The sequence below is a fragment of the Lepisma saccharinum genome, chromosome 29 (genome assembly GCF_977018435.1).
Source record: "Lepisma saccharinum chromosome 29, izLepSacc3.1, whole genome shotgun sequence".
Lineage (NCBI taxonomy): Eukaryota > Metazoa > Arthropoda > Insecta > Zygentoma > Lepismatidae > Lepisma > Lepisma saccharinum.
Window position 1 is genome coordinate 12805837 of NC_139257.1, and position 114501 is coordinate 12920337.

The 114501-nt window shown below is 39.1% G+C and overlaps 2 protein-coding genes across 2 annotated transcripts; one reads left to right on the plus strand and one right to left on the minus strand.

Annotated features, from left to right (window-relative positions):
* Positions 1–21640: 21640 nt before the first annotated feature.
* Positions 21641–94479, plus strand: LOC145981392 (hippocalcin-like protein 1). The gene is made up of 8 exons (XM_083114631.1): positions 21641–21775; positions 25268–25395; positions 28079–28267; positions 36374–36515; positions 86728–87041; positions 90194–90199; positions 92536–92541; positions 94468–94479. The coding sequence occupies exons 1-8, from the start codon at positions 21661–21663 to the stop codon at positions 94477–94479; spliced, it is 912 nt and encodes a 303-aa protein (XP_082970757.1). The 5' UTR covers positions 21641–21660.
* A 15-nt stretch (positions 94480–94494) lies between these two features.
* Positions 94495–95214, minus strand: LOC145981393 (uncharacterized). Its single transcript, XM_083114632.1, has one exon. The coding sequence runs from the start codon at positions 95212–95214 to the stop codon at positions 94495–94497; it is 720 nt and encodes a 239-aa protein (XP_082970758.1).
* Between the last annotated feature and the right edge of the window lie 19287 nt (positions 95215–114501).

Consider the following 114501-nt stretch of genomic DNA (forward strand, 5'->3'; position numbering starts at 1 on the left):
CTGAAACTTCGTAGATATGATAATGAAGCAATGCGCTCGCGAATTATGAAAAAAAAAAAAAAAAAAAAAAAAAAAAAAAAAAAAAAAAAAGTTCCAATTCTCGCCACCAGGGTAAAAATTGGCGCTGTAAGCAGTCAAAACGTGGAATTTTCCGTAACTCTGACGTCAAAGTCGGTGATATTGCCTAACCATTGTGTGAGCTCCCTGGTTGTTGTTGGTGACGCTTGTTGCTTTTTTTCCTTTAGTGATGTGAATGTTCGCCGAACATTAAAAGTTTGATTTTTCCCGTGTAAAAAGCAATGGCTATTGCGAAGAAAGACCGTGCACTGCTAGTGAAGTTGTTTTACCAGAATGGGAGCAATAGTAACGCTGCACTGCGGAAATATCGCCAACAGAAAGGGCTGAGAAGAGGGCCCATGTCAATTAATGGGCTGAAGAAGATGATGAAGAAATTCGAGGAAACAGGTGAATTGGGTGTTGCACCAGGGAGAGGAAGGCGGCCCATCCCCGTGGAAGTTGTGGACGAAGTTGCTGTAGCTGTAGCTGACCGTACAGCACATGCCTCAACTTCTGCAACCAGTGCTAGAGCTGTGGCACGTGAATTGTCACTCCCCTGGTCAACAGTTCGCAAGGTATTGCGGTGCATTTTACACTGGTATCCCTACAAGATTCAAATTGTGCACCAATTGAAACCCCAAGATATTCCACAACGCCGTGAGTTTGCCCATCGGTTTTTGGCACGCATGGAAGTGGATGACATGTGGCCGGGGAATATTCTGTGGACTGACGAGGCGCATTTTACTCTGGTCGGTACAGTGAATACTCAGAACTGTCGCATATGGGGTTCCACTCGTCCACATGTTGTGCAGGAACAACCATTGCACTCAGTTTACGTGACTGCATGGTGTGGGTTCACTAGCTCCTTCATTCTTGGTCCGTTTTTCTTTGAGGAGATGACACCTCGAGGGCCTGTTAGGTGTACAGTGACATCTGCCCCCCCCGTGAAAAATTCAGAACATATTCCTACCTGGAATTCTCACTAATCTTTACAATTATATTCTGTATTACTCTATCAACATAACAAAGACATTTATTGATTTTGTTATTTATGAAGGTGGATTCCGTATAATGTCGTATCAGGATTGGGAGGGGAAAGAATTCCCTTCCAGTTTCAGACTTCGGGAAATGATTTCGCAATTTTCAGTATATAGAACAGTTGTGATATTTTGAGTAGTCTTGCATTAAAGGTGCCTAATGTGCTCGGATGTTTTTCTTGGATGTGTTGCTATGAGGTTTCAATTGCATATTTTTTTTTGTTTCCCAAGTCTACCTGTTGGTAATAGCGATTCATGTGATAGAGAGAGGGAGTGGATATTTGATTTTTGTTACTTAGCGTTGCTTTTCTGCCACATCTAGCTAATCGTGACAATGAGTGATGACGTGAAATTGATGAAGACACTCACAAACAGTGTTGCAACCACAGGGGAGCAGAGGAATTGTCCGCCCAAACTTGGACGGAAGTCCAATCTAGGGGGGAAACGTTCAAGTAAAGAAACATGACTAGCAGAATCTAAGACCAGCAGGACAAATGGATACTCGAGATGGAATTAATTTTCACGTGTTTCTTGCACTTTTCTTCCAGATGGCTAAGGGCACTTGCAGGGGGTACAGAGGGGCAATTGCACCTTCAATTTCAAATTTTATACAAATAAAAGTACATTTCGTAAAATTTTCTTGCTCGCAAGTGATATGTCTCCTATTCTTATAGTCCAAGTTCAGAGCCATAGCTAGAGGGCGGCGGAAGTCAGCCTTGGGAGCCAAAACGATCTAAATGGGGGAAAAAATGTTAAAGAGAATGCCATGGCGTCAGTGATATTATTTGCGCCCTATTAAATAAATATTGTTTTCAGTTTGCAAATATTTGGATCGAAAGATTTTCCTGCTCGCTTCGATTCCAATATGATTCTTTTCTGTAATGCATTCTAAATTACCCGAGAGAGAAGTAAGGCCAGATATATATACTTCAGATTGTTGCTGCTTAAATGCATGAACAATTGTTTTGAGAAAAAGGAGCGCCCACATTTGAGAGACAATTTGGCGGAGGAATTGATCATGTAGCCTAATGTACTTAAATTATATATATATATATATATATATTGTAGCGTGACGTCGGGTAAGGTACGGGATCGAGTCACGCCGGGACGTAGCTCAGATATATACAATAGGTCTTAGTTTGACTTGGCTAACCACCTCTACCCTTAAGGAGGCTGATGAAGGATTGTTGGGAGCCTGTGTTGTTGAACGCTACTCACCCCTTGCTGTTGGTCTGGCCCTCGGCTTCTGGCGTCGGCGACGGTGACAGGTGTCCGCTGGAGAGATTGAAGATGACGATAAGAGACGGCAGGCAATTCGGCGACTTGTTTTATTCTTGCAGATTCTTCGGTTGGCTTAATCCGGACTGCTATGGACTTTTCGCTTGTTGCCGCCTCGTAGTGTCGCGATCTCTCAGCAGGCCGTCGTCCTCTTTTCGTCGATCAGTTTGGTGGTGATATTGGAGCGAAGTGAGAGATCGATTTACCGTCTCCAGCGGTTTTATACATTGGATTTGAGTCATAGGTTGGTGGACTTTGCACCTCCACTGTGCACCTGGGGTATCCCTGGATGCAGATGGAAATTTACAGTGGAGGTGCACTCACCGCTGGCGAGGGCCGTTGCCTTGCTGACTGTGCAGAGCCAAGTGGAAAATTCTTGTTGCTCGGCTCTGCATCCGGTGGAATGTGGGGTGAATGAGCGTTCAACTTGCGAGCTTCAGAGCGATGTTTGAGGCAAATTAATGTTTCGACTTTTATGCTCCCAATTCCTTCATCATTCCCCTGGCCAAGATGTATCCACTGTGAGTGGTTACGAAGCAGAGTAGAGATGGTTATGGAGAGTATATTTTGAAATAATAATAGAAAGTACATTGAGTAAAGAAAAATAAAAACCCTGTATATAATAATGTGGAAAAATAAAATAAAAAAAAAGTTGGAGCTGTCGGTATAGCTGGTACTGCACGGGTCTGGCTGCATGTTCAGCTGGAATGCTGACCGCTGGTGGTATGCTGAGCTGCAGGCTGCCTGTGGTCTGCTGGCTACATGTTTATGTGCTTGCTGCATCATGGCGGCATGGTGTCTGGCTGGCTGCCTGATGTCTGCATGGTGTACTGCAATAAGATATCTGCTGGCTGGCCGGCTGCATGATGTCTGCTGCAATAGGAAGGCTCCTGGCTGGCTGGCTGCATGATGTCTGCATGATGTCTGCTGCAATAGGAAGGCTCCTGGCTGGCTGGCTGCATGATGTCTGCAATAGATGGCCGCTGGTTGGCAGGCTGCATGTACAGCTGCGCCAGGATGACTGCTGCGCCATGATGATTCCTCGCTGACCGACTGCTGGGTGACTGGCTGTATGCGGAACTGCCGAAGAGATGCTTGAGAACGCCGTGAGTGTAGTATGGCCAGATGGTGACGTTGTGCAAGGGGGAGCCGACAAGCGTAGGGAAGGGGAAGTTATAATAAAAGGTGTTCGCCTAAGTGCGGAAGAGTAAAGGTTGGAGTCGAAGGTGACATAAGTGAAATGACAGGGGTGGGTAGACAGTAGCCATCATCGAAGGTGATACGTGTGGGAAGAGGAGGAGCTAAGCGATTGGGAGTTGTAAGTTGACGAAGAGTGGGAGGGGGTGGTGGGGAATGTGTGGGACGTTGAGATATAGCAGCTACGGAAATAGGAGGACTAATAATAGGAACGGAACATGTCTTAGGAGGAGATGGGGTTCGCCGGTGACAACATGAACAGCAAGAAGTGTGACGTTTTAGACGTAAGTACATGAATGTAATGCAAATACAAAGAAGCAGGAGAGCTATGAAAATTAAGAAGAGATAGGAAGTTGTATGTGCAGGAGATTTTACAAGGTCATGAGGGGTAAGTGCACGAGCCTTAGAAGTAAAACATAAAAAAAGGTGAATGTGGAGAAGTTTAAATTGATATATGACACCTAGAGTGAGACATGTGAGCCAGACAAAAATTATAATGATAGGAAAATCCGCATGTCTGTAAAGTGGAGTTATAGGAGGGATGTCAAGAACTTTATATTGGGAAAGGTTAAGGTGAGGGATATGAAATGTCCATTGTTTATGATAAAGAGCCGTTGCATTCACAAGGGGGGAAATTTTGTAATGGGTGTCGAGTAGAAAATTGGGATTGTTGGTCCAGGCAGCAGGAAGGATATGAATTGTTCAGTGGATTGTTGAATGATCGAAACCACAAGGAAAGATAGCATGAATTTTGATATCGGGGGTGATAAGTACATCTGTACGGCAAGCCACGTGTAACAATACTGCACCGGGTTCGTGAAAAGTGGTAAGATTATAATGTAAAGTGGAGCCATTAGCGTAAAAAAAGGTGACGGTAGGAGGAGGATTAATTATTGCATAAACATTTAAATCTAGTTTGACCACATCAGTGAGGTGGGATTCGTGACATGTGTAGGTACACCCATTCATCGTATCAGCCACGGTTGTTGCTTGAATCAATTTGGAAAAACAGAAATTGAGCCCATCGTGTCTTCCTGTGTGAGAAGGCAGAAGGCACAATTTCTGTGTATGGACCTGACAATTTTCAAGGTCTGTACCACTAATAGTGACAACATTATGAGAATCATCGATGGCGATATACGATGGATTATGCGACACTACGCATGTTAAATTTTGATACGAAAAGGGGACAGGGATTGCTAAATAAAGTTTGTATTTCTTCTGAGTGGAAGTGATAAGCACTTTCAACTCAATATTGACAGCATCAACAGAAATTCTGCATTGGGACAGTGGTATCTGATAATACATGTCAATAAGTGTGAAAGGAATCGCTATGTCAAATCCAGTAGGAAGAATATTTTTTTGAATCTTTTTCAAGTCTCGGTGCAGTGTTGTTTTAGAAACAACATGTTCAGAGAGAAAATGATGTTTACAATTGTTAATGGTGTTCTCATATTCAAAAAGGGTGAACATTTGGCTAAGCTGGAAGGTTAGGGTCATAAATTCGATGAGATATGCCTGTGCTTGATGTGCATCTTTGATTGTTAAATTTTTGAGTTTATTAATTAACGCTTCCTGATTTCTAGCCAAACTATCAGAGTGGTTAGCATATTCAGTAAAAACATTCTCAATCTGATGTTGGAAAGAGTGAATTTCACCAGTTAAATTTTGATAGAAAATATGATTAGCTTGCAGTTGTAATTTAATGTTAGATATCGTTTGTTTTACTTCATGAGTATTTTGGAATAGGGGTTCTAGTTGCTTAGTAGTGGCAAAATCACAGCAATAGTTAGCAATGCTACTGATAAAGCCAAGGAGTGCACGCTTTTGTCTAACTACGGAAGTGTTGGGAGTGGGTCGTGTGAAGAGGGAAAGGTGTGAAAAAAGGTGTGAATGAAAATTTTGGAGTTGGACGGCAAGTTTACATTGGTTGGAATCTTCTTCGCCTTTGTTGCACATGGCATTATGTAGTGTTGATGGGAAGTGCTGGGGTTTAGGCATTTCTAATTTCACATTATAGTAGATGGGGGTGGTATAATGATAAGGGATGGTTCCTGGTAGTCCTTTCAGATAAATTACCGAGATGATTTTCACATGTTCAGTCGCCGTGGTGACCGAAAAAATGAGGGAAAAAAGGAAAGTAGTAACATTACTGCCATTGTCGGTAGTGAACCCTGAAAGGGACAAAGATACAATTTTTAAAATTGAGTTTGCATAAAAAATTGCATGTGTTAAGCATGAGATTTGTGATGAAAAAAAATTGTTTTCCGAGTAAGCTACTCAAATAAAAAGGTTAAAGAGCCTTAATGATAAATTAGAAAAGAGAAGGAATAACAAGCTGTAATGCAAGCGATTCTCGAGACTGAATAGTTTATAATATAAACTTCTGCATTTTTTATTTGTTTGTATTTTATTACCATTTGTTTACGTTTTGCGCTCCGCGATGTATTTGCTCGAGCCGAAGCGATTGCTACATCGTCAGCTGTGCGAGATTCGTCTACGGGTAGGTCGCGCATGCGCAGATACTTGTGCGAGTTTTTTTTTTTTTTTACAATCTGCTTGCTGCAGACAGAAAAAAAATCGCGAGTGGAAAATTCACGTACTCAACCAGTAGTCAGTTGAGAGACTACGTTCCTGATTGGCCGTTTTTACTTTCTACTTCTTTTTTATTATTATTACTTTGTGGAATATTAAAAGTTTATTTTAGTCTTCGAACTTGCTTTTAAAGTTAATTCCCGACTCTTTTATGTGTACAGTATTGAGGAGGAGGGAACAGGAAGAAGAGGGTACTATGTGAATCAAAATGGCGGAACTTCCGTTTTTACATGTGCTCGTTCTTGTGTGCGGCTTGGTGAAAAAATCGCGTTGCGAAAAAAAATATGCGAAAATACAAGTATTATATTGACATGTGGGTGCGAAAAGAATATTTATAAAGTGTGAATGGACTGTGCAACGGTGAAAAATGGAAAAATTGAATATTTAAGTGACAGACTCGTCCGCGTCAAGGTGCCTTGGTTTCAAACGGTGAATCGTGATAGCATCGGTTTTCAGTTTACCACGACCATCGATGTATTCCACCAAATAGGAATTGGCGTCGTTTTGTGAAATTATTTTCCCTTGAAATTTGTAGGAGGAGGAAAATGCCTTGTATGATCTTTCAAATCTATGACGTGTATGTTTGTGCTGCTAAGTTTTTCATACCATTTCAAGCGTGTTTTGTTCAGTAATTTCTCATGTAAACAAACCTTCAATTGTTACGTCTTGCAAACATGTTGCTTAAGAATGTTGTAGATGATTCTGCAATTGAAAAGTTGCTTTTCGATAGCGATGAAGAGGAAAATGTGGATTTTGGAACGAGAGATGAACACGGGGGTTCATTTTATGTTATTGAAATTGAAGAATGTAGTGAAAGTGAGGAAGAGGTGTCTGTGGCAGGAAAAATATAAAAGGTTGAGGAATGGAAATGGAATGCAAAGTAGTGTGTGATCAAATTTATTAGGTGAGTTTCTAATTATTTTTCAAGTAAACTGCATATGTGCATACTTATTACTATACTTCCACTTCAATATATAAAATTTTCACTTAAATTGCTTGGATAGTTTAAACAATATTTGACATCTTGTCTTGCTGTGCAACCTTCACGGGAGATAGCCAAATTTAAATGGTATTTCATGGCAAAAAAATTGGCATTTAAATAGTAAGCGGATAGGTTAATATGGATATTGTCACACATTCCTCTTATTTTATACTGTTGTAAATGGAAAAAATTATGTACGGTAAATGTTTTGTACATTATAGGGAAAAAATGCAAAATATCCCCCAATTTTAATTCGATCCACCTCTGAATCGAATTTTTACATATTCTCACGCCGGTACATATGTTGTTCTATTTTGCTTCTTTTACTTGCCTTGCTTAATTAACTCTCGCTAATTAGCATTTTTTTGGAAGAAGTCAACTAGAACAACATATGGCGGTATAAGAAATATGCAAATTAAAGAATATTTTAGTAATATAAGGGCCCTAGCAATTAGCTTCGTCGACTAAGAGTACTCTTTTAAACGTCTTCAGCTAGATCGTATTACTACGCGAGGACGTTTAAAATGTTTGGGTGTTGAAAAAGTTTGACCTACTTTTTATTTCTATTGTTTGCTAATAGATGGCGCTGATAGTACCTCCTCTCTCTCTCTCCCCTCTTCTCCTCTCTCCCTCTTTCTCCTCCTCCTCTGCTGTGTGACAAATAGCACAAACATAAAATCAAGATTTTGGAGAGCAAAACATAAAATTTGCATGCATCTGATGTCGAACTAGGAACTTTATCTTTCGGGGAGTCAACATTATTTTTTTACTCAGTCGTCATATAACATGAACACACGCAAACATTCACATGTGCTTTTATTATTTTGTGTTCGGTAAGTACAAGTATATTCTTACATAAATTATTGTTTAATTTAATAAATTGTAAACTCGGAGCCTGCTATACTAACACTCCTTCTGTGTTTCATTATACTATTGAAAGCGAATGTTGCGTGCATACGGAAATAACACAGAAAAAAAAAGCGGATGGAAGCAATTTAAAATCAGTGGAGCAAGGTTAGTATTACGAGAACGTAAAAACATGTGCTTTCATTCAACTTCGAAAAATAAGAATAAATGTGTGCATACAGAACACATATGTTTTTTTTTCACAGTTGTAAAATCATATAAATTGTACATGAAGTAAGTTTCGGGAAGGCTCTCTCTTTTATGTCTGTGTATATGTATGTTGTACAATTAGGTACAAGTATTGTACAATTAGGTACAAATTGTTGTACAATTATTTCCCCCAGTTGCCCAGTTGGAGTTGGGGGCATAACACTGGTACTATTTGTACTCACAGTGCTTACTCATGTATTTTGTTTAATATTTTATTTCAAATTCACTGTCAGAAACTAGTGTTGCCAGTTCCTGGATGTAGGTTTACCTACTCTGTTGGTTGTCACTGTCAAGCTTCCAGTATTCGTACAGCATAAAAAGCTAAAAATTATACACCGTGAAAAGCTACAACAAGTTGGAAACACTGCTGGTGGGGTTAACATACACCATAAAAGGCTACGCCTCGCCCGAGTTGGCAACACTGCTTGTGAGGTTAACATACACCGTGAAAAGCTTCAAAATATCATATAGTAGAATTTTTGTAGAGTGGGTTGGTAATACCGACGAGCATCAAATAATGATTTCGAGCCTCAAATAATGATTCGAGCGTCAAATGATGATTCGAGCCTCAAATAATAATTCGAGCCTCGTCAGTGCTGCCAATTCCTATTTGTAGGTTAGCTTAGCCAGTGAAAGATCATATAGTGAAATTTTCTTCGAATAGGTTGGCAAAACCCAAGCCTCAAAAAAAACATCCAATAGAGTTGCCAAATATAAAAAAAAACAATAAACCCCCCTCATAAAAGGCTACAGTAAGGGCCCACAGGTCGCCAACACTAGGCCCCCAACAGTGTTGCCAAACATAAAGGGTACATGGGCCCCTCAGGCCCTTTAATAAAAATTTACAGTGAAAAACCCAGTAGGTTGACAACACTGTCAGAAAATCTACGGCAGTGTTGCCAGATGTAAACAGAGGGCAATGGACCCCCCTCATAAAAAGCTACAGTAAGAGCCCACAGTGTTGCCAACTCTGTCCTCAAAATATACATCATAAAAAACTACGACAAGGGCCCACAGAGTTTGCAACACTGGGCGCACATAGGCCCCTCATAAAAAGCTACAGTAATAGGCCACAGTGTTGCCAACTCTGTGCCCTCAAAATATACATCATAAAAGGCTACGACGAGCCTCAAATGATGATTCGAGCCTCAAAAAAAGATTCAGAACTCTCATGTACGCTGAGGCTAGTGGGGTTAACATACACCGTAAAAGGCTACGCCTCGCCCGAACACATGTACACTCACACACAAAAAAAAGCTAAAAAATTATACACCGTGAAAAGCTACGCCGAGTTGGAAACACTGCTGGTGAGGTTAACATACACCATAAAAGGCTACGCCTCGCCCGAGTTGGCAACACTGCTTGTGAGGTTAACATACACCGTGAAAGGTTTCAAAATATCAGTTGGTGAAATTTTCGTGGGGTGAGTTGGCAACACTGAGCCTCAAATGATGATTCGAGCCTCAAATGAGGGCTTAGAACCCGGCCACCTGCACTACTTACAATTGTCAACAACAGATAGAAAATATTTGTGTCCTGTGTCAGAGGTTGAAGTCAGTGGTCCACACACGTCAATATGTATTTGGCTAAAGGGATGACTAGCGGGTGGGCTCGTTTGCAGTGTATGTTGTATGGCTCCGTGAGCTCTTTTTGCTACTTGACATTCAGTGCATTTGCGTACTGCAGCGTACACATATTTTTAATTAAATGTAGGTAAATATTTTTGAGAAAAGGGTTTGTTTGTTGTTTTTTGGCAAGGTCAAATTTATGTGTTTTTAAAACATATACAATTTTATTTTCCAGGAGAGGAGAAAAAGTTTTATTTTGGATTTTTGTGTTACGGCTAATGGCGTTTGAGGCATTGTTTTTTTTTTTTAGATGTTGAATGACGAAATTGTAGTTGGATAGAAATTGTGAAAAACGCCAAAGGCGGCTTATGAGGGTAGTTGATTGTTGTAAATTTTGAATATATTTGGAATTGGTGTGTAATATAAATTTTTTGAAAAGGATGTAGTGTTGGAATGTTTTTAAAGTATAGATTATGCTAGAGAGTTTTAATATGTTTATGTTTTTTATTATTATTTAGTATTTTGTTTGTATATGCAATTGGTTTAATATTTTTTGGGAGTTTTTGTGAGCAATGACAGTTTTTAGAGCTATTTTGCTATTGTTTGTGTATATGTGAATAGGAAGAGAGGGATTGTATTTGGCTAATATTGGGTTTGTGATTAGTGAATGCTATAAAGCATTGAATGTTTTGTTTTGTGTTTTTGTTTATTGAAAATTTTTTTTCAGCAGTTGTGTAAGAACTGATGTGTGTTTGGAAAAATATGGAGAGTAACGACGGGAAAAATTTGCCAGGCCCAAAAATTGGTGTAAAGTTTTTTGTTTGTTGGTGTTGGATACGATTTAATAGTTTTTAGCATTTTAGGGGAAATAGCGCATTTTTTTTGGATAAATGGTGTCCAAGATAGACAATATTATTGTATAGGAATTTTGTTTTTTTAGGAGCCAATTTTAATTCAGCGAGCCTATCAGACGATTTACAGGAAATCAGGATTCCTCGATAGTGCGTCAGCAATACCATTCTGTGATGATGGGATATGGTGGATTTGGAAGTCAAACTCTTGGAAGAAGAGTGATCTTCGAGCAAGGACCCCGGACAACTGTTTTGTTGTTCTAAGGTAAGACAATGCATGGTTATCTGTGAAAACTATAAAGGGTGTGTTGATTAAGAAGAATTTGAATGATTTTAGGACATAAAAGGCAGCTGCAATTTCAAGAGAAAAGACATCTGCTTTTTTCTCAGTGTCTGTAAGGTGTCTGCTGCAGAAGGCTATCGGATGTAGTACTCCATCAGTATCCCTCTGCATAAGACAACCTCCCATTCCCTGGTAGGATGCATCGATGTATACGCATGATGTTTGCTTTGGGTCATAAGGTCTAAGAATGGGTGCGGAAATAATTTTGTCTTTTAATGCCTCAAAGCTTTTCTGATGCTCTTCATGCCAATGAAAGTTTACTTTCTTTTTGAGTAATTTGAACAAACATTCCGCAAACCCTTGTACATAGCGTCTGATGAAATTGCATATGACTAGGAAAGATTTCAAATTCTTCTTAGATTTAGGTGGAGGGAATTCTTTGATTGCACGCAGGATGTGATCAGAAATTTTAAATCCCTTTTGCGACACAAGATGGCCTAAGACTGGAATTTCTTCAAAGCAAAATTTACATTTATTTGGCCCTAGTTTCAAATTGGCTGCACGTAATTTAGCAAAGACTTTATGTAAAACTTGTAGCATTGCGTCAACTGAGTTTGTGTAGCAAATTATGTCATCCGTATATGCAGATATCTCGGAACTATCTATGCCAGATAGAGCCATAGACATTACATTGTTCATGACCTGACTACTTGTCTTCAATCCCATTGGCAATACTTCATACTCGTAATTTCCACAATTACTAATTGCAAATGAGGTCATTTTCTTCGACCTTTCTGTTAATTTTACCTGAAAAAATGCCGATTTAAGGTCAAGGGTTGTGTAATATTTCTTGCCTGCCATGTCTGCTAAAATGTTATCAATGTTAGGTGTTGGGAGAGAAGAGGGCTGAATAATTTTATTCAGCGCCCGAAGGTCAGACACCACGCGGAACGAATTGTCTCGCTTGCGCACTAAAAGAACTGGGTGTCGGAATGGACTACCTTCTGACCTGCGGATGATGCCATCTTGTAAGAGCTTGTTAAGCTCAATTTTCATTTGCTCTCTAAGATTCAAAGGGATGGGGTATTGTCTCATATAAGGAGGGTGATTGTTTCCAATGTCAATGTCATACTCATAAATTGGGGTTGTGGTGAGTTTATCGCCTTTCCAAGCTAAAACATCAGCATAATCGAATACTAACTGTATGATTTTTTGTTTGTCTGCCTCTGATAAGTCAGGGTTAATACTAATGCAAGATGGGTCAATTTTTTTCTGACTTTCCTTCAGTCTTGTGTTTTCTGTATTGTCTTCCGTGCATGCGTATGTGGTGGTAGTCATATCAGTGTTGGATGCGTCTGTCATGTCTACTATTATGTCACAGGGGGTTGCTTGGCCAAGTGGGGTGTTGGATTTGAGAGTGACTGGTTTCTCTGAGGGGTTATGAATTAGTAACAGGGGGGAAGAAGTGTTAAGGAGAGCATGGGGTATGAGGATATTGTATGTAAGGAGTGTTTCCTGAGAGGGTGTGAGTAGGATATTGTGGGGGAGGGGGGAGTGATGGAAACTGGAACATATGTTCGGGTTCTAGGTTTTAGGGTTACATTTTCTGTAATTGTTACTAAACTGTGTTGGTTGCTAGTAGGGTGTAGTTTAGAAAAAAATACATCAGGGATGGTGTAGGTGTGTGATTTTGTGGGAAGGTTATAGTTCGGAATATGGCCTAAGCGTCTTAGAGTTAACAGGTTAGTACTAAGTGAAATGTCACAATTTTGTGTCTTCAAGAAGTCATTGCCAAGGAGAGGAGGTAATTCTTTGGATTGCACAACTCTAAAAGGGTGGGAGTACCTATATCTTCCTATGTGAAGGGGGAGTATTACAATTTCTGAGATATGAAGTCTGTTACCAGTGACGCCTTTAATAATGCTGTGCATTTGAATTTTCTTTGCATTGGGTGGAATTAAATGCTGAGGACAAATACTAATCTGGCTTGCGTTGTCAATCATAATTTCTAGGGGGTGATTATTTACATGAGCTTGAATGAAGAATAGGTTGTTTTTTTCAAGGATAGGAACTGTGTCAAATTTTGTCTTGCGTGTGGATCCGTCCCATCGATTCACACGGTTTTTCAGTTTAAATCGCCCTTGTTTTCATTGTTTGGATTATAAAAACAGTCCCTGGTAGAGTGATTTGAACGGAAACAGATCTGGCATTGCGAAAACTGTGAATTTTGTCGCCCCCGTCTGAATTATTATTTCCACCTCGAGATCTGAAATTACGTCGCATGCCGCGAGTAGAACCTCTGCGATTGCCATTCCCCTGGCCGTAAAAAGTAGGCCGGGTCTGAAATTGATTACTGTTATTTGATTGTATTTGGTCCGCCAGGTTCTGTACAGTGTGACACAACGCTTCAACTTTATTTTCTAATGTTAAGGTTTGCAATTGATTTGTGACTGAATCTAGTTGGTTCGCTGTTGAACCGCCAGATGGCAAAATTGCGTTGCAAGACTGGGAAACGGCCGCGCTGGTAGAACTAGTGGACTGCGTGTGTGGAGCTTGACTGGAGGGGAGGGAAGGAGGGGCTGTGGGCGTGGTTTGGACCTGCCACGAGTTGGTCGGGAGAGCTGCTGTTGCTTGATAAGGTTGCTGCGGAAGAAAGTTGTATGGAGCTTGAGAGATCTGCGGGAGGGGGGAAGGGGGGGATACGTCACAAAAGACGAAGCAGGCTGAGGTGTGGGGAAAGGATGCGTGTTGCTGACCTGTGGTTGCGTACAGCTGGGAAACTGAGGGGAGGCTGTTGCGTAAATGGAGTGCATGTACTTAGCGGCATCTATCAGTTTCATCGCTTCACTTTGTTCCTCATTGCGTCTAGCTTGAATCAGCATGTCTTGCCTTTCTTGATTCTGCAGATGTGCAATAAGAGAACTTGTGTCGGTGAACTCTTTGTCTCCTATCGCAGCGATGTGTTTAGATCGAAGTCCCGACACAACATAGAAAAGGATTTGAGGGTTCGTGGCTTGCGGGAAGAATTGAAGGACGAGATTTTTCTTACGAATAACATAATCATGAATGGGCTGGTTAATTACCTGCTTTGACTCAAATAAAATTTGGATGGGCATGCTGACTAAGTGACTGCCTTTAAATAATGAAATTAATTCTTTTTTGATTTGCGGAAAGGTGAGGGTGTTGAAGTTTGGCTGCTTCTTGAGATCGTTCAAAAATGTGAGCGCTATGTCTGCGAGGAACAATGGCAACATTTCACGTTTTTTATTTTCCTCCCACGCCAAAGCGCCCGCAATGCTATCGAACTTTTAAAAAAACTGCTCAACTTCTTGAGGGTTTTTTCCTGTGAAGGGGGCGGGGTATAAGCCATGGGGTATATTTACTGACATTCTTGACGGGGATGGATTGATGGTAGGGGTAGGATTGATGGTGGTAGGGGTGTTGGTTTTGGGTGTACTGGTTTGGGGTTCTGGGTGTTTCTTTTTTCGTTTGGGTGTTTCTAGACCACCTAGAAACTGGGGATAATCGGGATGTTGAGCCTTGGATCTGGTTATTCGGGGGGAAGGAGCGGGGGAATTAATAGCGGAGGCTAAGGAGAGAATCTGGTCAAGAGAACGGTCTAGCTCTTCGTGAAGAATAATTTGGGATTCGTTCATGCGAATTTAGGGAGGGGGAATTTTTATGCACTTATTCACAAGGAATGAAAGATAGTGAGCGGAAGAAAAAAATTACAAGTGGGGGTTTTATAATACGAAGTGTATTATCGAAAAAGAAGAATTTCTAGGGTTGCTGCTGTGTGCGGCGGGGATTAAAATTATGGGGTTTTGAGTGACGTAAAGAAAAATTAAAATTTTATGGAAATCCACGGAGTGGAGCCGGCTATTTCCACCATGTAGCGTGACGTCGGGTAAGGTACGGGATCGAGTCACGCCGGGACGTAGCTCAGATAAATACGATAGGTCTTAGTTTGACTTGGCTAACCACCTCTACCCTTAAGGAGGCTGATGAAGGATTGTTGGGAGCCTGTGTTGTTGAACGCTACTCACCCCTTGCTGTTGGTCTGGCCCTCGGCTTCTGGCGTCGGCGACGGTGACAGGTGTCCGCTGGAGAGATTGAAGATGACGATAAGAGACGGCAGGCAATTCGGCGACTTGTTTTATTCTTGCAGATTCTTCGGTTGGCTTAATCCGGACTGCTATGGACTTTTCGCTTGTTGCCGCCTCGTAGTGTCGCGATCTCTCAGCAGGCCGTCGTCCTCTTTTCGTCGATCAGTTTGGTGGTGATATTGGAGCGAAGTGAGAGATCGATTTACCGTCTCCAGCGGTTTTATACATTGGATTTGAGTCATAGGTTGGTGGACTTTGCACCTCCACTGTGCACCTGGGGTATCCCTGGATGCAGATGGAAATTTACAGTGGAGGTGCACTCACCGCTGGCGAGGGCCGTTGCCTTGCTGACTGTGCAGAGCCAAGTGGAAAATTCTTGTTGCTCGGCTCTGCATCCGGTGGAATGTGGGGTGAATGAGCGTTCAACTTGCGAACTTCAGAGCGATGTTTGAGGCAAATTAATGTTTCGACTTTTATGCTCCCAATTCCTCACATCAATATATATATATATATATATATATATATATATATATATATAATATATATATACTATATATATATACACAACCTCTGACAATAAAGTTCGGTAAATGATCCTGAATATCGAAAGTAGACGAATTCTTAATGAAACCTACCTTACTGTCCTTCGAAGTAGTCCCCTCCCATGGCTATGCACCGTTGAGAACGGCTGTACATGTCCTGGAAACTTTTAGAAAAGTCTTCTTTCGGGATGGTGTTCAAGACCCTCGTCACGTTCCGTTGGATGTCCGGAATATCCTCAAATCTCTGACCTTTCATAGCGATTTTGAGGCGTGGGAAGAGAAAGAAATATGGAGGATTCAGATCCAAATTTCTTGCAATGCATTGCTACAGAGGATGAGAGCTGGTGTGTGAGGTACGACCCTGAAACGAAACGCCAAAGCATGGAATGGCGTTCTCCTGCATCACCCCGTCGGAAGAAGGCCAAGGCGGAAAATTGTTGTTCCCTCCGGCAGGAATTCCTTGTGGATCATGTCATCACTGTCAAAGAAAGTGATAAACATCGTCTTGATGCGTGATTTTTACGCCTTCACCTTCTTCATACGGGGTGATGCAGGAGAGAACGCCATTCCATGCTTTGGCGTTTCGTTTCAGGGTCGTACCTCACACACCAGCTCTCATCCTCTGTAGCAATGCATTGCAAGAAATTTGGATCTGAATCCTCCATATTTCTTTCTCTTCCCACGCCTCAAAATCGCTTTGAAAGGTCAGAGATTTGAGGATATTCCGGACATCCAACGGAACGTGACGAGGGTCTTGAACACCATCCCGAAAGAAGACTTTTCTAAAAGTTCCCAGGACATGTACAGCCGTTCTCAACGGTGCATAGCCATGGGAGGGGACTACTTCGAAGGACAGTAAGGTAGGTTTCATTAAGAATTCGTCTACTTTCGATATTCAGGATCATTCACCGAACTTTATTGTCAGAGGTTGTATATTAAAGAAACTTTGAATACGTACACAATTTAGCATTAACATGTTGCATATGTACGTATTTTCTTATATTACGTTTGCTCCATATTCCATATTATGTGTAAAACATATGTTGTACATTGAAGTTATACGTGTCATATGTACAAAAAGAGTAATGTTCGTCATGCATATTCTGTCTTTCAAAAATACAGTTTGTGTGCTTGTTTTCCATTATTAGCTAATATTTCAAATCATTTGTTCCAACAGAAATGCTTTAGCACAGACTTCTACCCCCTCTTGCATGATTTACGATGATAATAACGTCTTTTAATGCTACTATTATTACTACCACTACCACCACTATATTAATATTATTGTTATTGGCACGTTTGTCCTGGTACTTGATAAAAATTTGTGGTTTCGCCTCTGCTCACAAAGAACACTCATGCCCAGGCTCGTACCTGGAACACGTAGCTTCGTAGTGTGTTATATAACCAACCCACCATATAGGTCGGCTAGTGATAGATTAGGACAGCTTTCTGGCTCAAATTATTATCGAACACAATGAAAATGTGATAGTGTTTCATATTTATTATTTCGGTTAGAAAGCGATAAAATTTGTAGTTTGATATGGATTACACTAAGCATCATATGGAGTGTAAACATCAATTTCAAATCTTATGAATCATTTCTCTACGCAAACGCATCAAATATGTGTTATGATATCCATTTTATAAAGGAAAAGTTAGGTTTTAACCCTTACTGTTTGCGTGATATCGTTTCCATAGCATGTTATATATTGCACTCAGAATTTTAAACGGCAGTAAAAATTAATACCATTTGCAACTGCGAAGCTATCGATGGGATTGCATACATTGAGGACAGAAGGTGCCATATTTCGATTGCATGTAATATCGAAAGTAGAATTAGATAAATAAATAGTGACTGAAAAGTGTTGCTTGCCTTGATGTCCTGTACACACTGTGAAAGTTGTCTGTGTTATCAGGCGGCACCCTATGAATATAGGTTCAAAAAATGACAAGTAGAAAAAAGCTGGAGTGAAATAAATACGATTGATTGATTGTTCAAATTGTTGTTTTAAGTCCACTTTATGCACAGTAAGGCTAATCGGGACTGGACCTACAGTTTCAAAGTGAGATCAGAACCAGTATGTACTTCCACCGGGTATCGAACCTGAGACCCCTTGATTACAAGGCAACGACGCTACCACTGCGCCATCGGCGAGGCCCTAAATACGATCGAAAATTTCTCAAATTATAATCTATTTACATTGTGTCTGTTGTAGACGTTGTCTGTTACAGTACCTCAGGCACAACCTAATTTTTTGACAAATTATTATGTCAACTCTTCTGCTAAGGAGTGGATTCTCCTAATTATATTCATTCTGTTTCAAGCCATTCTGTGACTGGCAGAAATCAGTTTCAGCATTAAAAAAACCTGATATTTGGGGTTTGTACGCTTCTGCTCAAAAGGTGGTGGCGATAAGCGGCCCAGAGACCTCGTGCCGCGGAAATGGGGTAAGGCGAAGGAGCCCTCTTATAACGTTCGGTTTCGTACCATAGTCATTAAGGAAGGTATTTTTCATAATGTAAAGAGGATACAACATTTCCCTCTATAAAACTTGATATGAAATATTAATGATGACACTGTAATCCAAGAAGTCATTGATCAATCGAGGGATTCCTATTTGTTTGTCGGGTGTTAAACACATGTATTACAACAACACAATATTTTGTAAAATGGTTAACGTAACCAGTAGGCAAACATTGTCTGTAGTGATGCAAGAGTCTTTCCTTTGAAGCAAATAGAATACGTGGTGGAGTAAGGGACTCATGTTTTAATGTTTTAGCAAGTAGGCCTACAAAAAATGAATTACAAATTTTTACACAATTCATCAAAGTCTAGATAATATGTTACCATTATTATTTAATTAATTCGATTTTTCTTGCATAACACAACACAATGGTGTTCTTGGATTCTCGTTAGATTCCTTTGTTCGAAAAAATATTGCATACTGGAAACTCGAGGGAAACATTATGAAGCATGATTTATAAATGACTTCCTTAATCAGTTCTGCAGAGAAGCACAAAGCTGTTGGTACATATTAATCGTCTATTAACATTATTGACCTGTAAATATAAAGTAGATAAGTCCCAATTAGCCTATTTATGTTAAACTTTATCTTTGTATTCTTTTTTAGCCCGAAAGCTTATTATCGAAATATTGTTATTTGATGTTGCTCGAACTTTTATTGTTCGTTGGAGTTTCATCCCTTTCCTGTTTGATTTGATTTGAACTTAAAATTTTGGGAGCGTCAGCACTTAGGCTACTTTGCTCCCATCACATTATACGGGGGCCAGCCCCTTACCATTACAAATAACAACTCTAACGTTGCATAACTAAAAAAATTAAAATGTTCTGACTTCTGTTAAAAGCTGAGGCTGTAAAGGGGCACTCAGCACACATAAGGACAAAAGAGCAGGACAATACAAACAAAATTATACTGGCCATGGGGCCAGTCGCCAGAGCCTCGTTAGTCTTCAGTCCAGGGTGCACTAACGTGGAAGTGAGGTTGACATTTGGGTGTACTACGTGGAAGGTCACTCCTTACACCCCCTTTCCTGTTACGTATTACTTTTTGAGGAGGGGGAAAGTGCCTCTCTGTTCCTTGCTATACCTGTCAATGTAACACAATATATTAAAAATTTGCCCCCTCTAGGATCGACTTCGCCCCCCCCCCTACTAAGAATTCCTGGCTACGGGCCTGTCCGTGTGTTTGGTGAATCTCGTTCTTTCACAGGACGCACGGAATGCGACTTTTGGGACAGCATAATGAACCACACGAAACGCACGGAAGCACTTATGGGACAGCCAGTTACCATAACTCGTTGAACGCGTTAAACTCGTGCGACTTTCGGAACGGGCCCAATGACTTTTCTCACATTTGAGCCTTCTTGTTTGGTTGTTTTGAAAGCTTAGTTCTTAATAATCAAGGCTACAGAAGTCACACATACAGATCATCTGTATGCAAAATTCTATCAGAAATATACATTAACAGACTTTACCACACCATGTGGTAGCAAAAATAGATCAATTTTCTAGTTTAGATCATGAAATAATCATACAATTCACAACGCCTCTACTCCATTTACAAGACAAAGTTCAAGTAATTCTACACTTGGAAAATCTTACCAAAATATATTACGTTCGCTACTGCTCCGATATTGTTATTACTAGAATTAAACAACATAAAATATTGAGTAGCAATTACATCGTGTAACAATTCATCAGTTTGCAAAAGTCTAATCATATTGTATAAATACCTATGAACCGATTCATATTCAATGATATACTGAAAGAATAAAACAACAATGTAATAAATTGTTACTTAGCAACGATGGAAGTTAATATAAAAGTATTTCTCTTAACGTTAGACGTGCATCTTTGCGCTCGAGGTTAGTACATGACATGAAACTAGGTATTAAAATAAGATCGTTATAACTGTAGTAGTTGTTATGACTAAACTATAGCATGGTGACTGTTTTTCAATAGATTTTGTTTATTAATTTAAAATTTCGGGGCATTACATTTACTGTAATCAAATGTACCGCGCTTTGCATAATTCACCAGCATGCATCTGACTGGTGCACCAAAAATGACGTCAAATTCTGTGAAGATTTTTCATGAATATTATATATTTTCACTTAACGACATATTATTTTACATGTGCACTACGAATTTAAGTGTAAATATAAAATATATAATTTAAGTTAAAATATCGAATATTGCAAATGGATGCTTTCCTGCATGTTGCAGCAGAAGACGGACGCATGTTTTGATGCATCGGGATACATTATTTCACTTTGTGTGGAAGTGAAGGAGCAGTGTGGACTTTGTGTTGAACTGTAAGGAAGCAAGCAACAGTAAACATTCTGCCCTACAATGTGCCTTGAAGAGTGTGGGTTACAGCCTCTGTAGTACACAAAGAGTATCAGGTCAAATAGGGAGTGTTTGCAAATGTGAACAGCACATAGCCAACTACATTTTTAGCTGATGTTCATACTTCAGAAGACTGGCCTTTTATTGTAGTTGGCTGGAATTGACCAACGAGTTTTCAGTAAACAGAAGCAAACAAACTTTTGAAAACACAATCGGCGCAGTTGATGGACGATAGAATTATTTATTATTTTCTTCCTATGGAGTTCTTGTTCACTAGGCATGTGACGAAGCTGAAAATTTACCGATGCCGATGTACTCACCGATAATTTTTGGAACCGATGCCGATATTTAACCGATTCCGATACATAAGATTATTAAACAGAAATGGGACGTTATTTTCTGCATAACAAAAATAAATTTGCTATGTACATTTCTATTGCATAGCATACATATATATTCTCAACAGATGAGAATGTACATTTGCATCTACAAAAACTTATGTGAACTTAGAGATTTAACATTAGTACACAAGCACTTCTTTGAAATGCAAAATGAATTCCTGTTCTGCCAGATTCAACTTCAGAAATACGAGATTTGGAAGCACTTCAGGAAGTAACCTACTTCTTCTCTTATTGCAAATCTGTTCAGCAACAATGAACACTCAGTCACTGAATACTGATGCAGCAGGTGTGCCCAAGTATTTTCGCAGCACTTGCTTCAGGTCTGAATACTCATTTTAGAATTTCCAATACAACAGCAGATCCTGGTTCAGCAATGCATTGTTTTATTTCCGATTTATAGTTAGGTTGATCCTCTGAATGAGAGTTTGCAATAATTTTATTACAAAAGCTCTACAATAATGACAAACCATAACCAAATTTTTAATAAATCTTACAAAACTAGAATATAAAACTTATTAGAAGGTAAAACTCTAGTATAATCTGTACCGGTTTAAATATCGGATTTTTGCCGATTCCGATACAGATGCCGATATGTCAATTTCTGCCGATTTTCATACATCTGTAATCGGCTTCGGCACATCCCTATTGTTCACCAAAATATAACACTTTGCATGTTATTGTTTTAGTTTAAGTGAAACTTACTTATGTAATTTCTTACTGTTTCTATTTCAGGTAAAGAGAGAGAGATTATAAGCTAGTCATTGCACTATCGGAACCATGGGTAACCGCTTCACAAGAATGCGTCGTTATGTTTGGATGCAGATACAACTCCCAGAAACGAGATTTAAATGGGGAAAATTTGATAATATTATGAAACGGACCAAGATCAAAGGTAACTCCCTTCAACATTTCTCTTACGATATAGCCTACTATTAATCATTACTTGATATGGCGAATGTATCCTTCTTATAGATCACTTGTGTCATAGATGTCATGTAGAATGTACCTGAAAATGTAATATATATATATATGGTGAGAATTTACATGGACACCTGTTTGGCACCTCGTCAAGCAATAGGACATAGTACTGATCGTAATTATGATTTCACGCAATATTTTTTTCATTAGAAATGGTGCTAAAAATAGTATATTCGAATTCAGTGGGCCTCATTGATCATATAGTGGAAACGATGTAGGATTTTATTCGAGAGCTTCCGGATTACCAGCAATAGGTAGATTGCATAGTGGTTCGAATCATATAGGCTGCGCAGAAATGATTAGTCGAATTTGTAATTCTATATTTACACCAATCCTTAACACAAATACATGGTATTACCACCATTTTAATGAGGAATATTTGCTGTTAACGCAGAACTTAAATTGATGATGTGAGCCTAGCGTATGGCTTTACAGGTTCTCTCATGCACATGGTCAACCTGGTGACCGGACCACAGTGTGAGGTTACATAAGAGACAATGTTCAATTCCCTCACCAGAAACAAAATTGCGAAGGTGCTTCAACACTACCACCGGAAACGTCACACAAGACATGCTTACTTTAAATTACAGATATAATACTAATTATGACATCTGAACGTAAAGCTGACTTAAATAAAATTTTGACTAACATTGGATTTTAGGTTTCAAGGGGAAATATTTTATCATTTGATTGCCCAATACAAGATAATGTAACTGTAATATATTACTGTCCAGAAGGACCCAGTCGATATTCATACTGAATATGAACTGTGGGTAGGGGGATACGTAGGTTCCCCGGACAAAAATACAGTTACCTTTAATAGAACTTATTAACACCGTTTGGTACAACCTATAATTCGGAAAATAGTATGGATCGTGTGTGATAGAGTCTCCACAGGGTTGTGGAACAGACTGTCGGGCAATAGTAGGTCTCGCAGTTAAGTTAAAGTTTGTATAATTTGTGGCGTTTCCCCCGCTGTTCAAAATATTCGTATATACTATTTAAGGGATTCACGTCTGCAGATGAGGGAGTGTTCTGCAATACTCGTCATGCCACGCAGACACGATTCGAAACCGGTGCAGGCAGCAATAGTCTCCCTGGAAGACACTGAACATCCCAGTCGTGTGCATCATGGGGATATTGGCTAAAGGGTAACATTTGCTCATTCAGGTTTGATGCTGGTTGAAGATCTGCACGAACGGGGACACTTCATGCTGCTTAAAACACCCACTTAGAACAGCGACATTATCACAGAATCGGACCCCTCCCCCTTCCAACTTGAACATAATAAAATAATAATAAATATATACCTGCTTGTTTATTAATTGAATAGTGTTTATTTCTGATTATACAGAACACCTGTAACTCAGTCTAGGAGAATTTGTTTCTAATTTCTTAAGACCCCGCACCTCTCGGAGGAGACCCCGCGTATATTTTATGCCCCAGAACATGCACTCACCCAGAGCCAGACGTGATGCAAGCAATATAAATTAACTCGATGGATTGAAATGCAATTCGGTATTGTCATACCTTATTTGCTCTGAAAAGAAGTTAAAACCCATAAATAATGTTATTTTTTCTTCTCTATATATAATGTATGAAAAATAATCAAAATTGTCACATGTAGAATGTTGGTTTGATCACCATTTTATGTACTTATGAGCACTGAATAACAAAGGTACGTAAACTCCATACCAGCTAACTGTAGACCAGGTGAACGAGAACAAGTCTCTGCGCAAGTAGTGGCGCGAGATGGCTTCACCAATGAACAGTGAGAGAAACAAGATTGTGTAATGGGCGACGGGAGTTACCCGATTTTCTCCTTCGCTATGCAGCGTTGCAAACTTTTGAAATGGATAATACCGAACGCACATGGCAAACGGACCGTATTTTTGTCTCCAGGTCCGTACGATTGGTTTAAGAATTTCTTAGGGAAATATTAGGGATAAAACTGCTAGAGCAAATTTTAACAAGCCGTGCATTTAGCGTACGGACTAGGATCTGGACCGTACGTGCGTACATGTACGGTCAGGATCGTACGGCTGGCAACGCTGCGCTTTCACTACTCGATGAACCTCCTCCTCTGCCGATATGCACAGTACTTCTCTACAGTTAGCAGGGACAGGGTATAGTACAGCTAGCTCCGCATTTAAAATGCACATCGAATACAAAATAAAAAAATAGAACAACATTTTGTCCTACAAATCTGATCCTGTGGTCAATTTTAATCCTTAAGCACATCATTTTGTTTATTTATGGTTGAGTTATTTTACGTCGCTTCTATATCTTCTTAGTTATATGGCAAGAATTAGGATGGATCAAAGAACTAATAAAATGGACGATGGGAACACATATACACGGTGTATATACAAAGTTCTTAGACTGGTTTAATAAAGAGTGTAAATATGTGAGACTTGCCATAAGCCTTGGTTAGTCTTCGATGTACATCTCTCTAAGTCCACACACTTAGTGACATAGCTGTAAAATTACTGTTTAAGTGCGCCGTCACAGCTTCTTCAATTCCAAAAATGGTGTTAAAATGTTGGTCCTTCAGGTAGGATTTCAATTTGGGGAATAAAAAGTAAGCCAGTGTCAAGTCTGGAGAATTAGGCGGGTGGTTTAACACAATAACTTGTTTTCGTGTCAAAAATTGTTGGACAATAATTGCCTTGTGGCTTGGCGCATTGCCGTGCTGCAGGAACCAAGCACCGAATTCAAACAGCTCTGGTCTCACTCGTTTTATACTCTTTAGCAAGGGCTCTTAAATAGATCTACACACCGCTGCAATCATCAGCAGCAATCATCCTCAGTGACTGTGCCAGGTTTTCATTCAGATTTTGTCTAACGTTTTCAACATTACCGCCATTTCGACTGCTGGAGGGACGATCCTCACTGCGATCATCCGCCACATCTTCCCGACCATCACGGAATCGACGATGCCAAATGAAAACATTGGAATGACAAAAAGCTTCATTGCCGTAAGCAGTTATCAGCATTTTGGCGGTTTCTGAAGGTGTTTTACTGAGTTTTACGCAAAACTTAACCGCCACTCTTTTGTTCTGTTTTCAAATGCATGACGAATGTACAGAAGACTGCACTAGTTTAAAATCTGCAACACACTCAATAATTCACCGAATCAGACACCAATTTCACTACACACTCACTACGTGTGACATTACCTAATACATGTACCAAATGCCACATTGCAGCATTTATCTTGTTACAATACTTAGTAGACACACTGTGTATGCTCTTCGAAATAAAAACACGTGGCATTGATAAGCTTTTGTTACTTGTATATGCGTTTGTCTTATATTTTGGAAGTGTGTTTAAGAATTTAGTTTATATTTCTCATTGAGATATTTATGCAATAAGTAGAATTATCATTTTTGTTCATTTGTTTAAGAGATGGACATCGCTGTGCACATCAAGGAATTCAAGAAAAGGTTTCCAAAGGAACATATAACCAGGAACGATTTTCACGAATTCCTTTTGGAGCGACTACCCTTGTACAACAACAGAGAGCAACTGGCGGTAAGATTTTGTCTGTTTGTGTGTATACATATATCGTGCGTCCAATAACTTACGAGGCGAGAGATTGGGAGATGTGTGGCGGCAGCACTATCGGAGATGCCGACATTTTCGACCAGTAACGTTCCGCTTAAGTTTACCCTCGAAAGCGTTTTTCTTCGCTCGAAATCGTTTGGAGGTTTCCAATGTGCTACACTGTATCGAGATTACGTTGCAGACTAAACCGTTACAAGCCAATGGTTTTCGTGAGCACTGTTTGCAATCTGAAAGCTCCGAGCTTGAGTTGTTCTTTCCTTCGTGACTACAGGTGCCCTGGACAGAGCTGTGAATGGAGTGAGGAACAGACCTTGAACCAAGAGCTTGTTAATTTCGTACTGTGTGAAAGAGTGTGGTTTTTGGTTCCTTGCGGTGCTACGTCTTTGCGTAATTCAGTGGGTGTGTGTTCTGTGTGTGTAAGTAAGGCAATTGAAATGGCAGCCGCAAAGTTCACGTTAGAACAAATAATTTTTATGTATGACACTTACGTGAAAATACTCGTGTCGAAGTGTGTGTAGGCAATTTGCACAGAAATTCCTTAGCGTTTCACCTCCAGGTAGAGAGATGGTTAGACGTCTTGTCCTTACATTACGAGAAACTGGGTCGTTAAATTTTAGTACCCCTAAGCAAAAACGACGGATTTGAACCGAAGAAAAACTCGACAAAATTGGGGCAGCGTTGTGGCAGAATTACGGAAGAAGAACGTTTGTGTGTGAATTAAAATTCATAAAATGAAGCCAGGAATGTGTGAATGTAGGTGGACATCACTTTGAACAAGTCTTATAACACAGGTTAGTACTCGTTTTGCAATATTAATATAAATATCTGCATGCTAGAGATATATCCATAAAAATAAGCGGCACGTTACTTGTCGAAAACGTCGGCATCTCTACTAGCGCCGCCCGCCACACTTCTCACGATATCTCGCCCTCGCAAGGAATTGAACGCACTGTACACATATAATGTGTGTCTTCCCCTTCAGACCAAATTTATTATTTATTAGGGCTGAGCTAATAGCTTTTTCGATTCCCACGAATACCGATAGAGATACTTGAAAATTTTAATAATTAAACTTTGTTCAAAATCCTGATATATATTGGTGTATACATTGGTGTATATACATATATTCTCCAATTATGTGCATGAATTTACCAAAAAAATTGCTTTTGAATATTCAGTAATTATATCATAGTGTACAAAATAGATGTTATGCAAAATTTGTGAAAAATAAAACAGTTTGAATTATACAGGTTACTTGGCTCCATGGAAATGTCCCGTGACATTTTTGCGGACCCCGTGAAAGACCAATATGCTGGGAAAATATCGGCTGGTATCGGTAGATGAATTCCAACCGATACTTTCTGATACCAATACATCGGCATCGGTATCGGCTCAGCCCTATTATTTATGTAGTTGATTTTTACAATGATAAGGTAATAAACATATTGTTATTTCAGCCACATTAGATTAACCTGAATTAAGCTAAGAAAAGAACGCGAATAAGAGTGCTGCATCCTATATTAGATAGCAGATTACTGACCCATTGCAAGTAAGCATATTCTTACCAAAGCACGGGAATGTAACTTGTAAATTATTAGATAAATAGTTTAATCTTAATAATATGACTCTATTACTATTCTTATTCACTGTCTGGAAGAATTACAGGCAAAAAATGAATTACAAAGATTTCAATACAAATTTGTATTATCTATTTTATAAAGGGTGTCCCAACAAAAGCGACGGATGTAATATGCTTAATAAAATACTTTCTTAAAAACAATGACAGATATGTTTATATCATTACAACAGGAGAATTTTCCGATTTAAGAATGTCAAGTTTAATTTACGCAAAATGTCTTGTGGTTAGGTTGGTATCACTGTTCTTGCAACTTCCTTTATCAATGGTTATTGCATATTAGTTGAGATGGATCATTTCACAAGGGAATTACGAGTTTTGATAGTGAAAGCTCATTACAAGAATGGCGAATGTTATGCAGATAATGTTAGGAAGCTTCGTGCAATCCTTGGAAGTGAAAGTGCACCTAGTGAGAGTACAGTTCGTAAGTTGATCAAGAAATTTGAGGAAAGAGGTTCGACAGCAGACACTAAAACACCACGCTCTCGATCTAGCCGGGCGTGGGACATATGCCAGATGTCATCTTTCATTCTTAAATCGGAAAGTTTACCCCTTGTAATGATGTAAAAATTTTTACCAATTTGTAAACATACAGTATTTTCTTAAGCATATTAAATCCGTCGCTTTTATTGGAACACCCTATAATTTTCATTTACTCCTTATGTTTGGAGATAATTAAAGAATATTCAAATGGTTATGCAATTGCTACGGGCTAGGAGGAAAAAATACGGACAAGAAATTTTGTCCGATATCATCAGTGGCGATATTGCATTGCACAAATTTCTTGAAGCTTTAGTGTCGTCCCGAATCTCTCAATATTTTACCATAATTTTTTACCAACATAAGAATGTACGTCTTAATAATTTTTCATGTACAAGTAAACATTCCTTCATGTTGGTAAACTCCTGTTTTATTTTTAGATATCCATAAATATCCAACGATTATTCTGATCCTTAATGCAGCTGTTTCAGTGCTCATATCCAGTTATATGTTTAAACAGAATCTCTTCTGCAGTTTGCAGATCGTTTGTTCGATGAACTTGATACGAACAGGGACGGGCTGCTGAGCTTCTATGATATGTTCAGTGCCCTGACGGCCACGCTGGAGGGCAAGATCCCTTGCAAGCTCCTGTGGCTCTTCAGAGTCTACGACAGGGACAACAACGCCTTCATGAGCGGGAAGGATATGCTCGACATGCTTAACGTAAGTTAAAGCAGAGAACTATTGTGTTGTTAGTTGTTAACGTCGCCTTTCAATCTCATTAGGTTTATCTCAATTATAAAACTTTGTAAAACATTGATGAAATAGAGGCATTCCAGCCTTACGTGTGTGACATTTTTACACGCAAAATTTAACATTCTAGACATGAGATTGGATTTAAATAGTTACAATGAGCTCATTTCATGGCATTATGATGTACCTTATGGTGTCTGCTAACAAATGAAAAGAACTTGAGTATGATGGCATAGGCTGAATACGTGAAAGCTTTAACAGTGAGTTACGTCTTTGACGCTGTAAAAATGTATAAAATTTTGACTTCATTTGTCTGTGAGCATTTGGGCTGCAGGTGTTAGTAACTTTTATTTGTGAAATGTGCAAATTATATATATTCACAAACATCTAAACTTTAACGCAATTAAAAATAATAATATTTTCCATTTGAATTCATTTTGTTATTTACATGGATAAAACAACTTTTCATGGAATGTTCCAATAGATGACAAAAGCACATTGTGATACCTATGCTCTACTGAAGATTTGAACACAGACTATTAATAACAATAACCTGAGTCGACCTACCAGGTTCTTTGCTTAAAAAGAATCATACATATTAGCATATGAAAGAGACAACCCTCTAAATTATAAAGTTTCACTGCATGTGTAACAAAATTAAGACGAGAGGACATGTAAATAATTTGTTCATTATCCTAAACAGCTTAAGTAGAGCATACACAAATAACCATAAGATACATAATTATTTTTACATTTTTTTTAAATATCATGACAGTACAGCCTAAGGGGCTTTACGAATATCGTTACAAATATTATTGCATATTTTCAATAACTCTCCAATAATGAATTTTTATTTCCAGGAGTACAAAAGTATTAAATTGTCTTATTTTAGATGTACATACCTTGCTTGTCTATTTATTCATAGTGAACATTTACTCATGTTGACTTTCTTGCAATTTCACCTCCCAATATACATAATATTTCTTCCAATTTTATTAAACTGAAACTAATAATAATAATAATAATAATAATAATAATAGCAATAATAATATACACCATAATATTTAGGTGGCTGAATTATACAGTATGTACCACAATAAAAATTATACTATTTAGAAATGGAATACACACAAGTGAATTATCTATTAATTACTGCCCTGTGATAATGAGTAACAATAGAAAAAAATCAAAAAGCAAATGTGACAAAATAAAGTAAAATATTAAAATATAATCAATATTGTTCCCAATTGCACTTTCTTTTTGGATTAGGTGATTTTAGTTGTAAATAGCAGCTATCCTGAAACATTCTCTCTATGAGGGCAGCTCCATGATAAATCATGTAGATTTGAGTGCCATAATTTAACGATTTCTGTCTTTCGCTGAACTAAATTGAGAGCTATAGCTGTTACGTCACATGATATTTAATGTTTATTACCATTAAAGTCAATTTGAAAGTAAAATTCTTGAACAAGCGACACTTGATTTTATGTAAATTAAATATTTGGTGTTAATTTTAAAGGTCATATCCAGGTACGTTTGTTCAAGTGCATCTATAAAACAGTTATAGCAACAATATTTGTTTAAACTCGCAAAATGGCTATTGCTTATGACGTTACGGTCTTATTATATGTGGGAATTTGTACTTCACACAGCAGTAACAACAAATATTTTTCGAGGAATTGAAATTCATGAACAGATTGTTTTGTGAAATGTCTGTTGCTCGTGTGTTGTGAAATGTTTTGCAAAGGACTTACAAATGTTTTCTTGGCACTGCCAGATGTGTCGCTTGTCTTGGCCATGAAACAAGTAGGCCCTTTGGACTATAATTGTTCGAATACACTCACACGATGCTGCATTAATTTGTTAACAGTAGAACGCATGTTAGTTTACTGTACCTAAGGTGCGACGTCGGTAGTGTCGCAGACCTCGAGATATGAAGTGTGCATGCGCGGCGAAATTTTCATTTGTAGGCGGACTTTGCGCTCTTTCCGTGTATACTTTTTAATAACCAGCAGCAGATTAACACACATGTAATTTGTAACGAACCTGAGCGTTAAAGGTTTTGTATTTGTAAGAAGTTAAGATTTTTAAAATGTTTGTTACTGCAAATAATGTGCAAGATGTCACCGACAACTATAGTTAGATTGATACAGTTTTGTTTGGAACTTGTATATATGTTTATAAATACGTCATAATCTGTTCGTGTTGACGTCACTTTCTCATCTCAGCAGAGGAAGTGAACCCACCTAAATGTTTTTCACCTGACGACAGACTCAGTTAGAAAACAGTTGAAGGTGAGAAATCAACAAAAACGCGGTAACGCTTAATGGAATGCCCGAATAGTGTAATTGGTAACTATTTTCGTTTCATTCTGGCTATACTCGAAATAATAATTAAGTACAGAAACTTTCGTGTATTTACGTCTGTCTTGTCCAACGTTAATTCTATATGCAAGTGTTTTTAGTGTTTGTGATGTGATTTAATATGCTATAGAATTGTTCCTCTTCAGGCCGAAACGTGAGAAAATCTGTACCTTGCTTGTAAGTCCACATACGATAGGAAATGAAAGTGATTATAAAACTGCGTTTAACTTCGTATACTGTGTTGTGTTTCTTTTCTACCCAGCAAGCCCTTATGATTTGCAAATATTCTCATGCTCCCGACTGAAGGAGTAGCGGACTAACTTTCTGACGCCTGGTGTACGAAGTGCGCATGCGCGGCGAAATTTCCATTTGTAGGCGGACTTAGCGCTCTTTCCGTGTATACTTTTTGATAACCAGCAGCAGATTAACACGCATGTAATTAAACTCTAATCTTCGTTACAATTAATGCATAATAACTTACACAGACAAATAGTAGAGTACAATTGGGTTCCAAAACTGGAGGTGCAAGGACAATTAGTTTCCCTTGGTAGATAAGGTTTAGCATAGTCCGTGGGCAAAAGGTGGCAAAAAAGTGGGGGAGGGCAACTGATCCTCACGCCCCCTTAATAACCGCTATTTGTCGGTTAGACAGACCAACAGTAGGTTTATGATTACATATAATGTAAACGCATAAAATGTACCGCAACAACCCATCCTAGATTGCGGAATACTTCAGGTAGAGTAGAGGCGGCAAATGTGGAATACCGTTTTTGTTTTGATCTATAATTACTTTATTTGTGCACATTTTGATATGAAAATTCAACAAAAAAATACAATACACATTCCTTTTTCAAAAAAACACTCAGAATATTTGAAATAATTAATGTGCTTTTGAAGAAAAAAACATTAGTGAACAAAGTGCGAAATGTCAACAAAATGAAAGTGGGGGGTAATGTGGAATACAGTATTCCACATTACCCTCATAATTAGAGATTACACAACTTTGACACTTAGCCTTATTGTTCTGTTTATTTATGTTAATTCGACATTTGTTATGCAGTTAAATGAAAAACTACAAATTTACTTGCAAAAATCGCAAATAAACACATCTCCCTCTGATGCACTATAGAGCTCATGGACCCACAATTCACACAATAAACACTGGATCCACTTACTGCCTGGAACATCAGTCTACCAATTCTCTCCACAGAACAAGCACTCAGTGTCTGGGTTCCTCGGACCTACACTTTCATCAATCATACTACAATGATCAGAGGTGATTCCATCACTTTCAATGGTCGATTCACTTGTTGTACTTGCAATGTCTTCCTGCTTCTTGCCACGCTGCGTTCTGGATTTTGCCATTTCATCTTTTCCTTCCCCTTCACACTGATTTGATTCTTTGAAGGTACATCTCTTGCACGAGTTGCTTTTCTTTGACTTCTTCTTTTCTGATTCATGAAGAGAGTGTTGTAGAGAATGTTTATAAGGTGTTCCTGTGAGTACAGTTGACGAAGTGGTTCTGCTTCCCCTCTTGGATTGTGCATTACTTGTAGTTGGAACTGGAGATATATCCCATGGTGTTACTGCATGGTTGGGTTGAGTTGATCGGCGAGTGTAGACAGTATTTGTAGACTTTTCACTTGGTGAAGTTGTTTCCTGTACAGGCGGTGTGGAATTTTCAGTTGGCGAAGATGTGGATGGTTGTGGATTAACACTATCAGGAGGTTGAGAGACGTCATTACTGGCTGTGTTGGTAGCTCCAATGAAATCACTATCCCTAAAAACGTTTGGATTCAGATGATGAATCCCTGTGCATTTGAATCCATTAACAGCAATCTCGCCCGACTGAGCACGTAGGTAAGCTCTGGAAAAGATTTCTCCTGCGTCAAAATGAGTTGTTCTTCTCCCATGGTTACGGAGAAACAAACCTCAACTCCTCGTTGTAATATCTCTTCAGAGGGCCCAATAATGTTCTATCAAGAGGTTGTAGCTTATGTGTCGAGTGTGGTGGCAAAGAAATTATAACAACAGATTCTTCCCGAGCTAGGTCAATAACCTCAATATTCCTGGTGTGGCTGTAGTGGCCATAAGTATGAGGAGTACTGGGTCATCTTTGCTTGGCTTTACTTTACTGATGAAGTGACGAAACCAGTTAGTGAATATTGAGAGTTGAACCCAGCCTGAGGGATGGTACGCTGCGATGGAACCTGGAGGTGCATATTTCATCAGTTGAACATTTTCATTTTTCCTTGGAAAAATTAACATGGGAGGGATGAATGAACCACCCGCACTCATACATGTTACTACAGTTGTCAGCGGATGTCAGAGTACCCACCTGTCTTTTCCCCTTTAATGCAATGATTTTGTCCTGTTTGGTTTGCACCACAGTAAGTACACTCTCATCTACGTTAAACACACGGTCAGCGGGGAAATTGAACTTCTTGTAGGCATCTTCCAAGTTGTTGAAAAATTTAGCCACGTTTTCGCGACTGAAGCCATTTACTCTCGCAAATGAGGTTCCAGTGGGATTTCGAATGGTCGCTACATCTTTATGTCTTTGCATAAACAATATCAACCAGTCTTTACCAGCACATTCTCTTACCACAGAGAATGGGTGCTTCACATTATTTCGAACAGCTAATTGATAAGCAACTGAACAAATGTCACGTTTTGTGAGTCCATAGTAACGAGATTCCATTTCTAAGACATAACTGACAAGATCATTGTCCATGGCTGGAGAGAAGATTGGCTTTCGACCTACACGTATTCTTGCAGCGTCATCTGCAGATTTGTCAGAATGTTCTCTAACTAATCGAAACAATGTGGTCCGTGGAACATCATGTTTTTCTGGCATGCAGAAATCCCATTTATTTTGGCGTGACTGATGTCACTGCCTGCGTCATTTTCTCTGGGTCCCACTTCTTCTGCTGTACTCCTCCTTTCGTCATTCTGGGAGGATCTGTGAATCTGCAAAATATAAAGAGACCATTTTGAGCATTAAATATGCAGATTAAATATAGGATTTTTTGTCATAATACATTTACAGTAATTCTTCTATCTTAACATGGGCACAATTTCAATTTTTTTTCTGCAAGGGTTTAGGAAGATCTAATTTCGTAATAAGAACAGTAATAAGGGCTAAAGAAGGAATGGCTGCCGCATAATAAGATCAAGGTCGAGGGAATATTTGCCAAAGATGTTCTCATTAACAAGTTGCAGAAATGTTGAGGGTGTCTTGAACCCCCCCACAACATGATAAACATTCTCTGCCATTTAGCTGTACGTTATAACTGCATGCAGGAAGTCATAAAACTATAAAAATGTGATTTTAACAAATTGTATCAAGGCCTGAAAAAGAGAGAGTAATGTGGAATAGCATTCCACATTAACCACCCTCATCTATTCCACATTACCCGCTAACTACTTTTCTTTTTTAATCTTAAATTAGATAATAACGGAAACTTCCAGGACACCTAATTGACAATGCTTATTTAGCTACGACATTGGTGAACAATGTCACATAGAACACTTGCAAAAATCTTACCTTGTGTTTGCTTTGTGTGTACAAAACGACGGTAACGAAAAAAAGTCCGCTCCCTCCAAAACAGCTTTATGTACTCTGTCAGCAAACATTCACAGCGGATGGCGGGGGTTGCTTCAGTGCTGCCGTCTGTACATACCGTCTGATGGTTCTAAACTACCCCGATAGATGGTAGACGTATGTAGTTGTAAATATCATGGTATTCCACTTTTGCCGACCATTCCACATTCGCCGCCTCTACTCTATCACACTAGCCCCTTTTAGTTTGCTGCACTTTTTGACTCTCTCTGCCCTCTGGCTACACGATGCAACACCGATTCGTCTAATTTGTTGATTTGGTGGCAAGTAGTGTATTGGGTGTCTGTACCCTTTTGCACTACGTTCTGGGGAGGTGTAATAAGGATGCCAGGAATACTTTTATCCCGTATAGCTTTTTACTGCCTTTTAACATACACAAATTTGCATACACCCAAAGAAATGAAGTGAAATGGGCCTGGTCAAAGCAAACTATTGTTGGTGGCAGCACCCCTGTTGTGTCCCCACGCTTTTCATGGGCAATTGTTCTCCCATTTAAATACATTGGGAATTTGATGCTGAACGTGCTGCTATTACGTTGAATTGCAAGTTTCATTTCATCTTAACCTCAGAAATTATGTCATAGATAAATAATCAGTGCTGTGAAACTAAGAATATTAATAAGACGATCGCCAACAACAGAAGAGATATCGGAATCAAAAAGCCTTACAATTTGCACAGCACTTGTTTACGTCACTTGCAATTTTCACTATGTATGTGCTTTATTCTTGTGTATCTGGTAAAGAATAATACATATTAATTCGCCACGAGACTACTTTTATCTTTTATAATTGTTATTAATAACTGATTCCTTTTCTTACGTGATAGCATAATTTTTACACATGGCTAGTAAATATAGTTCTCTATTTTATACATACATATTTATCGAGAAAAATAGTTATTAAAAATATTTTATATTGTGTTACATGTCTCGCAACGTCTAGGGCTTTCTAAAATACAGGAATTATAATTTTAAAATTGTTTTGTATCTCGAAACAAAAGGACAAGAATACGATGGGGAAATGTCCGCTTAATTAAAAAAAAGTTGATATTAAGTTATCGGATAAGTCATAGTGTATAATAATAAATATCATGTGTTTACTCACGTTATAGATATTTTATTTGTAATTTGGCGAGTTTCTCCGATTCCTTCTCCCACCGTTCAATTACACATACTAGCAAGTCGCATCAAGAGGAAACATAAAAGCGTTGTGTAACTATCTAATTTTTTGCATTGTAGACCCATGGCAGCTAGAGACTACCAAAATTACGTCACGTTTAGTGCTCTTTGTGCATAAATATTCTATTTAGCCCGTCGGGGCTACCCTGAGGTTGCGCTTTAATATATTAATTCTTAGCTTACGGAGAATGTAATCTTCGGAAACTTATGACTTGCTACATAATCTTAAAGGTTTGCTAAACACATTTTTGTTATCGATTTACACGAGAAATTCTTAACTTCGTTGAAAACTACGTTTGAATAGCCATCCTATCGCCCTCCAATGTAAAGCTTAGGGCAACCAGATGACGAACGAAATTCTTTAGGGACACAACAGGGGTGGCGCCTCTAGTGGAAACGTTTGGTACAAACGTACAAATACATTACAAATACGCCGCTGAGTGAGTGGCATTACCCCTCCCCCCAAATCAAAAAGCTTAATTCGCACAGTGGGTTTAATGTGTGGTGTACGGTTACCTGGTGTGTGTTTACTAATCAAATGAACGTTTCAAGCAGCAGACTGGGATTTGATGAATCTTCTGAACTTGAAAACCGATCTTCATAAACTTGTTTGAAAGTCACTTCCTTTCACCAGCCTGACACCGGGATACACCTGCACTACACCTACTGTCAAAGAGTGCAGTTAAGTAGGTAGGGCTACTAATAAACAGTGGCGTACTCAAGAGGAGGTCATAACCCTTACTTTTAGCCCAGTATTCCTTAAACAGGAACATCAAAAGCAGGAAATAATGCCAAAATAAGGGTCGACGACTAGAAAAAGTGCACGTATCACCCCCTTTGAAAACTTTAGAGCACACCACTGTTAATATACCACACCCTTGAGTACATAGAACTACTTTTAATTCTCGTTTTAGGCATGTTACTGCTTGAGGGCATTCAGTTTAAAATTGAGCTACCAAAAAAACATGAATATGGAAGTGCTACGAGATGAAATTTTCACCGAAGCGGGCATTAACGTGGATGGGCACATCAGCGCTGGCGAATACATAGCTATAGGTATGCGCCTCTCGAAAATGCAATACCTTATCAATATGAATTTATCCGAGCTTTAGGAGCTCAAAACGGGATGAACTTCGTCCTAACGAATGTCGATTTCCATTAGGTGCTTCTGAACAATATTTTCCTGTAATAGAAAAATGACCATTGTCATTTGAAATGTTCAAGATTTGTATGTATAAAAAGTCAGTAAACGACCCGTTATTGTATATTTATGTATTTTATTCCAGTGTTATAAGAAGGGATGTACACTATTCAACTCCAGTGAATGATTCGGCATTAAAAGGATTCAGTGTTCGGTAAATTTCTTTTCAATAGTAACCAATTTGCAATTACAATTACTTTTCTGAAAAGTAACTGCTACAGTTGCAATTACACATTTTAAAAAGGAACTGCACGTTACTTTTACAGTTAATTTCTGCTCGAAATTATCTTGCAAACAAATTACATACAGTCGAGAATCATTAATTCTAGTGAAACATGTGTCTTGAATGAATGATTGAATGAAATATAGTGTTGCAATTACGTCTTACCAGGGATCGAGGTCACAGGTATGCTTCAATAATACATTTTAGGTAGAGCTTAAATATACTTGTGAGTTGAACCTGCTCCGACTAAGAGGAATGAGATATGGAAGGTTGAGTTTAAAGGTTATTTACCCTTGTCCATACCTGCTAAGCGAATGATGTTCTTGTCCAGATGCTTCTTGCAGACCGAATTGTGACTGATGTCAAGGTTCGATACTGTGACCCTTGACTCACTGTTCCGAGCAATCCAGCGCTACTCGCTGCATGCTTATGCAGCCGTAAACTTCGTGTACCGTCGTCGTAGTTCAGTTAGTTGTAATGTGTAGTAGAGTAATACAAGAGTAATGAGAGACTAATGAGCGACTAATGAGATTCTAATGAGACCAATAAACCAAATGAGCGCAAGCTCTGGGGCGAGCTTCCTTTTATAATCTTTTGCTTCGAAAGGTTATTACACCTTTCGAACACGCTGGATCATGTTATATCCACGCATTTGCCTTTCAGTCATTGCTTCACGGAAGTTACGAAGTTTGCGCATTCTTGAGATTGCTCGTTCGTCGGATAATTCCAGTGAATAAACAAGCGTAAATATTCTCTTGGCGAGGTTTTCTCGTATTTTTAATCACCATATCTCTACATTCCCCTTGTTAAGTCAATCGATCCATTCTGCGATGGTCGACCAACCATGTCAGGAGAAGGTTAGATATAAAATTATCATTTATTAAAATTGCAAATCAGTAGAACACCAATACACCAAACTATTCACCAAAATATTCACATCACCAAAATATTCATATCACCAAAATATTCATATCACCAAGCACCGTTGAACAAAACAATTAGAGAAAGAAAATAAACTGTAGGTCAAAGCCTCTTGTGTACTCAAAGATATTCAGCACTAACAAACGAAGTCTTGAGGCTTATATAAAAAAGAATCGTGTAGTATTGACACATAACTAGTTCTGAATAAAACACGAAGACACTATAACAGCTGGAAAACACAGGTCATCAAACAGCGAAAGAACGTAGCACAACACACGTGTGTTTGTTGATGTCTGCATAGTCCAAAGTACACGCTGGAAACCAAGCATATGGTTGGGCGGAGCATTGAGCAATCGTCACTATGGCAACGCCAGAGACTGCAAGTCGCCATAGGCGGAGCTTACTCTGCAGCAGGCGAAAAATGCCATAACATAATGTAGAGTCGTAGCAGCATACCTCACACAGGGCTTGAAAATGTAAATACTCTAAAATATACAGCAGCATCCGTGGGCACAAACCTGCTGATGTACACGAAACGTCGCATACGAAATAAGTGAGCGTGACGTCATTTGAGCGAGGCCGTAACACTGGAACACACTTGAGGCCAAAACGAACTGCGCTCAACACGGGATGCGAAGCAAGCGATGTCACACTGGGAAGAAGGGGTTTTGACGAGGGAGTTCTCCGTGACATCATGGGAATGGCATTCTGACGAAGGTATATCTCGAGCATACGATGTCGCTGTGGCGGGAGACTTCCTGAGGTGGATGGTTGTCAAACGTTCCAGTACTGCAGCGCGGCCGGGATGATGGAAAAATCAGCCGATAGGTCCAGACGGGATTGGGTCCTTCGGTGCTGGAAGTCCACAAGATTGTCATCCGTTCACTTCAAAGAGCCAAGATCTCTCTCTCGGAATCACAGGCAGCAGCTCCTCATGGTGAATGATCCAGCAGCAATCGTGGCGATGATAATGAAACAAGCGAAAAGGATAAAATTAGGAAAACTGAAAAGGGAGTGGAGCAGAATTATAATAAATGGTGGCGAATAATAAAGTCAACAGAAAAAGTACTTTCAAATGAAACTGGGGAAGAATTTCGAGGGGGAGGGGAGGTAGTATCTGATCGAAGTGAAGGCGAAGTGGCGGAGTTACTTATGTTATGCAGAGTTTTTAAGAGGACCTGTTTATGAGTGACAGGTTTACAGGGGGAAATTTCGCCGGGGGCAACGGGTGAGCTGGGGGAATAGCCGGACAAGCCGGGACAGGGGGCGGTGGGCCCACTTGAGATACCGGAAGTCGACGTCCTTTCTTAAAAGTTGTGGTACATCGGTTAGGAATATTTGTTTGTTGTTTCGTACCAAAGTAGGAATGGGCCGGGGGAAGACGGGGTGGCGGTGGAATGACTGTTGTCTCCGTGGCATGCGAAATTGATTGTAAAGCAATTGGTGAACTTATAGAAGGTTTCTGTAATCGTTTTTGGGGTGTTGTGACACTTGATTTGGGGGAACAACAGCAAGGTGTAATTAATAATAGCAATAAAATAAGAATGCCGATAAGATCTATCACGATGGTCGCGATAATAGCATAATGAGCGGGAGACATCTTGTGGTAGGAGTCTGAAATGAGAAAAGAAAGGAGAGTTCAGTGATAATAGAACGAAATAAGTGATTACGAGACATTTCCGTCTGTAATATGTGTATATGTCGTATAGAAAATAATTGCAAGAATTTTACATGTATAGTGGGCAAAGGATTAAGCGCCTTCGATTCGCTGTTAACAAAAAAAATGAAAAATAAGTGAAAAAGAATAACTAATAGATTTATAAAAAGATCATGGAAAGAGAGAGTAGATATTTAATTTGATGGGATATGTGCTATACCATGTTGTATGCTATGAATAATTGAAATATAAAATCAAAGGTGAGAGTGGGAACATTTGACTATATTTATTATATGTTTTGTTAACATATTTATTGCATTGCAGCTTACAAAGAAGCAGTTCGCATTACACCTGAACGTAAATAAAAAAAAGTTGCTATGGCCAAAAGCCAAAGTTCAGCAAGTTCTACGCAGCTCATTTGTTATTTAAATCGTTCATCTTGTTCTATCTTAGTTCTTTCTTTCTTTATTTCTTTGTTCTCTTTTTTTTCATTTGAGCGTATATGTACCAGCAAATGGGAAAAAATGTTTGCTAGTTAGAACCATAAACGCGCTAAGTACTTATGAGTCAAATCAGCTAAGTGATATGTTCTGTCTATTACTATGCGTATAATCGCAAATTATAAAAATAACATTAAAATATCAGGAGGAATTAATTATTAGGCAAGGGATTTAAGTAGTGTATATTAGGCGTTTCAAAGTAATCCTTGGTACGAGTGCTTTTGTAGCCTCTTTTTTTATCAATCGAATATCAGTTTTTGACATATTTTGACAATTTTTTGTCTGTGTTTTAGCGTTTAGCGATGTTTTAGTAAAATTTCCCTTTTTTCCCACCTCACACTTGTAGGTATATCACGATCTTACGTGATATAACTTAACCTATCCTTTTTTTTATTACGTGCTAAACTACACGAGAGCCTCTACATGCCTTGACCTACTTTAGAGTAGACCCAAATGGAGAGTTCACCAACCGAAAGTGGAGCTCGGAGTGGGGTTCGGTGGAGCTCGACTTAATGGTTTTCTCTTGTAAGGCATAAGCTCCATTTTCTCGCAGTGTTGCCAACACCTCACTCGATCACGATCTTACGTGATATAACTTAACCTATCTCTTACGATTTTTTTTTTACGATATTCAGTGATATAACTTAACCTATCATTTTTTTTTATTATTTGCACACCGAACTGTGTAGTAGACCCAAATGGAGAGAGAGTTCACCAACCGAAAGGTGTGGGGGCTCGGTGGGGCTCGACTTAATGGTTTGCTCTTGTAAGACACAAACCTTATTTTCTAGCAGTGTTGCCAACATCTTACTCGATCACTATCTTACGTGATATAACTTAACCTATCTTACGATTTTTTTTTTACGATCTTCAGTGACCTATCATATTTTTTTTTATTTGCACACCGAACTAACTTACATTATATTTTATATAACCTTGTTGATTTTTTTTGTATGTGGCAATTTTTTTAGGATTTTTTTTTTAAAACTGCTCCGTGACCCTCTCGTTCTTCACGTCGTGGACGAAGGACTTCTCTGCGACCAGGATGACGCTGCATAGAGTATCGGCAGGCAGCGCGTCGTGGAACTCGCAAACGATCTTGATGTTGGTTCGATCGTTGACCACCACCTGCTTCCGTTTCGTGGTATTGATGACGAACATCGGCCTGCGGATTTTGAATTCGCTGGGAGTGTAGTACATGTTCACGCTTCCCTCGGTCACGCGTTTGTAAGCCGTGTAAGCTTCGTAAAGTTTGAGGTAATCGTCTTTGGTCATGTCGAGGTTGTAATTCTCGCGCGGGAACACTTCGTTGCGTCCATTCTTGAGATAAACGTTCTTGATCTTGCAGTCGTCGAAATTGCTGGAATCTTTTTCCTGATTGTTATCGCGCCCGGTCTGAAAAAGTACAATGACGAAATCTGGCATGTCGAACTGTATGTTGTTGAACTGCGTCGTCACGTCGAATTCCATGTGACTCCCCGACGCTATCTTTTGCACGCACTGGTAACCGTGAAAGTGAATGGGCACCTGCGGACTCTTCAAGATCTCCGCTTTGTACTTGAGGGCGTAGTTCGTCTCGTATTCCACGATCGGCATTCTCAATTCCATGCTCCGGATGACGCATTTCGCCGCTTCGGGTAATGTGTTGGCTATCGGCGTGCCGTCTGCGTTCAAGTTGGTGTATCGCATCAGTGCGTCGTTGTCGTTGGCCGCTCTTCTAAAGCTGATCCTCAGTCCTCCCTTCCACATGATCTCCTTGTAGTCCGAGAAGAATCCCGGCAGCAGACGCATGGGAAAGAGCACCGTGTGACTTCTCGTCGATATTTTGGTCCCCGCTTCGAATCCTCCCGCCTGATAGTACGCCGCGTCCGTTTTAGATAATTTCAATGTTCCCACTGCCGTCGACGTGATGCCTGGATAATCTATTCTGTCGATGACGGTGTTGTGTTTCCTCACCTCCACCTGCGAGAACAGGTGAGGCACGAAGTTGTCCACGAGTATCAAATTTGCTGCTGCGGGAAACGCGTCTCCGCTTTCTTTCTTCACCACGTCGAATTGAATGTAGAGGTCCGCTCTGTGAGGATGAACGAAGCCATCCCCTACGTCCACGTCGTATTCGATCTCCCTGTTCGCTTCGTTGAGATTGGCGAACGTGCGACGGTTCGGAGGGAAAGATTGCAATTCGTAACTTTCGATTTGCTCCATTTTTTTTTCACTATGTGTGTTATTTATTATACGTTGATCTCCACGATGGCAGTGGTCGTTGCACCTGCGAAATCCACCACCTCTCCTTTCTCGTTCGTCACCACCAACTCTATGTCGTCTATGCGGTTGCGACATACTGGAAAATAGATCGGCGAAGAGGGTGTGTAGATGATCGGTTCCATGAATTCGGAACTTGGTTTGAACGTGGATATGATTCCCGTCTGCTTGTGACTTCCTAACAATCCGTCCGAGGATTTCGTGATCATGCCTTCCGCTACGTTGCAGTGTACGTTCAGAGTCTCTATGGCCAAGAATTTAGGAATGTTGGTTGCTACGTGCTTGATGCCAGCTTCGAGTTTTGTGTCGTTCTCGAAACCTAAAAGTTCTCCCATGGTGCCCAGGTCCACGGTCTCCGACGCCGACACGATTTCCACTCTGTGCGTGACCGAATTTTGAGAAAGGTACGTGCCTTTGGGTAATTGAGCTTGCAAAGTAGAAAGATTGTATTGACCTGGCGTGACGACGATATGTTCGCTTCCGACGCTAATTTTGTTGTTGTGCTGCGTGACGTTAGGTATGAGGTACATGCTGTAGAATGCACGCAGAGCTACGGATTTAGGATAGACGATGTCGTCGTGCAGCGTGAGTTTCAAGATCGAAGATTCGCTCGTGAGATGGAATACGCCCATCGTGTTTCAGGTTCCACAATGCTTTCTGGAAATCTTTGATCGTAGGCTTATTTATTTTAGAGAGAAACGCGATCATGGAGAGGCAGAGATGACCGCAGTTCACGTCTCCGAAATTTTGAATGCGTTCGTCGTTGTAGTATATAGAGGTTTTGTTTGTTTTCAGATAATGAACTAAATTTGTAGGTGGAACGCCTCCGAAAGAATCGAAAACGAATGCTTTATCATCATCATTTTTGTGGTAACATATCCAATGCGTGCCTGGATTTTCTTGACTGTCCAAGTTGACTACTCCACATTCTTTTTTTTTAACGGTTGAAGGTAACGAGTCGGACATGAAAAATTCTCTGAAGTTTTTGATTTGTAATGGTTTGATCAGAGATTCAATGTCTCGGTTGGTGAGTGTTGCTGTTTCTTTTTTTTAAACTTTTTCATCACGCCCTTCCCCCTTTCTTCTCCATGGCCAGGTTGTGACGTTTCTGTTCTTCCAATTCCGCCTTGTTCTTCTTCGAGTCGATGACGGTTTTCGCGATGGCGGCGCTTCCGCCGGCCAAACTTCCAACGGCCCCCAATGCTGCCAGGATGGCCGGGATGCTGAATATGAAACCTCCGATCTTTTGCTGTTTCCGCGAACGCTGCAAGCGTCTCAATTGAGGTGTGCTGAGAAGTAATTTCATTCCGTGTCCTTTCGTCAAGCAAGAACGTTTCTTCTCGCGTTGTTTCTTGGTGAGTAACCCATCCAGGGCACCTAGATTTTTTAGATTGGAGTATGGTATCTGGTACACGACACCCTTGGGCTTCATGTTGATGCTCTATATGTTATTTTTTTTTCACGGTATGTTATTTATATATATAAATGTTCTGAGATTTTTCTCGTGTAATTTTTTTTTCACGGTATGTTATTTATATATATATGTATGTTCCGAGATTTTTTTTTTTTTGTTTCCTGTAATTTTTTTTTTCAAGGTATGTTATTTTATATATACTCCGCGCAGCGTCGTTAAACAAATTCTATTACGTGCTTTGTTTTCTTACCAAGAAGTTCCTTTGTACCCTTGTACACGATTCGAGTTTTGTTCTCGATTAAAATAGATAGCTTCTCGTCGGATAACATGTTAGCGTATCGATCTGGTAAAAATAGACTGTATTGTGCGTTGAGCAACAGACGCACCTTGGGACCATACTGGGTAGAAACGATTGAACCGGAAGTTATCGTGTAAGGTTTGTCGACTTCCAATTCCTGAATTTTTACATACTCGACTGACAAATTTAGCATTTGTTTTAATGCTTGGAGTTCACTCATTTTTTTTCACTCATATCGAAGGAGAAAAATTTCAGTGTGTGTGTTAGAGAAATTTAATTTTTTTCACAATGTGTGTTATTTATATATACCGAAGATTATTTTTTTTTCACGATGTGTGTGTTATTTATATATCAAGTTTTGACACGTATATATATTAATATTTTTTTTAACAGAGGAAGAAAGTTCGTGCTTCGGAAAACACGATGATGTGCGTAATAATATCTTCCGTCTCTTGTTTCGACTTACGCCAATCATCCGTGTATCGTCTTCTTCCCTGCCTCGCCTCGTGCAGTTCGTCCAACCTATCGTTTAATTTTTCCCCTGCAGCCGAAAGAAGAGTGTCGAGATCACCGCACCTCATTCCACTGATCTCCCGAAGACGGTCCTTGACAGCCATTTCACAAGGGATGCGAAAATCCGGCGTTGATCTCGCTATGATCAAAAGTTTCCCTATATCCTCACAATCTCCGTTTACTGCCTGTTTAAATATAATACACAGCAGTTCGTGCGGCAAATTAGTTATACGAGACATGATGTTTTTTTTTTTACTGTATGTTATTTATTTACACACCCCACCCAAATTTTTGTTTCGTGTTCATGGCGATGGTGGTGCCCAGTGCTGCAACTCGTTCACCCAACGATGTGTCTCTGCTGACGAATCTTTCGAAAGCTGCGTGCTCTAACTTTCTGTCTGCTTCGTGACGTGCATCCAGATCCGTGCGCGTGGTGTTGTAAGCGATGTCGTGATCTTTGCATGCGGCGTCCAACGGATTCACACCCTTGTCTCCTCTCTCCAATCTTTTCTCGAGTTTGGTACCCGGTCCGCAGTACTGGTAGCCAGGTAAATGCATCTCGAAAGGTAACTTGTTGATGATGTCGTTCACGAGTCCCTTTCCTTCGGCCACGTTCCAGAATCTCGGAGGCAGCGTGTTGATAATTTTGATCAGGTAGCCAATGCCCTTGTCGTCGTTCACGATGAAGTTGGAAAGTTTCGTGCTGATCATGTCCACGATGCCAACCTTCTCGTTGTAGAAATTACGATTGCCTGCATTCTCCTCTCCTGCAATAACCAACAACCTGTCTATGAGCTTGAGCACGTCGTCCACCCACACAAACTCTTTGGGCAGGGTGTTGTAGAGTTTGACGCCGCTGCCTGTTTTGACCTGGTTCCAAATCGGTTTGATGAGGTTCTTGTATTTTTCGCCGCTGCTCGATTTCACCCTATTCTGCGAGGCGTCGTTGTTCTGGTACAAGGCATCCGTCATGATCAAAATTTCCTTGTAACTCTGGTAATCTTCGTCGGTGTAATCTTTCGGCTGCTTTTTGGCAACGAGTTCCCACAGTCCCACCGTACCCGGATACCTGGTCCAACTATCCTTATCGCCTAAATTGACTTTAATGTCGTTGCCTTCGAAGGTCACCTTCGATTTTCCAATCTTCCAAACCACACCGCCACCCTCGTTGGTTTCCATGCTCGGATACAATCCGAACACTTCGTCCTTGTCGAATTTCCCCGTGCTCAGGTAGTCTCGTGCCAAAGGTCCCAACTCGATCTTATCCGAAGACGACGACGTGCTACCTATGGCTCGACGTCGTGCCGGTACGTCCTTCAGTTCGAACGGCGTCGAAGGAATGCTCGAAATGGGCGTGGGTACAGCGTAACTTTTAGCTGCGAGTGGTACGAGTTCGTTGATCAAATTTTTATTTTGTTCCGTGACACTTTTAATTTATTTACCTAGACCGCTGATGGCGTCGATCACAGGTTTATCTTGACGTTTCTTCTCTTCGTAGGATCCGCGATTCTCGGATTTCCAACCTTTGAAGCGTTTCACTAGATATTCCCGCAACTTGAGATTTTCGTCTTCTTGAAATTGACGTTTTGACATTTTGCTATATACGTTGAAACGTTTTTGAAACGTCGAATTCTCAGCCTATACGTTCGGTTCTCGTAGTTTTCTGCTGTCACCCGCTTGAGACTATCCACTTTTTCTAACACTCACTTTTTGTTGTAATGGTTATTTATATATGCTTGTCAGACGTTTGAAAAAAAGAACGTTTTTTTTCAAATTTTATTTTTTTAGATTCTCACGATCTTTTGATTTTTTTTTGGGATTTTCTTCTTGTTGCAAATCTGAAATTTTCCTCTTGTTAGCCTTTGAGACGTCTAGAAAACCGTTTATTTTATTCCTATATTTTCCATGGTTTGCTTTTCGAGTCATGTCGATGGTCACGAATCCGAAATCGTCACTGTTCCAACAGTGGGAGCAGCATTTAGAAAATAGATTGTAATTTACGTCAGCCCCTACGTAATCATCGTGTGCGTGTTTTAAATTGGTGTGGTCTTGTCGAAACAAACATATGAAATTAGCGTTGTCGCGTAGCATTTGTTTCGTAACCTTGGAAAAAGTTTGTGCCACGTAGAAACAATCTAATCCTTTGTGACGACCTCGAGTGAAAAAATTACGAATCTCGTTTTGATTTTCCAAGATCATGTCGTCGAACACCACAACGGAATTCTCGAGACAATCGTCCAGTGGAATGATTTCAGATGCGAAAGTTGCAATGCCCAGTCCCTCGTACAGTTTCATAAGTTGCTGGTATTTCGGTTGTTCGAGACTTTTCGAAAATACGTAGAGGTGTCTGTTTTCCCAGTCTAACCAATTGGGTGCGAGGATAAAATTATCAATGAGCAGTGTCGTCTTTCCGCACCCCGAAGGTCCTACGATCAGACACCGTATGCTGTCGGGGAGCAATTCGCCGTTCCTTTTCTTCGTTCGATTTTCCGAATCAGGTAGACGTTTCACGACATTCCACGCACTCATAGAATCACTTCGTTTGAATCGATCCAACTCGTGTCCGGAAGTCCCAGCCATTTCACCAAAAGTTTGGCGCCTCTCTTACGCAAAACTTTTTCGATAAGGTACGTGTCGGGGTATTTAGTTTTAGAGAGTTCCTCCTCGTAGAAGCGCCCCAATAAAATTTCACCGCCACTTTCCTTTATCATATACGTGTGACGGTTCCCGGGTAGAACTCGAACCACGGTAAAAAGTTCCGTGCTCCAGTTTCGTGTGAAACCCCTGTCGAACGTTCGCTTCAATTTACTGACTCTCACCTGGTCTCCAATTTTGTATTTAGCTCTTTTTGTCGTGGGCGTGTACTTTGGACAGTAAACGCTAGAAATTAAACGTTGCTCGTCGGACTTGGTAACGTCAGCTGGCTTCATGCCTATTGTTCCGTGCACCGTGTGATTATAGTCGTTAACGAGTTTCGGAAGAATGGTGACCCACTTGTAGCTTCCCTGAAGCGTGAAGCGTGACCACATGCGCGATTTCAGAGTGCGATTAAATCTTTCCACGATGCTGGCTTTGACGTCACTGAAGGTCGAATAATGTCGAACGTCGTGTTTGCGAATAAACTTTTGGAATACGGTATTGTAGAAATCCTTCCCCTTGTCCGTGTGCAGAAACCGAGGTCGTCTGCCGCCGCTTTCGCGAAAAATTGTCTTGAATGCTTCCGTGACGCACGTTCACGTTCTCGCCTTCAAAGGTAGAGCCCATGCGAATTTCGAAAATGTGTCTATGACTGTGAGGAGGTACTTGTTGCCCTTGTTCAATTTATGTACATATTTTAACTTGCCACTACTCATCTCGACGAGGTCGCTTTCCCAGAGGTCATCGATGCCCTTGGTCACCACCGCCAAACGTTCGTAGTTGCGGCGTGCAGGTTTATGCAATTCTTGGACGATGGCTTGCCTAGACATTTTTTTTTTAGAGATTACGTTTGAAGAGAAGCACCAGCGTGATGGGATTCAAAGAGGGTGGCACCTCGCTCGTGTTTTGAATGATCAGCTTATCGCCGGCACTCACGTCGAAAACGGTAAGATCTTCGTCTTCGTGTATTTCATATATGTTGCGCGTTTCGTTCCAACGTGCCAGAGGAATGTTTCCTGCTTTCTGGACACCACGATTCGATATTAAGGTCATGGTGGGAACGCTAGCTTTTCTGCCGTGAGACCAGTACGAAAATTCGTTTACTTGAATCGTGCCATCGAGGAGAAACTTGTAGTACGGATGATAAGGATGTAACATGTACAGTTTGTTACCTTCGACGAACGTGGAGATTCTCTGTTGATTGGGTACGCTGTTGATTTCGATGGCTTGCAGAGAATGCAGTTTGGCGAATTTAGTATCGACGCTAACGAGGTTGCTGTGAAGCTGTCCCAGTGTATTTTGTACGGGCAACAAATATTCGACTATGGTATCCGTTACTGTAGAAAATGACGGTTTGATTTTCACTTCCACGTTCAACTGCTTGTAGTTTTCGTTGAGTTCTTGCAGCTTGGCACCGAAAGAGGCCAGCGTCGATTCCTGCGTGGATTCCAGCACTCCAACTTGATCTCTGATGTTGACGACAATGTTCTGAAGGTTCTCGACTTGATTCAATTTCGAGCTCTGCTCGGTAAGATCGTTCACGATGCTTCGCATCTCGGTAAACTGCGTGTGAAGGTCGGCGACGCTCTGCGAAGTGGGCAACGTCGACACCAGCGAAGCAAGTTCGTCTCGAATCTGTTCCACGTTTGCCGTTTCTGTTTCCAGTCGTTTCAGCATTCGAGATATGTTCCTTTTCAAAGCGTGTAATTCTTTGGAGGTGGGGAGATTGGCCACCCTACTCTCGAGATCGCTCAACGAACTTTTGATGTCGCTCGAATCGGATGGTGCCGTCACCGCCGTTTTCAATTTTTCCAAATCTTTGCTCGAAGGTACGCTCGTCCGTAACGATTCCAAGTCACCCTGTATGTTGTCCATTACGTGATGAAAATGAGCAAGATTGGATTCGACGTTCAAATTTTTCAAATATTCGATCTTCTGTTGAACCGTGCTCAACGTGTCTTGAATGCTCGTCAACGCGCTCGCTTCAGCGTGAATATTTTTAATTTCTTCGTTGATCAACTCCAGAGACGCCTGAAGCGTAGCGATGGTGGTTTGAATGTGCTCGAAATCTTGATAAGCCTCCAATTGAATTTTTATGTTCGCGACGCTTTTACCGATGACCTGCAGTTCGTCCGACGATGGTAGGTTCGTCATGGTATCTTCCAAAGTCTGTAACTTGGATTTAATTTCTTCCAACGTGCTGGTGAATTCTTCTTGTAATTTGGAAACGACGACGTGCAAGCGTTCTACATCAATATCTTTCACGTCGGTTTGAAGTTCAGAGAAATTCTTTTCGATTGCGGAAGTTCGTTCTTCAATTTCGAGTTTCAATTTTTCCAAATCTTCATTTTTCGATTGAAATTGCTGTAATTTGGCCAAATCATTTTGAAGCGAATCCACGCTCAACTGTATATTTTGAACGTTGTCGTAAGAAGGTACGTCGACATAATTTTTTATGAGCGTTTTCAGTTCGGAATCTATTTTCAGAATGGGATCGAGACATTGCGTTTGGAGCGTAGCGATCTCCGACTCTAAACTTTTGTTTAAGGTCTCCTGCAAAGCGATCAAATCGCTCCTCAACTTTTTAATTCAGACATCGAGCATGAGAATCTCTTCTGCGTGGTCTACACGCTTGGTGTTGCCGAAAATGTCGTTAGGCATTTTTTGGTTAACGGTTATTTATAATAGGATAGACGATTCGTAATTCTACGAAGAGAGGAACGAGTTTGTCGTAATCTCCAAGGAGTTCCACGTAAAGACAATCTCCTGCAGACACATCGTACGACATGTTAGAAAGTACCTTGTCGTGCTTCATTCGAAAAATGTTCTTTCCGCTAGAAATTTTGATTTTTCGCCCTTCGTTCTCCGGATTCACGCTGATTTGAAGTTTCCCTTCGATCGGAATTTCGTAGAAATGTAAATTGTTGTTGAAGACGTAAAAAAATCTTGCCCACATCGTCATCCAATTTTGTCCAAATACTGTTGAGATGAACGATCAGTAGACCATTGAGTTTAGTTAACATGGAAGGTAGAAATTCATGATCTGTCGTCGCGCGGTGTACAGTCTCCATTGTTTGCTTTCGGAAACCAAAGAGATTCATTGTCCTTGCTAGTTACTTATTGTGTATGTGAGACAGTTAAAGTTTTTTTTTCATTTGCATTGCCTACAATTTTTACTAATTTCTAAACGATAGTGCCCCCAAGGCAACGTGTGGATTCCACAAGACAAAATACATCTTTTATCGTCATGCGGATCTAATGCTACTTTCCTAACTTTGTTTGTTGTAATCACGTGGTCTACACTTTGGATTCTTTGTTCTATACTTAGTATCGTCGATTGTGAGTAAAGGCAATCGATGTAATCGTAAAATGTGAGTTTGTTCTCCACCGTATTCTTGCCCACACCTTTTGCTTTCTTCGTGACGCTGCTTTCTGTTCTCATGGCATACATTTTCGAACGCAAACCCGCGAACTCGACAATAATATCGCCGTTACATTCATCTTTCAGTTTACCTAGGACTTTTTTGTTGAGGGAAGGAATTCCAAATCTGTTAGGTTCAGGATACGCAGAAGTATCGAAATACTCGAGCATGGAAGGATTTTTTGTCTTCGTATAGGTTAGGTGTTTGTATGCTGTAAATGAAGCTGTCGGTGTCCGTGTACAAAAGTGATATTTTATCATTGAAGAAGGGTTTCATCACGTCGTAATGAAATTCGAACATGTAAAGTTTCGACAAGTCGAGAACCGTTGCGCCAACGTAAATTGGTTTTCTGAATTTCATCAATTTTATATCAAGATTGAAAAGTGCCAAATTCTAGTTGTAAATTTTTCTCGACTTGAATCTAGGATCGGCCACCCACTTCATGCATTTATTTTTATCCGAAACCAATTTCACGTCTACGTGATTCCGCACGTTTTCCATCGTCTTGCCATACACCGCGTTATTCATCAATTTAAAAAAATCTTTGTCTAAATCGGAAGTGGCAACCGTCCTATGTTGCGTGTTTGTTTCAATGTACGGTTTGAGCCACTCGGAATGTTTAAACCTGAGGACTCTTCTAACATTCGCTACCTTAACACCCTTCCCGATCAAGAATCGGAGATTCGAGTAATGAACAACGTATCTCTTTTTCCCCTCTAGAGTCAATAAAAGCTTGCATTGATTAGAATGAGACGAAGATTTGAACTCGGATGCCGGTGGTAAATCGCTGAACAGATCGTGTAAGTGGTCGGGGAATTCGATATCCACCTCTGCGAAGAAGCCATACTCGCTATCGTCGAAATTTTCTATGTCTGTTGATGCCCATTCGAATCCTCCGTAAGGAAGTTTCTGTACCATGGCATGTCCGTAGAGATTATTAACGTCGGCGTAGAAGATGTAATTCGATGCTCGATTTGAATCGTAATCTTCTTTCATGTGCACGTTGTTGGCTTTTGCATATCTCTGCACACATTGTACCATCCCGCCCCGAATCCCTCTTTCGATGAAAAGTAACATGTCAACGTCCGATATCAGTTCCAGCTTGACCTTTGTCTGGAATAACATTGCCGACCACGCTAATCCCGGTAGGCTGTAGAAATACGCTGGATCTAATTTATAAATATTCGTTGCCGTTTTCCTGAACGCTTGAAAAACATCCCCGAGTATCGTCACGTCTAATTTTAAGTATGCGTCGTGGTAGTCTCCGAGTGTCCTACATTCTAATTTCTCCCACATGAGTTGCGCGTGTTGGTATTCTTCGTCCGTGATTCCTTTCTCTCTGAGTCTGCTGTAAAATTCTCTTGGAAGTGGGAGAGCGTCGTCGTTAAATTTAGAACCATCACTAACATATTCGTAAGGATAAATCCCTTTACGTCTAACGAGTTCTATGTCTACGTTGGGAAAACTAGCTCTAGTTATTTTAAATTGATCGTCGGTGAGTTTGTTCGCTAAAGCATCCAGACTTGCAGAGAGAAATCTATACGAATCCAGGAAGCGCATCTCGATTGTATTTTTCGTTCCCGGAATCGACACTTGCTTGCTGAGACTAATGTAGCGTTCTTCATTCTCGGCCAAGACACCTATACGTTTCGGATCGTAGCCAAGATGTCTCACCAGGTGGTGAAAATCATATCCGCTTCCGTTGTGAAAGAATATGGGGATGAATTTAGGTGTCTGGATTTTAAGATTGCCCGTGTTGCAAATTCCACCTATGTAGTTTCCGCTGAAATGATCGTGGTGGAATATTTTTTTGTTCTCATCAGTGAAACTTTGATCACATACCGGACACACCTCAGTGGAATTGTAATTTTGAAGTTCATTTTCAGTTAAAGGTGCCATCGGTTTTGATGTAAGCAGTACGCTACCAATTACCTCAACCTCCTCCACCATTTTTTCCAGGAAGTGTTCGATTACATTTGGTCCGCGGTATATATATGCTTCATTTATTTTATCACGTCGCACAACAACATAGCCGAAACTATTAGGTTGATGAAGCTGGTACGGCGTTGTGGAGGAAAGTTCGGGATCCGGTTCGCAGTAGGAGAGTGGTTTGAGGAACGCCTCGAAATCTGCGACGATGATTGCGGGATGTTCCAACAATGCCTTGTGCATTTTGAATTCTTCCACTTCGTTCGTTTCGGGCATCAACATTCTAGCCGGTCTGTTGTCGCCGCAATAAATTTTATGTTCGGCAAGTTTCTCGATAGCAATTTGACGTCCGGTGTATTTTCGATAATTGAGTTGTTTTTGATTGTCGAACGTGGTTAGGCATCTCGGGCAAACTTCGATGCAATGTTCATGCTTGGTTGTTTGACTTTTGACCAAACGTGATAGAGAACGAATTAGCGTGTAGTGATGAACATCCTCGTTGGAAATGAGAAGAAGATTAATCACACGAGCATCGTCATCGTCGATATCGCTTATCCTGACTGGATGCACGAGATATTTATCTGACGTGAAGGAATATACATTAATAGCGATGCGTTTTCCTGCACGATTTTCGAACTTTGTTATATCCGACAATGTCACCGGGTATTCGATGTCAGACATTACACTTTGAAAGTCGGTCTCGTATTGTTTGTAATTAGAAACCTGTTCTGGATTATTTGACCAATGAACAGGATGCAGTGCAGCCAACACACACCAAAGGAAACACTTGTTATCGCTGTTCTGTATATTCAACACAGCTCTCTTGTGTTGAATGTTCGGTGGAAGAGGAACGTAGCTGGAAGCTCGAAGAGGCGAGAATCGATTCACGTAAACGGTTAACGTGTGAGGACTTCCACACAGAGACCATCCCGACCCTTTAGCCTCGAAATCGTCATGTTTCTTAACCAGCTCGTTGGAAACTTTATAATAGAAGTTGTCCAAATTTTCGACGTCAGCAAAATAAAGTGTCTGGTTTTTTGTACGATGATAAAAAATACTCGTTGTGCCATCAACTTTCTCGTATTCAGAAAACAGAACAACGTATACTTTTATAGAGTTGTTTTCAAGTTTATCTTTCAAAATATTTAGTACAGATGTTTTCGTTTCGTCCAAGAAACTTAGAATGTCACGACCTGGTTCTGACTTAATTGAAAAATCCTGGAGTTGGTCGTTGAATGCAGATCTAATTGGTTTGGGTTCATTGGATAATTTACTTAGCTTGGAAGTGGAAGCTTCCGTTTCTGAATCATCGATTTTCTTTCTCGATGCTTGTCCGGTCGATGGTTTGCAAATTTTGAGGTGTCTACTTAAATTTGGAATGCTGATCATCTTTCCGCATCGAGCACAAGACTTAGAAGGTAACGAACGATTAATTCTCGAACCTGTTTCGCTACATCTTGCCCTGTGCTTGCTAATATTAGTTTTAGATATTAATTTTTCGCAAGTAACACATTCGATCAAACTGGTGGATTCCATTATGCTTTCTCAGATCACACAAACCAAAAAAAATAATTTCCAGGTATGTTATTTTATATGGAATTTCTCGGGGTGATTACAAAACTAAAAAAAAATTCAATCTATACTGTGAATACAATTTTCAAGTATGTTATTTTATATAGAATTTCTTGGGGTGATTACAAAACTCAAAAAAAATTCAATCTATACTGCGAATAGAATTTCAGGTATGTTATTTTATATAGAATTTCTCGGGGGAACAGATCGTCACGAGCATCGTGTGGCCCACGGCGAAGGCTTACCTGGAGTTCGTGGAAAGGCACGCGACTCAATTCGATCTGGGGAGGAAGCTCGATTTGTCAGCCCCCAGCTGGCCAGTTTCAAGAGCGACTGCATCAACGCTCTGGCTTGGCGTCATACGTTTTCGAGAAGGTTTTCGGAAAGGATCCGACCATGTACCTGCGAACGATTTTTCCCAATACCGTCTGCGACGGCCACGTTCTCAACGAATTCACGTGGACGACCCAGCATCGTTTCCACACGCATTACTTTCTCGGCTGGGGTCTGATCTATCGATTCTGCTGCATCATACCGACGTTCTTCATCATACACTGCAACATCAATTACCTGGTGCTGCATTACACGGTTCTGGAAAACAAGTTGAACGTCCTGAAAGATTTGTACCAGGACGTGACCGAAACCGACGCATTCAAAACTCAATTTCTACGCCTCCTGAGGACAGAAAAAAGAATATCGACCCAATACAAAAGCTTCGAACGGACGATCCTGCCGGATAATTTTCGTTTCCACCAGATTGTTGAGGGTTGTGGCAGAAGCAGCAGGGCCACGTACATCGATTCTCTCAACCTGGACGCAAGCAAAGAACGCTACTTCCCCAAAAAGGATTCCGCATTCGTTCGGGAGCGCATCGAGCGCGTGAACTGGGTAAAGATCCCCTCGCCGTGGGTCGACGTCGTGCGAACGCTTTTTTCTTACTTTCACATGAAAGATCGCAATTTCGGAACCAGGCGATTATTTGGAATCGAGGCAAACAGCAACAATACCGTGAAAGCGGTCGTTTCTCCAAAGTTGGGATTCAGCTTGATCCTCGACCAGATCGACCAGCAGGAGAATTCGAAGCGTGCTGCTTGCTCCATTTCATCCCGGGCATTCGCATCGAATTCTCCTGCTGCGACGTACCAGGGACACGTGCTGCGAATTTTGCCACACGATGTGTTTCCTGCAGACGCTGACCAACACAACCCCCCGACGCTCATTTCTTCGGATTTGAAAGTTATACTCGTAGGCACCGAACCTTCCTCGTTGCAACCCATCACGAACTACAGAGTATGCCAAAAATGCCGCGCCTGGTTTAGGTCGTCGTCCGATGTCGATGCTGCAAATAAAAAAAAATATGATAGGTCACTGAAGATCGTAAAAAAAAAAATCGTAAAATAGGTTAAGTTATATCACGTAAGATCGTGCTCGAGTAAGATGTTGGCAACACTGCGAGAAAATAAGGTTTGTGTCTTAGAAGAGCAAACCATTAAGTCGAGCCCCACCGAGCCCCCACACTTTTCGGTTGGTGAACTCTCTCTTCATTTGGGTCTACTACAGTTCGGTGTGCAAATAATAAAAAAAAATGATAGGTTAAGTTATATCACTGAATATCGTAAAAAAAAAATCGTAAGAGATAGGTTAAGTTATATCACTGAATATCGTAAAAAAAAAATCGTAAGAGATAGGTTAAGTTATATCACGTAAGATCGTGATCGAGTGAGGTGTTGGCAACACTGCGAGAAAATGGAGCTTATGCCTTACAAGAGAAAACCATTAAGTCGAGCTCCACCGAACCCCACTCCGAGCTCCACTTTCGGTTGGTGAACTCTCCATTTGGGTCTACTCTAAAGTAGGTCAAGGCATGTAGAGGCTCTCGTGTAGTTTAGCACGTAATAAAAAAAGGATAGGTTAAGTTATATCACGTAAGATCGTGATATACCTACAAGTGTGAGGTGGGAAAAAAAGGGAAATTTTACTAAAACATCGCTAAACGCTAAAACACAGACAAAAAATTGTCAAAATATGTCAAAAACTGATATTCGATTGTTAAAAAAAGAGGCTACAAATGCACTCGTACCAAGGATGAGAGGGAAAAAAGGAAAATTTTACTAAAACATCGCTAAACGCTAAAACACAGACAAAAAATTGTCAAAATATGTCAAAAACTGATATTCGATTGATAAAAAAAGAGGCTACAAATGCACTCGTACCAAGGATTACTTTGAAACGCCTAATATACACTACTGATTTATTATAAATGTCCCGATGATTAGAATGGCATTCTGTAATACTGGGCTTGTTAAAAAATAAAAATGAGTTCGTTCTGATGCAGAAGTGTGTTGCGATCACGGGAAATGATGAAGGGGCGGGGGTAAGCGTGGGAAAATGCTGGATCGTGGGATATTAGCATGTGTAATGTACGTAGCGAGGAGGCTAAAGAGAGTGATAACGGAGTGGAGTGTTAATGAATGTTAGTGTATACGTATGTTAGCGGGGTTTTAATAGCACTAGTCGTAGCGGGCTTTCAGCCTAGAAACTGTAATCGTATCCGTTTTTTCTTTGTTCCTGCCGTTCAAGAAAGTAACTGCATTTGAATTCTCGTTAACGTTTCGAAGAATAGTTCCTTTGTACTTATAGGAGGACGCAAAAGCTTTTGATACGCCGGGAATCGGACTGGCATCTAGGAGCCACACATGTTGGCCTGGTGAGTACTGTATTTGCCTAGAAGTGCGGTCTGTGTACTGTTTCTGTTGTTCGAAACGTTTGTGTAAGATGTCATGAGCGGTCTTACGTATGGATGTCAGGAGTTCAAGTGTTTGTGAGTTTGTCTGGGAGATATTGTCAGGGTTCGAAGGGAGGACTGCGTCTGCTAGGATCCTTGGGTTATAGCCAAACAAAGTAAAATATGTACTCTGACGTAATCCAGAATGGAGTGTAATATTATGGCTAAAAGTGGCACTAGCTAAATAGTCACACCATGAATCCTTTTTCTCCAACACAAAAACTCTCATGACTTTCTTTAAATAGCTAAATGAACTCTCAACTAGCCCGTTCGTGAAATGTGCACAAGTGTCTACAGATTTCAGCTGTACGCCAGTAATATTGGTTAACTCCCGTAAAAGTATGCTTGAATTGGGTGTTGAGCGATCTAAATAAATACGTAGTTTCCGGGAGGGCATGGACTAGAAAATCTTTCTCAACTAGAGCTGTTGCTATGTTTTGTGCATCATGATTAGCCAAAAGATCTGTGATGACGTATCTTGTACAACTATCAACTATTGATAGAAAATATTTGTATTTGTGCGTCTTAGAAGAAACTAGAGGTCCACAGACGTCAAAATGAATTCGTTGGAAAGGAAGAGGCGCAGGGGGAAAGGTCTGGAGGGTATGGGGGGTAGAACCTTGTGGTTTCTTTGAGATCTGGCAAGGGGTGCAATGTCGAACCTTATCACACACAAATTTCTTCATGTTAAGGAAAAAGTAGCGCATAAGCATTAAATTATATGATTTTCGTGCGCCTTGGTGACTTCCATTCATTTTATGTGCATGAATAAGATCGAAAACTTGATTTCTTAATGCGTGGGGGACACAAAGCCTATCCCGACACCCTGTTTTGATTTTGTTTGTTATGCATAAGACGCCATTTTTGAGTACATAAGAATAGAAACGTTTTTCTAGCTTAGGATTACTAGCTTGATCTTTGTTTTCTAAAATGTCAATAATGTCTCTTAAATAGAGGTCTTTACGTTGTTCTGTGCTAATATCAAAATCTTCTGATTGTGAATGAAATACTTGATGAAAAAATAGATCATCGTCATCATCTTCATTGTCATTCTTCTTGTCAGGATTAGTCTTTTCAAGCGGTAAGCTTGCACGGCAAAGTGCATCCGCAAGTTCATTTTTACTGGCGCTGATATGCCTGATTTCGAAGTCAAAATTTTAAAAATAAAGTGCTCTTCTTCCTAAAATGGAACTAGGGTGTTTAGTTGAACGAAGATAGGATAATCTTTTGTTGTCTGTGAGAACCACAAATCTTTGATTTATAAGAAAAAAAATGAAAGTTTTCAAATCATAATATGCACCTGCAATTTCGAAGGAAAATGTTTCAGCTTTTTTGTTTGTTGGCGTTAAGGATCGCGAGCAATAAGCGCAGGGATGTAAATTTCCTTCTTCGTCAGACTGTAACAGCGCTCCGCCCATGCCTTCTGCGCTCGCATCTATGAACACATATGAGGGGCGCTTAGGGTCATAAGGGCGGAGGATAGGGGCTGAAGTTATCATTTGCTTTAGTGTTTCGAAACTTGTCTGGTGTTCGTGAGTCCATTCAAACTTGACATTCTTTTTGAGAAGCTTGAATAAATATTCTGTCGGTCCTCCAAATCCTTGCACAAATCGCCGAATAAAACATACAAGTCCTATAAAACTACGAAGCTTGCGTTAGGTGTTAGGGGGTGGGATATTCCAAAATGGCTTTAAGAATATGTTCAGAAATTTTAATTCCCTTTTGAGATACCAGGTTACCAAAGACGTTTACTTCAGTAAAGGCTAGCCTCCACTTAGAGGGTGATAATTTAAGGGATGCTTTTCTTAACTTTTGAAAGACTCTTTCCAATATGTTAATCATGTGTGGGAGATTTCAGCTATAAATTATTATATCGTCCATGTAGATAGAAAGTTCTGAACTGTCTATTCCACTAAGGGCGAGTTCACTTACGCGATTCATTACACCGGGGGATGTTTTCAATCCCTTGCATAACCGAGCATATCTAAAACTACCAAGATTGTTAACAGAGAAGGCGGTAATGGCCTTAGCTCTCTGTTAATGAGACCTGGAAAAATGCACTTAAAAAGTCCAAGATGGAGTAGAATTTCTTACCAGACATATCTGCCATAATAGTGGGGATATGAGGAATTTGAAGATATATCGGAGCTATGATCGCATTAAGAGGTCTCATATCGGAAGTAAAACGATAAGTCCCATTGGGTTTCTTGATTAATAGGACTGGGTGTCGATAGGGACTCCCTTCACAGCGTTCTATAACACCTTGGTCTAATAATTTCTGAATTTCCTGTTTCATGGGTTCTCTGTAATGAAAGGGTATAGGGTAGGTTTTTTCATACACTAGGGTGGCTTCTGTAAGCTTGATGTCATATTCCAAAACGTTAGTTTTAGTTAATTTATCCCCTGGCTAGGGAAAAAAATATGCATACGTGTATGCGAGCTTTAGGATTTTTCTTCTTTGTGGGGGAATTTCAGGGTTAACTTTGAGGAGGAAGGGATCAAATTTCTGTTGGCTTTCACTAACGTGTTGTTTTACTGTGCTATTTTCATTATAAGGAATGAAAATATGACATGTTCGATTTAAATTCCCCAAATGGAAGTGACGTCATTTAAAATTTCACATGTCGATATTTCGCCTAATATCGTGTCTATTTCCAAAGTGATTGTGCTTTCAGTAGGGTTGTGTATGAGAATGACAGGTGATTTAGGGTTTACTGTAGCATTGGGAAAGACTACTGCATGGGGAGTCATAAGGGAAGCAGATGAGGTAAAAAGTACAGGCTTAGGAGTGTTATGTGTCGTAATGGTAAGTTTCAAATTGATATAAGTTTTGGATCGTGGATTTAACTGAATTGTGTTTGAAAGGGTAGCTTTGCCCGTATACACATTTGCATTTTCAATTTGGTTGAATATGTCATGCGACACATGGTGAGTTTTGTACTTTGACCTCAAAATACTGTAATTTGGAGTATGTCCTAAATGATGAAGATTTATTGTATTTTCTTTTAACGACATCTCGCACCTCTGTGTTCGCAAAAAGTAATTTCCTAAAAGTGGAGGGACGATTGTAGAATCTATAATTCTAAACGGGTGCGAATATTTATAATTTCCAATTATGATAGGGAGTACTACAATTTCAGACACACTCAGTTTTGTTCCAGACACACCTTGGATTGTGGACTTTACATTGTAACTTTTTCTTTCGCAAGGGTGGAGTTTGGAGGGGTAAATTGATATCTGGGAACCCACATCAATAAGTAAATCTATTTCTCTCCCTTGTATGCTACTGTTGATGTAATACAAGCCATTTTTCTCAATGATGGGAACTTTGTCTATTCTAACAATATCTTCGATTTCGTTCCTGCAGGTCGAAGATGATTCTAGTTTAAACTATTATCTCTTTGTGGATTGTATTAGCAGTTAATACTCAAGTGATTATGTCGACCACAGAAAGTACAGGCCGATGTGTTTGTATCGTCGCGATTACCTATATTTCGTTCTGATCTCTACGTTGAAACCAATTATTACCTCTAAATTGGTCTCGGGAGTTCGACCTATAGTTTCCTCTTTGATTAGCCCTATAATTACCTCTGTAGGAAGGGGAGTTATTATTCCCCTTGTTTTGGACTTTATTACCTCTATTATGTGTGCTCTGATTAGCATTTTTCGCGAAATCCAAGATATTAGCACAAAAATTAAGAAGGGAGGCTGGGTTCAGTTGTTCTTCGCAAGAATGCAAAGACATGTATGCAAGCTGCGTCGAAAGCTTATTTACATCGTCACTAGAGACGGTGTTGTGAGTGGGTTCCGCGCTCGCCACAGCTGGTGGTGCCGCGTAGTGTGGAATTTGGGAACTTAGTTGGGAAGCCGTAACAGGCTGTGGAACGGATAATTGAGAGGAGAAATTGTGTCCTTGATTAACTGTCTGCGAGGGAAAAACAGGAGTTGACTGCAGACTTTCGACTTGATAAGCGGGGTGTGTGGGGGAGAGTTGGATTCTGGTTGTACGCTGTAAATTGCTGAACCGGAGTTGGCGTATTACTTGGGAGGGGGGAGTAAACCTGTCCATGAGAAGAGCTGTGAAGTGGCACGGAGGTCAATGTCTGATGCAAGCTTGCTGATCAATTTCATGCTTCTCCATCATTCGGGAATTATTCAATAACTGTTGGCGTTCGAAATTTTGTAGGTGGGCTATTAGTTCCTCTGTTTTGGCAAAGTGTTTGTTAGTTAAGCAACCTATGTATTTATCTCGCAGTACCGTGATTATATAGGAAAAAGTCTGTTCTTCAGTGGCGTTCGGGAAATACTGTTGGACCAATGCCTTCTTAGCAATAACATATGAGTGAATTGGTTCTGTAATTAGTTGCTTTCTCGCTAGAAATATTTGGACGGGCTCAGCAGGGAGTAATGCTCCATTGAACAAGGCACTTAGCTCATTTTTGATTTGGGTATATGTCAGGTCTGTGAAGTTAGGTCTTTTCTGTATATCGTGAAAGTAAGTCAAAGCTGTGTCAGTTAAAAATAAAGGCAACATCTCTTTTCGCTTAGCTTCCGACCATTCTGCGGCGTGCGCTACATTCGCAATTCTCAGGAAGAAGGGTTCGACTTCTTTGGGGTCGTTTCCGCTGAAAGATGTCGGATATAACGCAGTTGGGATTGGAGTGGCCATGTTAGTGGTGAGAATTTCTACAGTAACGTTATCAGGGCTATTAGTATTGTTAGAGATAGTAGGAACGTTAATTGGAGTGCTTGGTAAGGGTTGGTGTCGGGTTCTGCTGAGGTTTGTAATCCTAATAAGAATTGGGGGTAGTTTCTGTTAGCAGATCTTAACCGTGTTAGTGGAGGGGAGGGGCCGGTGATAAGGGTTGTGATTGTACTGGGCCCGCCCGAATTGCAGTGGCTAACTCTATGATTTGGTCGATGCTATCTGTGACGTATTCATAGACTAAAGTTCGTCGTGCTGACCAAAGAACAAATGAAAGTAGGGGTATGCAGTTACGTATTTCATTAATATGTCGTTTTTCAAATAAATATAAGCAATTGTTCTCATTCCCGTGTGAATGATGCATAAATACGTACAGAATTAATATTATGCAGAAGAACTAGATTTTGTGGGGGGGACTCGGCAAAAGATGGGTTGTATTCCATATGGTAATATACAAAATTGTCACTGGGGCTGACGCATCTTAAGTGTACTGTGGGAGTATTAAATTGTGACTACTAAAAATTTATTTTGAAAAATGCTCCCAAAGTGGGAGGGGGGTTATTCAATTTAAAGCAATTTGTACAGAAGGGTACTCATTTGCAAAAAGAGCCTGAAGCACGTCCACCATGTTGTAATCCCGTCTTACCAGGGATCTGAGGTCACAGGGATGCTTCAATAATACATTTTAGGTAGAGATTAAATATACTTGTGAGTTGAACCTGCTCCGACTAAGAGGAATGAGATATGGAAGGTTGAGTTTAAAGGTTATTTACCCTTGTCCATACCTGGTAGGCGAATGATGTTCTTGTCCAGATGCTTCTTGCAGACCGAATTGTGACTGATGTCAAGGTTCGATACTGTGACCCTTGACTCACTGTTCCGAGCAATCCCGCGCTACTCACTGCATGCTTATGCAGCCGTAAACTTCGTGTACCGTCGTCGTAGTTCAGTTAGTTGTAAAGTGTAGTAGAGTAATACAAGAGTGATGAGAGACTAATGAGCGACTAATGAGAGTCTAATGAGACCAATGAGCCAAATGAGATCTTCCTTTTATAATCTTTGGCTTCGAAAGGTTATTACGCATCAATTTCATCATTTCATCACTCATCCCCATCTTCGCAAATTAGCCAAGAGGCACAAAACGCGAAGTAAAATAAACTAAATCAATCAATCAATCAATCAATCCACGGGCAGATAGCAATGATTCTCAGATGACTCAAATGGGGATCAATGGCGTGCAGTCAGACATTGTTGAAATATATCCCAGCACTGAACAAGAGCGTAGTGTGGAATTAAGGAGGAGCTTCTGTTGATACAACGGATCTAATCTGAATCAGGTGCGGGATTTTATTCCAAGCCTAGCATAGAAACGTCCGCTTATGTCAGGCAGTATCGGGTTAAAACTGGGGGCAACAAGAAATCTTTCCCATTTTGGTGATGAAGATAAGAAACTGTTTCTTTTAATAAATCGAGAGGAAAATAAATTGAGACCTACATTAAGGCAAGCCATTCAGTTTAAAAACTGAGTGAGAGTCCCAGAAATTAAGGCTTCTGTGGCAAATGTAGATATAACCTGTGTAGTCGACACTGCGGCGGAGGTCTCAGTGACGAGTTTAAATGTTTGGACAAGAATAAAGAAAAAATACCCGGTGCTACGTTGCAATTTGTACCTAAAGTTAGACTCGTTGACTTTGCTGGGAAAAGTTGCACTAGAGTTGTTAGCAAACGTAATATTGTGCTGGAAATTGCTGAGAGCGCCATTTCAATGGAAATCTGCATTGTTAAGAGTTTACCATCTGATTTGCTTTTGGGTTACTCGTTTCTGCAAAAATATGAGGCGGAAATCAATCTTAAACATAGAAAATTATATTTAAAGGTGGAAAGAGAGTCGATTGAAAATAAGCTAGAAGAGGATAGTACCGTAGATAAGCATCCGGAAATTTGAAGCTAGCTATGACAAGTGGACCACTCCACCCGAAGATATAAAAAAGAAGATTGACTCTAGCGTGTTGCTGAGCATGGAACAAAAAGCCAAAATCTATAAAATTTCCTGGCTCTTATGAAGGTGTTTTCAGAAAGGCCTACCACAGCCAAAGGCTTAATGAATTAATGAGTTATGTTCCAGTGAGCCAGACACGATATCCAATTCCTGTAGCAAAAAGAGAGATATTGTAAACTATACTGCAAAAATGAAAGGATTGGAGTGTTATTGTGCCATGTAACTCGCCTTATTTAAATCCTCTCATTGTGGTAGATAAGCCAGACGCTACAGCAAGACCGTGATTTGGTTTTAGATCTCTCAGCAAGCTTGTTATTGTTCCCAAGAGTTCAGTTGAACCAAAAGACGAAGCTCTCCAGAAGTTCAAAGGCGCAAAGTATTCTACATATGGGTATCTTCAGATTACAGTTAAGCATGAGTGTCAGCGGTACACGGCGTTTCCCTACAAAGGTCGTCAATGGATGTTTGCAAAGATGCCTTTTGTTCTTGCAAATGCAGTTTTAGTGTTTGTGTCGGCGATGCACTCCATATTCAGACCCGAGAGACTCCTTCTTAACTCAATACATATGTGACTTGTTAGTTTTCGACAGTAATCTGCAGATGCATTTTCATCATGTTAATTATGCTTTTCTAGATTGAAGGAAATCGGATTGACCGTAAAACTAAAAAATGTGATCTGGTCAGTCCGAGATTTTATATGTTGGTCACATTGTTTCAGGGGTTGCCATCCGAGTAGATCCGAAAAAGAGTGATGCTATTTTAAAGTTTCCTGGACCGAGATGTAGAAAAGATGTTCGAAAATTTAGGACTCGCTGGTTTGAGAAGGCAATATATTGGCAATATCACTGTGAAAGTCGATCTCCTGTGTCAGATTCTGTCCGAAGATATGAAGTTTCAGTGGACACATTTAGAAGATGAGGCTTTTGAGTTGATGAAACGGGAACTGATTATTGCACCTGCCCTGTCGCTGTCTGATTTTTCAAACGAGTTTTGTTTACAATCGGATGCTTGCTAAAAGATTTGGCTGCGTACGTTTTCATAATATTGGTCGAGATGTTCATGTTATCCAATATGCCAGCCGGACGAAACAACGAACTCCTTTTCTCTATACATGCGATTTTACTTGGAATCGAACTTTTTTCAGTTTATCTTAAAGGACGAAAGTTCAAAATTTATACGTGCCACAAAGGATTGCAGTGGCTGCAAAACAGTAAGAATTGGAACAGTCCCTTGGCAAGCTGGTCGCCTAAAATACAATATTATCAATTCAAAATCAAAAATATAATAATGGATATTTGTGTGTTTGTTCCAGCATAACTCTCGAACGCCTGGAGCAATTTCAACCAAACTTAGTAAACATGTCACTTGCGATCTGGAAAGAAATACTGTGAGTGTAAGATACCCCTGGCACACCTAAGGGTAGGGGTGGGAAGGGGGACATGAAAAAATAATCGAAAACGACCGATATTAGTGTGGAATCCATAGTTTTCATGGTCGCTAAGATGAATAGTGACAGTACGAATGCCGTTCAAACCCCTAGCACACCTAGGGGTTGGATTGGGAAGGGCGTGACAGGTAAAAAGAATCGAAAATGACAGATGTTACCCACCAACGAGAAAAGTGATACTGAGAAACGTTGTTTGTTTTGATGTCCTCTATACGTTTTGACGGTCCGTGGGCGCCATTTAAATGACACTCTCTATATACACAAGTTGTCCCATGTAACTTGACAAATCGAAATATCGAGAGAAATATGCATCGAATGAAAAAACGTTCCATATGAAGGTATAATACTATTGTAGGAGCAAGTCACCTACGCCATAATGAACCCACCCCGCCACCCCCGGGGGGTGGGGCAGGGGCAACCTTGAAATATTAAAACGGGACCCCTATTTTTTATTGCAGATTCGAATTGGACATCCGAAAATACGTAAGTTTCGTCCAACACATTTTGTTCCATGCGTGATAGATACATGGCGCCGTCCGTTCGCCTCTCACAATCGGGGTGCTAGATGCAATTATTCCATGAAATGCTTGAAATGATGTCCTCGAACTTCACATATGATTGGACACAACGCAGAAGTTTATCTGCTTTTAGTATTCGTTCGATCATGTTTGCGCGGGTTGATATACACGTTCTTTCAAATAATACTACAAAAATAAATCCGGCGACGTAAGGTCTGGCGATCTGGCAGGCCCATGTACTGGACCGTCTCCACCGAGCCAATGATAATTATACATGCGGTTTAATTCCTTCCGTGCTACTATTGCATTATGAGCTGGACAACCGTCATGTTACAACCACATGTGCTGTCACAGTGCAAGGTTTACGTCGTTAAGGAATGTCGGTAATTCCTCGTCCAAAAGCCTTCAACATTTGTGGCCGTCCAAAGTACCGTCAATAACATGACCAATCAGTTTGTCGCCCATGATTCCACACAACACGTTAACCGAGCAGGGACGTTGACGTTCAACTTCACGCAACCAATGTGGGTTCCCACACTCCATTAATGCATATTGTGACGATTAACCTGACCGTGGTTTGTGAAGTTTGACTCGTCGGAGAAAAGTACTCTACGAAAGATCTGCTGGTCGACTAGTATTTGTTCGCGTGCCCATTCACAAAACACCACTCAATTGTGAAAATCGTTGCCATGAAATTCCTGATTCATGGATACGTGATAGGGATGACATTTCAGACGTTTCAATATTCTCCAAACACTATTGCGTAAAATTCCTGACTGTTAAAATATTACTCGCGTACTCTCCTGGGGATTATGAGCCACCGCGGCTATGACTGCAATTTGATTATTCTGTCCAGTAGCAGTTGCGCTACGAACTCCTTTTTAGGTTGTACACTTCCTTCGGCACGAAACTGTTTGACAACTCGAACAAACGAAGAAAGCGATCGTAACCTGTCAGGAAAACGTTTCGCATAAAGGGTCACAGAATCGTCGATGTTCGTTCTGAATTCACCATACAGAAGGATAATTTCATTTTCTACTTCTACGTATGGGTGTGCGGTACAGAATGTTTCGTGTCGGGACGGGATCGGGACGGAAAATTTTTTAAATCCCGACATTCGGGACGGCAAATATTAGCTATTTCACGACGAAGTCGGGAAAGTTTCGGGACGGGAAATATTCAAAATTTCCTGAAACTCTGGAAATCTCGAATTGTACACGTCATCTTCACCTTAAGTGATTGTTTTTGCATTTCTGGTACAAAAACTAACAATTTCTGATAAGTTCCAGACATCTACAATGCAGAAAACGTCGAGAATTAACGACTTTTTAAAATGACCATTCGGTATTTCCCGACTGCTCGTGAACCCGAAAAGTCGGTCCCGGTCCCGACTTTTCGGGATCCCGCACACCCCTACTTTTACGGATAGAGAATCCATGATGTTCAATACCCCACTTAACCTGTATCGTTCGACTCTTACCGGCCACACAGCACTGACCATTACAATCATTGACTACTGAGAGCGCGAGCACAATGCTTGTAGGCTACAGTATCCCTCCTCCCACACTTGCCAGCCGCACACCCAAAACGTTGCGCTTAGTGCGTCATCTTTCTATCACGAATGGAACAAAATGTGTCCGACAAAACCTACGTATTTTCGGACGTCCAATTCGAATCTGCAATAAAAAATTGGGGTTCCCTTTTAACGTTTCAAGGTTACCCACTGCCCCACCCCCGGGGATGGCGGGGTGGGTTCAATGTAGGGTAGGTGACTTGCCCCCCACAATACTATTATACCGTGTGTTCATTTCGATCTTCAGCCGAGAGATCGGGAGAAACGTGGCGGGCGGCGCTGACGGAGATGCCGACATTTGCGGCCTGTAATGCCCACTTATTTTTATGGACATATGCAGACATTTATATAAATATTGCAAAACGAGCACTAACCTGTGTTATAACATGCAAAAGTTCTTCTGTAATTCATCACAGAAATAAATACGCTTTAGAAACGATGTTAAGAACCACGGATAATAAAACATTTTAATCATAGTTTTGACCGGTAACGTCCTGCTTAAGTTTATATCTTTGAAAGAGTTTTGTGTCGATGGGGATCGTTTGGAGGTTTCAAATGTGCAACACTGTATCAAGATTACGGTGCAGACGAAACCGTTAAAAGTAAATTGTTTTCGTGAGCTTCCTTGCAATCCGAAATCTCCGAGCTCGAGTTTTTTGTTCCTTCGCGACTATATGAAGACAGAGCTGTGAATATAGTGGCGAGCAGATGTAAACCAAGAGCGTGTTAATTTCGTACTGTACGCAAGTGTTATTCTTGGTTACTTGCCGTTCCTGGTTTGTGTTATTGCAGTGTGTATGTGTGTTGTGGCAGTGTGACGATTGGAATGCCAGCCGCAAGGTTCACGTTACGAGGGGAGGCTGATAAGTTCTCGGCCCGACCCAGAAGGACTTTAGCTACAGGCACGAAAGTTTCAGGTTATTCAACGTATTCTCCCCGAAAGTCTACAGACTTGGCACTTTGTTGCTCCAACTTCTCTAACCCCTCCAAAAAAAATGATTTCTCCTGGTCTGCAAAATACTGTTCGACAGCTGCTATAACCTCGTTATCACTTCTAAATTTATGTCCTTTCAGAACTCTTTTCAGTCTAGGGAAGAGATAATAATCAGAAAGCGCAAGGTCTGGTGAGTAAGGTGGATGGTCAATGCACTGAAACCCTAGGTCCTCCAGAAAATTCAATGTTCTTCCAGAGCCTTGTGAACGGAAGCATTGTCCTGCAGAAACAACACACTTCTTCTCAATTTTCCCTGGCGCTTTTCTTTAATAGCGTCCTTTAACTTAGACAGAAGACTGCAGTAATACTCTGATGTTATGGTTTGGTCGTTTGGAAGGTAGTCTGATAACAAAACACCATCCTTATTCCAGAATATTGAGGCAAGCAGACCTGCGGACCTCTTTGCTTTGAATTTCTCTGGCCTGGGAGATCCTGAGTGGCGCCACTCGCATGATTGCTGTTTGGTCTCAGGATCAAAGTAGTGGAACCAACTTTCATTCTGGGTAACAAGCCGATTCAAAAAATCGTCCTTAGAGTTCGCAAAATACCGCAAAATCACCTGAGAAGATGCCCCAAGTTTGCGTTTCTCATCGGCGTTCAAACGTTTGGGCACCCATTTCGCGGAAAGCTTGTGCATGTCCAACTGATCATGGATTATTGACCAGACACATTCTTTGGATATGTGCAAGGTCTCAGCTATCGCTTGAAGTCAAATTCGTCTGTTACTCAAAATCAGGTCATGAACCTCATCCACTTTTTCCAGAGTTGACACTGACACTGGCCTCCCACATCTTTCACCATCCTCTGTGGGAAAATCACCACGCTTAAAGTTTGAGCACCATTTCTTCACAGTGTAGTAAAGAAGAAATGGTGCATGCTAGACACCCAATGTGTCTAGCATGCAACCATGGATTTCCTTCGGCGACTTCTGTTACAGGAAGAAGAACTTCATGACACCTCGCAACTCCTCCTTGGTAAATTCCACATTTGGCTGCGCCATGCTTCAATCAATGGCCTGTAAAGGAAAAACCTTTAGTGATACGATAATCCCAGCTTGCACTTAAACTTCCATAAGATTAATGGTTCAAATGCAATGCATGATTTCAGGATGGCATGTGCGGAAGGGGGTCAGGCCGAGAACTTATCAGCCCCTCCTCGTAGAACAAAGAATTTTTATGTATGACACTTACGTGAAAACAGACTCATGTCGAAACGTGTGTAAGCAATTTGTACAGAAATTCCCAGGCGTTTCACCTCCACATAGAGATACGGTTAAACATCTTGTCCTTAAATTATGTGAAACTGGATCGTTAAATTGTAAAACACCTAATCAAAAACGGCGGATTCTAACCAAAGCAAAACTCGATGAAATTCGTGCAGGGTTAGAACGGTCTCCAAACAAACCTCTACGCCGTGTTTCACAGGAGATGGGCGTGTCAAAATCATCAGCACATACAGCCACTAAGCTACTAAAATTAAAACCGTACATAGTTTCTATAGTGCAAGAATTACAGCCCATGACAACGCAAGTAGAGTAAATTTCTGTAATTGGGTTTCGCAGAATATTGTAGATGATATTGTTGATCCACAGTTAATATTTTTTTTCAGATGAGACATGGTTTCACTTGCGTGGTCATGTTTGTTCACAGAACAATAGATACTGGAGCACTGGAAATCCCAGAAAAATACACGAAGTTCCGTTACATGATGCAAAAATTGGTGTGTGGTGTGCTGTAAGTGCAAAAAGAATAATAGGGCCTATATTTTTTGAAGACACAATAAATTCAGAGAGGTACCTCTCACAAATACTCGCCCCATTTTTTCAGTTGTTATCAGATAATGAGAGACAAGATGGGTATTTTCAACAAGATTCGGCCACAGCCCATACCGCCGGTGATTCTTTGGACGCTGTGAGGGAGGTGTTTGATGACAGAATAATTTCATGAGGTTTATGGCCTTCACGTTCGCCAGATCTTACCGTATGTGACTATTATTTGTGGGGAACCTTAACAAACAGAGTCTACCGAAATAACTCTCATAGCATCGACGAACTAATAGACAATACAAAAGCAGAACTTGGAAGAATTACAGAAGAAGAACTTTAAAGCGTGTATCAAAATTTCATCAAATGATGCCAGGAATGTGTGAATGAAGGTGGACATCAATTTGAACAACTGTTATAACACAGGTTAGTGCTCAGTAGTGTAATTGATGCTATTATAAACCCGAGAAAGTATGAGCCCCCCTCAGGCAGATTTGGCTACACTTAAAACTAGCTCAAGATGTGCATATGAGCTTATTGCTCAAGTGTGGTACTCTGTCTAATCCAAGATTTTTGTAAAAATGCCCTCGGGAATTTCCCGTGAAAGTATGAGCCCCCTCAGATTGATTTGCCTACACTTACAAAAGCTACATCTGTGAGATTGTTGTCCATAAGCTTGTTAAAAATATGGCCCTTCTTGATATTGTTTTTGCTACACTTAAAACTAAACCAAAAAGCCACCCACACCCACCCACACCCACCCACACCCACACATATTTACTTCTGGTTTAAGTTCAATTGAACACCAGCCTCAACTTGCATATCTAGTACTAAGACAATGTAATATGCAGAGGCCTTCTAGAATTGCTCTGTGACTCTCTCATTTCTTACATCATAAACATATGATTTTTCACCTATAAGAATAACACTACATATAGTGTCATCAGGGAGTGTATCGTGGAATTCACAGATAATTTTAATGTTTGTCCTGTCATTAACCACAATTTGTTTCCTTTTTGAGGTGTTGATGACAAACATGGGTCTCTGTGCTTTGAATTCATCTGGTGTGTAATACATGTCAGTATTGCCAGTAGTGACCCTTTTGTATGCTGTAAATGCCTCATATAATTTAAGGAAATCATCCTTGGACATGTCTAAATTATAATTTTCTCTAGGAAACACCTCATTTCTGCCATTTTTATGATATATGTTCTTGATGTTGCAGCTATCAAATTTACTTGAATTTTTTTCCTGATTATTGTGTCTTCCAGTCTGAAACAGTACCACCACAAAATCTGGCATGTCATATTGTATACTGGAGAATGAATTTGTAGCATCAAACTCATAATAGGTACCAGTGGCAGGCTTCTGTACACATTGATATGTATAAAATTGTAAAGGTACCTGTGGATTTTTTATTATATCTGCTTTATATTTAAGAGCATAACTGGCTTCATATTCAACTACTGGAATTCTTAGCTCCATAGTCTGAATAATGCACTTGCCCTCATCAGGTAGGGTATTAGGCAGAGCTTCCCCTGTAGAGTTTAATGTACTGTACCTCATCAAAGCATTAATATCATTGGCAGCTCTTCTAAATGTGATTCTTAAACCACCCTTCCACATAATATCTTTGTAATCTGAGAAGAATCCTGGCAACAGGCGCATGGGGAACAGCACTGTGTGACTCTTAGATATTATTTTATCACCAGCCTCAAATCCACCTATTTTGTAGTAAGAAGCCTCGGTTTTGGATAATTTTAGTGTGGCCAAAGCTGTAGAGGTAATGCCAAGGTAATCTACTCTGTTTATAACAACACCATGTTTTCTGATCTCAATTTCAGAGAACAGATGTGGCACAAAATTGTCTACCAATCTTATATTTGAATTTGCCGGATAATCTGTACCATCGAGCTTTACAACATCAAATTTAATGTATACATCTGCTCTGTGGGGGTGTATAAAGCCATCCCCTACATCAAGATCAACCTCAATCTCTGTGTTGGGTTGATTTAAATTTGCAAAGGTCCTCCTGTTTGGAGGAAATTATTGTAGCTCATAACTCTCAATATTTTCCATTTTTTTGTATGTATTTTTATTTAAATATTAATTTCTATGATAGCAGTTGTTGTGGCTCCAGCAAAATCAACTAATTCTTCTTTTTCATTAGTGACCATCAACTCAGTGTAATCTATTCTATTATGGCACACAGGAAGATATAATGTTAGGGATGGAGTGTAGATGATCAGTTCCATAAATTCAGAGTTAGGTTTGAATGTTGCAATGATGCCAGTTTGTTTGTGAGTGCCTATGCCATTTGATTTGGTGATCATACCCTCGGCCACATTACAGTGAATATTCAGAGTCTCTATGGCTAAGAATTTAGGTATATTAATAGCAGTGTGTTTGATGGCTGGTTCAATTTTTGTGTTGTTCTCAAAAGCCTAACAGCCCTCCTATAGTACCCAGATCCACTGTTTCTGTAGCAGAAACAATCTCTACTCTGTGAGTGACAGAATTTTGAGTTAACACTATACCTCTGGGTAACTGAGCATTTAGAGTAGATAGATTATATTGCCCTGGAGTGATAACAATTTCTTGATCACCAACTGCAATTGTGTTGTTGTGGTGTGTAATATTAGGGATCAAGTACATGCCATAAAATGCTCTGAGAGCTATTGTTTTGGGATACACTATGTCATCATGTAATCTAAGTTTCAATATTGAATTTTGGCTGGTGAGATGGAATACTCCCATGATGTTTCAGATACCACAGGGCCTTTTGAAAATCTTCAATTGATGGTTTATTTATTTGAGACAGATATCTAAGAACAGATAAACACAGATGTCCACAATTAACATCTTTGAAATTTTGAACACGGGCATTATTGTAATAAAGATTAGTTGATTTTAGATATTTTATTAAATTTTCAGGTGGAACACCTCCAAATGAATCAAACACAAATGCCTCATCTTTTAAATATTTAAGATAACAGATCCAGTGAGTGCCCTGATTTTTGTACTTATCCAAATTAATTATGCCACACTCTTTGTTGAGTGGTTGTTCTGGTAAAGAATCAGACATGTACACACCTCTAAAATTTTTGATGCCCAGTGGCTTGATTAAAGCTTCAATATCTTGGTTTGTAAGCGGCTCTTGTTTTTTTTAAACTTATTCATGGCTCTCTTAACACCTTTGCCTTGTTTTTCCATGGCCAGATTATGGCGCTTCAGTTCATCTAATTCTGCCTTATTCTTTTTGGCATCTATTACTGTTTTTGCTATGGCAGCTGATCCCCCAGCCAAGCTCCCAACAGCCCCCAAATCTGCTAAGATGGCCGGGATAGTAAATATGAAACCACCCAAATGTGATTTTTTTCTCGATTGCTGTAATATTTTTAATTGGGGGGTACTAAGTAACAATTTCATAACATGGCCCTTGACAAGACAAGAATTTTTTTTCTTGCGCTGTTTTTTGGTTAAAAGACTATCAATAGTTTTAAGAGATTTAAGACCTGCATATATCTGATACATAACACCCTTGGCCTTCATCCTAGGTTTATTATATATATAATCACAACCCCCACCCCAGTTTTTGTTTGGTGTTCATAGCTATGGTGGTCCCCAATGCTGCTATTCTCTCACTCAAAGAAGCATCTTTGCTTACAAATCTACCAAATGCAGCCTCTTCTAATTTCTTGTCTGCAACATGTCTCTTGTCAAGATCAGAATGTGTGTTGTATGCTATGTCATGGTCTCTACAAGCAGCATCTAGGGGATTAACACCAGGATCACCTCTGTTTAATCTATGGTCTAGTTTTGTGCCTGGACCACAATACTGATAGCCTGGAATATGTAGTTCAAATGGCAGCTTGTTTATGATGTCATTAACCAACCCCCGACCCTCAGAAATATTCCAAAATTTAGGTGGTAGAGTATTAATAATTTTTATAACATATCCAATGCCCTTAGTGTCATTAACTATAAAATTAGACAATTTGGTGCTTATCATGTCCATAATTCCAACTTTTTCATTGTAAAAATTGTGGTTGCCAGCATTTTCCTCCCCAGCTATCACCAGCAACCTATCTACAAGTTTCCTGACATCATCAACCCACACAAATTCTTTAGGCAGGGTGTTGTATTGTTTGATTCCACTACCAGTTTTGATCTGTGACCATATGGGCTTGATTAAGTTGTTGTATTTTGCTCCACTGCTAGACTTGACTCTTTTTTGTGTGGGATCATTGTTCTGGTATAGAGCATCTGATTTTATTAATATTTCTTTGTAATGCTCATAATCTTGATCTGTATAGCTGCCAGGTCTCTTCCGAGTCATCAGTTCCCACAATCCAGGTGTGCCAGGATATTTAACAAAACCACCTCTTTCTCCAAGATGAGATTCTGAATATACAATCAGATCATCTCCCATAAATGTTACTCTGAAATTGCCAATTCTATGTATGATGCTACCATCACGCTCTGTGTCAGCATATAAGCCAAAGACCTCATCTTTGTTGTCTTTAGGTGTGCTTAAATATTTTTGAGCAAGAAGACCCAATTCAATAGGATCCTGAGTAGCTTCAATTCTTCGAGGAGCAACAGGAGTAGGTGTATGAATACTAGAAAGTGGGGTGATTGGATAATATAATATGTTCCTAGCAGCTACAGGTGCAAGCTCTGTGATCAAATTTTGATTTTGCTCTGTAACAGTTTTGATATTTTTACCTAATTCACTAATAGCATCAATAATAGGTTGTTCTGTTTGCTTGTGTTGTTCATAGATTCCTCGGTTCTCTGATTTCCATCCCTTAAATCTTTTTACAAGATAATCTCTTAATTTAAGATCATCAATGATTGGCCTTTTCATGGTTATTTATATATGTTTCAATGTCTAGAAAATTGTTGATTTTATTTCTGTATTTGCCACTATTGGGTTTCCTTGTCATATCAATTGTGACAAACCCATAACTGTCTTGATTCCAGCACCTACTGCAAAACTTGGAAAAATCATTGTAGTTCAAGTCCCCACCTACATATTCATCATGTATGTGTTTGAGGTTGGTATGATCTTGATGAAACACACATATAAAATTGCTGTTGTCTCGGATCAGCTGCTTTGGAATTTTAGAAAAAGTCTGTGCCAGGTAGAAGCAATCAATGTTTTTGTGTCGCCCCTGTGTAAAAAAATTTCTAACCTTGTTTTGATTATCCAGTATAACATCATCAAACACAACAACAGAATTATCGAGACATTCATTGAGTGGGTTTACATCTGATTCAAAAGTGGCAATATCCAGTCCATCATATAGCTTCATCAGCTGCTGATATTTTAATTGTTCCAAGCTCTTAGAGAAGACATACAAGTGCCTGTTTTTCCAGTCTAACCAGTTGGGTGCCAATAAAAAATTATCAATCATTAGCGTAGTTTTACCACAAGCCGATGGCCCAACAATAAGACATCTAATATTATCAGGCAGCAGCATTCCATTTCTCTTATTCTGCTGTTCAGGCTCTGGCAGTCTCTTTATAACATCCCAGGTGTTCATAGTATCATTTTGTCTGCCTCGATCCAGCTGTGTTCTGGGAGTCCTAGCCATTTGACAAGTATCTTGTTGCCTTTTCTGCGGATGATTTTTTCTATGAGATATGTGTCAGGCTGCTTAGTTTTGCTGAGTTCTTCTTCATAAAACCTGCCTTTGAGAATTTCTCCTCGGTGATCTTTTATTATATATGTGTATCGGGTCCCAGGTTTAACTTGAACCACTGTAAATAATTCAGTGCTCAAGTTTCTGGTAAAGCCTCTTTTGAATAAGTGCTTATATTTGCTGATTCTTACTTGATCACCTACCTTGTATTTGACTTTTCTTGTTCTTGGCTGGTATCTAGGATAATAAACAGTGCTGATCAATTTTTGCTCATCAGATGAAGTTACCTCAGAGGGTTTCATGTTGATTGTGGAATGGACCGAGTTTTTATATTTATGTAGAAGTTCTGGTAGGATTGTGAGCCATTTATAATTACCCTGCAGGGTAAATTGTTTATACATATGATTTTTTAGGGTTTTGTTGAATCTTTCAACAATAGAGGCCTTGAGATCACTGTAACTCGATTAATGTTGTATTGACTGGCTTTTAATAAATTGTTGGAACACAGAATTATAGAATTCTTTGGCATTATCTGTTTGCAAATAGCGCGGTGATCTTCCACTCTGATTGATGATTGTCCTGAAGGCTTCTGTAACACATTTTCCAGTCTTGGATTTGATTATAATTATGTCTGGCTTGTCTGTGTAATTCATCAACAATAATTTGTCTAGACATAGTATGTAAACAAGAATATTGCAACTATAGGGTGTTCAGCAGCTGATACTACAGGATTTTCTAAATACAGTTTGTCTCCTATTTGTATATTAAATTCAAGAGAAGCATCATCTTCAGCATAAGATGTTTCTAATGTATTGGGGTCTGTAAAATCCTCTAACTCTACACTGGTGATTTTTGCTTTGTTATCAGCATTTGTTATTGATAAGGTAGGGTAGTGGTGTGCCTGTGGTTGTAGCCAATATTTGATCTTGATTGGTCTAAGTGTGCCCCCAACAAAAAACTGGTAATAAAATTGTGCAGGGGAGAGCATATATATTTTGCCACCTGGTGTAAATGGTGAATCATATTCTTTGTTGGGGATACTGTACAATTCAAGAATTACTGTATGTTTAGGATTCTCGATTATGCCAGTTTTCTTTTTCTGCTGTAAGCAATCTACTTGTTACAGATTCAAGGTGCTCATTGATAGTCCTAACAACATCATCATGGCCTGGCTTGATCTTTATGTCCACAACAAGTTTTTTGTATTGTTGCACCATCTCTTGAAGCTGTGTGGCAAAAACAGACAAAGCATTTGCTTGGTTGGATTCCATGGTCCCTAGCTGTTGCTTGATGTTGGCTACAATTTGCTGTAGATTTTCAACAACAGCTAATTTTGAATTTTGAGCAGTAAGATCATGGACTTGTCTTCTGATATCCTCAAACAGGGCATGCAGTTCATTAATATGTTGATTAGTTGGTAGAGTGGCCACTGTCTGAGTAAGTTGTTTGATATCTGTCTGGATATTCTTGATATCTTCTGATTTCAATATGCGATTCACAGCTCTCTTAAAATTTTTAAGTTCCTGTGATGTAGGCAGACTTGCTACAGTATTCTGCAAAGATTCAAGTGCCAATTTCACATCATTTAATTCAGAAGCATCAACAACACCACGCATAGCATCTTGGAGCAGGGTTATGTCTGCCTGAGTGGGTGTTGATTGTTGTAAAATTTCAAGCTTTGTTTGGATATCATCGATCAAGTGATGAAAATGAGATAGCTCAGATTCAGTGTTGAGGTTTTCAAGTTTTGTGATCTGTTGCTGGACACTGACAAGGGTGTCTACAATACCAGGCAAGCGGGATTCTAGAGATTCTTGTACATTTGTCAGATCACTTTGCACTGCTGCTATTGTACCCTCAAGATGGGTTATGGTACTTTGAATTTTTCCAAAATCTTCATATGTTTCAAGTTGCAGCTTAATGTTGGCAACACTCCGAGTTATAGCACTCAAAGCATCAGAAGATGGTAGGTTGTTCATAAAATTTTCAAGTGTCTCAATTTTTTCTTTAACCTCGGCTATGGCATTGTTCAGAGGGTCCAGATTAGGTATCTGTAGTGATTGAATCTGTTCCTTTAGAGTGGAAATTACTAGATCAAAATCTTCTTGTGATTTTATGCTTTTGACAATTGTTTGGAGCTGTGTCTGGACATTATTTATCTGCTCTTCTAATTGCTGTTTCAATTGCTCAGAGTTTGTAGCCTGAGTCTTAAATTTGGCTTGAAGAGCTGCTACAGCCTCCTCTAAACTTTGAAAATTATCCAATGTAGCCAAATCAGTATATTTCTGAAGCAGCAATTTGAGTTCTGAATCAATTTTAAGAAGAGGGTCCATGCATTGTGATTGTAAATTTGTAATTTCTAGTTGAAGACTGGCATTCAGTGTGGTTTGTAAAGCTTGTAAATCACATCTTAATTTTTTTACTCTGACATCAAGCATCAGAATCTCATCACTGTGATCTTCATGCCTTGTATGGCCAAATATATCATTAGGCATTTTGTTTTAGTGGTTATTTATTATTGAATATCTAATTCTTAATTCTATAAAAAAAGGTATAAGCTTGTCATAGGATCCTGGGACCTCAATATATAAGCAGTCACCAGCAGAAACAGTGTATACAGTGCCAGAAATCATGTTTGAGTGCTTTATCCTGTAAATATTTTTGCCTATTGAAATCTTGGCATTACCCTCGGGGGTTGTAATAAATTGTAATTGACCACCTACAGGTAATTGGTAATAATTTAAATTATTGTTAAATATGTACAATGTTTTACCTGTTTCATCATCAACATCTGTAAGTATGCTGTTCAGATGAATAATTAACAAAGCACTTAGTTTAGATATTATATCAGAAGGGGGTGCTGGTGTTGGCAGGTCCATAATAGCCTGTTTTTTGAACCCAAATAAGTTCATAGGCGTGTTTATTTATTTCAAATCATGCTCTGTAATTGGGCATTGATTACCATTTTTCAAATCACAATGACCCCATGGTAGAGTATGTATGCCACATGACAAAATGCATCTCTTATCATCATGTGGGTCCAGAGCCACTTTTCTTACAACATTTGTAGTCAACAAGTGATCCACACTTTGAATTCTGCATTCTGATGTTCTGATTGAACTCTGTGATTTGAGACAATTTTTGTAATCTTCAAATTCAAGCTCTTTGTCTACAGTTACTCTGCCAATGCCCTTGGCTTTTTTTGCAACAGCACCACTACATGTTTCAAAGCTGTACATCTTGGCCCTTAACCCAGCAAATGCCAAAATAACATCACCAAGTGTCTCATCTTTTAACTTGCCAGGTACCTTTTTGTTGTGGGGTTGAATCTTTGTATGTTCACTGGTATCAAAATATTCAAGCAATGCAGGCTGGGACATATCTTGATAAACATCTTCTGTCTGAATATCAAGGATAAAACTATCTGTGTCCATGTACATCAGTTTTACACAATCACCATAAAAAGGCTTCAGCACATCATAATACAATTTTAACATGTGTAATTTGGCCAATTCCAATATCACAGCCCCTACATAAATAGGCTTATCAAACTTAATCTTTGTTTTTTTCATGTTGAAAAGTGCCATATTTTCATCATGAATTCTTCTATAATTGAAGTTAGGCTTTGCTATCAATTTTTTGCTCAGGCTGTGGTCAGTAATTAATTTAACATCAGTATGTTTTCTGACATTTTCTATGGTTTTGCCATACACTGAATTTACCATCAATTTAAACAAAGTTTTATCAAATTGGCTCATTGCAGATGTTCGAAGCTCTGTGTTTGTATCAATATATGGCTTCAACCATCTTGAGTGCCTGAACCTCAAAACTTTGCCAACTTTGGTCACTTGAACACCATGATCCATTAGGAACTGGAGGTTTTTGTAATATATGACATAATCCTGTTTTGGCTCCAGAGTCATCATCAATTTCTTTTGTTTAGAGCCAGGTGAACACTTAACCTCAGGAATTGGGGGCAGATCAGAAAATTTCTTGTGTAAATCATCAGGAATTGTCAGATCAACCTCTAAGAACAGGCCATAGTTACTGTCATCAAAATCCTGAAGATCTTCAATATTGAAATCTTCAACCCACTCAAGCCCTGCATATGGCAGTTTATCCATCATAGCATGACCATACAGGCTGTTGGCATCTACATACAGTATATAATTTGATGGCAGTGCTGGATCATAATTGAGAATATACTTGTTATTTGCTCTGGCATATCTCTGAGAACATTGCACCATGCCTCCTCTTATACATTGTTCCATAAACAGGTACATATCTTGATTTTGGATCAGATCCAACTGCATTTTAGTGTTCAAAAACATTGCAGACCATGCTAGGCATGGTGCACTGTAAAAATACATTGGATCCAGTTTATAATTTTCCATGGAAGATTTTCTAAATGCCTGAAGTATATCAGCCAAGAGAGTGACATCAAGTTTTAAATATGCCTTGTGATAATCACCAAATGTCTGGCATTTTAAATTGTTCCACATCAACTGGGCATGGTGATAATCATCATCAGTGATTCCAGATGCTCTGATTTTGCTGTAGAATGCTTGTTGTGGTGGCAGAGAACACTTATCAAATTTAGAAAAATCTGTAACATAGTCATATGGATATACACCCTTCCGCCTAATTAATTTCAGGTCCTGATTTGGAAACAAAGCACATGTGATTTTGAATTGATCATCAGATAATTGACTGGCCAGTGTAGCCAGGCTAGCGGACAGAATTCTGTAGGAATCAAGAAATCTTAAGTGAATGGGAACACCATTAACTTTAATTATCTTGCTAATGGCAATATATTTCTCATCATTTTCTGCTAAAATATTTAAATTCTGCTTGTCAAACCCCTCGTACCTGATCAGATGATGAAAATCATAATTGGATGCACCATGGCAAAATATAGGGACAAATTTTGGTCTCTGGATCTTAATATTACAGCTATTACACAGGGCCATTAAAAATTTACCATTTGTATGAGAATGGTGTTTCACCTTGATATTTATATCTGAAAATTCAGAATCACATACCGGGCATTTTTCTGCATTATTGAAATCTTCAATCTGATCCTCTGTTAAAGGCAACATAGGTTTTGATTTTAATAAGATATTAGATGCTATGTAATGGCACTCATTTTCTATTCTATGTGCAAATTCTTTGATGGCATCTGGTCCCATGTATAAATATTCTTTACTAACAACACCATCCTGTACAATCACATAATAAAAACTAGAAGGTTCATGTAGCTGGTATGATGTACTTGAAGATTCATCAAGATCTGGGCTGCAGAATGCAAGGGGTTTGAGGTTTGATTCAAAATCACAGTCTATATATGCTGGGTGTTCCAACAAGGCTTCAAATTTTTTGAATTTGGCATTTTCATTTGGATTAGGCATCACCATATGAACAGGTTTATGGTTGCCACAGTATTTTAAATGTTCAATTAACTTGTTTTTAGCAATTTCTGCATTCACTTCACGAACCCCATTTACCATTTTTTGACCATCAAATACAGTAAAACATCTTCGGCACAACTTAAATATTCTATTAAATTTGTCTAGTTGTTTTCTTACTAAAGCTTCAAGATTATGTATCAAAATGTAATGGTATGTACCATCTCCTTCAATTAAGAGCACATCAATCGGGACAGCAGAATCATCATCAAGTGTACTGATTCTGAGAGGTGCTATCAAGCAATTGCCACGGCCAGTGGAACAAATAAATACATTAATAGATAATTGTTTACCATTGATATCCCTGGCCTTTTTTTTTCAAATTTATCAATATTCTGAACAGACATTGGATATTCTAAGCCCTCCATTGCATCATCAAAATCATGTTCATGTTGTTTATAATAAGTTATTCTCTCAGGATGACTTAAAACTGGAAACAAAGCAGCTAAAATACACCACAGAAAGCATTTCTCATCATTATTTTCTATGTTAACCACGGCTCTTTTGTTTTTAATATTGGCAGGTAATGGCAGATATGTAGATCCTTGTAATGGGCTGAATTCAGAAATATTAACATAGAGCTTGTGTGGAGATCCACATAGGCTCCAACCCGATTCTTTTGCAGCAAATTCAGAGTGTTTAATATTCAATTGATCTATCAAACTGCTTATTTTTTTGTCTGAATTTGTATTAGAATATACAGCTACAGTTTCTGTTATGTGGGGCTGTGTAAATTTTGTGCCATTTGATTTCTTATATTGTGTAAACAATTTGAGGGACAGCTTGTAAGAGCCATTTTGTGCATTTAGAATTGCCTGCACATCAGAATTTATACTGTTCAAAAAATTCTTAATGTCACATCTTGGCTCTGATACAAAACGGTGATCCCTAAGTTGGCCATTAAAACTGCTATGGATGGGTTCATAGCGTGGCTGCTTTGCTGCTCTAGCATTAACAGGTGCTTCATGCTTCCTTTTCAGACCAGATGAAGATGGTTGTGGGGGCAATGTTGATGACTGCGCAGAACAAGTATCTATATGTTTATATGTGAAATATTCCATGCTATATTTTCTATGGCATTTAGGGCATATTTTAGTGGGAGTTCTGCATTTGTCTGGATTACAATTCTTTTGATGCTTAGCCCAATTGGGGCTGGATATATTCTTATTGCATTGATTACAATGTTTTTGATTTGGCATTTTTATTATTGGTTTATTATATAAAATTTCTTGGGATTCAAATCAAAATTATATACTTAATAAAAAATATCAGTTGGGTTCAGCAGTGTGCTTTGTATATTCAGTGTGTGTGTGTGTGTGTGTGTATGTGTGTTAATATTTTTGGCTTTGGTATTTATATAAAGTTTCTTGGGGTTCAAATCAAAACTCTATACTTAATAAACCTATAACAGGTTGTATAAAGCTGATAGCCTACATGCACAAAGGTAGAATAAGTACAGAAGCACTGCCCTAGCACAAATGCATGTCTACACAGGCATGTCCTAGAAAAACAATGACCTAATACCATGTGTCATGTATAACAAACTGGGGCAGATATAAACCTTTTGTTCAATATATTACAAATATGTTTGATATGAATAATAAAAAAATTCTCTATATTAAATCAAACAAACCTATAATTCAATTTATACAAATCTGCTATATTTTTGTGTTTAAAAAATATGAGGAGCACTGCAACAACACATCTGTACTCTTCAACAACTCTCACAATACTGGCTGATATGTAATGCAAAATGTCTTTATATAGCCTAAGCACGGACCGCATTGAAAACATCTGAAACAATAAGCCAATCAGAATACAACACATCATCACATTATGTCATAACCAACCAATCAGAAAACAACACATGCCTAATAAATTATTGCATAATATTGGGTAATAATATGTTGCAAAACATGATGCAATAGAAATAAACCAGAAATAGGCCACAAGTGGGCCGGAAGTGGACCGGAAGTGGGTAAACCGGAAGTGGACCGGAAGTAAATATGTGTGGGTGTGGGTGGGTGTGGGTGGCTTTTTGGTTTAGTTTTAAGTGTAGCAAAAACAATATCAAGAAGGGCCATATTTTTAACAAGCTTATGGACAACAATCTCACAGATGTAGCTTTTGTAAGTGTAGGCAAATCAATCTGAGGGGGCTCATACTTTCACGGGAAATTCCCGAGGGCATTTTTACAAAAATCTTGGATTAGACAGAGTACCACACTTGAGCAATAAGCTCATATGCACATCTTGAGCTAGTTTTAAGTGTAGCCAAATCTGCCTGAGGGGGGCTCATACTTTCTCGGGTTTATAATAGCATCAATTACATTACTGTGCTCGTTTTGCAATATTTATATAAATGTCTGCATATATCCATAAAAATAAGCGGGCATTACAGGCCGCAAATGTCGGCATCTCCGTCAGCGCCGCCCGCCACGCCTCTCCCGATCTCTCGGCTGAAGATCGAAATGAACGCACGGTACTTTCATATGGAACATTTTTTTTGATACACCCTATATATTATCTGAGAAACTATTTATGTCTCCTGATTTTTTTGTTGGTTACAATGTTGACTCAGTGACCTATTCAATTAGACAGTCTGTGTATAACGGCACAAGAGATTCTTTCCCTTAAATATTAACATTAATATTGGTTATTGTATTGCAATTGCTTCTAATGAAAGTAATACGAATCTAGGTGTTGTCCAAAGTTACGGGATGAAAAACATACCATTGCATTATTGTAAGTGATGTATCCAGTAAATGGGTTTTGAATTGATAGTGTTTAAATGTAGTTTGTAAAATTCACAAATCACTAACGTTTCACATTCTAAATAAAATTTGATACAATAAGCTACATAACGCACTATATAAGTTATTTTCTTTCATATTCTGAAAATTAATTTCTAACTTGAAATTCCATCACTCCTTTCAGATTGCTGTAAGTAGAGAACAATCTTCAAAATTAAACCTAATTATAATATACAGAAGTATCTAATACTTGTTGAAACTCGATAAATAGTATTTTGTGTAATGTTTACAGCATTAAGCTGATTAAAACTACATAGTATTTAGCAATAAAGTTAAATATGTGTCACGAACATAGAATAGGAAAGTATGTTTTAAATGTTGAGAAATTCTTGTGAAGCAAGTGAATTGCATTACATATAAACAGACAAACAGGTGAGCACTAACGCTGTGGTTCTATTTGAAATTACAGCTCTGCTGAAAATGTTTGCTGTTTTCAGTAGAAAAATCCATTGTTTTCAATTGTACCTTATTGTGTTCCCTAAAATCTACTGAAACCAAATGATTTTCTATTACTCACCTTTAGCTGGTCTAATGTACAGCTAGAGTACACGTACAGTAGAAGGACTATAACTGAAAATTTTCCCTTCAATATTATATTTTATATGGTATGTAGTGTTTTTCGATTAACATATTTGCTGTAAAATAACTTTCGATTCTTCCTGATTAACAATTTTTATTCATATCTATTTCAAAATTTGATCGCAGTAGATGTTTCAATTGATCTACTGAGAACAGTAGACAAAATTTTCAGCAGAGGAGATATTCAAAGGTTTGGTGTAGATTGGAAACAGGAGAGACTCATCAATCTGTACATGAAACAATTAGTTAAATTGAGAATAGAAGAAATTACAGAGGAAAGTGAAATTACAGGACATATACAATATTCGACATCCACTTCGAAGAATTGGTAAAGAACTTTCTTCAGAATGAAGCAGGTAGGGTAATAATAGAAAGAAGAAGAATCAAACATATAAAATTTGCGAACGACATGGCTTTACAAGCAGAACAGCAGATACAAGGGAGAGACCAAGGGTAATTGACGTGAGAATTCCTACATGAGCTGTAATCAGTAAGGGATATTGAGAATAGCAGTGGCACAAGAATCCTTTAGTAAATTAAGAAGCGTCTTTATGGACTTTTGGACAATGAACTAAGAAAGTGAATAACGAAGTTTTTTGTGTTAGGTGTAGCGTTGTGTGGTGCAGAAACCGGTACGTTACAAAGATGCAAGGAAGAACAACTAAAAGCTGTAGAAATATGGACACTGTCTAAGAATGAACTAAATGTTAAAAGACGCACCGAAATTAAATACTACTTAAGATTCAATTTCATCAGTGTACAATGAGTTTCTGACTTCGTTGAAATTATTTTCCATTTCAGTCCCTGAAATTTTCAGGAGAAGGGAAAACTCCCTCCATTTAAAATATTTACTTTACTGGCGTGTTTGTCGAACACTGTCTCATAAGTTTTCCCATGAATCGAGTTAGAACTTGATTTTAGATGTTATTCAGATGCTAGTTTATTACTAAAATGGCCTCCTCCACGAATATAGTGATAATATTTTGTCCTGCAAGCTAGGGGACAGGGGATTTCATCACTGGTGTTCAGTGACAGCGATTGGGTTCCAAAGGCGGGAAGCAAAGTGCTAAAACTGCGTGAGCATAAGATACAAAAAGTGGAGGCAATAGCTTCTTCCTAATCGCCGTCACTGCTGGTGTTACCATATTGCCTACTAGCTAAGATCATGTATCGAACCGCAGGTCATAGCCAAATTAAACGGTCTCAGTATGTACGAAGTGCAACAAACTGTTTCGAATTATCTTTAACATTTCATGTTACAGTAGATCCTCATCTTTTCAGTGGCTTTACTTTGGGTATTGGATTTCAATTTGCATTTAATGAACGAAGATATGTAAGTCAAGATATTGTCTAAACATCCAGTATGGAGAACGCTATTATTGCACCATTATATGCAAATACTGTATATAGCCAATTAGTTTTAATTCTAAAGTATGTAAATAAATTCACAGTTCACTAAGTTCAGAATCAAAGTACAAAGGTATATAGTGCGTTATATAGTACATAATGTAAAATATTCTTTACATTACGCTGAAATAAAAGTTCTAACCTGAAATTCCATATCTCTGTTTACGACTAGGTAAGTAGAGATGGTAGGAATGAAGAAAGCTGAAAAAATAATGTTAAAAAGGAATAGAGGTAAGATCTACATTTTGTCATCGAATATTAATATGTGCAATACATGCGTACATTTCTTATTTCCGTAATACAATTTTAGACTACCAATTGCATTAAATAAAAAACCCAAATGAAGTAACAGTTCAGGAATTAAAATTTTCCATATGACCGCCATTTTGATTTCGTGATTACAGACAAACGAGAGCTTAATGACCTGGGGTGTGAAGCGTTTTACATTCGGGAATGAATGCACTGTTTTCTGCCAGAAATAAAATATTCTATTTCTTATCCAATCTTTTCAACCTACTAAAGGGTAAGGCAAAAGTCTGGCACTACCCTTTTAATTTGAAAACTACTTGACGGAGGGCGATGAAATTTCAGATATGGGTAATTGGAGTGGTGTCACGCCAGATGGGGCTAGTGTGTATCATGGCGGCCATCTTGGAAGCCGCCACCTTTAAATTACATCCAGACTTTTAATTGGGAATGGTGTCATGTAACATACCATTTTACATGTGTGTTTTCTCAGAAATATGAATATGCAGTTACTTCTCCTAACGTTATTTGGTGAGGATATTTTCACAGTTGAAGTTCACATTTGGCGTAATGTAATGGTTTGGTATTTATTTGTTTCAGGTGATCTAACATGACTCTAACCGTCCAAGAACGGATCGAAATTGTTGTTATAAGTGGAGAGCGCAGTGCCAAGGTCATTGCAGAAGATTTCAATGCTGGCATCCAGAGAGAGACGTCTCACATACCACAGTGTTGCGTGTAATGCAAAAGTTTAAGGAGACGGGATCCGTGTCCGACAGAGAACGTAGTGGACGGCCGAGAACAGCTACCGACGAAGAAACAGCAACGGCAAGCGTGGCATCCTTGGCCAAGAGCCCAAAACATAGTACCCGGAGTTTGGCTTCAGTCCCAGAAGTCAGAAGTCCATACTCCGTGTGTTGCATCTAACAAGTGGCATCCCTACAAAATTCAAATGCAGCAGTTCTTAACTCAGGATGACCCAGACAGGCGGTTGCAGTTTGCAGACTGGGCTTTGGCTAGTTGCAACGAGGATCCCCAGTTCCCGAAAAGTGTTCTGTTTAGCTACGAGACCATATTATTCGTGAACGGTGAGGCAAATAAGTAGAATCATCTTTATTGGTCAGATACCAACTCATCGTGGACAGATCCTTGTAAGGAAGTCGGTGCGGCAAAGGTAATGGTGTGGTTTGGGATAAGGAATACCCGAATTGTGAGACCTGTCTTCATTCATGGCAATCTGAATGGGGAGAGATATCTGAGTATTCTCCAGGAAGATGTGTTACCCTCATTGATGAAACCAGACGGCGAACTATCATCCTATTTCCAGCATAACGGCGCCCCTCCGCACTACGCGTTGTGTCAGGCAGTGGTTGGATGAACAGTTCCCAGGTCACTTGATTGGTTGAAGAGGACCCACTGAGTGGCCACCCGTTTCTCCGGACCTTATAAATATATATAAATAATAATTCATTCATATGTTATATTTTAGCAAAAATTATTATTGAATAGTGTCGTTGAAAAATTGAACTAAGCAATCTTTTTACTTTCGGAACTTTAGCAAATTAAATGTAAGTCAATAAATAAGAATAAAATCCCAATTAAATAATAATTTAGAAATTTACCAAGTACACTTTGAGTGTTCAACATATAATAACAATAAGAAAACTCTTGCCTAAATCGATATATTCCCCTCATTTGAGTCAAAATAAGCGCACAAAAGGTTTTACAAAAAGTAAGAGCCTTGTTGAAATAAACTCGGTTTTACCCAAAAATTGTATTAAAACAAGACATAGACTACACATAAGTTACACATAAAGTAAGTTCACTAGTGGAACTAAAGATTTGATACTTATAAACCAATACGCTTGAAATTCATCATCTGTCAAATAATATACTCATTTCATTGTTCAATATCATGTCGTTCTCTCAGAAAATACTTGTGGCATCACCGAATAAAACATGGTGAAATATTATGAAAAACCACTCTCTCTTCACTGATTAGTTACATTATCATTTGTTGTTTGGTTCCTCGCAATGTTACTTCCTGGAACAACTTTGGCAAAAATCGGTTCTGAAACACCTGTGAACTCAACTTAGTTCAATGCTCAGAAGTTCCGCACCACAGGGTAAACATACTTTGTTCTGTAAATCGATCGTTCTGCACTCTGGTGCAAACCTGAGCTGAATATTAATTAAGTGATCTACTTTGACCAAAACCCGCTCTGAAAAATACCCGACCCTTTTTCTGGTTGGAGAATCATCTTTTCTTTTCTTCTCGAGACCTTGTTGCCATTGATCTACACCGGAAGAGAATTTTAATTCGGTGGTCCACCTTTGTCTACCTTCTGTCACAAATTCGGATATATGGAGTTCATCTCAGATCTGTGTCTTACATACTACAAGCTTAAACTATTTAAAAGTATTATGTAGAACTCTCTGATTCGCCACGCTGGATAACCGTGGTTTGAGTCTGAGAATCACCCAAAATATTGGTTTCACTTTTACTAACGTCCATTATGGGCATTCATATAGCTTAATCAACACTAGAGATTTTACTTTAATTTTCAATAACCTTAACATACATCAGATACCTTCAGGTAATTCTTGAATAATCACATAGCTTTATATAGATAGAGCACCTATTACACCTAATTAACTAATATTTATATATTTTAGTTATACCATAAAACCTCGTTAATCCGGACACCGATAAGCCGGACTTCGCTTAATCTAGACAGGCAAATGGGAAAAAAGCAGAATGCAAGGTTTTAAATGTCGCTAGAAGTCAATAATCGCATTCGACATATTTCCTCGTAACAGCTAAGAATATGTACATCCAACGTCCATGGGAGAACTGCCAAAAAGAAGCAGTCAACCGCTGAGGAAATTCTGTTTCCCACAGACTTTTGGGAAGAAGCCGCATTGACACAGGGATGACCTTGGCATATTCTCGTAAAACTCTGGTCACTATAATACGTGGTCGTACAGACCTATGCCCTTTGAATACACCATAATAAAAGTGTCTTAACGGAGTTTTAATACACTTTCTGCTGTTTTTTTAGGTTATTTCAGTTAAACCGAACTTTCGTTAAACCGGTAAACTTATCCCCCATTAGTCCGAATTAACGAAGTTTTACTTTATTATAAAATACCTGTACTTCTAAAAATCATACATTATTCATAAATTTGGGAGAAATTGGACCGAATTTATGTAAAACTCATAATAGGACATAACGTATTAATCTTAACGTGTTCTAAAGCATATCTAAACACTTAAAGGAAACTGTCGATATCTGATTCTTTTACTCATACCAATTAAATTCAAAGAAACATTTAGCAATGTGATTCAAAATATATTAAAACACAGAACGGGTTAATAAGCTCTTAATAGTATATACTTATTATGTATTAAGTGAACTCTATTACACATTCAAACGAATACAAGTATTCACTAGGGCTGCGAATATTTTCGAAATGAATTATCCGTTTGACCACATGAAAATACATTAATATGTTTATCTGTATTGTTACTTTTCTGATTCCACTGGTATTGTGACCCTCTCGTAGGATTATTTTGGATTTCTAGCTTTAAATAAGAATATAATAGTACTTCTCAGATTATAATTCCCTTTAACTTTTCTCTCTTATTTAATTCGATCACTGTCTCATAATTATCCCCATGAATCGAGTTAGAACTTGATTGTAATTGTTATTCAGATGCGAGTTAATTTCGAAAATGGCCTGCTACTTAAATATAGTGACAATGTTTTGTCCTCTATGCAAGGGGACCAGGAATCCATCAGTTGTGTTACCATATTGCATACTAGCTAAATCATATATGAAAACCGTAGGTCAATGCCAAATTATACGGTCTGAGTATGTAGAACTGCAAAATGCTGTCTCGAATTATCTTTAACATTTGATGTTACAGTAGATCCTCCTCTTCCCAGCGTCTATAGTTTGGGTATTGTATTATAATTGCATTTAATGAACGGTATCCTAGCCAAGATATTGTCCAAAGTTGCAGTATGGAGAGCACCTGTTATTACACCATTATAAGAAAATCCATGGCTAATTAGTTTCAATTCTAAAGTACGTAAATATATTTACTAAAATTTACGGTTCACTAACGTTCAGAATAAAAGCATAAATAGATAGAGTGTACTACGTAATACGTAATGTAAATTATTATTTACCTTACCCTGAAATTAAAGTTCTAACTTGAAATCCCATGTCTCTTTTCAGATCAAGGTAAGTAGAGATTGTAGGAATAAAAAAGCCGAAAAATTAAAATTAATATACATAGTAAACAGAGGCAATATGTACATTAAACCTTCGCAGCCTTTAAGTGGAAGAGCGTATGCGTTATTCTTGATGATATAATTGCGTTTAGTGAAAATTGGCCACAACAATGTGAGATTAGGAAAAAAAAACATCCTCGTCTGGCAAAAGTCGAACCTTAACAAATCCTAGCAAGTGTCATTTTGCGCTCGCCGAAACAGAAATATTAGACCATATGAAAAGCATGTCGCAAACGACCCGAACAAAGTAGTTGCCACATATAATATTTCAGTGTCAAATAACTTAAAGGAAGTTCGTTCCTTTGTGGAGTGCTGTATTCTTTTTAGCAGAGTCATAAAAGACTATGGTCTCATTGTAAACATCTGACTGACCTTACCAAAAGAGGGGGTAGCATTTCATATGGGAGAAAAACAATTTGCGGTGATTAATCAGATTAATTTTTTTCTGACATCCGCTCCAGTTCTACATGTTGATCCCAACGTGCTCATTGAATTACATTGTGACGCATCACAGCTGGGATTCGACTCAGTTCTTTTTCACGTTGTACCTGACCCCAACAATGAATGGAAAAATCTTGGCTCGGCCAGTGAGGTGTTGCTGCAGATTGTTTACAGTATTTGTCAAAAAGAAATGCATTACCTTCTGTTTTCCATCCTCCATTTGCGTCAGTAGTTGACGGATGCATTCTTTACAGCTCTTGTAGACAGTTCCGGTGTTTCTTGGCCGCAACAAGCAAAGGACACTTCCGGTAGGCTTGATATATGACGTTTACGACTCTCCCATTTAAAATGCCAGATTTTCAATCGCCCTGGGTGAATAAATTTAGTGGCCCATTGTATGAGTCGTGCCAGGTTTCTCCTCTCACTGACGGCGAGAAAGACTACATGAATCATTGTGACATGGTTGGACTGATTGATTATCTGACGGACTCAATTTTAAAAGAATGACAAAAGGAAATAGACAATAGGCTAGGCAATTTCAAGATCCCGATATAGATTATACATATCACACATTTAAAAATATTTTTTTAAAATTATATGATAGAAAAATACTAAGTTGAGCTATTATCTGCACTGGCCCTAATGACCTAAAATTCTTAAAAAAGAACCAGAGGACGCTCTTGACTAGAGTTATTAAGTACGGTGCTTTGAGAATCTTCACCACACAAGAACTATACCACCTCTCACCTTCCAAATCGAACACACATTTATTCTTATATCCGCATAGGTAGGTATGTTTTCCTTTGTTTCTACAAACCACATTGCTGTATTTTCTACCATATGTTTACAGACATATTTTAGGTGGTGGTCCTCGGCAAGCCCATAACAATATAATGTTTCATCAGACTTCTCCAAAAATTTTACGGGAGTCACATGAATGATAAGTCCATTCAATTTGGGAAACTTCAGAAGAACTGGAGGTTTAATGCTGCAACTATTTAAGTGAGGCCAATGTGTAATATCCATACTCGCACTGGAATCTATTGCTATTTTGAACATTAAATCCATCCTATAATTTTCCATCCTGACTAATAGCTTTGGTTTTTCAATGCCATGTCTATATGAAAATTTTACTACTTCTCAGGTTGACAATTTTTTCCTCTCTACTGGAGGAATCTGTACCTACGGAGTCACGTAGCTCTGTAAATTCAGGTTTCAATGAAACCAGTGAATAATATTCTGATTCAGATTCTCCTGCAAAAGTTTTACTTGAGCCAAGTTTCTTATTCCAAAATTTTCTATACCTCCAATCAAACCTTGATAAAAACAGCGTGTGACTTTCTCTCACTCACATACTCAACTTAACTTACAGCACCGACTATCCCAACGAGAGATAACTGCATTCAATCTACTCATAAAATTTAAAATTATTTAAACGCTCAGGGCCTTTTCTTGACCACTTTTAAAAATTTTTGTCATAAGTTTTACATGAGGCAGAATGGAATATTAGGAGCCAATCCACGCCATTTATAGATAATCCACATAACAATATGCTTTCTCGCTAAACCATTATTAGAATATTGTATTTCTATGGAATTCAATAAAAGGGATATGGACCAAGATATTGTCAAAATGTTGCATGAGGGAGAGCAAGTATTATTACACTATTATAAGCGAATACACTATAATATTATAGTGTTTCAATATACTTGCAAAAAGTCGAAATTCAGTAAAGTTCACTGTCATACTACAAAGAGATTCATTGTACCATACACCATGAAATAAAAAATATTTTTCTTTCGCTGAAATTAAAGTCCTAAACAGAAATTCCATGTCTCTTTTCAGGATGTGGTAAGTAGAAATGTCAGGATTTAACAGGCGAAAAAATCAAGTTAATTATAATAAACAGAAATATATAATATCTTCAGAGAACTAACGAATATTAATTATCGCAATATGTGTATAATAGTGCCCAAAGTAGCATAATCATGTAACGGCAATCCTTTTTAGAAGTAATTTATAAGTTCTGGAGACAGTTTAGAACGATGTTGTAGGCCTCATTATGGGCGTTATATAAGAAGGTGAAGTATACTTTACTTTGGCAAGAAGGAATCTACAACATCACTCATTTACACTCCATGTTACAAACTCCAAGCACAACATAATCAATAATATAAAACAACATATCCAAACATAGCAGACGACACAGTCTATATTTACATATCCTTTTGTTTCTTCTCAATTTATATCAACTCACTCCCTCTAACAGAAACCATTTAAGGTCTCCTTACCAAAAGTTACTTTCAGTCAATTGAGATTCTTTATTTGATCGAGAAAACCGAAACTCTGTGTTCCCTTTACTTCGTGTGCCCTCTGCCTCTGGTTACAGTTACCAGTGTATTAAGTCCTAAGTAAGTTGCAAACGGCCAAGAAACATGTGACGTCCCTTCTTCTTTACTTCCTTTCTCTGAATGTTACTTTACCCACTTGGTGCCTCTGAACTCTTTTATAACTTCACTTTTGAGTTTATCGTTCAAAAGCTTTGATCTGTCCTCTTGATACCTTACATAACCCGAGGAGCAACAGACCATTAAAGGCCCAAGCCCACATATCGAGCGCTTGCTTCAATTCCATCTGATCCTACTCACTCACTCACCCGAGGCGGAACATCATCTAACCAGTTATGGGTTGACGTCAGTATTAAATAAATAATCGATTGATTTGATGTTTTAAGTCCACTTTATGCACAGATAGACTAACTGGGACTGGACCTACAGTTTAAAGTGGAATCCGAACGACTATGTGCCTCTACCGGGTATCGAACCCGGGATTCTTTGATTACAAGGCAAGGACGCTACCACTACGCCATCGGGGAGGCACTATTAAATACTCCCTCTGTCCCATAATTAATATCCGGTACACCTTTGTTTGTTGTCCCATAATAATTGTCTGATATTCAAACTGTGACATTGGTGTATACAGAAGAAGAAAATGAAACACGGGAGTGAGTCACACAACTTTATTACTCAAGAATCAGTACAAATTGGCCGATCAAGTATCCAAAAGAACATAAATAAAAAGTAATCAATCCAGAATCAATACAAAGTGACCAAGAAATTTGACAAAACAAAACATCAAGACGAAAGAGATTGTTGGTCCAAGAAGGTTGTCATCCCATCAACGAGCTAGATCTAGTGCTGCAGTGCTGCTGTAGCCGCGTCGTAAATGTTCCGAGGACACTCCAAGCGGATGGCAGGACGTTGCTGCAGTTCAAGTGTGCTTTTTGCATATGGGGAATCCTGTAGTTATTCCAACCTTGGACGCGCATAATTTCAATGAGACAGGACTGCAAAGTGAGGAAGACGTTGTTGAGCTTCTCGCGTGTCAGATCAGAGAAAGATGTTTCAACGGCGGCGATCAACTCATCAATAGTTTGTGGAGCTGCCTGATGCTGGAGAGACTGAATTGCCCGGAAGTACCTCAGATCTAAAACATTCATGTCCGGACTGTTTGGCGGTTTGCATACGAGATCCAAAGTGATTCCACTGGCCGCTGAAGCATCCATCCAGGCACGGTCATTAAGAACGATATGCGGATGTGCATTGTCCTGCTGAATGGACACCTGGATTCTCCCTGCACGCAGTGCATGTGGCCATTGTGCATCTATTGCTGGGATTAACTTGTTGATGAGCATGTCCCGGTAAACATCTTTGGTAACAGTTAATGGTTTGGCGACCATTGTACCAGCAGGACGATTCCTGCTGTTACTCTTGGCAGGTTCCTTACTGACGAACGGCCAAATGCCTAACTTACCATTAAACCACTGCTTGCGACCAGGATCACAACGAGGCCGGGCGACGGCAGCCAGAAATATGATCTTGGAATAAACGATTTGCTTTTACATGTTCGCTGCGTGTCTGATTCGTTGGGCTGTAAGTACAAATTCTGACCGTCCTTCATCAGGTAGAACCATTTTTCATCCACATAAACTGTCTCCATCACCATGTTGAACTCCGGATTTCCGCTTTCAGGACAAGCGACTGTGATAGGATTCACCATTGACAAGGCAAATTTTAGACGTTCCGTATTGTTGCCATCGGTCAATAATGGCTTCAGCGCATTCGTATGCACTCTGATCTCTCCTGCCTTCACACGCCTGTGTAGGGTACTCTTAGCAACGTTTAGCGCCACTGTTATTGAACAAATATTCTTCCGCTTTCGCAGCGGTAGGTGCTGTAGTCGTTGTAGGGCGAGATCCTTCTTCTTTGGTTCGACTTTGCCTTTCATCCGAGATTCAACCGTAGCACAAATGACCCCATTTTTCAACGATTGCTGCCCCTGTTGCCAAATGCGACGTGCTGTTCTCGTACTTACATGAAATTTCTCTGCCGCACTTGTCATGGCACCTTTCTTCAATACACCAGCCTTACTGTTTTCCAACAGAAACTCGTACACTGCCTGTCGTTCACTGTTCGTAAGGTTCTTGCTACCCCTGTCGCTTCCTATCATGGGTTGTGTGTTCATGGCTCTTCTTCTCACACATACTCACTGAAGGAGTGCTCTAATAACGATTTGCAGCGTGCCTTCCTAGACCGGTTTTCATACAGTGCCACACCGGTGTGTTGCAACCCAACGCCCACTTTTTGTAATCGTCTGGGCGGTATTTATTGCTCGTTGCGATAAGGTCACGTTGTTCCTCTTCACAATCTTGAAGACTGATCTGCTGAGCCTCTCCTCATGCGTGTGCTTTCCATCTGCCTCTTCGTCTGTAATTCCTGTACTACCATTTTGGCATACCGGACTATAATTATAGGACAGAGGGAGTAGATAAAATTCAGATTCTAAATGAACAAATAACAATTGGAAAGGGGTGTTATGGTGGTCATAAATCCCTCTTTGACATTAATTTTCTTTAAGAGTGTTGATTTGTAATTAATTTGCCCAATTTTCCAAGCACTTTTAACATTCAAAATAATGTTTCAGCAGTCTGACCTCCGTTAAAAAAATCTGGTTGAGACTATGCGCGAAAGCACGCAAAATAACACCTATCAACTAGGTGCTAGCTGTTACATGATGTTAAACAATTCCTTCATTGTCAATATAAATTTTCTAGCAAAATGTGTTCCTCGATCGATGCAAGCATAAGCCATCAGATTTCTCAAATATCAACACATTTTGCAAAATAGATCATCCTGACCTAAATTGAATTGTTTGTTTCAGAAATCGCCCATCGACCACTTCTTGCGAAAGCAATACTTGTACGGTGTCATATAGCCCTTGCGAAGACTGTCGATAATGTAACAATGTACCAAAGATACCTAGATTCAGTTTTGAGAGGTAGCAATGCTCTGGCACATAGACATACACTAAGTATATCTCTTCTGTGTTGTAATACATTTAGTTCTGTGCATAAATGGTTGGGGTTCTTCTCGCCTTAGAATTTTCGTATGAGATTTTCTTCTGGCAAGGCCATAAGAAATCAACCCCACCTACCCGTACTACAAACTCGCAGAACTGGAAGGCTCTGTTGTCTGAACCTACGACGCATGTAATTCTCTGCAAGGTTATGCTATTCTGCATTTTGTATATACGTATGCATACACATATACAGCCTCAGCTGTTGCCTCCATAAAATCATCTTAGTCCTCAGAGATGGTAGTACTTGTCATTCTGTAAAGTGCTGCACAACGTATAATATAAAACATGCAAAGGACCCAAGAATTGACACACCTAGAACTTAATACCAATAAATCAATCAACCCAAGAAAGCAATATTATTTATAAGTATATTCACATACAAAATAGGTTCATATCTTTAGCTGAAAATAGCATAACAGCATTACACTCAAAATAAAAGTAAATGCACTTTGATATTCAGACAATAAAATACACCCAATAATACACGAATATGGTTGAAAATATTTTTGACAGTTATAAAGTACACGTGATAATCTAAAGTAAATATTTAGTTACACGTAACACCTAAGCTTGTAATTTTCCTATAATACATGGGAGATATAAACCAAAGCAGTGTAATTGGAATCTCCAAACACACACGCATACTCATATGGAAGGCTGAATTTTGTACCCTCCTGCGCCACTGTCATTGTTAGTGTGTGGAGACGTGTTGTTTCTCGTGTTTCTTCGAGAAACGATAACTCCGGCTGTAGGAGATGGAAATTCATAGGACTTGGACAGCCAGGTTAAAAATTTGGTGCCCCATCTTATGATGGACCTTAAAATGGCGAGTTTTATGAAAACTTCATAAAAATAAAGAACACGGCATTTAAAGTTGCGCGCCACAGTTTCCTAACTGTACAGCGTTGCACTCCTGCCATTGGCTTGTTGCCACGCACACCCTCTGCGTGGCTCCGCCCGATATAGCTTCTAAAACCGTGCGTCGTACAGTGATTCAATAACAAAGTGATTTCTCCAAACAGTTTATCGTTGATTTGTGAAAATATTTATACGAACAGCGCCAGCGAAAAATCAGGCGAAGCCAGGCCGGCTCGGTAGCTCAGCGGTAGTTGACCTCGGTCATTGAGTTGCTAGCACAGTGAGCTACGACGCCAGGGGTTCCAGGTTCGAGTCCCGGGTAAGGCATGAATATTTGTGTTTGTGCAAATGAGAAAAAAACGAAAATTGAGATAAATCGAGAAAAGAAAGATTGAGGAAAAAGTGAAAAAAACGGGGGATACTACTCCTTTAATAAAAAAAGTGATGAAAAAATTGGTAGAGCAATGGCACGGTATGCCAGAGACCCGGCTTCGAGTCTTGGTCGAGTCTGCATTTTTTGCTGAAAATCTACGTACGTAGTGCATATTCTGTGTGGCCTAATTTAATGGAAAGCGCGTACGTAGTTCAAATAATAATAACACATGGGAACAATATAAGAACTAAGGAACTGCATAACAATGAATGTTTGACGACGTTACCATTACGTCATCGGGGAAGCCGTATGAGTAAGAATCCACCCATCTATATTTGCATGTGCCTGTGTCTGTGTGGAAAATTAAGAAACTCCCAGTCAGGCTCATAGCGAGAGTAGGCTAAGGGGGCTGAAGTTCAAAGTTTTTTCTTTAAGACAAGGAAGCCAGAATATACCACAGAGAAATTTGCCCCTGGCAGAGGTAAGGGGAGAAGGGAAACATACAACGTGTTATTCGACCCTTGTTCCCACTGAAGATTTTCAAAGGATGAAGTGACTGCTAAATACTTCCTTTGGGAGGTCATCACGCGTATGAAAACAAACCGCAATCCTGCCTAGGGCACCAAAATATCTAGCTACGGAACTGCTTCCCTCCCCCTACCGTCTATAACAATTTCCCACCCTACTTTAGTCCAAAAATGTTCAGACGGAATATGCTAAGTTTCGTAAAACGTTAAGCGGACACCATATTTCCATTAAATGTGTGAATGAAACCATTTAACTTCTGTAAAAACTTCTATACAGTTAATAGAGAAAGCATTTTTAAAATATGAAAGCATATTTTAATGATTGCATTGGAACGTAAGGGATACAGTATATCATGTTATTGTATGTTTCTTATTTATACTGTTTTGTGAATTCTTGTTTGCATATTGTTATAACAATTTGAATAATACTCTAGTAACACTAAAAATAAAAATAACTATGGAGAGATAATTTGAGAACAGCCTTACTACACTGAGCAATAAAGGCTTCATCTGCAGCTGTTTCTATCTGTCTACTCAAACACACTCCAAAATGCCTCTTTTTATAAGCCACTCACACACACACTCAACGTAGATATTGCAGCTTAAAAAAAGTCCAATCAAGTTATCTTTAATAGTTTCTCTGTTATTAACATTCAAAGATTGTAAACACTATTTTGGGACACTATATTGTTGACGTTCGGAAGAATAAATCCAATGATCATATGCAAAATAACAATGGAAATGTCTTCCACTTGCACAAATTGGTTCTTTTAATAAGCATTATTAAGGAAAAGTATTGAGGATACGTGCATTGAATTTGTAAAAAATTCTGGTTGGGCAAGCTGACTACCATTTACAATTTCCAATTTGTTGATTTTGTTTGTTTTTATTTGCTTTCTGCCACTTTTGGCTAATTGCGAGGATGAGGATGAGTAATAATATGATGAAATTCATGAAAGGAAAATCACAAAGAATGCCCATGCCTAGGTCGGGATTTGAACCCGGAACCCCTGGCATCGCAGTGCGCTATTCTAACCACTCTGACAAGAAGGTTGGCTACAGTAATGAATTTTCGTGAGTTATGTTTTTGTTAAAGTTGCAGGCAGATTATAGTGACGTGTGAGGCCCAAACTTCGTAGTTTCATATAGGTGCACGTCTGCAGTAACTATGCCACGATTTCCTACTATATTAAGCAAAGAATGCCAGCGGAGAAAATTATCGAGGTTTTAACCAGGGTTGTTGATTGTCCGGAACACATAAATTCTAATGGGTTCTACTGGGTTCCGCTGCAGGAACGGAACCTTTTTACTCTCACAAATTAAATTCGGTCCAAGTTGCATATAGTTTCATTGAAAAAAGGTTCCTGGACCGTATTTAAATTGATACGGAAAAAACTTCCTGGACCGAATTGAAATACTTTGCAGATAAAAAGGTTCTTTACAGTCCAGAACCCATTTACGTCTGCTGATTTTCTTTCCTGGACCGGAATTGAATTTATTTAAAATTCCTGGACCTTTAACAACCCTGGTTTTAACAGAATTAAGTAAGGATTGAAATGCTGAGCAGGGAATCTGTGTACGTACAAAAAAAGAACACAACAACGTGCACCTCAAAATTGCGTTTGGAAAGAACCTCTTTCTTTGGTAACAGTTTAGAATGCGTATAATTGTTTTTGGTAACATTATCCTACTATGTCAAGGGTTAAAATCTTGAACAAGAAATAAGCCGAATGCAACTCTTAAAACACTTAATCCAACACGACGGGCATGTGTAAGTTCTAAAAGAGAGGCTTTTTGACGTCTCGTAAGTGGCCATGATTTCCACCCAGGTAGCCAGTTCAGTCAGGATTCGCATCGGAAATCCAGTTCTGTGTGATTCGGCCTTAATAGATTTACAGTTACTCATTTTAAAAAGTAACTTAGTAACACAGTTACCTGGGCTCCAAAAGTAACTGTACATTACTTTTACAGTTACTTATCGCTGGAAATTTTCTTGCAAACAAATTGCACACAATCGAGAATCTTTAATTGTAATAAAATATGTGAAGACTTGAGTATTTTCAATGAATGATTGAATGAAATACACTATTTGTGTGCATGAGCTATTAGGCTATTTCCACTCGTCATATTATGCGGTGTCACTTATCGTAACTAAAATCAACACTCACTCACTGTAAAGGGACACTCATTACAACACACAGGACAACACACTCGCATGTGTTTTATTCATGTTTCTGGTACATAATATAAATCTTCACACTTTTATATTATTTACCTTGTTGTATTTAAGAAATTCCCATTGCGGAATTCTTTAAAGATCTATAAAAACAGCATGTGATAATGATTTTTTGCCATCTAACATATTACGAGGCTTGCCAGGAAAGTAAAGATACAAACGAAAAATAAGATATACAAGAAATGTATTGCATGCAACTAAAGCTACACTGGATACGCTAGTACAGAGGCTACTTCTCCACATATGTGTCACCATTGTCCAAACATTTGTTCAAACGTGGAACAAGTTTTGGTATCCCAGAATCGTCAAAATCCGCCGCCTCCATCTGGAACCAAGTTGTGACTTCTTCTCCGACCTCATCGACGTTGCCAAAGTGTTTTCCACCGAGATGTTTCTTTAGGTACAGGAAAAGATGGTAATCGCTGGGTGCGAGGTCGGGGCTGTATGGCGGATGTTAAAGGATGTAGGATGTCTCATTGAAAATGTGCAAGCACAACCTTGGTGACATTCGCTGAATGGGGCCGGGCGTTGTCATGAATAAAGTGTATTCCAAGTGACAACATGCCCTCAGTTTGTTTTGAATTGCACGTCGAAGATGTTTCAAAGTCAGGCAGCAGGTTTCAGCAATAATCGTTCTTCCAGGAGACATGAATTCCACCAGTAGGATGCCGTGGCGATCCCAGAAAACGGTTGCCATCAGCTTGCGGGTTGAAAGTGAGGTTTTGAATTTTTTGGCATTTGGAGAATGGGTATGGCGTCACTTCAATGACTGCTGCTTGGATTCAGGCGTATGGTGAAACACCCATGTTTCATCACCTATCACAATGGAGTTCAGGAATGCATCTCCCTTTTCTGCATAGCACGTAAGGAATTCCAGTCGTTTGGTTTTGTGTTCGTCAGTAAACTTTTTTTTGGGACCCAGCGTGCACACTCTCTATCCTAACCCACTCACAACTTTATGAATAGTGTTTCTTGAAACGTCAGGAAACATCACCCACAATTCTATAACTGTGACCGCCTCTTCACACGAACCTCTGCTTCAATGCGATTGCAAATGTCGTCAGTGATCACGGATGGCTTCCCGCTCCTCTCACAATCATGAATATCACACCGACTTTCTGCGAAGGCACGGCACCCTTCGCCACATTTTGCTGATTCATAACGTTCTCGTACACAGTTACTATTTCTCGATGGATCTCCGATGGACGCTTTCTTTATGCCTGCAAAAACCTGATCACTGCGCGTACTTCACACCTGGCGGGATCCGGTACTGCCGCTTCCATTTCCCGCGCGTGTTCCTCGCGGACTCAGCGCAGCAATGACGACTCACTCCCTCCCAATCCTGGTCGTATAGATCAAGGTTACTGCCAGGGTTGACAATTTTGGTACACATTCTCCCCCTAACGTGCAAATGTGTTTGTATATTTACTTTCCTGATAAGCCTCGTAGTTCCACTTAATCACTCGCACACATATGTGTGTGTGTTTGTACGTATCCAGCAAACTGGACATCTTGAGCATATACGTGCATAATTTAATTGTTAATTGTCTCCTTTATGCATTTCTTGAATGCTCTCCTCCTACAGTCTTTTATGACCCTTTCTTTTATAGTTTGTTCTTCTCCTGTTCCACAAATCTCCTCATATCCGACAGGACAGGACACGAAGACTACCAAGTTTGAAAGGCTTTCCAAAGATACACAAAGAGGAGATAAAGTTAAGAAGAGTAATGAACTGCAGAAACAATATTTTGGAACCCTTGGAAAAGAAATTAAAGAAAGTTATTGACGTGTTAGTAACACAGCAAGAAAGCAGAGCAGTTAAGAACAGTGAACAAGTAGTAGACCTCATAAAAGGACTTAAGTTAAATGAGATGAACACGACAATGTTTAGCTTAGACGTTAAAAGTATGTTCCCGAGCATCAAGAGGGGACACGTTTTGGACATTATTAAAAAGAGAATGGGACAAGAAATTATAGGAGAATGGGATAGTGAAAGGGTAGTGAAGGCGCTGGAAACCATTTGGAATAACGGTTACAGTATAATGGGAGATAAAATAACGTTAATAAGTGAAGAACTAAATATAGGTTCTAGTCTAAGCCCAGCATTGGCTGAATTGGTTATGAATAAATGGGAAAAGAAAGTGATAGAAAAAGGAGGTGACAAAATAATTCTGTTTTGCAGATATGTGGACGATTGTTTTGGCATATGGAAGGGAACGAAGAGGCAGCTTGACATTTTTGCCAAAGAAATACAAGATGAAGAAAGAGGGATATTATTGGAACTTGAAATAGAAGAAGAAGGCAAGTTAAGCTATCTAGATATATTGATGAAAAGGAAGAGAGGACAAGAAATTGAAACCGCTTGGCATCAGAAGAAGTGTGCAGCAGGGGTATTCTGCCACAAAAGAAGTGATGTAAGTGAGGTGACAAAAATAAATTTTATAAGGAATATGGAGGACAGAATCAAGAAAATATGCATGAAAGAATGTGAAAAAGAAGGCAAAATAAATAGCCTATGGAAACATCTGGAACAGAATGGCTATGAGAAGCAGGATAGACTGGACATAAACAGAAGAAGGAAGAAAACGGGCAGGGAAGAATTGGAAGAGAAAGAAAAAGAGGAAGAGAAAGAAAAAGAGAGAAGGTTTGGAATAAGGAGTATGGGGAAGACCACAGAAAAGATATGCAAAGTGCTTAGGAAAGAGAGAATTAAAACTTACAGCAAGGGAGGGAGAAGCATCTTAGGAATAGCGAAGAATGCAAACAAGAAAAAGGGAAACAGAGAAGAGGAAGAGGAAGGGATTATCTACGAAGTGAAATGTAAAGACTGTCAGAGTGTGTACATAGGAGAAACGAAAAAAAGGCTGAAAGACAGGTTGAAACAACATAGGGATGATGTACAACTTAAGAGAGAGAGAAATGCAGGACATGGCATAGAGTGGGATGAGGCTAAGCAGATAGGAAGGGAGAAGAGAATGCTAGTGAGAAAATGGAAGGAAGCCAAGGAAATAGAGAAGAAAGTTGAAGAAGACACAATGAACTGGAATGGGGGACTGAAGTTAAACAAAGAATGGAAGAAGATGTTTGAAAGAGTGGAAAGGACATGAGAGAAAGGCGAGAGGAGAAGGAAAAAAAATGAAGGGAAAAGAGCGTGAGATTAAAAGTCCAACCACATTCTATATGGAAGCAATTGTGTTTAGCCTTTTAGGTGAAAGTAATGTTGGCAAGTGAAAGTCACCTGCTAGAAACAACTTTCTAAATAGTCTGGAGGGAGTAATGTTTGTGTATATATAATGCCCTGTTTTTGTATCTTGTTACTTTTGTACTTGATACAGAGTCTGAAGAAGACCTTGCTAGAAGGTTGAAACATTACGTTTAGTTTATGTTTTTAATAAAATAAATTACTGCCTTGGTCAGCATATTTAGTTTTTCATAATCATGGAAACAAGGCTTAATGGTGTTATCATATTTGATATATTATTCTTCTTAGAAGTTCTTAAATTTACCGCATCGATAGGAAATTGAAAGTGTCTTTAATAATCAATTGTGAATCTACATGTTGAATATTTTCTTATTCAAGTTTCTTTTATAGCTCTATATGTATATTGCAACTTTCAGAATGAAACAAATACAATAAAACTTTCCATGTCTTACCGATGATTTGAATGTATAGGTCCACCATTGAGGCTGGGTGGCTCCAGGTTGAATATAGAAGAAATATAAAATATCTTCATGCTTTTGTCACTGGTGTTAGTTTCAAGTTATGTAATATATTACAAGTGGTCTTAGTCAAGTTGTACATTCACATTCAATCACACACCAACGGCTAATTTTTTCCAGTCCAGCACTATTTTATACCTTCCCTTGGTACTGCACACACAGAAATTTATGACAATTGGTTCTGTTATTCAGCTACAGATAGTATCATAAGTAACATATTTACAAACACTTGCTACACTAATAAACATTTTACAAGTAACAAGTTGTTTTAATTTTTTTCACATGCTACTTTCTAAGAAATGGTCAAAATCTAGACAGTAATCTGGGAGGAGATGATTATTTAAATAGACCATTATGCACTTAATATGCTGAAATATTTAAGCCTTGTGGGGCTCACAATAGGAAAATAAATTGTCCTCTTCTATAAAGAGTTCTACCTTGAAGATGTCTTTAAATTGGAAGTGGCACATTTATACTCAATCATGAGTTCTTCACAAATTGGCATGTTATATATGTCATTCTCATCATCATGTTCTGAAAGGTGCATGAATTTATACATGCTCCTCCATGTGAACGAACAGTCTTAGATTGCAGATTTAAACACGATTGGCTTTTAACTGTTGACAAGTAGCTGCTCAACACATCTTCCTAAAATTCATGACATCAGACATTTTAGTTTCTTTTACATATAAACCTTACTGGTTAACTAGCAAGTAGTCTGAAAGAAATTGCTTTTTCGTTGGACTCCCCCCCCCAAAAGTGTTTTTCAAATCAATGCAAGTACATGAGTTGGCAGTACTTTTCTTATTACACAGCTTTAATTAATCTCTCTAGTGTGAAAAGACACTCATTTCTAAATTGAAAATACAAATTTCAACATGGAATTCATAGCTCGATACAGGCTGTAGCTGCAAAAACCCAGATTTTTGGCATGGACTTTTTTTCCAAGTGGTATATTCATATTTTAGTAGGCTTATTACATATATAGACATAGCATATATTCACACAACTAGAGTAGTTTTGTATATCTTTTTGTAAACCAATCAAATACTATGAAAAAACCCTGTGTTTGAATTTGACATTCAAATATGAGCACGAAACAAAAATAACAAAACAAATAATTATACAATAGAAAATATCGCTCCATCTTTCAACACACTTATTAAATGTACCTTCAATATGTCTATGCTTTCTCGAACTATATCTAAAATTGAAAATCATTGAGCATTCAACAAAGAAATATTTGCATCCTTGCTCTCCTTTGTGTCATTTGGCCCCTCTAGTGATTCTCAACTTTGGAAAGATCACAGCCTAGTAAATTTTCGCTTGACAGGTCACTGCCCTAATTGTAAAAATTTTGTTCACAAATATATTTCAATATTTGCACACTGGTAAAATGTACATACTAATATAGACTCTTGAAATTAAATGTTAATAGTATTCATAACTGGAAAAAGAGAGATGCTGTAGTATATAAATATGGAGAAACTAGTACTCACTTTTATCCACGAAGCTGTTTTTTTCTTTTTTGATTAATTTCAGTGGCCACTGCAACAATCCTCGTTGGAACTTGCTGTACTGTTGCTTGGTGTGGGTCTTTTGTTTGTAGTTCTCTGGCTGCCACTAGGTGCGTTGTTGTTAACTGTGCGTTTGGGTCTGTGTCCTCTGCTATTTCCGGGCAATAACTGTTGTAGTAGTGGAATCCAAATATGGTCTGCTTGCCCGCTATCAATGTTTAGCTCATGTGTTTCCTTGATTTTGGTGACTACAAGCGTGTGGGCAGTGTGTTTGACTTGAACCTTTTGAATGTTATGGCTATTGTATTTGATTGTTTAGCTAGACCAGTAGTTGGTTCGGCTTTTTTCGCATCTGCTAGGTGCTGTTGGATTCTTTCATTGGCAGATCTGATGGACCTGCCGATGTAATGTGTCTTGCATTCACACTTTGCATCGTATACACCTGGGTTATCAAGGGGGGAGAGGAAGTACCGTTTGTGTTTGTTCAGTTTATCAGCTACTTTGGAATTGGGTTTGTGCGCTACTTTGATGACATATGGGAGAAGGGCTTTGGATATGCGGTTGGAAGTGGTGGGATGGTAGGGGTAGGCAAATCATTTATATTGGTCGCTGGAGGTTGATTGTGGCTGGGTTGATTGTGGTTGGTTAGGTGTCTGACCTGTATTTCCGCTTTACTGCACCAAGTGGAAAGTTGCGCTTCAGTGTAGCCATGTTTCAGGACTATTCAGTGATGGTGGCTATCTCCTCTCGTAGATCCTCTTCTCTGCAATAGTAGGAGAAGGCTCTTCGATAAAAGTTCAGCCACACATTGGCTTTTTTTGCTTGGGGGGGATGGCTAGAGAGAGCATGTATGTACTGGTTGCCTGCATCCGGTTATCTGTAGACAGTGGTTGTGAATTTGTTAAGTGCACGGCTGATGGTGATGTCCAGGAAGTTAATTTTAACATGTTTTTCTTGTTCTACGGTGAAGTTGAGCCTGGGGTGGATGCTATTCAGCTTGTTCACTAGAAGGTTGAGTTCTTCTGTCTTTTTGTATATGACTATTGTGTTGTCCGCGTACCTTCCACATCACATGTATTGTAGTTCTAGAGTGTAACTACAACAGTACAGCAAGTTCCAACGAGGATGGTGGCAGTGGCCACTGAAAGTGAGTACTAGTTTCTCCATATTAATAAAAGCGGGTGTCCCACTAGCTTTCGAACCCGAAAAAAACATTATAATTTCCGAACAAACATACATAGGAAAATGAAATTCACAATACACGTACCTTGTTTCATGCTGAACATGAGGCAGGGTTGAAAATAAATGCACGTGTCGAAACAAGATGGTAGGTGGTGCCAGGGGAAGTGATGCGTGTGGGTTAGTGTGATGTGCGAGTCCCTGCATCGCAAGGATGGATCGGTACACCGTACCAGAACGTATGTTCATTGTAAAGAAATATTGGATATCGGGATCGTATCAGACCATCCAACGTGAATTTGGATGCCGTAAAGGACCACTGAAGCTGGGAGTATGGTGTGCAATTTCCCAACAGTGTATCATTGGACCCACCTTCTTTGAAGATAAAGTAAACACACAAGTTTACTTACACATCTTTAGTGCATTTGTGAATCAGTTGGATGATGAATAACTGCGTCGTGGTTATTTCCAACAAGACGGAGCGACATGCCATACTTCCAATGTGTAAACGTGAAATTGAGTCCTTTTTTGGTGACAGAATCATCTCTAAAGGAATGTGGCCGCAAGGATCCCCAGATTTGACACCTCCGGATTTCTTTTTATGGGGTTTCCTTAAAGGTTGTGTCTACAGAAACAAACCACAATCACTGCAAGAGTTGCAAAACAACATCGAGAATGCAACTCACGAGATCACACCGGAGACTCTACATCGGACTTTTCCCAATATGGAATGCCATGTATAAACACATCTGGACGTCCAGGGAAGACACTTGCAGCACCTGCTGTGACGATCATGTATTCAGCATGAAACAAGGTATAAGTATTGTGAATTTAATTTTCCTATGTATGTTCATTCGGAAATTATAACATTTTTTCGGGTTCGAAAGCTAGTGGGACACCCATTATTATTAAATATAATAATCAAACATTACTTTGCAGCATTTTCCTTATTCCACAGCTTTTGTTTATCACTTTCTTGTAATAAGACACCCATTTCAAAATTTAAAACACAAATCTCAACATAGAATCCATAACTATAGATCAACCAAGCTTTCTGAAACCTCGGAAAATATGCGAACTACAGGCTTCCCCTTAACTTTAATTAGATACACTAGAGCCAATGCTCCCACGTCAGGGTTTCAGATGAGTTGGTGGATCTATAGACATAAGCAGTAATTGCAACAAAATAATATTTTAGGAATGATCTAAATATCTTCTTATTTCTACATAGTATACACACATTCTCATGGCATGGCAGTTTTATATCAAATATCATGATAAAATTTTCAAAGTTTCAATTTGACGTTTGAATATAAACATACAGAAAAAATAATTAAAAAATATAAAATATTGGTACACCTTTTAACACAATTATGAAGTTACCATCAATGATACTATTCTTTCTCCAGCTATATCTAAAATTTAAAATTACTATCAAACCTATTTACATTTGCATTCAGCAAAAACTTGTATACATATGCATTTGCATTGTAGTCTTCAAATATATTATTTATATTTTGATTTAATTGCCACTAAACCAAGTCATGGAGCAGGATCTATTTTGGTCACCTAATGCAGTGAGTGCATAGCTTCGTAAACATTCTTTTTAAAGGTTACTGCATGAATTCATTCTGGCATAGTCATACAGAAAAACAGTTAAATTATTTCTAGGCATATTAACAAATATGAAATTAATTTTAAATTGGTTGACAATAATTACTGAACCTCTTGCAGGGCAGTTTAATTGATGCCATACCCCAGCTGTTGCCAAACATTGGTCTAATCCACAGTGGCCCTAAACTGAGGAACAAACTCAAATAAATTGGTTCAAATGGCAAAGAAGCTCTTTTAAAAAAATACATTTCTCCTCAAATAATTTTGTTTAAAGTCCACTTATGCTCAGATATGCTACCTGGATCTGGGCCTATGGGTTAAAAGGAGAGCTGACCCACTGTGTTTCCATCAACAGTGCTCGCAATTAATTGTAAGTAGCTTTGGGTTCAATAAACTAAATTAAATCTTAATCTCCATTAAAATAACATAGGGATCTTAATGGAATGGAATATGTCTCCATCTGAACCTGATCTCCCTTGATTTACAAGACAATGTGCCATTGGGCAGGCACACACATATAAGGAAAAAAAATAATAACCAGAACAAATAGCTAATATCTGCTTTGGTTGCTACACCATGTAAAATTATTTAGCTAGTTGCAAAATATTGCATTACAAACTTCTAATCTCATAACTCAAACTGCAAATGTAATAGGTTAGCTGCACTAAATTTCCAAATTTGTATCTGGGGGAAAAAACATTCATTAAAAAGGCAGCCATTTTTCAACTCTTCTTGTTGGTCACAGGTCTGCATTAAGTGATAGGACAAATAGCCTGAGTTATGCAAAATGCTCACATTTTAACAGCAATAAATCAAAATATGTAATAATTAAAATAATGTAGAACTGAATGTCTTCTGGATGCAAATGCTATCACAATAAATTATTTAATTTTACTGACACACTGGTTATTTACACATGTTATATTTACTTATAAACTTTCATAAACACAGTGAAATAACATAATTACAACTACTACTATTACTACTACTACTACAATTTCATCACACAGAAAGTAGACTTTTCATTCATTTCACAGTAAGTTTAGCGAGTGATGATATAAAATTTGCCATCCCCATTACATCTGTACAATGAGAGAGGATGATAATCAACCACTTTCATAACAGTTATGCAACAATGTCTCACATTAGAAATTGATTGCTTGCACAGTCCTAATGTATTCACATACGTAAATTGACAACTTTCCACAACAAGGTGAAGATTAATGTTGTCTGTCAATAGAAGCACAATTTTTCCAAGTACAGGGCCATCAACAGTTTTACCAGTTGGGACATATTGTCCTTTTCTGTATGCAGTTCCTTGATGTACAACATGATCACTTGCTATGGTTGCTCCATTCATGTTCTCAAAATCACTTTCTCCAATTGCCTGTTGATTCTGAATGCTATAGATGTTTCTCTCGAAAGGGGTGCCATTATTTACTTTAATTTCAGAAGGAAATAAGCTACCTGCATTATAGTATGCTTGTAACAGCTGATGTCTAGTGGCCAAGGATTTGCACAAATGCTTGAAATTTTGGAGACGGTGTGCACATCTCTTGCAGTATGTGTGTTTGCTTTCAAATCGCAATGTCCACAACCTAATAAGGGGGCAAAAGCACAAAATAAGCTGCGGATAGTGGCACAGGAAAAGATGCTTAGGCCGTAGAGATGTTGCAGGGAAAGATGTCTTCCTGTCACACACACGTGGGTATGCAATATCTTCAGATGAAATGCATGGAGAACAAATTAGCTCTACATTGATTTTCAATTTTAGCAAGAGCATCCATACAGCATTCCCCTTGTCAACTATAAATTTCCCAACGAAAAATGGAAAAAGTCTTAAAAGAACCCAGTTCTGTGCTGCAGTGCCATCGAGTTTCTCTGAAGAAGGGTTCAGATCACATGGCTTTCCTTCATTTTTACTGTATTGGAACTTGTTTAGATGCCTGTTCAAATGATCATATGTGAAACATTTGACGAAATATTTTATGTACAAACACAAATCATATGCCACAATGCCTTCAAAAAGGTCATGCCCCAAGCATGGGGGTAGTCCTGGATTACACACATGAAAATACAATAATTCATTAAGGCATGAATTAAATTTTATACCTCTTGACACTTTCCCATGAGGATGACTGTTTAGAAATTCCAAATCAGTAACATATGATTCAGGAGTACGTTTTGGAGCTACGTCATAAGGACAATTGTGAAAATATCCACTTTTTACATGCCAGTATCTACACCAGTAAGTACAGTTGAAGCTTTCCACAAATCCACCTATAAAATGAGATCCTAAGTTGTCTCCAACAATGCACAGCACTGTACCCTTGTTGTTACTCACTCCACTTTCTTCTAACTCCTTGATGTCATCAACTAGTTTAGAAAAACTGCCTTCTGTCCAAATGTCTTAAAATCTGCTTCACGACAAAGTAACACCAGCTGCAATTGGTCCACAGATGAACGCTTCAATGTATCAAAATTAGCCAAGGTAAAATAAACAGCAAGAATTTTGTGTTTTTTCCGAGCTGCTCCCAAAGGATTGCTACCTCAAAAGAATCTTGGTACAAAATTATTTGGAATGCTTCTTGTCTGAAGAGTTGGTTTGATTTAAACACACTGCCATCTTTAACATCCACAAAAAATTTACTTTGTTCGAATTCTGATTGGTTGTGTGGGTTATGTGTACTAATCGAAAAATGTTCCATATGATTTTCAAACAAGGACTTTATGGATTCAAGAATTGGGATATATTGTGCAAAGCGTGGTTTTAGGTTTGCATCATGTCCTAAATATAATTGTACTGGTCTTACATAGCCAAATGTTTTTTTTTTTTTTTTTTCAAAATACCTTTCTCGTGATGCTGAACTGTGTAATTTTCCATCATGACAGGATGCGAAAAAATCATTGTTGCTTAATGAAGATATTGCATCTTTGATGGAATTCTCATCAACTTCAAGTGAGGCTAATTTTAACCTTAGAGCACTGTACATGATACTTTGTGCAGATGAGTGAACATGTCTCATCTCCTTGATTATATTTTATATGGTATTTGCTGGCAACAAGTACTTTCCTTGAAGTTTTAAATAAAAGAGTGACAAGTTTTTTAGGTATTGCTGCTCGAAGAGCTGCAAATTTTCACTGTCGTTGCAACACAATTCATCACCTGGCAGTTCTAATGTTTCCACGGTGGTGTATAAATGATCATGTTCCTCACATGTATTTATTTCACCACCTTGCACAATCTTAAAATATTCACCCCTTTGCTTGCGTGATAAATGGGAAGCATATGTATTTATATTTACAAATATTTTCTTGCAGCTTATAAATGGGCACTCAATGACACTACCTGCACAAAAATGGCATTTTAGGTGCACCGCCAAACTTTTCACATTTTCAAATTTCTTCGAACCCATTAAACATTTTGCAGCTTCAGACTGTACATCATAATTTTTTTTCCTTACGTAGGAACACATGGTCTCTGAGCATTTTACTTTACTTATTCTGATCCTCTTCTACCAATTGGTGTCGAGGTTTTGTAGAGAGCTCGCCATCTGTCACAATCTTCTGCCAACTTCCTTCCTTCACTCCACAAGATGTTCCTCCTGCTCAGGATATCCTTCATTCCCTCATTCCATGTCCTACATGGTCTTCCTTTCGGTCTCTTTGCATCCAATCCTCCCATTCTTGCTTCCCATAACTGTTTAGGTATTCGATGTTCAGGCATTCTGCTGAGGTGTCCAAACCATCTGAATTGTGCTTGCTCAACATCCTGATATATTGGTTTTGAGCATATGAGCTCTAAATCCATTGCATGACTTAAAAACACGAATACGCAATGGAAGTCCACATGGAAAATTTATATTAGGTACGTTGGAATGTAATTGTTTATTTTACGGTAACTTTTTACAGTGTACGAACACTCAAAATTTCGGTATTAACCCAGCATCATTTGAAAAGAAGCAATAGCGGACTCGTGTCTCGAAAGTCAGAAAATAGCAACGATGGGTTTCGATGGCCACGTCACGGGTCACCCAAAGAAGAGTTAATTGGCAAGATGTCTCTAAGATGGCTCCTGCTCTACGGAGTTGTTTGTAGCAGAAATCCTGTGAAGAATTTCGAAATTATAGATAAGTTCAGTTCATTTGTTTCACTCCAATCATCCATTTTTTAAATTCCTACTATTCAAGTATCAATTTCTCAAAAATGTACTCGCTCGAAACCTGGAGTGGTCTTGGATGTTCCTTTGTGAGTGTCCCTTCTTCAATTTTTATAAGCTTCATTCATGCTTATCATTACGATTTAACTAATATATAAGAAAAGTGAGCATAACTATAGTTTGAGAGCAGCCCCATTGATGGCACAATCAATAATTTGCCTGTCACTTTTATGCACTGAAATGTGACTGCAGTATTTAATCAAACCTCAGTTTACACATTTCATTTTCATTGTGTTTTCATTTGAGCTTTTGCGCATGTATAGTAATTTCCCGATTTTTTAGGCAAGCAATTCGCAACACAGGATTGGTGTCAGTCTTTAGTCTTTATTTGGTGATATTCCAAGCACTTCACATTGTAAATAGTGCTTGTATAGCACTCTCGTTAAAAATTGAACAGCAAATTTGGAATTTGCCTTCTCAATCATTTTTCGCAACTTCTCGTCGGAAGGAAACATGTAAAAACAATATCAGCTTTTTTATATTGTGTTTTACTGTACTTGACGACAGACAATATTTAAGACTCAAACTTAGATATGAAATGAGAATCTTACAGAAATAAATCATAAAGAACAACAAAAATTACACAAAATTATTTCACTATCTAATCAGGGCTGTACTGTGTTTTCTTCTGCGGCCTTCCCCCATCTGACGTCAAACCATCCATTTCGAAAAAAGGGCTTCAGAAACAGGACTATCAGGGCAGGTGGTGTGCAGGTAAAAGGATCTTGGGTCGGCATATTCAACCGCAGATGACATGCAAAAAAGATCTCCATTTAAAATTTTGCCACGATAAACGGAAATAATGTAGATACACTTGACGTCAAGGGTTCTATGTAGAGTTAGTGTTGACGGTGGTGTCACAGAGTGTGTTTGTGATATAGTCCAAGTTGTGTGCACCAGTGGCGGTGGTGACCTTAATTTAGCTCGTCTATGAACCAGGTGTAAAATATAGGAACTAATTGCGAGGAGGAGTATGTGTCATGTTCATCTTCTGACCCAGGTGACAGATCATCTCTGCTGTTAGATCCAGGTGAGTGGCGGTCAGTTTTAAACAGTTCAGAATTTGATTCAAACATTCAAAAGGGCTCCATTCGCATCATAAAATCATGATTACCATATCAATAGTGATAATTGATACTTTTCACTTGGACATTATAAGTGTGTACTCGAAGAGGAAAGATAAGATTTTCTGCTTTTGTTGTAAGCTCTTTGGGAAGAAGGGTGAGGGCATGTTGGCAAATGGAGGCTGCGATGATATATCATGATATATCAGAAAGTCAAATCCAATGCCTTAAAAATGGATGGAATGTGAATTAAGACTGCAGAAAAACATAACTATTGATGAGCAACAGGGAGTGTTGATTTCACAAAAATAGCAGCACTAGAGTGAGGTCTTGAAAGGTATACTGTGTGTCATTAAGAATTTGGCATAGCATAATCTTGCATTACGGGGCCTGAGGCATAAATTATTCGCGTAACGTATAATAATAATTACTATTATTATTATTCAATTTGTGTTCCTTAGTCTGAAGTACAGGTTTTCTAGAAAATCATAATGTAAACACTATTACATTTTCATTTTGTTTTCATTCTGATGTACGTCATTTCCTTATAATCCAGGGGTCCCGGGTTTGATACCAGGTAGAGGCACATGGCACAATGGTTCGGATCTCAATTTAAACTGTAGGTCCAGTACCGATAAGCCTCTCTGGGCATAGAGTGAACTTAAAACAAATCAATCAATCAATCAATAAGATGTACCACTACCAAGTATGACTTTCATTATATTTAATTGCAAAATCGGAAATGTTCAATATGATATTGTTACTTTAAATAAAAAGTAGCAATATTGGTTGTTTGGTTGATTTGGTGTTTCAAGTCCACTTTATGCACAGTGCTAATCGTCACTGGACCTACAGTTTAAAGTGGGATCCAAAACACTATGTGCCTCCACCCGATACCAAACCTGGGATCCCTGATTACAAAGTGACGATGGTATCACTGCGCCATCGGGGAGGCCCCAGTAAGCAATATTTAATCATAACCAATAACGTAATTGTAAATATTTTCTTTTCATTGAATTGTGACACTGTAGTGAATTTGCACTTTTTCCATGAAATAATATTTATCATACTTCATTCTTTGTCTTT

What these genes read in the sequence shown, in the direction of transcription:
- LOC145981392 (XM_083114631.1), top strand. Translation starts at nt 21,661, where the DNA reads ATGGGTAACCGCTTCACAAGAATGCGTCGTTATGTTTGGATGCAGATA. An exon ending in ATATGCTCGACATGCTTAAC is followed by an intron (nt 28,268 to 36,373) that starts GTAAGTTAAAGC and finishes TTCTCGTTTTAG; the next exon opens with GCATGTTACTGCTTGAGGGC. An exon ending in TGGCGAATACATAGCTATAG is followed by an intron (nt 36,516 to 86,727) that starts GTATGCGCCTCT and finishes CGTGTCCGACAG; the next exon opens with AGAACGTAGTGGACGGCCGA.
- LOC145981393 (XM_083114632.1), bottom strand. Translation starts at nt 95,214, where the DNA reads ATGAACACACAACCCATGATAGGAAGCGACAGGGGTAGCAAGAACCTT.